Source organism: Sapajus apella, unplaced genomic scaffold, assembly GCF_009761245.1.
Source record: "Sapajus apella isolate SASKATOON/1434 unplaced genomic scaffold, GSC_monkey_1.0 scaffold71, whole genome shotgun sequence".
Lineage (NCBI taxonomy): Eukaryota > Metazoa > Chordata > Mammalia > Primates > Cebidae > Sapajus > Sapajus apella.
This window is the reverse complement of record NW_022437011.1, coordinates 513,492-656,569: the sequence shown is the minus strand read 5'-3', so window position 1 is coordinate 656,569 and position 143,078 is coordinate 513,492. Positions and strand designations below refer to the sequence as shown.

The 143,078-nt window shown below is 48.0% G+C and overlaps 2 protein-coding genes and 1 pseudogene across 14 annotated transcripts in view; 1 reads left to right on the top strand and 2 right to left on the bottom strand.

Annotated features, from left to right (window-relative positions):
- TNIP1 (TNFAIP3 interacting protein 1) overlaps window positions 1–18,236 on the bottom strand; it is a 62,038-nt gene extending 43,802 nt beyond the window's left edge. For 2 of the 11 annotated variants that reach the window (XM_032250166.1, XM_032250168.1), the window contains exon 1: window positions 18,155–18,236. The gene's annotated coding sequence lies outside the window, so the exon portion shown is untranslated. Of the gene's footprint in view, window positions 1–11,957; window positions 12,458–18,154 lie in introns of those variants that run through there. The other 9 variants (XM_032250161.1, XM_032250163.1, XM_032250165.1 and 6 more) reach the window with 6 other exon arrangements.
- A 10,652-nt stretch (window positions 18,237–28,888) lies between these two features.
- Window positions 28,889–30,319, top strand: LOC116531442 (annotated as a pseudogene). Its single transcript, XR_004260426.1, has one exon. The product of XR_004260426.1 is annotated as a putative transmembrane protein INAFM2 (transcript).
- Window positions 30,320–30,664: 345 nt separating this feature from the next.
- On the bottom strand, window positions 30,665–89,617 carry ANXA6 (annexin A6). Of its 2 annotated transcripts, XM_032250159.1 has the most exons (26): window positions 89,421–89,617; window positions 80,413–80,456; window positions 72,096–72,186; window positions 71,295–71,389; window positions 70,608–70,721; window positions 69,131–69,221; window positions 68,153–68,232; window positions 66,102–66,158; window positions 64,838–64,931; window positions 64,215–64,310; window positions 62,979–63,037; window positions 60,818–60,940; window positions 59,626–59,684; window positions 58,156–58,234; window positions 56,088–56,169; window positions 54,706–54,800; window positions 53,949–54,062; window positions 51,095–51,185; window positions 49,580–49,659; window positions 48,981–49,034; window positions 42,338–42,355; window positions 41,455–41,548; window positions 40,170–40,265; window positions 35,111–35,169; window positions 33,468–33,590; window positions 30,665–31,466 (listed from the first exon to the last, which is right to left on the bottom strand). In XM_032250159.1, the coding sequence occupies exons 2-26, from the start codon at window positions 80,428–80,430 to the stop codon at window positions 31,407–31,409; spliced, it is 2,022 nt and encodes a 673-aa protein (XP_032106050.1). In that variant the 5' UTR covers window positions 80,431–80,456; window positions 89,421–89,617; the 3' UTR covers window positions 30,665–31,406. The 2 variants fall into 2 exon arrangements, with proteins under 2 accessions (XP_032106050.1, XP_032106051.1); XM_032250160.1 differs by lacking the exon at window positions 42,338–42,355 and having other exon boundaries at window positions 31,060–31,466.
- Between the last annotated feature and the right edge of the window lie 53,461 nt (window positions 89,618–143,078).

The following is a 143,078-nucleotide window of genomic DNA, read 5'->3' as shown; positions in this document are numbered from 1 at the left end:
GTACTTCCTGATTATCTGATTTAACAAGAAACACATCTTTGTTTTATAAGATTTCCAAAATAATAAGACTATAGAGTAACTAGATCAGTATTTGGCACACATCAGGTGCTTAATAAAAGGCTGAGGCAACCCCACAACTGCCCAGATGATCTAAGGGCCAAGGCGCCCCTCTCCCCGCCCCTGCCCCTGTGTTCCCTCCTTTAACAGGGTATTTTAGGCTCTTTGGTCAGCTCGGTAAGCTAGATTCTGGCCTCCACTTATTTTCTAGTGACCTGCAAATCAACATTTAACTGTGGTTAAGCAGGGTGCCTGGACATGCCATAGCTAGTGAAGATAAGCTATAAGAAGCCCTTGAACCACGATACCACACTCACCAACGACTGGGAATCTGAGCCTCATTTCCTCTGTTGTAAAGGGGAATATCCTGCAATTCCACCCAAGGATGAGAGGAAGTGAGATGCCGTGATATCGCATTGTACACGTAAGAAAAAAACTGTCCTCATATTTGTGTTGTGATGGCCTCCAGTCCTCCCCCACCCATTTCCAGGCGAGGGAAACTGAAGCCTCAGGTCCATCTAGGCTGGATTTTTCAGGCAGTGAAACCACTCTTTTCAATATTGTAACGGTGGTCATTCCACATTTCTCTAAATCCATAGAACATACACCACCAAGAGAGAACCCTGATGTACACCATGGACTCTGGGTGACAGTGGTGTCCATGGAGATTCATCAGCTGTAACAAATCTACCACTCTGGTGGAGGATGTGGGTAACGCGGGAAGCTATGCCGGCTGGGGTTGGTGGGTGCATACAGAAAATCTCTGTACCTGCTTCTCAATTTTGCTGTGAACCTAAAACTGCTCTTTAAAAAATAGGGTCTTTAAGGCCGGGCGCGGTGGCTCAAGCCTGTAATCCCAGCACTTTGGGAGGCCGAGGCGGGTGGATCACGAGGTCAAGAGATCGAGACCATCCTGGTCAACATGGTGAAACCCCGTCTCTACTAAAAATACAAAAAATTAGCTGGGCATGGTGGTGCGTGCCTGTAATCCCAGCTACTCAGGAGGCTGAGGCAGGAGAATTGCCTGAACCCAGGAGGCGGAGGTTGCGGTGAGCCGAGATCGCGCCATTGCACTCCAGCCTGGGTAACAAGAGCGAAACTCCGTCTCAAAAAAAAATAAATAAATAAAAAATAAGGTCTTTAATTTAAAAGAGAAAAGGACCAGGCTGGGCTCTCTTGATGGCTGTCAGGTTCATACATCAGTGAGGGCACAGCACCTACTTGGGATAATGTATATTCAAGGACCCTACCTGGCATCCTCACCAATAAGGAGCTCAGACTTAATTCATCCGTCCTTGCAATCGGCTGAGCAATAAGGAGGCTGCAGGCATGGAGTCTCATATAAATAGCTGGGGCTCCAGAACTCTGGGAGCTACTCGAGGTACACTAGGGCGAACATCTTAACACTCATTAGGCCTCAGTTACTTAAAGAGAGGGAGCTGCAACAACAGTAATAATATAACATGGGGGATTGCACTGGACAATCTTTAAGGCCCCTTCTAGTTCTAACATTTCAGAATCTGAAATTTATTATCACTACTTTTTTAATCTTCTAAGTTTAAGAAGGCTCCAATCCCCCGCTCCAATTCCTTCTAAGACCCACGTGGATTTCTCTAACACATCAGTCCTCCCATGAGAGCTTGCATGGGTGCTGTCCCCTCCCTGAGAGCAGTCAGAGACCCTCAGCTGACGTCCGCAGCCCACTTCCAGGTCCCTCCTGCCTAATTTATACCAGGCTCCAGTGGAGCCTGATCTGGGTTCCTCAAATGGCGCACATCTTCCCATGTCCTTTGTCCTCCCCTCCCTGAGTCATACACAAAGGAAGCCCCACTGTCTCCACTCAGTCTCTGAGACCCAGGCTATACAAACCCAGTGAACACCTAAGCCAGAATTCACACTGCAAAAGAGAACTCCAGAGCACCTAACTAAAGCCGGAAAGAGGGTGACAGTTCATTAGGTGCTGCCCTATGCCAGGCGCTGGGCTGCATCATAACACACATGATCTCATTTTCTTCTCACCACACAGAGATGGAAATTATCATCCATGATTTCCAGCAAGGAAACCAATTGACTTGGCTAAATGGATGAGGAAGTAGACTCAGAGAAGCTAAGTCATTTGCCTGAGAACACACAGCTGGTTAGTGGTAGAACAAACAATGCAGCCTCAATCTGTCAGATTCCAATACCGGTGCCCTTTCCACTGCTCTGCACTGCCTGGAGAGGCAGCAGGCTAAGGCTCAGAGGTAGGAAACCAGACCTGCTTTCCAGTTCTCCAGAACATGCCCCAAGTTCCTAGCCACTGCCTTTGTATGTCTCTAGCTTTAAATGCAACCAGGTGGCAGTCTGCCCCTCATCACCTGCAGTCAACAGGGTTTAGAATCTTAGGCTGGAAGGAAGCTCAGAGGACATTCCATCCTGTGCTTACCCAGTCCTCTGAGGAGCCCAGGGACTCCAGCTGGCCATCTTTAGCAATCCGGATCTCACCAACTTCCTCCCCAAAACAATTCCTGGGGTAGCCAGCACTGGTTATAGTTAAGCTGCTCCCAGTTCTGTTTCTGCCGGCCCTTGCTCTGCCCTCTGTGGTCCCCTGGAATAAGGAACAAGATGCCCCTCTTTGACATGTTGGCCCTGAGGACATTTGGAACCTGCAGGCTTCTCCTGAAGGACTGGACGCAACACTCCAGGCATGGTTTGCCTGACCAAGAGTGACTTTCACCTCCACCCTTTTAGGTATTATATTCCTATTGAGGCAGCCTTGGTACACATTTGCTTTTCTTACAGCTGAGTCACCCCCTGAAGAATGTCCTTTCTCAATGACAACAACCTGCATGTATGCCTAACTGGTGAGAACAAAGGTCTCGTGTAGAAAAGTGTGCTTGAGGGCTGGGCGTGGTGACTCACACCTGTAATCCCAGCACTTTAGGAGGCTGAGGCAGGCGGATCACCTGAGGTCGAGAGTTTGGGACCACTGGCCAACATGGCGAAACCCCATTTCTACTAAAAATACAAAAATTAACGAGGTATGGTGGCATGTGCCAGTAGTCCCAGCTGCTGGGGTAGGAGAATCACCTGAATCTGGGAGACAGAGGTTGCAGTGAGCCGAGATCACGCCACAGCACTCCAGCCTGGGAGACAGAGTGACACTCCATCTCAAAAAAAAAAAAAAAAAAAGTGCCGGGCGTGGTGGCTCAAGCCTGTAATCCCAGCACTTTGGGAGGCCGAGGCGGGTGGATCACGAGGTCAAGAGATCGAGACCATCCTGGTCAACATGGTGAAACCCCGTCTCTACTAAAAATACAAAAAATTAGCTGGGCATGGTGGTGCGTGCCTGTAATCCCAGCTACTCAGGAGGCTGAGGCAGGAGAATTGCCTGAACCCAGGAGGCGGAGGTTGTGGTAAGCCGAGATCGCGCCATTGCACTCCAGCCTGAGTAACATGAGTGAAACTCCGTCTCAAAAAAAAAAAAAAAAAAACCGTGTTCTAGGAGGTGCAAGTTACCTAAGGGGGCAGAAGTAACTGATTTATTCAGTAATCCCCTATCTAGGACCCTAGAGATCTTTGCATCAGTACACACAGAAGCTGAACAAAGATGTGCACTGCCACATGCTTTATAACAGGCATTTTTGCCATTCTTGAATGTCCATCAAGAAGGGGACTCGTTAAACAAAATTACCATTCATTTGATGGAATACTATATAGCCATCAAAAAGAATGGAGTAGACTGCTTTGCAATGATACAGAAAGATGTTTATAAAATACAAAGCAAAGTGCAGATTTATATGTGTAATAGGGTGCTATTATTTTCAAAACACACAACCATGTGTGTATGTGTGTATATACATATATATACACAAATATATGTATATATGTGAAATCTTACATGAAAAAACATAGAAAAAACCTTGGAAGTCCAGGCCTTTGGGAGGTCAAGGTGGGAGGATTGCCTGAGCCCAGGAGTTCGAGACCAGCCTGGGCAAAAAGCAAGATCCTGTCTCTATTTTTTTTTTAATTTGCTTACATTAGCTGAACGTGATGGCACATGCCTGGAGTCCCAGCTACTCGGAAAGCTGCGATGGGAGGATCATTTGAGCCCAGGAGTTCGGGCTACAGTGAGCTATGAACATGACACTGAACTCCAGCCTGAGTGACAGAGCAATATTCTGCCTCTTTAAAAAAAAAAAAAAAAAAAGAAAAGAAAAAATTCTCAAAGGGTAGATACCAAACTGCTACTAGTAGACTACTCTACAGAAGGACCTGGGTAAGGAAGTAAAATCAAAAGAAACTTTTATTTTACCTATGCTATTTTAACTCTTCAAATGGGAAATCTAGTCCTGTTCTTATGCATTTATAAAATTAATTTGTAAATATGGTAGGGACAGAGGAAGGGGAAAGGAAGGAGAGAGAGGACAGCTGTCACTTTTTCACTTTATACCTTTTGTACTGCTTGAGTTTGGGGGGGTGGTTTCCCCAATAATCATGTGTTATTTGGTAATGTTTTTAGAGGGAGACTTTAAAATAATTTTTTTTTAATTTAAGTGAGCTGGGTGGAGTGGTGCATGCCTATAGTCCCAGCTGCTCCAGAGACAGAGGTGGGAGGCTAGCCTGGAACGAGAGTTTAACCCTGTAACTCCCCTGCCTGCAAGAGGTAAGATGCCAATTTTGGGGAATTCCACTTTATACAAAATATGGTGGAAGAAGGGTTTTACAGATTCAAATCCTGGCTATGAGCCCTTCCCGAATGACCCTGAGCAGGCCTCACTTTCCCAGTTTCTCCCACAGAAACGTGAGGACCACGTAGAAACCATACAGTTCTCTGTAAACCTTAAAATGCTACCCAGATAGGAGCAATAATGGCTGTCAAAGAGCTAGAAAGAAAAAGGCTGGATAGGGGTTGAGTACAGGGGTTGAGATACTCAGATAAAAGCCAAAGATGTCTTGTGTTAACAACAAAAGGCTGGAAGCTACCTAAAATGAAGAGGAAAATGAATAAATACATTGTGGCAACTTCCTATCAGGGAATACTATACAGCAGTGAAAAAAGGAATGAGCCACAGCTGGAGATACACACATGGATGAATCTGGGTCTTGCTCTGTCCCCCAGGCTGGAGTGCAGTGGCATGCTCTCAGCTCACTGCAACTTCCACCTCCTGGGCTCAAGTGATCCTCCCACCTCAGCCTCTCAAGTAGTTAGGACTACAGGCATACGCCACCACAGCCAGCGAATTTTTGTATTGTTTGCAGAGATGGAGTTTAGCCATGTTGCCCAGGCTCGTCTCAAACTCCTGGGTTCAAGAGATCCACCCGCCTCTGCCTCCCAAAGTCCAGGATTACAGGCATGAGCCACCGCGCCCAGCCTAAATAACATTTTTAAACATAAAAAACAATACTATGTGTTATTTAGGGATGCACACGTTTATTTTAAAAACTTTAAAGAAATGCAAGAAAAAAACTCACTAATTCAGATCACTTGTTTCTTGTTGGGGGCTGATGAAGGAGAAATTGCAGGTGACTAGAAAATGTGTTATTTCTTAAACCAGATGAATGAGCACACAGGTGCCTGAATGTTACCCTCTGTATGAGAGATGCCTTAATTTTTTCTCTTTTTCTTTTTTACTGTATTTTTTGCTTTTATTTTTTTCTGCTTCAACTTTTATTTTAGATTCAGGAAGTATGTGTGCAGGTTTGTTACCTGGGCATACTGCATGACTGGGGTAGGATTGATGGCATCACCTGGGTACTGAGCATAGTACCCAACAGTTTTTCAGCCCTGCCTCCCTCCCTCCCCACTCTAGTACCGTAGTCCCCAGTGTCTACTGTTGCCATCTTTATGTCCATGAGTACCTGATATTTAGCTCCACTTATAAGTGAGAAAAGGCAGTATTTGGTTTTCTGTTCCTGTGTTCATGTGCTTAGGACAGTATTTTCTAAAAGTCTATGTTGCCAATTTCCTGGGGACCAGATCAGGCAGGAGTTGCACCCACAGAGACAGAAGTGGGGGTGGAGAGGGACCAGGGCTCCTGAGACCAGGGCCAAAGCTGACTATGATGAAGGCAAAGGAGGTGTGGCCTGAGGCCAGCAGAGAGCCTGGTCAGTGCTCTGCAGAGTGGGTGGAGACTGAGCCAAAGGCCCTTGACTCATGGGGCAGTCCCACACCTGCCCTGGCCTCTCAGCCTGACTCTTTGGTGACACAACTCCCACAGCACCCACATACTTACACCCACTTCTCCCCCAACACACATACCCCTGCCTGGGCTGCCCGGTTTGTCCACTGTGTAGGTGCTCCAGGACACAGAGCTCCTTCCTCTCAAGAAACAGCCTCAGGGTGAGGTCCTTGGAAGAGAAGAGCTTAGCTCTGCCCAGAGAGCAGCTCTCAGACAAAGAGCCAGCTCACCAGTCAGCTGTTCCAATCAGAAGAGTGACTGTCCTAGGCCAGTCATGGGAAAATCATCAAAAACTTCCCGCAATGGTCATGGTGACTGCCAAGGTCTGTCTCTGGCGACTGGGGGCTGTGCTCCCCCAGAAAACAATGGGAGTTGCTCCCAGCTGCCTTGTGCCTTCCTGCAGCAACTCTCTGGAGGATGCCCAGATATGCCCCCTACAGATGACCAGGGATAGGAGGGGCAGGCATTGCAGGCACACGGAGGCATGGCGGGCACGTGGGGGCATAGAAGCAAGAATCTAGGAGGGCAGACACAGCAAGGCCTGGCCCAGAAGGAAACCGGGGGCTGCCAAAGCCAAAGAGAGGGTGACCCAATCATTGGTTGTTACGGAGTTTTTAAGATGTGGAAGACAATGCTCTGAGATGCCAGACAGTGAAACGTTTTCATTCTGCAGCTGGGAAGCCAAAGCCAGCAAAGGGGAACAGACGTGCCCAGAGCTGCATGAGACAGCAGTGGCACACAAGGAATGTGTGCCCCGTCCTCTGGTGGCCACTATACACTCTCTTACCACACCATGCTACTGCTCAACCTCCCTCCCTCCCTCACAGTGGTCAGGTAAGCAATGAGGGAAAATGATGGAGATGAGAAAGGAAGAACCCCAGCTGACTTCGGCTCACAAAGAAACAAGTCTAAACAGCACTGGAAGGGGCGGTATGAGGTGGAGAGTGCCCTGATCCCAAGGATCGGGGTCAAGCAGAGGGGTGCTGGGGCTGTTGAGGGAATTCAGGCCAGATGTCTTCCAGGCCCCTCCCACATCTGAGTTTCCACCACTCCAAAGAGACAAAGCAAAGGACAGCTCATCCAGAGAGGACACAGCATGGTCCACAGGGTGGCAGAGGGCTGAAGGCAAGTGTCTTCGTCTGCTTTCTGCCACTACTCTGTTGAATAGCACAGACTGGGCAATTTGTAAAGAACAAGTTTATTTGGCTCATGGTTCTGGATGATGAGAAGTCCTAGGCACGGCATCACCATCTGGCAAGAGTCATACCAAGATAGAAGACAGAAGGTAAAAACGAGTGATCGAAATAGAGAGTATTGGCCAAACTGGCCCCTTTTATAACTAACCCACCCTTGAGATAGTGACATTCATCTATGAAGGCAGAGCTGACAATCCATTCATGAAGGCAGAGATATTAAGTTTCCAACATATAAACTTTTGGGGGACACACTCAAACCTTAACAGCAAGTTATCCAAAGCAAAGAAAATCAAACCAGTCTCATCTTCTACCGGAATCCTGTCAATAACCGCATGATTAGCATCAATAACGATAACAGCAGCAACCATTTACTGAGCACTTACCACGCTGTGGGCCCTAGTGCTTGCCACACACTGTCCCATTAATTCCCACTATTCTAGGAGGTAGCACTGATGTCATACAGAGCTGACAGGTGAGGACACACAGGCCCGGAGTGGCAGATGCAGCACCTACCCAGGTCTGCCAAGCACTGAATCCTGTGCTCTTCACCAGTGGTGCTCAAGGAGCAGCCCACACCAGCAGCACTGGCACAACTGCCATCCACTGGTTCAGATGCTCTGGAGTTGCAGCCCAGCAATCTGTGTTTAACAACCACCTTCTACCTCCACCCTCAGGATTCCGATGCACGCTCAAGTTTACGAACCAACTGCTCTGACCATTTCCCAATGCTGCTGAGGAGAAAAAAAATCAACATTTCTATGTCTGATATCAAAATCTTTTAGGGTTTTTCCCAGGCCAACTGGTCAATTCTCCCAACCTAGGAGAGGCGGATTCCAGATAGTCTCCCTAGTCTACTAAGTTCCAGAAGAGACCCGGGCTCCACTCGACGCTTCATCATTTTTTTTTTTTTTTTTTCTTTTAGAGACGAGGTCTTGCTATGTTGCCCAGGCTGGAGTGCAGTGGCTATTCACAGGCGCAATCCCACTTCTGATCATCACCGGAGTTTTGACCTGCTCCGTTTCCAACCTAGGCCAGTTCACGCCTCTTTAGGCAACCTGGTGGTCCCCCACTCCCTGGTGGTCCCTCACTCCCTGGTGGTCCCTCACTGCCGGGAGGTCACCATATTGATGCCAAACTTAGTGCAGACACCAATTGGCACAGCACACTACAGCCCAGAACTCCTAAACTCAAGTGATCCTCCAGCCTCAGCCTCCCAAAACTTTGTCATTTTTTTAGGGCTCGATCTTGAAGTCACTTCCCTCCAGAAAACCCCCCCAACCAACTGGTGCCCCCAAATTACTCTGCACTCCAGTTATACTTATGCCAATCTGACTCATTTGGCACTTACTGGCATATAATGCCTTTCAGGTAGCACTCATAGCACATCTCCCCATTTGACGAAAAGTTCCTGGAAGGCAAGGCCAGCTCCTTATGCACCTGTACATCATGAACACTGCACAGCACTGCACACGGGAGCCATCAGGAAATGATGCTTGGGAGAGAGCTGGGAGAGCAGACCCTGGCTCTTGTCCTGCCTTCTCATCTCTAGGCCTCGGATTCCTCATTTGGGAAATGTGCCATTATTCAACTCATTCATTGAACAAACTCAGAGGAGCCATCTACCACGCATTTTTCTGCTGCTGCAGGAAAACACACAGGGACTAAAGAGGTCTCCGCTCACCCCGTTTTATTCTAGGAAAAGAGAAAGACAATAAACAAACACTACAAATAACAATTTGTCAAACACTAAGTTCTGTACCTATGCTTTCTCGTTTGCAAATAAACAAGATTCTTTCATAGCATAATACGTGTATGAGAAAAATAAAATAGTAATGTGACAGAAAGTGAAAAAAGGGGCTGCTTTGCATAAAAAGATCAGGGAAGGCCCCTCTGAGGAGGTGACATTTGAGCTGAGACTTGATCGATAAGGAAAAACCAGCCATGGGAAAAGCTGGGGAAAGCTGTTTGGGCGGAGGGAACAGCACGTAGGAAAGCCTCAGGATGAGAATAAGCTTGGCTTGCTGGAGGGGGAAACGCAGGCCCATATGGAGTGGCCAAATCACAGCGGGTGCAGGAGTAAAACAGTAACCAGTGGGTTGGAGAGAGAGGCAGACAAACAACCTCCTACAACACTGCTGCACTCAAATCAGGTCGGCCTGACCCAACCAGGACATCCGGGCCCCAAGTCACAGGCAGCACTGGGGGTAAGGGTATGAGTCAGACCCCACAGCTTCCTGGGGCCCCAAAAAACCTGATGGGATATCCAGGGGCAGGCATCAACCCTCAGCATGAGTGCTATGCCGTATCTATGGAACACCCAAGGCTAGGAGACAAACATGGTTACATAGGGTGTAGAACATAGCACACTCTTAGTGGCAGCTTCCAGAGGGGCATGATCAAGTGCTTCCATGAAGTGCCAGTCCCTGATCACATTATCTTCCCAGGACACAGCCAGGACAGCAGCCTTGCTCAGTGGAAAGGGAACAGGGCCTAGGATTCGAGGGTTGCTAGTCTTGGGAAAGTCAACCTTCTCTGGGCCTCGGTTTCCTCATCTGAAAATTAAGGCTACTAATAGAGTTTTAGAAAGATTAAGTGATCAGCACTTATGATCCACTCGTCTGACCCAGATGAGTGGATCATAAGGTCAGAAGTTCGAAGCCGGGCGCGGTGGCTCAAGCCTGTAATCCCAGCACTTTGGGAGGCCGAGGCGGGTGGATCACGAGGTCAAGAGATCGAGACCATCCTGGTCAACATGGTGAAACCCCGTCTCTACTAAAAATACAAAAAATTAGCTGGGCATGGTGGCACATGCCTGTAATCCCAGCTACTCAGGAGGCTGAGGCAGGAGAATTACTTGAACCCAGGAGACAGAGGTTGCAGTGGGCCAAGATCATGTCACTGCATTCCAGCCTGGGTGACAAAGCAAGACTCCGTCTCAAAAAATAAATAATAAATAAAATAAAAGAAGAAGAAAGAAACAAAGATTAAGTGAGTCCAGGCGCCGTGGGTCACACCTGTAATCCCAGCACTTTGGGAGGCTGAGGTGGGTGGATCACTTGAGGTCAGGAGTTTGAGACGAACCTGGCCAACATGGTGAAACCCCATCTCTACTCAAAATACAAAAAATTAGCCAGGAGTGGTGGCGGGTGGCTGTAATCCCAGCTACTCGGGAGGCTGAAGCAGGAGAATAGCTTGAACCTGGGAGGTGGGTTGCAGTGAGCTGAGATGGTGCCACTGCTCTCCAGCCTGGGTGACAGAATGAGACTCCATCTCAAAAAAAAAAAAAAAATTAAATGAGATACTGAATGTAAAGCACTATGCCTGGCACATAGTAAGCTAGTAGCATTAGCATTATCAGTTTTTTCACTGGCTCAGTTTCTTCTGTTGGAAAATAGGGAGCACTGCAGGGTTGCTGAGTTTATACTAATTAATACTCTACCCTCCCAATACAACGCTACCTTCCTTCGTCAAGGATTTTTTTAAAAAATTCTGAGTCCCTTTTTCTGACCTCTCATCAGATGCCAAATTCCCCTCTATCACACCCCATTGTTTGGAAAATGAGTAAGTGCTGATTAAATTCCATTTTGACGGTACTGTGAAAAAAAAATGATGCATTAGGAATCTACACATTTCCCTGTACTGTGATTCCGCAAGGGGGTGGGGAAGGACGTTGCTGATTCTTCTGCATCATCCACAAAAGTCCCTCCCTCCCCCTAGCAAAACACAATCTCTCACCCAGTCGCACAAAATTCCTATCTGCTCCTGTACACACAATTAATGAATGTACAATGCACACGTGCACATAAATGTCCTACGGTGGAAAGCTCAGCCTTCAAACTCCATACTGAGAACCCCTCCTGGAAACTCATCTATTCTACACATGCACACAAATGTCTCCAACAATGTGCATGCAAAATGTGTTCAACTGAAACTATATAGTAGGAACTCCAGAGCCAAATGCTTGAGTTCAAATCTGACTTTCCAACAGACAGCTGTGTGACCTCAAGCTCCAAGTACCTCGGTTTTCTGAACTATAAAATGGAGATAATAACAATGTTAATGTTTAGGATGGAAGTTACAATTAAATAAGTCTAATACACTTATAGCGTTAAGATCAGCACTTGAAAAGCGCCCAGTAAAAATTATTTTCCTCCTCGTGACATAGGCACACTACTTCCACAACTTTATACGAAACTCCTGACGCCGCGTAGGCAGCTCGTCTCCCCACGATAGACACCCCCCGACGGCAGCAGTGTCGCCAGTACCCGGAGGGTCTGCGCGCTGTGCAGCCGCCCCACGCCGTTCCCAGGCGCGCTGCCCCGCGCAGTGCGCACGCGCGCCCCCCACAAGCCCCAGCCCCAAGCAGGGAGTCCCCGCGCAGCCCAGGCTGGCCGCTAGCGGAGACACCTCGGGACCTCGCGCGCCGGCCCCTGGGCACAGGCCATCTTCCCCAGCTCGCGCCCCGCCACCGCCGAGGCTCGGGACGATCCGGGCCCGGCATCCCTTCCTCCCCTCCATCTCCGCTACGGCCAGGCAGGCTTACCCGAGGACTGGGAGCTTTGGGACACAGCGCCCCGCCTGCTGCGTCCAGCCCCGAGTCCAGGGACCCGGCAGCGGCCCGGGCCAGGCTCCGGCACTCTTCGGGCTCCTGGGCGGGGGCAGTGGGACCTGGCCAAAGACTAGGAAGTGCCGGGGGCCGGGCTCGGCCGCCCCACCCCTGGGAAAGTCCCCGGAGACTGACAGGCCGCTCGCCCAATCGCGCTGCGCGCTCCGGGCGGGCCCGCGGCCGCCAGGGGTGGGACCGAGCGAGGTAAACACAGGCTGTCCCGGGTTCCGGGGGCCTGCAGCACCTCAAGCAGGCACCTAGGCGTCCTTCCCCTCGGGGGGCGACCTCCCTAGCGCCACCGTCCCAGGCCCGCGCGGCCCCTCGCTGCACTCCCCGCGTTGGAAGCCGCGGACGGAGGCCTGGGGCCACCTTAAAAGCCGGAATTTCGCCGCGGATACGAGCCACCGAGACCACCCAGCCCCTTCCTTGTGCCCTGGGGAACTTGGGCCAGAGGGGGGAAGGAACCTGCCTAAAGGCACGTAAGCAGTTGGCGCTAAGCCAGAGCTGGAGCTCAGGGCCCCCGTAGTTCCGTCCGGGGCGTTGCAGGACTCTTAGCAAAGCTGTAGAAATTCCGAGCTGAAAGGACCTGTAGAGACTCTTACCGCTAACATTTTTTTGCTCCAAACATTATAAACGCTTTGCTCCAGACATTGTAGATGCTTTGCATGCATTCTTTTTTCACAATCACCCTAGTGAAATGGGTTTTACTCCCTTTTCTTAAATATTTGAGGCACAAAAAGGTTAATTGACCTCAGTAAGGGGCTGAATCCAGATTCAAACCCAGGTGGGCAAATCCAGAGGCCTTCTTCCACCCTGCTTACCAATATGTGGGCTAGATAATCCTAACAGACTGGGATTTCCTACACCGGTAAGAAACGGAAACTTGCTTTAAGGCTAGGAAAGCTTTTTAAAAGCTTATCCTTTTAGTTTCAAAAAGAAAGAAAGGTAAATTTTAATTCCGAGAAGTGGAAGGCCTAACCTTGGAATAAAGAACAGCTCTTTAAACTAAATATAGCTTTATGAAAAACTTATTGCAAAAGACACAAAACTTAGTCATTGACAGGCCCTCATCCTCAAAAAGAATTAGGGGAAAGGATTTGGGGAACTGTTTCATACACACCCTCATTTTACAGAAGAGAGACCCACCAAACGCTGTGACTTCGAGTGAACACACACACAGACACTCGCCCAAATTGTATGCCTAATCCGGGATTCTCCTTTAAGGCTTCGTAACATCCTAGGGTTCCTTCAGTTACTTCAAAGATGTTATCAAATTTTCAAAACTATGTTCATTCCAGTTCCCTTTATGAAAAAAATGACACATAGGCCTTGATTCAGAAAGGAGGGAGGGAGGGAGGGAAAATGCAAACACCAGAACACTTGAGTGTCACTATTGGGGGATCCTACAGAGAAATGGAGCCCTGGTTCACATAGCAGCTCCCATGCATCATCTCCACCAGTCAGGCCCCCGCAGGTCAGTTTTCTTCCTGCTCTCTTCCTATTCCAAACCCACCTCTTCTCCACCCCCACCCTCTACTCACTGAACACTGAAATTTACTTAAAAATGGCAGGTCTCTAATTACTTGCATTTTGTTTCCAGACTATTTCAGCTGTTTTTGTAACATATCTGGCCTTAGAGAGCTGGGTAGACCGTATCATGTCTCAAAGTGCCCTCTGGGAATTCTCAAGCTTGACATAAAAATGTCACTCAGTCATCTTTTTGTCTGATTTCCTGGTTCTGGATGCTTTTTTTTAACAGTTGCAATTTGTGAGAAAATTCATTTATTGAAAGTCATGACTGCCGCCACCCCTTACATTCTTTTAAGCCTTGGTTTGTCTTCAGGGCATTCCACCATGAGAGAGGCCATGGATACAGTTGATAAACCCCTGTTTGACAGATATGTAAATTGAGGCCTCTATCTAGAAAAGGACTTGCTGTATGCCACACTCATTGAGTGATACAACCAGGATTGGAATCCAGGGCTGTGGCTCCCAGTCCCGTGTGCTTGGTCCACTGTATCATATTGTCTTCACCATGACATGATTTTTCTTACTTTCCTGCAGAAACTCACCACTGTCAACAGAGGCTGTGAACTGAACTAATGGGATTCCAGTCCCCACTCAGCCACTTACTACCTGGGTGGCCCCGCTAAGTCTCAGGCTTCTGTCTGGAAAATGGGGCATAATATACCTATTCCTCAGGTGAGGCTAAATTGGATGATGCAAATAAAGCCCAAGTCTCAGTACACGGTAGGCATTCGAGAAATGATAGTGATGTGTAGATGTGGGTTGCACGCATCACTTAAGAACTTGGCTGTTAAACTCAGCAATGCCACCTCACCAGGCTCCATCCTATCATACACATCCTCTGTGAGACCGTAGCCTCTTGGGGCATGGCAGGAATAGAACACAGGCCCCGTATCCTGGCATTGCCTGCTACCCCTTGGTCTGGAAGGGGATTTCCAAGTCAAGAAACTGGGCCCGACTGGGACCGAGTGACTCAGGCAGGTGGCAATCTCTTGTTCTTCCAGAGTAATGACAAGCACTAGCACAAAGCCCCACCCAGAAGGAGAATCAGACTACCTTTGTTTTGTTTTATTTGGTTTTGTTTGAGAGCACACAACTTCTCAATCTCCTTTCTGCTACTCCCTCCTCCATCACCTCTACTGAGGTAGCTACAGAGTCAGACTCAAATACACATTTGAAGGAAATAAAAAACAAAAAATCCATCTATAACCAACTTAACTCTAAACCAAGTGCCAGAAGAGGGGCAGAGGCTGCATAATAAAAGCATTAAAAGATAACACGTATGGAGTATGTGCTGTGTGCTAGCTCTGCGCTTTTATACATAATTTGTCTCCCAGCCAGCTTATGAGGTCAGTACCATTATCATCCACATTTCAGATGAAACTGAAGCTTTGAGGTACTAGATGACTTGCCCAAGGTCTTACAGCGCAGCAAGTAACCAGAACATGAAGATCCAGGCTTTTAAACTCTTAACACTCTTAAGCATCATGCTCCAAAGTCTTCCCTGCTAGCAAGACATAGAACTCAGAATGCCAGGCTTGAAGGGTCTTTAGAAATGATCAACTCAGGCCGGGGGAGGACGAGGCAGGTGAATCACCTGAGGTCAAGAGTTTGAGACCAGCCTGGCCAATAGGGTGAAACCGCGTCTTTACTAAAAATGCAAAAAATTATCCAGGCATGGTGGTGGGGACCTGTGATCCCAGCTACTCAGGAGGCTGAGGCAGGAGAATCACTTGAACCCAGGAGGCGGAGTTTACAGTGAGCCAAGATCGTACCATTGCGCTACAGCCTGGGCAACAAAGTGAGTCTGTCTCTAAATAAATAAATAAATAATCAACCCAGTCTTTTCCTTGGAGCCACACCAAAGGCCAGAGAGGGGCAGGGACTTGCAAGAGGTCTTACACTGAGTTTGTGATTCCTACTCAGGACAGAACCCAAGTACCCTGCTCCCAGCACAGTGCTATTTCCACATACCCTACTGATGGGAAATGGAGCATCTAAATCAAGCACATGCCTCACTCTGCTAGGAGAATGAGTGAATCAGGGTCTTGGCTAGGGGCGAATGGAACTCAGGGGGAGCAGCTAATGAACTAGGAAAAGAGCAGCCCTGGGTCCCTTCTTTAGACCCATAGCCTGAGGCAATCTCAGGAGTGTAAAATCCTCCAGTGGATTCTAGGTACTTTTTGGTGTTGGGTGTATGTGTATATCAGAGAGATATTTTGGAGATATATAAATGAGATATGTATGTCAAACACATGATATTGACTAAAATTGTTCAGGCAATTGTGGCAGTTTTTGGTAAGAAGTAAGTAAATGAGCAGAGTCCGTGGTCCCAGCTTCTCTCTCTCTCTGTCTCTCTGTTTTTTTTTTTTTTTTTTTTTTTAAATGGGGTTTCACTATGTTGGCCAGGCTGGTCTTGAACTCCCGACCTCAAGTGATCCGCCCACCTTGGCCTCCAAAGTGCTTGGATTACAGGCATGAGTCACCGTGCCTGGCCAGTCCCAGATTCTCTCCATAGACTAAGAAGACATTTAAGACATTTTAAATTCTCTTCACTTCCCAAATACCTGCATGAGGAGGTAGTTGTACCTTCAGAAGTTTTCACATTCATTCAGCACCTTAAAGTGAATGAAACCATTTCATACCCACAACTTGCCCACTTCCCAAGAGACCGTCATGCAGAGGATAAGGTGTGGGCTCTGGCCTCTGGGCTTAAATCACAGCCCTGCCAGTTACAACTCTGTGCCTCAGTTTCTTTTATCAATGACATGAAGGCTATAACTGTGCCCAATTCACAGGGTGGTGACAATCAAATGCCACAGGGCTTGGCCTTTGTGAAAGGTGGTGATGATCATTATGATCATCAATCCTATGAGGCAGCAGGGATTGCTTCTCTCCTTTTCCCAGAACTCCAAGTCCCGGAGCTGGAGAGCAGCTTGCCCCAGACATCACAGTGTCCGCTGGGGAGCTGGGCCTACAAGGCATTGATACTGACTTTTCTGCAGGCTCTTTCCCATTTTCCCCTTTCTCTATCCCAATTATTTTCCCTGTGTCCCTGGGCCTGCCTGTTACGCTCCAGTTTCTAGGGCACCACTGGAGGAGAGGAAAGGGCAAAGTGACATGGGGGGAATTTCCCAGCCTCATCACACACGTGGCCTAGCCAGGCCCCTCCCACAGCTCCTAGGAGCCCTGGGTCCCCTGACTCCAGCTTCTCTCCACCTGGCCTCTCTGTCTCCAGGTCAGGGTGTCAAGCTGGATCTGGGCTTGCATCCAGGGTTGCCCCTTGTCATCCTCCTGGAAGTAGGAACAAGTCAGCCAGGCCCAGCCCGGCCCAGCCTCTCAGGAAAGTAGACCCACAAAACCGGAGCATTTCCTAATCCCGGGAAGCCCTAACAGGGCCCTGAGAGCAATCCTCTTTCAGTCCCACCCACTTTCCTCCCTGTCCTCTCCCATAGCTGCTGCTTCTATGGCCCCTCCCGGCTCTCCCTCCATTCCTCTGTAGCCTAGAAGCCACATCAGACTTGGCCTCTGTTCCTTGCCTCTCCTAGCCAGGGACTTCCCTGGGCTGTGAAAAGATGCCTGGAGAAGGGATGAAGAGGGCTGTTTAGATGAGCTGGGCTTTCTTCATCATTCCTGGTTCCAGAATTTCCTCATCCTTACGGGAACATTTATGGACCACTGAGGATACAGGAGTGGACAAATCAGACCCGCTTCCTGCCCTGTCAGAGCTCCCAGACTCTGAAGAGCCATATGGGGCTATTTAAATATAAACAAGTAGAATTAAACTAATATTAAATAGAATTTCTAAGGGAAAATCTGGACTATGATCCAAAAGGAAGCTGCATCAGCTGTGTCTGCCAGCCCTTTGCCACTCCCTGTGCCCTGGGCTCTTTGTTAAAGGTTCCACCACAAAAGAGTCCAGCGGCCTTAGGAGCAGAGCAGGCAGGAGAGAACCAAGAGATCCTTTTGCTCCAGTTTTAAGCATTCCCCTCAGAGGCAGCATCGATTCTTGGTCTCTTCCTATCTAGCTGTAGACTATTAAAGTGCCCAGCACCCACCTGTACCCTCCCCGTCAAAAATCCACACTCACATGTAAACACAGACTGTACACACACACACACACACACACACACACACACACAGTCACCAACTTACACCCATGCAGACACAGATACACTTCAGGGATCTGACACAACACGTTCTCACACACACAAACACCCACATCCATGTTCACAGTGGCACACTTCCCTTTTCTTGAGGGAAGAAGACAAAAATAGGCTTTTCTTTTCCCTTTGGAAAAGCTAGTAACAACTAGAAAGAAAAAGACTGGCCAAGAAGGCAGAGCCAGAAGAAGAGGGGCAGGAAGAGGAAATGAGATGGGGGAGAGAAGGCAGTGGAGAAGGAGGCTGGGCAAGGAGCAGGGGCTGGGAGCCCAAGACCTGGGTGGGAAGAGCAAGCTAGGCTGGGAGTAGCAGACCTTGGCTGGCAGGACGTGGGAGGCCAGGTGGCTCTTGGCACCGAGCTGGGGGTGTCTGGTGGCCCCAGCACCCTTGTGCGGTGGGACCTTTCCCCTGTCCTGGCTCACCCGCCCCCATCTGGTCACTCACCTGGGGAAGGGCAGGAGAATACGAGGGTGTGTGCACCAGGGGCAGCCGTCCCTATGAAGGCTCGTTGGCTCACTGTGCTTCTGCAGGAAGGAGGGCTGAGCTGAGCTGACTTTTAGGCAGGAGGGGAATTCCCCGAGATGGAGGAGCTGCCACCAGGCAGTCCCGCAAGGCCCAGCTGAGGCCCCATCCTGCCCCCTAGCACAGCACAGGGCCTTTCTTTGTCAGCCTCTACCTGTCACTTCCCAGCCTGGCTGTCCCATATTGTGAATTCCAGAGAGTTGGAGGGTGGATCTGGGGAAGAGCTGGAGGCCTGATGCTTCCTCAGCTAGACTGGGAAGAGGCACTGGAGCAAGGGCTGGGGCAACCTGGCCTGGCCTCCCTGGGTTCTCCTGAAGATCTCCATTTCCTCCTTCGCCTCACATGGGGGATTCCAGTGCTCAGGCCCCTGAGGAAGCTGCCAGGTGCTCTGCCCACATCATCCCACCCTGTTCCTATCCCATCTGTTTCCATTTACTCTCTGAGGCTTCTCCATCCACAGTGAAGGAGAGGACTGCTCCTTGTCTGGTGCATACCGGGCCACATTTGGATGTCAAGTAAGGCCTTAGAAACCTGAAGCCCAAGGAGTTCTGCACTGACCAGCTGGAGATCCTGAACAAGTGACCTGGTCATCCTGAGCCCCAGTGAGCCCCACTGTAAAATGGGGTTAATAAGTCCTGCTTTGCCTGTCTCCTGCCATTTAATGGTAATTAAAATAAAATGATGGGCCGGCACAGTGGCCCATGCCTGTTAATCTCAGCAGTATGTGAGTCCCGAGGCAGGCTTGAGCCCAAGAATTTGAGACCAGCCTGTCCAACATGGCAAAAACACTGTCTCTACAAAAAAAAATACAAAAAAATAGCTGGGTGTGGTGCCTGTAGTCCCAGCTACTTGGGAGGGTGAGGTGGGAGAATCACTTGAGCCCAGGAGGTTGAGGCTGCAGTGAGCCATGATCACACCACTGCACTCCAGCCGGGGCAACAGAGTGAGACCCTGTCTCAAAAATAATAATAAATTTAAAAATAAAATGATGGTTTGTAGACATCCTTTGTAAACTACTGACTGCTTTACAAACATAAGGTCTATGTTCCCTATCCCCTGAAAAGATGCCTGGGGAGGTAAAAAAGAGGGCCATTTGGATGAGCTGGCCTTTCTTCATCATTCCTGGTTCCAGAGTTTCCTCCTCCTTACGGTAACATCTATGGACCACTGAGGATACAGGAGTGGACAAATCAGACCCGCTTCCTGCCCTGTCAGAGCTCCCAGACTCTGAAGAGCCATATGGGGCTATTTAAATATAAATTAAGTAGAATTAAATTAAACCTAAATAGAATTAACAGTTCAATTCATCAGTAGCACAAGCTGCATTTCAAATGTTCAATAGCCACATGTACCTACTACATCAGACTACACGCATATACAAGACTTCCATTATCACAGAAAGTTCAATTGGATAGCACTGCTCTGGGGGCCAGAGGTAAATGAACAGGCTATTGTAATAAAGTACAGGAAAGATGTGTTTTGGCAGGAGAAATGCAGGGGGCTCTGGGAGCCTGGACAAAGAGTGTCTGGTCAGGATATGGGGATCTGGGAAGTCTTCTGGAGGAAGTGACACCTAAACTGAGACCTCAAAGTAGCCAAGAAAGAAGATAAGGAAGGGTGTTCTGCCCAAAGGGAATAGAATATACAAAGAGAAGAGCGAATATATTCTGAGAACCATTCACTCAGAGTAGACTAAGGGGTGTGAGGCAGATGGGGAAAGAGAGAGGTAGACCTGGAGAAATAAACAGGTCCAGGTTGCAAGGGGCCACATGCACCCTTTGCAGAAAGAGGGGGAGATAAGAGGTAGGGGTGGAGAAGGGTCCACTGAATCCCATCCAGCTGCATCTGTGCCCTTCGATCAGGATTACATAGGGATGCTAGAAAGACCTCCTAGGCCATCGGCCTCACTTTATAGATATGCAAGTGGAGGCCAGAGAGGGGAAATAAATTTCTAAGTGAGTTAATAGAGGGATTTCCTGACTCCTAGTCCAGTGCTCTTTCCCACACCACACTCAGTCCCTCAGTGGCACTTCCACTTTTCAAGGGCTCGATTGCCACATGTGGCAAGCAGCTACCATGCCAGACTGCACAGATATTTTCATGATTACAGAGGTGCAGTTGGATGAATGACACTGGTCCTTGAGCTAGACCAAGGGCAGAAAGATGATATGTTTTTCTGTACACAGACCCTTTTCTCTGCAGGGGGTGAAAATATGTGTGGCTCAGCCCTAATGTTCTTGGATTGCAATTTTCTCCCTATACACAATATTTTCACTTTAGAGTCCACAATAATTACAGATTCTCTGTGAATTCACAGAGCCTGGCTTAGACCAGTTCCTGCCCATGGAATCTTAGATGGCAAAGGGACCTTGAAGGGCTAAGGAGGTTCAAGGAGCTGGAGCGACATGAGCTGGGATTCCCAGTTAGAACACTTGGCTGGCACATCCTGTGGGAGAATGGCTGTGAGCTCTCCCTGCTGAAATGCTGAGAGTAATCAGTTTCTCTCACCTCCTCTCTTACCTCTTCCCGCTTCCAGCCATGGAGTCCCTGAAATTGCCTTCCTTCCTTGTTCAGGCCATGGGATAGACACCAAGGAAGAAGACGCCCTTGGACTGGGAATCAGTAGAGCTGATTTTGAGTCCTGGCTCTGCCATGTGGCCCTAGGCAAGTTTCTTTCTTTCTTTGGTCCTCAGCTTCTCCTTCTATAATCTAAAATTTTAGACTAGATGACCACTAAGGGACCTTTCATTCTGACACTTCAAGGAAGTCCAAAAGTTCAGAGGAAGGAGAAATCAGGATGAATAAAGGTGGATGTTAAGTAAGGCCTTAGAAACCTGCATGCAGCCCAAGGAGTTCTGCATGGACAAGCTGGAGATCCTGAACAAGTCACCTGGTCATCCTGAGCCCCAGTGAGCCCTGCTGTAAAATGGGGTTACATTTCACAGCAGGGATCACTGGGGCTCAGGATGGCGATGAGCCCCAAATGGTCAAACTCCTTTGACCAGGGGTTCTCAAGTCTGACTGCATATTTAGATCAGCTAGGAAATAAAAACAATAATCACTGACATTTAAGCTTATCATGTGCCAGGCACAGCACTCAGTGGTCTTCAGTGAATTATTTCATGTATCTCTCTTAAAAACTGTATAAGTCTGGTACTGCTATTCCACAAAAGTAGAAACGAGGCTCCTAGTGGGCTAAGCCAACTTCTAATAAATGGCACAAGTAGAGTTCAAACCCAAGAGATGTCTCCAGTGCTCATGTGGAGGAGATGAGACCTACACCGGATCTTAAAAGAGGGCAAAATTTGGATATACACAAGGAAACTGCCACAGGACCACTCTTTTGATACTTACCTATCCGGCCCTACCTCACCCAGTCTGACATCTCTGGTCTTGCTGCTGATGTTGTGGGGACACAGTTGGGCCAGTCTCATAATAGCCATTTGATACTTATTTAGGGAATGAATGAATTTGACTCTGTGGGTTTCCCGGTTCACCAATTCTGTTGAAAGCTCCCCAAGGATAGAAACTCTTCATGCCATTAGGACCTAGCCCAGGATTTGGCAAATTTTCTGGACCCCATCACAGAGCTAAGAAATCCGACTCTCTAATGAGGGAATCCCTAAAGACAGCACTTGAATTAAACTCCTTGGTACTCAATAGAGTTCGAGAAGCCGAAACTCTCTGAGCTGGATCTTCCAACTCCAAAGTGAGAATTAACTGCTCACATATAGACAGCCAAGTAGAACTCATTGTCAGGAACCTGTGGTAGATACTGAGGATGTGTTTACTTCCCTCAGTCCCCCAAGCATCAAATCTATGACTTTTGCAAAGTCCCACTCAAGCCAATGAAGTTACCTTCTTATCTGAACTTTGAGAACGGGCAGCTAGAAGAGGTCATAGAATCAGTTTTTCAGGTATCTACTGGCTCAATAGCCTATCCGGAGCCAGCACATCCTCCCCATTGGCAGGTGGTCAGCCAGGTTTTGCTACCATACTTCTAATGATGGGGAGCTCACTACCTTACAGGTAGTTCATTGCGTTGTCAGTCAGCTCTTATATAAAGCTCAGATCTGCCTTCCTCTCCTTTGGATGGGTGCCTATCAATGGCTGACGTATTCTTTCAAGGCCCTTCATGGTGAGCTAGCCTCTACTTATCATCCTTTCCCACTCCAACCACCCCTAAGGGTTCCTCAAATGTGCCATCTCTTTTATGCTTCTTTTTGCTTCCTTGCATGTGCCTCAGCCCCTGGCTGCAGCACCCTCCCCTCCACTGTGCCTTTCATGTGGCCAATGCCTACTTATTTTCTCTGTTTCAGCGTAAGTGTGCCTCTTCTGGGAAGTTTCCCTGACCTTCCACATTCCTGCACGCCCCTCCAGACCACAGCCGTCCCCTCGTTCTGCACTTTCAAGCCCTCCTTTTCTGTCTCTCTGCAACTAGTTGTAATAAAATGATTATTGGTGCAGTTCATTTAGCGTCTGATTAGAGAAATGGTTTTCAGTCAGGGATGATTTTGGCCCCCACAAGACAACTGGCACTATCCGGAGACATTTTTGGTTGTCACAGCTGAGGAGGGAGTGTACTACTGGCGTTTAATGGGCAGAAGGCAGGGATGCTGCTAAGCAGCCTACTGTGCACAGGACAGATCCCCATAACAAAAATTATCCAAACCAACACATCTATAGCGTTCTCAACATGTCCATAGAAAAAAACTTGTGCTGGAGTACAAGCCCCACGTGGCCAGGAACTGTTTCTTCAATTGTCACAATTTCACCAGTGCCTAGCAAACAGCGAGCAATTCATGAATGTTTGTGGAGGGAGGGAGAGAAGGAGGAGGAAGTGGGTCATAGAATAAAATGCTAGAACCCCATTGAGTGGGGCTGATGTGTACAATGTCCGAGGTTGGGGGGAGTAGAGAACTGGGGAGACACGCGTAAAGAGAGCTGAGATGGGCAGACAGACCTCGGGAGCCTTGAACACTGGGCTAAACAATGTTGCCTCCATTCTATAAGCAATGGGGTGGCAGGGGGGCATGGGAGTCTTTCTTTCCACTAATATTAATAAAATATTTTTATGGCCAAAAATTATCTGATCAAACTGGCACCTCAGGAAGAGATCTGGGAACAGTGAGAATTCTGTCTTGAGAAAGGGGATTTGACTTGCTAGTGACAGAGGCTGGAATTAATGCACAAATATCCCTCCTTATTTTACTGATGCGCATTGGGCAACCCTGGTTGCAACCACTGTCTGAAGAGCTGGCAAGACTGTGAGTGAGCGGACAGGTCTCAAACTTTGAGGACACAGGCACCTGCTTGGTGCCAGGTCCGCTGCTCTTACTGACTCACCGTGTGACCTCATCAGTACTTCCTCTCTCCATGCCTCACCTTCCTCACCTGTAAAAGTGAGTCAATTCTCTTCACCCATTTATAACACACAGCTGTGTGCACAAAAGGTCATCTATTAGGATAATTTCACAGAGAATATTATAGGCCAGGGGTTTGTTAACTTAGTGTCCTTTGACCAGGAGTTCTCAAGTCTGACTGCATATTTAAATCACCTGGAGAGCATTCTAAAATCACAACCGTCCCAGGCCCTGCCCTAGATTAATTAAATCAGAATCTCCGGGGCTGTGGCCTGGGCATGAGTATTGATAAAGCTCCCCAGGTGATTTTTGAGGTGCAAAGTTGTGACCACTGCCCTAGAAGCTGCCTTTTTTTTTTTTTTGAGATGGAGTTTCGCTCTTGTCACCCAGGCTGGACTGCAATGGCGCAATCTCAGCTCACCGCAACCTCCACCTCCTGGGTTCAGGCAATTCTCCTGCCTCAGCCTCCTGAGTAGCTGGGATTACAGGCACGCGCCACCATGCCCAGCTAATGTTTTTTGTATTTTAGTAGAGACGGGGTTTCACCATGTTGACCAGGATGGTCTCGATCTCTTGACCTCGTGATCCACCCGCCTCAGCCTCCCAAAGTGCTGGGATTACAGGCTTGAGCCACTGTGCCCGGCTTTTTCTTCTTTTTTGAGACAAGGCTACGCTTTTAACAGCTGGTTCTGATGCAGGTGATCCCAGGATCTTACTGTCCTTGAGTCACTGTGCTCTCCCAAGTTGTTGCCTCTTTTTGTATCAGAAAGGTGACTTTTCAATACCAGGATTAGAGATTGCGGGGACAACAAATCTCAGAATGTAAAGAGAATTCCTCTTTTGGGGGTTCACAGAACATTATACATGGAAAAGAAAAGTTAAAACTCAAGCTAATTAACAAAGTGGAGAGGAGGTATGTGTAATTCTGTTAGCATTTGAAAAATGGGATTCAGGGAGGCATTTTGCAAAATTGTGCTTTCCAAGGAAGCTGATACAGGGTGGTATGTTGCAAGATTCTTGTCAAAGGAAGGGGATCCAAGTACAAATGTTGCAACACTGTGCTGCCAAAGGAAGTGGAAGCTAGGGAAGTGGCTTCTTAGTCTGTCAGATCTGGAACAAAGCTTAAAGATTATCTTGACCAATCTTCTCACTGGACAGAAGGGGAGACAGACTCAGAGAAGAAAAGGCTCGTGCCCAGGGCCAGGCAGGGAGTTACTGATGAGTTCAAATTGCAGTCCAGGTTTCCTAACCACCACCTACCTGCTGCCGCTTCCTCTCCTCGAGTATCTATCACCTCACTGTTGCGCTCTGGGTCCCTAGCCCAGCCTCCACATCCCCACCCTCTGGACAGCGCCCAAGGTCAAAGGATGACCCTAAATCTGTGTGCCGGGATCTAACCCTGCCAGATGACAGGAGCGAAAGCCAGCGGTGGCAGTGGCAAGCCGGAGAGGAAGAAGCAGTGTCTGATGATGTGGCCTGACCTCAGAAAGGAAGCCTGGTTGGTCACCAGGGGGAATTTCCCCGGGTGAGGTCTCACGTCTATGCAAATATTGCACTGCAATTAACCTGGACCCTGGGATGGGAGAGAGAAAAGAGGGGAGAGGACACTGGGAAGGACAGAGAGAAGGGCAGGTAATAGGACCTGAACATCCCCAGGGTACCAGGTATTGTGCTAGGCTCCTCATGCACTTAATCTCATTTTGCCCCTAAAGTATCTTCCAATGTAGGAAAATTGAGAGTCTGAGGCCCAGTGAGAGAGTGCATTGCTCAAGCAAAATCAGCACATTCTAACCCCAACGGGAGATCAGGCTTCAGGGAGAGGCGATAATGGTGATGATAGATTTGGCACTGCTGCTGCTGCTGACAAAGGTGACAGTGATGAGGCTTGAGTCCACAGTCTAGCGAGGTTTCATTTTAGGTTTCCATCTCACTCACCAGGGGAGTTTTATCCTGGGAACAGCCAAAACAGCAGGAAGGTAGTGACCCTGACTCAAGGGCAAATCCCAGCACTCTGGTTTTTCAAGGCCTTGTAGGGGCAAGGGATGTGGGAGCTGACACTATTAACCCCTTCACCACCAGTTTCGGGAGCACTCCTGGAAAAGGGAATAGAATGGGATCCATGCATTTGAAGGAGAATCACTCTCTGCTACCTCTTTAAATTTTCCTCGCCGTGCACCTCACCATTTCCAGAAAGCCTTCCCTGGGGACTTTATTCCTTTTCCAAGGCTTGATCCCATTTACTGCCTGGTTCTCCAGGGAGCTGGTCTTGTCTCCCAGAGCAGGATGCCAAGTAGGATCAGAGCTCAAGTCAGGGCTCTTGGGCTCAAAGCCCGTCCTCCACATGGCCTGGTTGGTTACTGTCCTGATGGGCTTACAAACGAAAGCACAGACTCCTGATTTCTGGAGGTGTGTGGGGCACAGTAAGGCTGTGCGTTAAGAAAAGTGTGAGTGTGCACATGCCCCACTGTGTGTGAAGAACAAGTTAGGATATATATGCGAGGTGTTTCCCATGTGGACAGCGTGCGTGCGCACACACACCCACCCCCCCCACCCCCACACACACCCCCCCCGTCTGTATGTTTGGTTGTTACCAGCAAATTTAAAAAATATATTATTTTCTCTATGTGGTCAACAATGTGTGTCTCTGTATGTGTTACCCGCAGAATAACTTACACTCCTTAGTATTAGCAGCAATGTGTTTCTCATTCCAGTGTGTGCCCTGTGGGTATGGCTGGCAGTGATAGTGTGTGTGACAAGCAATATTTATGGACCTTGAGTGGATAGAAGGCACATGGGAAAGAGGGGTATGGACTGTCAATTTCCTACCCTCCCTGCTTTCCTTTCAGTCCCTCCCAGGAAGGGTTCTGCATGCAGCTGGCAGCAAAACAGGCAGATTGTGGTAGCTGGGAGGAAGGGGTGGGACCATCCCGCAGAAGAAATGCATGTTCTGGAAATTTTAACAGCTGGGCCTGTGTGTATGGTGGGGGTGGGGGTGGGGTCATTCCCAGACGGCTCTGGTTTAGGGTTTTGTCAGTCCCTACCTGGCTGAAGGAGGGCAGTGGGACAGCCTACACCAGGGACCTCTGTCCCCATGTCCTTCTCTGGGTTCTTAGGGAATGGCACCTGGCTTCATATCTGCCTCCTCCCCGCTCAGTCCCCATGGCACTTTAGGGCCCTTTTCCCTGTTTTCTCACTCCCCAGTGTCCTTCTGTTTTTGCCAGCTCTGCTTTCTCTGTGCTGGTTTGTGTCCTTGTCCCTCCACACCTGTCTCCTCCACACTGGTCGCTGGGGATGTCTTTTCTAAAGGACATCTCTAATCATATACTCTCCCTCCCTAGCACATTCAGCCAGTGCCTGGAGGATAAAGTCCACACTCTTCAGCCTGGACTCAGTGACCTTCCCATAGGGTGTCCTCACACAGCAGGTGACGGGCCCCAGCTCTCCCATGGACCTCTCCTTTCCCAGTTCTGCACCTTTGCTTCAGTCATTGCCTCTACCTGGAACCCCTCCCTCCTTCAGTAGTTTCTGATGTGAGAGCTTCTCTAGCCATCTCTTGAGGTGCTCCTAAATGTCCCCTTCTCCGAGGAGCCCTTGTTAGTCCTCCCTGTCGTTAAGTCATTGCCTCTGTACTCAGTGTCCCTTGCTTGGTTGAAAGTTTTCTTTTTCTTTTTTTTTTGAGATGGAGTTTTGCTCTTGTCACCCAGGCTGGAGTGCAGTAGTGTGATTTTAGCGCAGTGCCACGTCTGCCTGCTGGGTTCAAGCGATTCTCCTGCCTCAGCCTCCCAAGTAGCTGGGATTACAGACGCCTGCCACCACACTCAGCTAATTTTTGTTGTTGTTGTTTTTGTATTTTTTTTTTTTTTAAAGACGGGGCTTCACCATGTTGGTCAGGCTGGTCTTGAACTCCCGACCTCAGGTGATCCACCTGCCTCGGCCTCCCAGAGTGCTGGGATTACAGGCGTGAGCCACCACGCCCAGCCTGTTTTTGTATTTTTAGTAGAGATGGGGTTTCACCATGTTGGCCAGGCTGGTCTGGAACTCTTGACCTCTGGTGATCCATCTGCCTCAGCTTCCCAAAGTGCTGGGAAGATAGGCGTAGCCACTGAACCTGGTCTGGTTGAGATTTTTCTAATAATCTTTCCCCACTTAGCTCTCTGAGGGTAGCAGGCATAGTGTAGAGCATCAGACTTCCCCCTCTGACCCTGATTACTCTTCTCTAAAATAGAATCCTGCCTGTTATCGATAATAAAAAGCTGATATACTTACTGAGTCCTTCCTATATTCTAGACAGTGTGCTCAGAAATAAACATGCATTGCCAATACAGACAGGTCAAGTTACTTATTTACTTCTATTAATAGTAGTGGATGGGATTTGGACTCAGGCCTGCTTGCGTCCACAGACCTAATCACTGAGCAGGGCGCTCAGTTATGTAACTACAATTTGCCACTCACCTCACTCCAACCCTAAAGTGGGGAAATCTCCTGTAGGAAGCCCAAGTTCTGGTGGGAATGGGGAAGCATGTTAGAGTGCTGATTTACCACTTCTGGGTTCTGAAATTCAGGTTGGGCAACCTGACACTTCTCCCTCCCAGCTCAGTCTGGCTTCCTAGTCAATAGGTAAAGGAGGAAGTGTCAGCAGAGAGCAGAGCCTGGAATCAGGACAGCTGGGTTCTAGCCTCACATCGAGCCCTTATTAATAACGTAGTCACAGTCCTGTCCTCTGGGCCTCAGTTACCAAACTTGTGAAACAAGGGGGTTGGTTGGGGCCATCTCTAAGACCATTTCCAGTGAGTCAATTCATGATGTACTGCCTATGTCTTCAGGCAATTTGTTTCGCCAAATTTCCTCATTGGTAAAGGGTGATCACCCCTGCAAATGAAGTAATGGCCATGGAGGCAAAGCTTCTCAAGTGGGATTATTCTGGTGGCGATTTATTGCTTGCAGCTGTGCTGGGGCACCATGAATCCAGGGAATTTTTTTTTTTTTTTTTTTTTTGTCAGGATGTCCTTTTGTAGTCAAGGCGGGAGTGCAGTAGAGCAGTCATGGCTCACTGCAACCTCTGCCTCCTGGGCTCAAGCGATCCTCCCACCTCAGCCTCTTGAGACTGCAGGCAAGCACCACTACCTCCAGCAAATTTTTTTCCCATTTTTTTGTAGAGACGGAGTTTTGCTATATTGCCCAAGCTGGTCTTAAACTGCACTACTCAAGCTATTTGCTCACCTTGGCCTCCCAAAGTGCTGGGATTACAGGCATGAGCCACTGCACCTGGCCATAGGGAAATGTTAAACAGCCAGCAGTTCCCACACCACTGCCACTGGCAGGAGGTTGAGTGGCAATTCCCAAACAGCTGCTCTCTGCTCAGGCGCCGGGCCGCCCCCTGCCCAGTCCTTGCAGGCCGCCAGCCCCCCTCCAGCCGGGGCCGTGGAGCACCGGGGCAAAGGCCCGGCCCCCCCCATGAAGGAGCGCGACGCGGCCCCGGCCGAGCGGGGCAAGCCGGCCACCTACACCGGGGACAAGAAGGCGAAGATGGCGGCCAAGACCAACAAGAAGTGGGTCCGGCTCGCCACCGTGTTCGCCCTCGTGCTCTCCGTGTCGCTGGCCGCCATCGTGCTCGCCGTCTACTACAGCCTCATCTGGCAGCCGGTGGGTGCCGGGACCTCGGGGGGAGCCGCCGGCCCGCCCCCCGGCGGCTCCAACGCCACCGGCCCGCCCCCCGGCGGCTCCAACGCCACCGGCCCGTCCGTGACTTGGTGAGCGGCGGCGGTGACGGGGCCCAACACCACCGGGTCGTCCCGCCGCGGGACGCTCCCCCACTGCAGGGGGCGCGGCCGGCGCCTCCGGAGCTCCCTGCGGACAGCCCCCCGGTCGGGCCGCTTGAGCGGCCTCGGGGGCCGGACGAGGACGAGGAGGAAGCGGCGGCGGCGCCCGGGAGTCGTTGAAGCCCTCGGCGCTGGGGGCGGCCGGGAACCATCCTCCCCAAGCCGAGAGGAAGGACTTCGCATCAGGATGGGGTGGAGAGCCCGCGGGAGTGACCCCCACGGGAGTGAACGCCCCCCGAACTCCCACCATCGCCGGCTGGTCCCGGAGCTGGCGGCCCGCAGCCACATCTTCAGCCAAGGGACCACGATTCTCCGGGGGCCTGGGGGGCTGGGGGGCTGCTGCCCAGGACCGGGCGGCACCAGGGCCCTGAGCCCTAGGGGGATGGGGGAGGGGTGGGGAGATCCCAGCACCAAAACCTTCTGCGCCGCTAGGTCTGGTGTATCCTACATGCAGGGGTGACTCGGGCTTTCCCCCAAGACTCAGGGGAAGGAGGGAGCTGTAGGAGCTCTTTTTAAGTAAGCTGAAGCTCTCGAAAGGAGGAGGGCACCAAAAGTAGTGGAGCTCAGGTACATCAACCTAGTTTCAGTGGTCAGAGATGCATTAAATTTCTAGATCCCTGTATATAGTTGCTGACATATGCACTAGAAGCTATAATCACATAGAATTCTATGTATATCCTCCCACACCCTGGGTAGCTACTGACTGAAGGGGCCAAGCAAGGGCTATTTGCTGGCCCCCAAAGTACACCTGGCCGGAAGGGCACAAACACGGCTTCTTAAAATCACTCCCTCTTTCCTCTCTTCCCCTTCTATTTCTGAAAGACAAGTTTATGACGTTCTTACACAAGAGAGTATAATCATTCTTAGACTGTTAACATGGCTGTGGAAAGCCTTAGGAGAAGTAGAAAAAAAAAAAAAAACTTTCCATGAACCTCTCCAGATGGAGACCGCCTCAGGTGCACTTGCATAGTTCAAAAGAGGAAGTCTGGGCTTGGTTGAAATGCATGAAAAGCATACAGAATGTCCAGGCAGCCAGAGGGGAGGAGGGGAAAACTGAGACCCAGATCAGGGCTGGACCAGCCTTCTCAGGCTTGCTGCAAACTCAGATTCACCTGTGTATTTCCCAGGAAACACCTTGCAAGGATTTAAAGACATAACTCACTCCTGGACAGACCTGACCACCTCAGGCTCTAATAAGGAAAATCCAGGCTGCACGTCTAAGTAGAAGACAGAGGCCTTCACTGGAAACGTGTTTATGTGTTTGTGCATCTCTTTATTTTTTCTTTAGAGATAAAAAGTGTCAAGGGAATGGATCAGACGCACACTTTAGGATGTTAATGTTAGAAGGGAGGCCAATAATTTTTTTTGTCTAACTCTCTCATTGTAGATAAGAAGATAGAGATTCAGAGAGGAAAAAGGGCTGGCCCAAGGTCAGAAGGCAGGTACATGGCAGATGCAGATTTGAACCCAGGCCTCCCAATTCCTGGTCCAGTACTCTAGTGTGGCCTGGATGGAGAAGGGTGGTGAAATGGATGGGGAGATTTGTCAGTTTGCCCCAGCACGTTTACTGCTCCTCCCGCCCCCCTGCCCAACACATTCAACTGGCACCTGCCACCAACCCCATCATTCAAAGTACAGACACTACTCATTCTACAGACAGAGGCTCAGGGTATTTTTGGATCTGACATAGTCAAAACCAGGGCAGAGGCTGTAGCGGGGGAGGAAGCTGGGAAAGGCTGCGGAGTCAGAGGGGAATGGAGGTGGACAGGATCTATGGGTACTGTTTTTCAGCCACTCAGCTGTGCTGGGCCCTCGATGGCCCGTGGGAGTGGGAGCCTTTCCTAAGCTCCATTGTAGGTAAGAGCCCAACCCCAACCCCTCCCCCAACCCCTCCCCCTTCCTTAGTCTCTGGAGCTGGAACAATCGGGCTTGGCTGTGGCGGCTGGTGCTGATGACCATTTCTTGGCAGAGGTGCCCCCCAAAGCTGTGGCCCTAGTCCTCGCCACCACAGAGAGCCAGCAAGGCCTTCAGGAAGTCTCCGGAGGTGTCGCCCTGGCACAGGCAGAGAGGAGAGTGAGTGAAAACAGTCCTTCCAGCCTCAATGCCCCCTCCTCCCAAATGCCCATCTGTCTGGACATCTCCCTTGGCTTCTCTCCATGGCCAGTACAGCTGCCACATGTAGGTCAGAGGGATCTACCCAACACATAAATGTGACCACGCCCCTTCTGTTTATCCCCAGGAAGATGTGCAAGCTCTTGGCCTGGATTCAAGGCCCTTTGGGATTTGACCTGTGCAGAGCTCTGCAGCTTCACCTGCTCCTTTTCCCCAGGAGCACCTCAGTCCTCTCTCCACCTGTCCAGCATGCCCCTATGCACCCCCAATCCTGTCTGCCAGCGGGGCCCTCTCCTCTGAGGCAGAGTAAATTCCTGCCTCCCTTGGTTTCCCTGGCACTCTGCTGATACCCTCCTCCATGGCCCTATTGTGTCAGGTGATTCCTTATTTGAACAAACAATATTGATCACTGACTGCCAGGCCATTGCTGGGAACAGGTGTGAACACCATCATGCTCACCACACATCACAGTGGTCTGGCACACGGTCAGACTGGGGAGGCCAGACTTCCTGACTCACGGGTATGGCTCTCCTTTCTCAGGGACTCCTATCATTGTTATGAGACACGGTTTCTGGGATTTTGTTTGTTCTTATATTTTTTGATATATGATTTTAAAACATAATATAGTATCAAAATGTGCTAACAATTTACTTACATTCCTACTAAGTCTGCAAGAGACAGACTGTGAGATGTCCCTAGTCTTGTTAGCCAAATGGAGCCAAGCATCAAACTTTAAGATTCTGGCTGATCTCAGAGACCAAAAACGTAAGCTCCGTATGTCAAAAAAGTCAGACACAGCCGGGTGCAGTGGCTCACCTCTGTAATCCCGGCACTTTGGGAGGCTAAGGCAGGTGGATCACTTGAAGTCAGGAGCTAGCAACCAGCCTGGCCAACACGGTGAAACCCTGTCTCTACTAAAAATACAAAAATAAGCTGGGTGAAGCGATGAGCTCCTCCCGAGGAGCTAGAACTACAGACATACATCACTACGCCCAGCTTGAAGCCAGGAGGAGACTTGCTTGAACCCAGGAGGTGGAGGTTGCAGTGAGATGAGATGGCACCACTGCACTCCAGCCTGGGCAACAGAGCAAGACTCTGCCTTAAAAAAAAAAAAGTCAGACACAAAAGGTCACCTATTAGGTGATTCCATTTATATGAAATATTCAGGCAAGGCAAATCTACAGAGACACAAAGTAGCTTGCTGGTTGCTTACGGCTGGAGATGGAACTAGATAAACAGATATGAGAGAGCTTAGTGGGATCACAGAAGTGTTTGTAAACTGGCTGCATTATGGGGATGGTGCCACACTCAGTAAATTTATTAAAAACTGTTGAATTGTACCCTTTAAACAGGTGAATTTTAGGATATGTTTTTTGTTTGTTTGTGTGTCTGTTTTTGAGACAGAATCTTGCTCTGTCACCCAGGCTGGAGTGCAGTGGCATGATCTCAGCTCACTGCAACCTCCATGTTCCGGGTTCAAGTGATTCTCCTGTCTCAGCCTCCTGAGTAGCTGGGATTACAGGTCGCCACACCTGGCTGATTTTTGTATTTTCCGTAGAGACAAGATTTCACCATGTTGGCCACGCTGGACTCGAACTCCTGACCTCAGGTGATCCACTCGCTTTGGCCTCCCAACATGCTGTGATTACAGGTGTGAGCCACTGTGCCTGGCCATGATATGGAAATTATACTTCCATGACATTGCTTTAAAAAAAGTAAAAAATGGGCTTTTTATTCGGAAATCTTTAATCATAAACCTTTAATTCTTCTGGAATTGATTTTGGTATAAACAAGGCAACAAGGCCCCCTTTCATTTCAATATCCTGGCGGTTCAAAGCAGCCACCCACTGGGAAAAAGTCCATGGGAATAAAGACTTCTAATCTTACATTAGGGATTTGACACTCACCCACTTCCCACTAACCTGTAGCCCCTCCCCTTACCTCAATGGCTTGGTGGAGAGACTTGTCGTATTTCTCAATGAATTCCCGCCGGATGTTGAGCAGGTCGATCTCACTGCGGGAGACCATGATCCTGGTGAGAGTCTTCTCATCAGTGCCAGCACCCTGGTAGAGCCAGGCAGGAGGGAGACATAGGCGGGAGGAGAGACAGAGCCCAATCAGGCAAGAAACAGTGATGTCCATCTGCCTCTCTCCCTTGTTCCCTCCAAAAACAGGGCGGATGTTCTGCCTCTGTCTTCTGCAAATAGTCCTGAACCAAAATTCCCCTGTGCCCAGGACTGGCCAGACTGACAGGCAAAAAAGGTGTATATGGGTTGAATAGCGTCCCTTCCAAAACTCATGTCCACCTGGAACCTCAGAACATGATATAATTTGGACATAAGGTCTTTGCACATGTAATCAGTTAAGATGAAGTCATACTTAATTGGATTGAAGCCTAAACCAATAACCAATATCTTTATAAGAAGGGAGGGGGCACAGACATACACACAGCAAAGGAACCAGGTGAGGACAGAGGCAGAGACTGGAGAGATGCACTCACAGCCAGAAACACCAACGACTTCTGGCAAGCACCAGAAGCTAGGAGAGGCAGGGGAAAGTTCCTCCCCCAGAGCCTCCAGAAGGAAACCAACCCAGGCGACACCTTGATTTTGGGCTTTTGGCCTCCGCAACCATGAGAGAATAAACTTCTGCTGTCACCCAATTCATGGAATTTGTTACAGCACCCTAGGAAACTAATACAGTGCCCAAGGAGCAGGCACAGGGCATGGAATATATGGGCAGCCAGAGCTACCTCTGCCCCCAGGGAGCTATGAGCACCAGCCTAGGAATCAGAGATAGGTTCGAGTCCCAGCTCTGTCTCTTAGGAGCTATGTAAATGTGGGCTATGCTTTACCCTGCCTAGGCCTCAGTTTCCTACCACAACGTCACAGGACTGCCACGAGGGTCAAATGTGGTCAGAGAGATGAAGCCCTTGGCACAGGCTTGACACACAGTGAGGACTTAAAAGAATGGTTGTCACATTTGGAGACTGTAGACTGAGGGTCTCAGGTTCCTTCCTACCTTCCTGCCTGCGCAGGCCGTCAGCAGCGAAGGCTCTAGTGGCTGAGAGGGTGGCCAGCGTGGCCTGGGCTCTCCCAGAAGGGAGGGGCATGCTTGTGGCCTTTGATGACTATTTGTCATAGGAGATCCTGTGTCACCTGATAGATTATGAGCTCTGAGAGGGCAGAGACTGGTTCCTACCCAGCCCTGTGGCCCCTGAGTGCATTTCTCAGGCTTGGCTTTTCGGGCTGGGTAATTCCTTGTTGCACAAGCTTGTCCTGTGCACTGAGGATGTTTAGCAGCATCCTTGCTCTCTCCCCACCAGATGCAGGTGGCAGTTCTCCAAGTTGTGATGACCAAAAATGTGTCTGGATATTGCCAGATATCCTCCAGTGGGGGTGATGGTGGGGGAAATCACTCCCAGCTGGGAAATACCATCCTAGAGCCAGACAAGGCAGATGCGGATAACTCAAAGGAGAGGAAACAGAGGCCAGGAATCCCCATCTGGGGGATGGTGTACATCTGTTGGTGTGCGTATGTCAGTCAGTGCTTGAAGGGAAAGAAACGAGAGCATGCTTTCTTACCTTCATGGATTTGTAAAGTTTGTCGGCAAAGAAGAGAGGCGTGTTCTTGACACTTTGAACTGGTAGGAAGAGCAGAGAGATGCGGGGAACGTGGTGAGAGGCTGTGAGCCGAGACACTGGACTGGCCCCCCCACCTCCCCACCTCATCTATCCCTGCGTGGGTCTGCAGATCATTGTCAACTGCAGGGTCATGCTCAGGCACCTTCACTCCCCTTCCCCATGCTTCCTCCTCTGGCTCATCCCTAGGCCTGGCTCTTACTTGGTTGTAACTTTCTTTCTTCTAAGGTGCTTACAGCTAACCAAGGTTAGGAGGGGATTCAAAGGTAAATAACTCCTCATGAACCCAAGGCACGGGGCCTCAAACTTTTAAGCGTACTGAAATCACCCCAAAAAGCTTCTTTAAAACTCAGGGTTTAGGCTCCACCCTAAAGATTCAGATTCTAGAAAGATTTTGAGCAGTGGTTCTCAAAGTGTGATTTCTGGACCAACAACATTAGCATCGCTTGAAAACTTGGAAGAAAGGGAGATTCTCATGCCTCACCACAGATATGCTGAATCTGAAACTCTGGAGGTGAAGTGACCAGCTTGTCCTAGTTTGCCTGGGACATTCCAGGTTTTATTACATTGGTGCAGAAGTCATTTGCAATTTTTGCCATCACTTTTTTTTTTTTTTTTTTTTGAGACGGAGTTTCACTCATGTTACCCAGGCTGGAGTGCAATGGCGCGATCTCGGCTCACCGCAACCTCCGCCTCCTGGGTTCAGGCAATTCTCCTGCCTCAGCCTCCTGAGTAGCTGGGATTACAGGCATGTGCCACCATGCCCAGCTAATTTTTTGTATTTTTAGTAGAGACGGGGTTTCACCATGTTGACCAGGATGGTCTCGATCTCTTGACCTCGTGATCCACCCGCCTCGGCCTCCCAAAGTGCTGGGATTACAGGCTTGAGCCACCGCGCCCGACCTGCCATCACTTTTAATGGCAAAACTGCAATGACTTTTGCACCAACCTAATAGCACTGAAAGTCCTGCACAAATCGGGATAGTCGCCACCTTACTATGGTGCAGCCTAGTGCTTGAGAGTTACTATTTAGAAAAATACTGCTCCAAAGAATGACCTTCCATTGGTAAAATGTAAGGAACCATACAAATCCCTGGGGCTGAGTGTTGCCCCAGGGCCTGAACAATCTTGCAGCATTGGCAGCCGCTGTTCCCTACCCTGACCCCAGATAATGCCTGCCTGGTTTCACCAACCCCGCCCTATCTCAAGGCTTAGGGTTCTCTAGCCCTTCGCAGCTGCTAGACTGCAAGGCTCTAGAGCCCATGTGAGGGTGTCTCACCACATGGGCGGTGGCTCATGCCTATAATCCCAGCACTTTGGGAGGCCGAGGCAGGCAGATCAAGAGATTGAGGTCAAGAGATTGAGACCATCCTGGCCAACATGGTGAAACCCTGTCTCTACTAAAAATACAAAAATTAGCTGGGCGTGGTGGCGCCACTAATGCCCGTAGTCCCAGCTACCCGGGAGGCTGAGGCAGGAGAATTGCTTGAACCCAGGAGGCAGAGTTTGCAGTGAGCCGAGATTGCACCACTGCACTCCAGCCTGTGGTGGAACCAGACACCAGTACTGGAGCTGGAATGCTGGAATGACTCCAGATATGAGGACAGATGGCAAGAGGCGGGAGTTGCATACCCCAGTGGCAGAGTCAAGCAAGGAACTCCTTTGCAACAGACTCAGGAACCCTGTGGGAAAGATCACATCACACATCTCCCACCTCCAGCTCCTTACCTATTTCCCTGCTACCTCCCAAACAAATCCCCAGCTGCTTGGCTAGAACGCCAAAGCCCCTGGCCTCCTTTGCAACTGCATGGCCCTTGCTCCCCCATTCCCAAAACAAACTGCAAATTCCTGTGTCCCTCTGTCCTTCCTGGATAGATGCATTTCCTATCTGCCCTTCACTACATTATCTCTCTAAATCAAATCCCATCCTGCAAGTCTGTACTTGATGTCCACAAGCACCTCCAGGATGCCTCCCCTGACTTCAGACCCAGGGCTTCATCAATCTGGCTAAGAAACACACTGGGCAGATGTTGGGGGGAAACCCTGCAGGAGCCAAGGCAAAGGACTGAAGCCTTAGCATGTTCTCATATAAACATAGAATTAGAAATGAATTAAAGATATAGTTACATAGTTATTCCTATATATAATCATATATAATCACATAGCTATTCATGTGTAATCACAAATATATACATCTATATAATCATATAATCTTTAATCTTACTAGTAGTCTCAGGTCAAGGAGTATGGGACTGAAGTGGCATTGGAAAAGAGGTGACCCTAAGGCAAGATGCTCTAAGTCCTCTGTCGCGCTCACATAAGGGCTGCTGGAGGATGCCTCAGTTGTGTGACAGTGTCAGTGCTGTGAAAGTGCCCGCTGTTTAGCCAGCTAGGGAAGGAGACATCCAAGATGGCCGAGACATCCAAGATGGCCGAGCCATCTCCTTCCTCCGGGGAGTTAGGAGAAAACTCCGCTTCTCCAAGCTTTTGCGGCAGGCCTGACAGCTGCCAGGGAAGCCCACCGACATTCGGGGCCTTAATCGTCTCTCTGTGGTGCTGTGCTTCAGCGGTCACGTTCCACGGCTACTTTCATGTTCCGTTTCTGCACCTGCTTCCTCTTTTTCTTAGAAGATAAGAATTAGTAATAGTAACATAAATCATAGTGACCTTGCTATTTCTTGACAAGTATGAAAAAAGTGCTGACGCCTTAAGTTTTCTCCTCACCTCAGCTTCTTCAAAGTCTTGGGCCCCCTATCTCCAAGACATGTGATTTACCTGACCCTATCACTGACCACCATGACCTCATCCTACCTGCCCTTTCCCCTAACTTGTACTCAATAAAAGTCAGTGTCCAGGCACTGGGGCCACTGCTGGTCTCCACGCTTTGGGTAGCAGTGGACCCCGGGGCGCAAACTTTGTTTTCTCTATCTCTGTGTCATGTGTCTTTATTTCTAATTTCTCGCCTCCACACCAGCAGGGAGGGACTCACTTGACCCTATAGGGCTGGACCCTATAGGCAGAAACTTCTCTCCTCTGTAACCAATCCAAAAAGCCTTCCTAAAAACTGAGCCTGTCCGTCTGCCACAGAGGACCCTGATGCCTGCCATGGGACGAAGGGATGTGAATTGGTGTGTTGTGGTGTGTGTTTGAACAGGTATGCCTATTCAAGGTGGGAGGAGAAAGGGAAGAGGGAAATACACAAGGAGGGTAGGAATCTGAAAGTGTCTCCAAAGGCTAATCATTCTGGTGTTAAGAACATGAGCTTTGGGCGTAGGCAGCCTCTGGTTTGAGTCTTGGTTCTACTTCTACAAACCTCTCTGAACTCTGCGTTCTCTTTGTAAAGTAAGCTGGTAAGAGCACCTGGTGAGAATGCAACTAAACCTGTGTGCAACTAACTTTGCACAAGGCTCGGTGGGAAACAGTAAAAGCCAACCCTTGCCCAGTGCGTATTACATGAGTTAATTACACATAAAGCACTTGGAATGGCGCCATTCCAAGTGCTTTATGCGCAATTAACTCATTTCAGTCTTACAAAATCCACCCTTTGGGCTGGGCACTATTGTTATTTCCATTTTAAAAAGGAGGAAATTGAGACACAGAGGTTTTATGACCTGCCCAAGAACATCCAGTGAGTAAAGGCAGAGCAGGGATTCAACCTGGACCCCAGGCTTTTACCCATTAGGCTGTCCTGTTTCTAGACATTGGTCCCCGGTGGTAAAGGCCCATCACACGCTAAGTAACACCGCTACCACCGCCACCTCGGCTTCACCCAGTCTAAAACAACTTTCCCCCACATCTTAGTGTCTCTGAAATCAAGATGTGTTTTATAATTGATGGCAATTACGTGAAAATCTTCCACTGACACCTCTTAGTAAGATTTTTGTTTTGCTTTTTGAGAGTTTCACTCTTGCTGCCCAGGCTGGAGTGCAGTGGTGTGATCTTGGCTCATCACAGCCTCCGCCTCCCAGGTTCAAGTGATTCTCCTGCCTCAGCCTCCCAAGTAGCTGGGATTACAGGTAAGCACCACCACGCTCAGCTAATTTTTGTATTTTTAGTAGAGACGGGGTTTCTCCAAGTTGGTCAGGCTGGTCTTGAACTCCTGACCTCAGGTAATCTGCCTGCCTCAGCCTCCCAAAGTGCTGGGATTACAGGTGTGAGCCACTGTGCCCGGCCTGGTAAGATTTTTTGAAAGTGTATTGATGCAATGTGTTTTACAGTAAATGAAACAAGATACCACTAATAATGAATACTAATGAGAAGAACAACTTCAGCCCTAACCCATATCTACTCATCCACATTTATACACAGTGAAATTGATATCCAAAAGGGAAAAACTTTTTCAAAGTCAAGAACTCAAATTATATAATAAACAAAAAGTCAGGTACTGAGAGGAGGTGAGGGTGTGTGTGTCATGTGCATCAAGCTTGTGTATGTCTTGTATGTGTGTGGATGTATGGTGTGTATATGTGGTGTGCATGGGTCTGTGTGCGTGGTATGTGAGTGGGGTGTGTGTGTAGGTGTAGTGTCTTGGGGGTGTCATGTATGCGTATGCATGTGTTATGTGTGTGAAGTGTGTCGTGTGTGTGTGGTGTGCACCTGTCACGTGCATATGTAACGTGTTTTCTGTATAAGCGTGTGTCATATGTGAGAATGTGTGTATGTATGGTATGCATCTCGTGTATGTTAGGGGTGTGTGTATGGGGTGTGTGTGGTGTGTGGGTGCACACACCTGGTTGTGCAGCACAGTGTAACCCCTCCCCTGCCTGCCCTAGCTTTCCTGGTCCTTCCCCAGCAACAACTATTTTCTCACCCTGTCCTGCAGCCTGGTACAGACCTCATGACACTCCCCCGTAATCACACATTTGGCAGCACCCCTGGAGGCGAACGGTGGCAGTGTTTACTTTCCAGTATTAGCTTAGGAGGCTGCCAGGGTTGTATTCTTCCAGAGAATCTGGTCAAGTTCCCAGTGCTCCCAGCCCTTCCCTTAGTCCCTGCCAGTTACCAATGGCCACGAATGCGTCCCTGACATCCCCAGACATCTCCTTCTTGATGGTGTGCTCCACATCATAGTTGGTCATCTTGATGAACTCCTGGAAGACTGGCCACAAGAGAAGCCCCAGAGATAGGGGTGAGCTTCAGTGCAGGAGGGGGAGGATCACCCCTTCTCGGCCCCACCCAGCACCTCCCACAGGCTGTGCCTGAGAAAGTGGAAGGGCAGCAGATATGGCCACAGCCCAGGCCTAAATGCATTGGGCAAGATTAACCTGATAGAAAAGCCGTGACATCAAGGGTGCCGTGGGCTCAGAGCTAAATCTGTCCCAAGTCAGTCCCCGTGCCTGGCCAATGGCCTCAGAGCCTTGGCCAAGTTCTGGGAACCCAGGCTGGGGTAGTAAAAGGAGGGGGGGTCCTAGTCATGGTTCTGCCCCAGCTCACTGAGGGACCATGAGTGATCCCTCCCCTTTCTGGGCCCCCTCTTCCTCTGGTGTCAGCTTGGGTTTAAGACACAATGGTAACACTTAGGAAGCATACACGGAGTCAGGCATTGTGCCAATGCTTTATGTGTGTTGTGTTTTTTGTATCTTCACAACAATCATGTGAGGTAGAACTAAAACCCCTATTCCTACATAAGCAAACTCAGGCGCAGAGATTCGGTAACTTCCCTAAGGTCACCTGGCTGTTGAGTGGGGGACTGAAATCAAGGCAGTCCAGTGCCCAAGTCCATTATTTTAGCCACTATGCTAAAGCAGCTTAAATACTGAGAAGCGCCAGACAAATGCATGTTAAAATGTAAATGTCTCAGTGCACAGGGCACTTCGTGATCACCGAGCACCAGGGTCACTGCATAAGGGTGTGCCCTGGGCACAAGGCAGCCTGTGCTTCAAAGATGTCATTGCGGGTCTTGGGCAGCTGCCACCTCTCGCTGTCTTGCTCCTGGCAGGCATCACCAGTGAATCATGACACGGGGCCCCAGAATCCTTCTTAATACAGCATTATAGGCAGCTACTACCAATCCAATAGAGTTGGCATTCGAGGTAAAATCTAGTTGCTATCCCTAATCCCAGGCATCACACCTGCTTCCATAAGGAGGAGAAGGAAGGCGAGGTGTAAGAGGTAGAGCCAGGACTAGAACCCAGGGCTCCAGAGTCCCTGTCACCCATGATATGCTACTGCTAGGTAAAGAGGAGGTGGGTGGGCAACTGGCTCCTCTTGCCACAGAGAGCTGAGAGGCTCTCATCAGATTCTGGGATCTTCCTGCTGAGCTGGGAAGGAAGGAGGTCAGGCCTCACCTCTCCGGAGGTGGGGATAGCTCCGGGTACACAGGATGGTCATGAAACGTGTCTCCAAGGAAGTTTTGTCTCCGCTGGGTGTGTCTGCTATTTCCTGCAGAGCCCCGGTTGGGGCAAGGATTTGGGAGGGGGGACATGAGAAAACCTTAGTTATTATTCACGTTCATGTCTTTGCCTGGGCTGAGGGCAGTCAGAAGCTGGGCTCACCCAGCCATCCAAGGGGGCCAAGACTGGTCCCCTCTTCCATCTGCAAGCACGATGGTTTCTGCACTCCCCTCTCTAGTTCCCAGGGACTCTGTGAACTGCCGCAGTTGGGCTTAGCACTGTGTACTGCCATCTTAGCCTCGGGGACATAGGACCAGCTCCTGGGAGTAGCCACACAGGCACTGAGCAGTAGTGACTGGGAATTCCCCTTCCATCCCTCAAACTCTCTGCAAGCCCCTCTGGGAAGTGCATATGCAGTCAGGTGCAGGGAAGATGGCCTGGCCAGCGTTTCCCCAAGCTGGGTCAAGGGCAAATACACCCGAACACGCTGCATATTAGTGTTTCCACACTTGCTTTCTAGCCAGCTACTAGTTCTATTTATACTGGTATTAAATTCCCCTTAACTCATTTTAGGTTTAGAAGTGAGTCAATTTAAAGGTAAGTATTAACAGCTGGTGGTTACATAGCACAAATCATGCCAGAGATGATTAGCTGAAGTTTGGGAAACACTTGCCTGGCCTATCTTTTACCCAGGAGGGTCCTGAAGGGGCCCTGAAGGGGAGAGAGAGAAGCCGCACAGCAAGTTCCCAAATCACTACTCGATTCTGCCCCGCTTGGCCCAGTAAAGGCAGACTTTACTCAGAGGCCGTTAAAACCCAAATGAAGAACAGACACTCACCAAGATCTCAGCAGCCACCTGAGAGCAGGGAGGGGAGAGAGGAGGGAGAGAAGGGAGGCAAGAATCAGACGAGGCTGGGGAGGCTGGTGCTGGGGCCCTGGGGTGCAGGGTAAGGGGCCTGGCTGGGAGTGGCAGAGGTCCCAAGAGACCCCGAGAGAACTCGGGATGCGATGGGAAGGGGAGGCAGGGACAAGAGAAAAATACCTTCCTATGACTTTTTGGGCTGGAGCTCAGAATGGGGCTAGGCCTGGCAATAACTAAAAACGTGTTTACCTGAGGGATAAGAGAAAGACACAGAAACAGGGAGTTCTGCCCTTCGTACCCCATAACCTAAAGCAGACTCCGGGGTCGCAGCTTCTGGTTCTGAAAGCGGAGAGAAATAATCCCTGCCACTTCCTTATAGAACCATTGAGATGCAAATGTGAGCAGCGCAAAATTCTCTACACCCTTTAGCATATTCAGAATTGCAAGGCTAGATGTAAAGAGACAAGTCATTTTAGCCTTCGACTTAGAGACGGAAAGACGGGCAGCTGACGCCTTGAGGGGAGCTGACCTGCCTGGGGGCACACAGCAAGCAGTGATGGGAAAGTCATTTTACAAGGGTTACTTTTAATCACTGCACTATGCAGAGTGCAAAATTCTGTGGTTAGGACACTAGTTTGTTAGGCAAATAGCTGTGACTTGGAAAGCCTGGGAGCAAAATACCCAGGCTTGTGTACCTAGGCTGAGTATCAATTTTGCCTTTCCCCCAGAAACTCTGCTGACTTTATTCTATCAGATAGACTAAACTCTTTATACACTTCACAATAGCCTATGCTCGGGAAACCTTCCTCTTCTTTTCATTACATAATTGGCAATGACCATTAAAATTTAAAAGGCACATGCCATTTGATCAGGCAATTACATTGCTAGGGACTGGATTTACAGATAGACTTCCATGATATAATACAAGACTGTTCACTGCAGGGTTCTTTTTTCTTTTTGGAGACAGGGTCTCGCTCTATCACCCAGGCTGGAGTACAGTGGCACAATCACTGTTCACTGCAACCTTGACCTCCTGGGCTCAAGGGATTCTCCTGCCTCAGCCTCTGAGTAGCTGGGACTATAGGTGTGTGTCACCACACCCAGCTTTTTTTTTTTTTTTTTGAGACAGAGTCTCACTCTGTCACCCAGACTAGGGGGCGGGTAATGGCGGTCTCTGCTCACTGCAACCTACTCCTCCTGGGTTCAAGTGATTCTCCTACCTCAGCCTCCTGAGTAGCTGGGATTACAGATATGTGCCACCACACTCGGCTAATTTTTGTATTTTTAGTAGAGATGGGGTTTCACTATGATGACCAGGCTGATCTTGAACTCCTGACCTTGTGATCAATCCACCTCGGCCTCCCAAAGTGCTGGGATTACAGGTGTGAGCCACTGCACCTGGCACTAATTTTTTAAATTTTTGTAGAGAAGGGGTCTCACTTTGCTGTCCAGTCTAGCCTCAAGCAATCCTCCTGCCTTGGCCTCCCAAAGTGGAGATAACAGTTGTGAGCCACCACATCCGGCCCACTACAGAATTTTGCTTTCTTTCTTTTTTTTGAGACAGAGTCTAACTCTGCTACCCAGGCTGGAGTGCAGTGGCATGATCTCGGCTCACTACAACCTCTGCCTCCTGGGTTCAAGTGATTCTCCTGCCTCAGCCTCCTGAGTAGCTGAGATTACAGGCACATGCCACCATGCCCAGTTAATTTTTTTTTTTTTAATACTTTTAGTATAGATGGGGTTTCACCATGTTGGCCAGGCTGGTCTTGAACTCCTGACCTTAGGTGATCGGCCACCTCAGTCTCCAAAGTGCTGGAATTACAGGCCTGAGCCCCGGTGCCAGTCAGCATTTTTCGAAATAGAGAAATACTGTAAACTGTCCTGAGATAGACTTGTTAAACAGGCTTTGGCTTATCCAATCAATGGAGACAATCCAGGCCATTCTTACAAAGGATGAGATTGATCTACAATACTGATAAGGAGAGTTTCCATTTAAATTAAGTGAAGAAGTAAAGTATTTTATGTGTAAATGTTTCTTAAATGTGTAAAGTGTTCCTTTTATCTAGATAAAAAAAACCCAAACACTAACTTTCTCATACTTCCTGGGAAGTACTTAAGAAACTGTGAAGACACTAAAAAAAAGCAATGCGGGAAAGCTTTTGCTTTTTTTTTTTTCCCTGAAATTTCACTTCTTAAATATGCAAATATATTATTTCATTTTAAATTTAAATGTTGAATAAGAGTTATCAGGGCTACTAGGAGTATGGGCTGCTTCTGGTTTTTAAAATATTTTTCTCTATTAAAAACAAGCTATGCCAAGTGCAGCAGCTCACATCTGCAAACGAAGGACTTTGGGAGGCAAAGGTGGGAGGATCGCTTGAGCCAATGAGTTTGAGACCAGCCTGGACAACATGGAGAAACCCTGGCTCTATCAAAAAATTAGTTGAGCATGGTGGGCACACGCCTGTAATCCCAGCTACTCAGGAGGAGACAGGAGAATCGCTTGAACCCAGGAGGCAGAGGTTGCAGTGAGCCAAATTGCATAATTGCACACCAGCCCAGGCAACAAGAGGGAAACTCCATTTCAAAAATAATAGTAAGTAAGTAAATAAATAAAATGATTCATAGGGTAAATTTTATATGTATTTTATCAAAAAATTTGTAAAAACATGCTAAATAAAACTATCATTTTTAAAAAAGAGAGAGAGGGACATGTTTAAAAAATTTACCAATGACAAAAACATTTCCAAAGTGCCAATTGTTCTCACTTACACAGGTCAGAGAACTCCAGACATATTAGGTTTTTCAAAGCATCTTTATGATAAGAATATCTGTAATATTTAAAAAAAAAGTGGTGGGACACTAAATATCGCCACAAAAGCTTGTTCTTATTAGCCTAGCTATTTCATGCAAAAATTAATCTGAGCAGTTCCTCAAATGGTTAAACATAGAGTTATCATATGCCCCAGCAATTCTACCTAAAAGAAATGAAAACATGTGCACAGAAAAACTTTTACACAAATGCTTAAAGCAGCATTAGTCATAACAGCCAAAAGGTGGAAATAACCCAAATGTCCGTCAGCTGATGAATGGATAATAGAATACTATTTGGCAACGAAAAGGGAGTACCAACATGCTACAGCACGGATGACCCTTGAAAACACTGTTAAATGTTTAATGTAGTGTTTTAAGTTAGTGTTTCCTTAAGTGAAGAAGCCAGTCCAAAAGGCCACTCTACTATATCACTCTGTTTACATGAGGTATTTGGAAGAGCACATTTGGAGAGACAGACAGGAGATTATAGGGCCGGGGGTTTAGGAGGAAATGAGGAGTGACAGCTAATGTGTATGCAGTTTCTTTTGAGGGTGATGAAATGTTCTAAAATTGTTTGTGGTGATGGTTGCATCAAGTCTGTGAAAACCACTGAATTGTATACTTTAAATGGGTGAATGGTATGGTAGAAGAATTCTATTTCTTTCATTTATTTATTTATTTATTTATTTATTTTTTTGAGACGGAGTTTCACTCATGTTACCCAGGCTGGAGTGCAATGGCACGATCTCGGCTCACCGTAACCTCCGCCCCCTGGGTTCAGGCAATTCTCCTGCCTCAGCCTCCTGAGTAGCTGGGATTACAGGCACGCGCCACCATGCCCAGCTAATGTTTTGTATTTTTAGTAGAGACGGGGTTTCACCATGTTGACCAGGATGGTCTCGATCTCTTGACCTCGTGATCCACCCGCCTTGGCCTCCCAAAGTGCTGGGATTACAGGCTTGAGCCACCGCGCCCGGCCAGTATTTATTTATTTTTTAAAGACGGGGTTTCACCATGTTGGTCAGGCTGGTCTTGAACTCCCGACCTCAGTTGATCTGCCCACCTTGGCCTCCAAAGTGCGTGGATTACAGGCATGAGCCACCGCGCCTGGCCAAGAATTCTATGTCAATAAAGCTGGTCAGTAGTATGGTAGATGAATTCTATTTCCAGTAAGCTATTATAGTTTTAAAAGTCTGAGTGAGTATAGATTATCTAAAAATGACCACACTTCTTCATTTCATGGTGGGTCTATAATAATTAGTTATTTATAATGTATTGCTCAACATGGAAGACAGAGTGAAAGGGGAAGCTCTTAACAATTACTGTGGGGCCACAAGTGGAAACTGGACATATGTGCAACTGGTTAATAACAGACCCAGGCTTCTAAGAGCTTGAGGGTGTTCTGGACACCCAGAGTGAGAGAGCGCCAGGGAGGCAGTGTAAAACAGGCAAATACAAACTGCCAAGTACTCATATGTCATTATCTAGGGGGAACTTGACTCTGTCCTATCAAATGCCCTTAATTTTTATATACATTTTGCTCCCACATTTCCATTTCACCTCTGGAAATTCATTCTAAAGAAGGAAATCATGAATGTGGTAAAAGAGTTTGCTACTAGGAAGGAGGCTTGTTAAATAACATGATAGATTCAGATATGGAATAGTATATGGACACTAAATGATACTGTTGACTTTTAAATGCAACAATATTCACATAGTATTACTTTTTTCCTGTCAGAAATAAAGAATACATTTTTATATATAAATAGAGAAACAACTGGAATAATGTATGCCACAACACTGACCACGGTTATTACTATTACATTATGGACTCTTTTGGCTTCTCTTTATCTTCTAGTTTCTATAAAAGAATGTACTGCTAGTTATAAGAAAATGAGCTTAGGTCTAGCATCCTAAACCTGGAGAAGCAGCCGAGTTGGACAGGGATCTGGCTCAGGGTTCCTTGGCTATTTCCACCCGGGTTCTCTCTCTCCACTTCTCTCCTTTTGCAAAGCAGCTGTCAGCAAGGCCCACCACTGCCCCCTGTTAGTGGCAATTGGAAGCACAGCCTCATTGGCAAACCAGGCACCAGGCAGAAGTATTCCCTGGAAGATCAATTTCGGGGTGGAATATGCATTTGGGGTGAGACTCGAGATTTTTTTTTTTAAACTCTCAGCAGCACATGAGGCTGTTCATAGTAATACTTAATAAATATCTGTTGAGTAAGTGAATGAAATGTGGCCTCAGCAAGCCACCCTAGTGTCTGGCTGGGTTCTCAGCCTAGCCCCCATCCATGTGCCCACAGTGTAGCTGAAATACCATACATTTCATTGTAACCCTGCAGCTTTTGACAGCCATATTCCAAAGCAAGGGTTGGACAACTGGACAACAATGGCTACTTGATGTGGAAGCTGCAGGGGACCTAAACTGAAGTGGCCGGATGTGTCTGACCTCAGAGCGTCCTCCGGGGACTTGTGATAGACTGAGATAGAGAATGGAGGTATGGGTAGTGCTGGCCAAGAAGGATTTGGTTCTGGGGAGGGAGGTCTGGGAAAGTCAGGCTTGAGCCAGGGCAGTATTGGAGGATATTACTGTAAATTGAATTAAGCATAGACTCTGGAGTCAGGCAAGCTTGAGTTCAAATCAAACCACCACCACTTAGAAACCGTATCTTTGAATAGGTTAAGGAGCTTCATTTTCCTCTAGTAAAAAGGAGGAACATTCAAAAGTATAGAATAATCTTGGTATTGTGCTCAATATATAGTACGCATTCTAATAATTATAATTATATTTCTGTAACTGTCAGGTTCCAGCTAAGGATTTTTCTAGCTCGGATGCTGTTGTAACATACCACACTCTGTTATGGGACCTGGGAACAAAGAAGTTGGTTCCCTGACTCTCAATCCATCTGTGCACTTTTCAACTCACCAACTATAAAATAAGGGGGCTGGATTCACAGTCTTTGGTGTCTGTGCCCCATGTCCCTGGACACAGCTTTTGGGGGTGGGAGGATGAGGCAGGCAGAAGAGATGGAGACCTGGACCTCAGTCAGGCTACTGGGTGCTGGGATCAAGGTGCAGGTCAGTGGGGGACAATGCACTGGCCTTAGTAGGGACTGCCCAGACACAAGAACCCTCAGGGAAAATGAATTTGGGGTTGTCCAAATTCAATCCTCCGAAAGAAGCCATTTGCAGACCTCAAGCTCACTAGGCTCAGGAGTGGGGCAGAAGCAGAGCAGCCAAGAGACTCCTAGAGAACACTATTCCCTGCTGTTCATTCAACAGATATTTATGGAGTATTGATCGTGTGTTACTTTGGATATATCAGCAAACAAAATGAAGATTCCCAGCTCTTGAGGAACTTATTTCTAGTCCCAGGACACTCCCTCGAATCTGTTCCATTTTACTGATAATAAACTGAGACCTTTAGCACTCAGGCCTCCTTCTCAGCAAGTTCCCAGGCCAGCTCTCTAGGGTCAATTCTACTGGGGCCACTGATTTGCTGTGTGACTTTCAGAAGCCATTTGCCCTTTCTGGGCCTCCATTTTCCCACTGTAACATGAGGGGTTTGAGCTGGGCGATCTGCAGGTCCCTGCCAGCTCTGAGGGTCCTGCTATCTACCTAGGAAATGCCAGTAATACCAGCACCACTCCTAAACCTAATTTCTGCAGTCAATCAAACCAACCACACCCCTGCCAGGAGACATCTCCACTCACAGACAGGGCCTGGCATAGACACGCATAAGCTGGAGCTACTTCTCAGGGACGCCAGGCAGAGGTCACTGGGGTGGCCTTGGGGGGTCTTACCTGGGCATCTTCTCGCGCCTGGTCCAGGTTTTCTCCCCCCTCCTCACGATTCCCCTGCAGCAGGAGCAGCGAGAAAGGTCAATCCCCACACATTGACCCATCTCTGTCTCTGCACCACCACACACCATGCTCAGCCATTTCACCTCTCTGAATGCTCTTCCTCATCGGTTATACCAGGACGAAAATCCCGCCTCTATAGGGTAAGCTGTTGTGGTCATTAACTGAGAATGTTAATAACTTGGCACCAATGCCTGGCACACAGTAAGCTTTTGGTAACCATGCATGAGGGCCTGCCATTTGGGTTACAGGATTTAAGAGATGGTGACAGAAGCTCCTAGGTAACAACACAGGAGAGGGTCACCCACATGGCTTTGTCCTGTGAGCTGAGGGCCCAAAAAGCCAGGCCAAAGGCCACCAGGGAGGACTATCTGGAGAAGGTGGCACCAAGCCAGCTTTGACAAGTCAACAGCAGGGGTAGGCGGTAGGCCTCTAAGGAGGCAAGCGGGGAGACACCCCCTCTCCATTAGGAGTGCACTTCTAACTCCCGTGTACCCTCCACTCAGATGGGCAAGCAGACCTGGGCCCATGAATTCACTCACCGTGGCCAGAGAAATGAGGATCCTCCTGAAGTGGCCCGATGTGTCTGAGCTAATAGCATCCTCCAGGGACTTGTGATAGTCTGAGACAGAGAAAGGGGGTGTGGGTAGCTGCTGGCCAAGAAGAATTTGGTTGAGGGGAGAAAGGTCTGGGAAACTCAGGCATGAGCCAGGGCAGTATTGGCAGGGGGAGGTGGGAAGGAAGGGGTTTGTAACTGGCTCTTGGGGGCATCCCGCCATCCTCCTGCTGATTGGTAAGACAACGGGCATTCCCATTGACCCATCACCTCCTCTCCATCCCCTCGGTTCTGTCCCAGTTGAGGTCCCATTGCACCTCGCCTTTAATATTTAACAGCCTCTTAAGTCATCTCCCTGTTGTCATTCTCTCCTGCACGGCAGTTGGTAGACCCAAAAGCAGAGCTTTGACTATCTTACTCCTGTACTCAAAATTCTACCATTTTAAAGCTGCTTATAAGAGAAAAAGTTTAAGCTTTTTTTTTTTTTTTTTTTGAGACAGGGTCTCACTCTGTCACCCAGGCTGGAGTGCAGTTGGCATGATCAAGGCTCACTGTAGCCATGACCCCTTGGGCTCAGGTGATCCTCCCACCTCAGCCTCCTGAGTAGCTGGGACTATAGGTACATGCCACCACACTTGGCCAATTTTGTTTTTGAGACAGTCTCGTTCTGTCACCCAGGTTAGAGTGCAGTAGGATGCTCTTGGCTCACTGCAACCTCTGCTTCCCAGGTTCAAGCCATCCTCCTGCCTCACCCTCCTCAGTAGCTGGGGGCACAGGCGTATCCCACCATACCTGGCTAATTTTTGTATTTTTAATAGAGATGGGGTCTCACCATGTTAGCCAAGTTGGTCTCAAACTCCTGACCTCAAGTGACCCACCCACCTCAGCCTCCCGAAGTGCTGGTATTACAGGGATGAGCCACTGTGCCAGCCAATTTTTGTATTTTTTGTAGAGATGGGGTTTTGCCATGTTGCCCAGGCTGGTCTCAAACTCCTAGGCTCAAGCAATCCACCTGTCTCAGCCTCCCAAAGTGCTGGGATTACAGGTGTGAGCCACCACATCTAGCCAATTTAAACGTTTTTGACCAGTACTCAAAATTATTCAGAATAAAAATATGGGACCACTTGCTAAAAAATTAAGAATTTCTGGATAGCAATAGCATAGCATGCAACCAAGTGTGGGGCCTTTCTGGCTGTGGGGGCCCCAGGAACTGCATGGACTGCACACCCTGAAAGTCACCCTCCCTCCCTCCAGCAGGCTGGAATGCTCTCTCTTCCCACTGCCAGCCAAGCCCTCTTCTACCTCCAGGCCTTTGTTCTTCCGGGACACCTGTCTTTCCCTAGACACAGGGATGGGCACACCCAAGGGGCTTATCAAATCCTCAGGGACTGAGGGAAAGGAAACAGGCCACTGCTGTGGGCAGAGCTGTGGGCTGGGGCTGGAAGCTGGCAGGCCTGGCTCTTCTCCTCCAGGCATCTGGGCCCAGGCCTCCCAAACTCACCCTCCTTATAGGCCTCACTGATGGCCCGGATTTCGGCATTGGTCCGAGTGGCCAGGATTTCAATAAGAGCCTTTTCATCTGTGCCAGCTCCCTAGAATGTCAAGACAAAGACGATCTCAGCCGTAGTTCTGACCTCCTGTGCACAGGACCATGGGGCTGGCATGGCTAAAGTTCAGGCCAAGCCTTCCTGAATTTTCTCCTCACCTCCAGACATGGACCCCAGGCCTGAGACCTTGGCACAATCAAGCTGACTGTGCTAGCCTCTCAAGATTCCCAGAACCTCCCATGGGAACTGCTTTGCCTTCCTTCCCCCGCAAAAGAAAAGATATATAGGCATGCGTGCCTAACACCACATATACACGTGAACATCTGAATAGAAATATTTACATGTAGATATTTAACGAGAACAGAAGGCTGGGCGTAGTGTCTCATGTCTGTAATCCCAACACTTTGGGAGGCCAAGGCAGGCAGATCACAAGGTCAGGAGATCGAGACCAGCCTGACCAACATGGTGAAACCATGTCTCTACTAAAAATACAAAAAAAAATTTGCTGGATGTTGTGGTGTGTGCCTGTAGTCCTACCTACTTGGGAGGCTGAGGCAGGAGAATCACTTGAACCCGGGAGGTGGAGGCTGCAGTGGGCCGAGATCATGCCACTGCACTCCAGCCTGGGGGACAGAGCAAGACTCCATCTCAAAAAAAGGAGAGCGAACAGAAGGACATGTGCATGCCTCCCAGTGTTAACTAGTGGTTGTGGTCTCTGGGTGAGTGAAGGATCACAGATGATTGCTATTTTCTTCTTTTTTGCTCTAGCTATATTTCCTCAAGTCTTCACAGTGAACATGTATTATTTTGTTAGAAGAAAAAAAAGTTTTGTGCTTAAGATAAAATGCTACATTTTTTTTTTTCTTTTGAGACAGAGTCTTGCTCAGTCACACAGACTGGAGTGCAGTGGCGTGATTACGGCTCACTGCAGCCTCAACCTCCCAGAGTCAGGTGATCCTCCTACTTCAGCCTCCCAAGTAGCTGGGGCCACAGGAGCATGCCACTATGCCTGGCTAATTTTTGTAATTTTTATAGGGACAGGGTTTCACCATATTGTCCAAGCTGGTCTAGATCTTCTGGACTCAAGCCCAAAGTTTTAGGAATATAGGCATGAACCACCGTGTCTGGTTTACATTTGTTTATACTTGGATTTGAGGAGTCGTTTGTAAACAGATATTACATGCCCTGGACTAAGGTAGGCTGGGGGCCTGTTATGCAAAGATCTGCACACAGGGAAGTGGGGAGACTATCAGGGAAGAGAGGAGGCAGGCAAGATTGATTGATTGATTGATTGCATGAGTCAATGAATTTACTTCACTCACTTAAATACTTGTTAGGACATCTATTACATACTAGCCACTGTGCAAGATGCTGGGGCTATAACCACACACACATACACAAAAGGCAAGAGGCAAGCCTGTTCTCTGTCCTCACAGAGGTTACCACCTAGTGTTCTGCCTTCTCAGATCCTAGGAGATTCACCCTGATTGACATCTTCCATCGTTTCTTTGTTAGAAGCAGGTGTGTGGTGAGGAAATCAAAGTTCTGAGACCTAAGGTCTATCCCTAGCCTCCTCTAATTCACTGACTCTCTGAGACTCTCTGTTTCCCACCTGTAAACTCTGAAAATGGAAAGGATTGAGCTGGGTTAGCTCATTGATCTCTTCTATTTCTGAACCCCATGTCTTTAGATCATTTGCTTTTTTGCTTAGTTATTTTTAAAAAACAATCATCTCAATCTTCTTAGCCTAGGCAATGGTTTTAGAGAGTCCTCTAGCTCCTGATGGCTGCCCTCCTCTTAATACTCAAGGGGCCAAAAGCACTACTGGTTTATTGTGGTTGTCAAGACAGACTCTAGAGTCAGACAGACTGGACCGAACTTCGGCTTTGCTACTTCATAGCTCTATGACCTTGGCCAAGCAACGTAACGCCCAAGTCTCGGTTTCCTCATCTGCAAAATAGGAGCAAAATAAGAGCCTTGCCTTGTGGCTTCAGGAGGCAACTAATTCAACTAATGTACTTAGCCTGGGATAGTTACCATACGCTCTTCATAAACAGTAGCCACGAGTACAATTAGTACCTTGGGAAGCCAAGTAGTTCTAGCAACTTCTGGGCCAGGACATAATGCTTTCTTGTTAAATGTAGGGCCAGGTCTTCAGAGGTAACAATGCCCTTCATACCTGTGACCTTGACTGACCTGTCCTACTTTGAAGGGCAGAGGTGACTATTTCCATTTCCCAGAAGGAGGCACACAGGCTTGGGAAGTGTAAGGAATGGCCCAGTCACACAGTGAGTGGCAAGGCTGGGCTGCAGGACAGACTCCAGCTGCTGCTGCTTTCCTTCAAGACCCACCCCATTTCCTCCAGTGGCCCACGAGACCCTCTGACACCAGTGGGCATGTGACTCAAGCTGAATCAACTTGGAGTAAATGCCAAGACTCTTGTTAGAACTCCTGGGAAGAAGGAACTCTCTGCTGGAGCTGCTAGCCGGAGTGATGGACATAAGCCACCCTTCTACCATGGGAGAAAGGCTGCCTGAGAGTGAAGTCACAAGAGAGGACAGCAGAGCCAAGACAGGGATGAGCCAGGAGTCCACAGAACATCATTTGAGTCTCTGGACTCAGATCTAGTCCTGTAGTTTTCAGGTGTAGGAGCCAATATCTCCTTTTGTGTTTATGCCAGTTTGAACTGGGTATGGGAGGAGTTCTACCAAGAAGTTACAGCTAATCTACCTGGGCTTATGAGGATCACCTGTGTCCCTACTGGCACCTGCAGACACTGGACCCCATCTCCCTGGTGCCCCACTATACCTCCATGGCCTTCTTCAACTGCTTGGCATCATAATGGGCCGGTGGCATCATAAGCCCCAGAATCAGCCTTGCCAGGTCTCCAGAGATCTCAGACTTCAGGTCAGCCATTAAGTCCTGCAAAGGGTAGAGCCACGGCCATGCCAACGTTAGCACCGGCCCACACATGACCCAGGACAGGGAGGAGACATGGAAAGAGAAAACAGGGGTTCTTCATGAGGAATCATGGAAGCTTGTGTCTATCTTTGCTGATGTTGCACTTATTATTTAGATGAAGCCAAAGAGGGTAGGGAAAAAACAACCAGGAGGAAGACCCACTCTCCCTGACGCAAGAGACAGGAAGGGGAAGGGAGCAGCACCGAAGGACGCTGTTTCCACCCAGGGGGAAACGTGTCGGCCTAAGCCAGATGCCACCAATGTGCAATAATCACTGACACTTAGCTGGGGCCTTGAAGCCAGCTTTCTCTGTGCAGAGGAACTGAAAGATGCCCAAAGCATGCTGAAAACAACCAGAGTTCTGATCTTGGCCCCATATTGAGCCTCTGAGTCCACTGACCCATCTCACACACGTGTTGCCCATCATAAGGAACTGGGGAAATGGAAAGATATGTCTGCCCAAACCCAGTGCTGGAGACCGTCTGAGAACACAAGACCACACAGGGTCCCACTGCCCAACTGTGCAGAACTGATAGTGACAGGCTGAGCATATTCAGGCGAGGTGTATGCATGTGACACCCAGAGCCCAGGAGGAAGTCCTTACCCGGCCAAAGTGGGACTTGAAGGTCTGCCGGATCTGCTGCCGCTGGGCGTTGCTGCGGTGCGTGATGATATCAATGATGGTGTCTTCGTCAGTCCCTGAGTCACCAAGGCCACATGCCTCAGAATAAGGCCTGTGGCTCTCAGCTTTCCCCATACACCACCCACTGATGGCCCCTCGCTGATCTTTGTCAGGGCAGAAGCCTGGCTAGGCGGCCATGTGCTCCTGAGTCCCTGCAGTCCCCTTGCCTATGACTCAGGCCACTGATTTCCCCTGGACTCCTCCCTCTCTTTCCTTTTGATACTCTGAGGAAAAGGGACAGCTGGGAGGTAGAGAGTACTGGGTTGGGAGTCAGCGCCTCTGGGTTCTCATTCTGGCTCTGGCAATGGCTGTCCACCCTGGGCAAGTCCCCTTCCCTTGATGGGACTTGGTTTCCACATCTGCACCATGAAGAGGCTGGAGTAGTTACCAAGGGATCCTTCCGACCCTGACAGTCCAAGTCCTGTTAGCGACTCTATTGGACTCTAAAAGGACTTTCTTTTCAACTCTCTGGAAGCTGAACCCTGAGTGCCTCTAACCACAGCAGGTTGACTCTGGAAGGCATTAGGAAACCACTTCCTGCTTCTCATATTAATGCCATCAACTGCTGACCCAGCATGGGGGTCTTTCATCTTCCACTGCATTTTTCCCTTTAACAGCGTACAGTGTTGGGGAGCTTGGCAGGTATTATCATTCCCATGAGACACATGGAAAGAAGGCCCAGGAGGTGATGGTCTTAACCTAAAGCCTCCTGGGAGTTGCCATCAGATAGATGGTGCACAAAAGGCAAAGAAAGCTAAACCCTAGATGGCCTGTCCCAGGCTGGACTTTCTGAGCACTGGCCCAGCTGACCTGCACCCATGGTGCGGTGCTCTTCCCATTGTTGCTAAACATAGGACTGAAAGACCTGCCCAGCAGGGCACACTCCCACCACAGAATCAGGGCTCTTGGGTTCCAGGGTCCACAGCCCTGATTTTACACAACGGAAAATTCAGACCCAGAATGGCTGAGAGGTTTGTTCAGAATTACGGAGTGAGTCAGCAGCAGAACCAGGGCACCACACCAATTTTATGACCTGGTACTTTCTTCCATGCCAGGATACTGCTCCCAGGGAACTGGGGGACACCTTGGTCCCTGGGAGGGGCTTCTTCCAAGTTCCTTATGAACCCACTCCCGCCCCTCCTCCCTATGCTCAGGGAGCCAGGAGGGTGGAAACTTGAGATCAAGCCTTCCTCATCCTGCAGACTCTAGTTTGAAACCTCACTTTGACCCCTGCCAGCCCATGGCCAAACCCGCCGCACCTGCTGCCCCAGAGACCAACCCTGTTCCCTTCCCGTCCGGCCTACCGAGTCCCTTCATGGCTTTCCGCAGCGCTTTGGCATCTGCGTCCGGGTTGAAGTCATTGGCTGGGCGAACAGTTCCCTTCAGCTGTGAGAAGCAGAAAGAGACTCAGCAGGTGTCTGAAGGCCCCTCTGGGAGCCAGGCTGAGAGACAGCATGCAAGAGTGGGAAGCTCTCCCCACGAGCCCAAACCAAGCAGCGTGGGGGAAAGAGGCAGAGGTGAAGCCACAGCAGACAGACCCTGCACTAGAGCTGAGAGAGAGGAAAAAAAGAGAAAGATAGAGGGAGAGAGGGACTCAGGGCTGGAAGCAGGGCGAGTCCTGGCCTCGGTCCAAGGGCAAGTGCCCCTTGGCTGCTGATTCCACTGGGGCCTCCCCAATTCTTCTGAATCCTAGCCTGCCCCCGAGACCCCCTCTGCCTCTTAAAGAGTCACTCCCCAGAAAAGGAAGCAGAAATGTTCTGAAATACCAGAACAGAGTTTCCCAAATTTCAGTCACTCCTGAAGGACTTTCACTTTTCCAAATTAGTATATAGATTATGCCATCTCTTAATGGTTTTACTTAATTCAACTTATTTTCCGTCTTACTTAAATGTATCCATTTTTGAAGTGCATTTAAATTACTTCCAAAGGGTGAGGAATTGTATCCGTTTTATCCTGTTACATATCCCAGGTGCCTATAACAGTATCTGACACATAATAAGCACACTCAAAAAATAATTGTTAAGTGAATTAATGAGGCTTGGCACAATGGCTTCTGCCTGTAATCCCAGCACTTTGGGAGGCCAAGGCAGGAGGATCGCTTGAGCCCAGGAGTTCAAGATCAGCCTGGGCAACATGGTGAAACCCCGTCTCTACAAAAATTAGTCAGGTGTGGTAGTGTCCACCTGAAGTCCCAGCTACTTGGGAGGCTAAGGTGGGAGGATCACCTGAGCCTGGGGGGGGTCACGGCTGCAGTGAGCCATGATTGTGCCACTCACTGTACTCTGGCCTGGGTGACAGAGTGAGACCCTGTCTCAAAAAAAAAAAAAAAAAAAAAAAGAATGGATGAAAATAATTTATATTACTACCATGAATTAGGAGGTTGATACCATGTATCACAAACTGACAATTTACCACAAAAATCAATGTAATGAAAACAAAAGAGGTGAAGTATCATGAAATTTAACATGATGCCACTGCTTGTCAGAAGCTCAGAGCTTAAATTGAGCTCTCTCCTCTCTTTGTGAAAAAGGAAAATCAGTGAGTGTTGCAGAGATGGTGGCACCAAACCGAGACTTTCTCTTTGACATAATCAGAAACGCTGATGAAACTGACAAGGAGAGCTTTTCTCCTTCACTACGTGGAGTTCAGCATTATTCAACCCCGCCAAACTAAATTCACTTCTCACGTCACCTGTGATCATCTGCAAAGATCTCTTGCCTTATCATTTGGGGAACGCTGTCCTAGAACATCAGAGCTCAAGAGCCCTAAGAGATCACCAGGATTGCCATGTTAACCCCTCATTTTAAAGACGGAGACAGAGGCCCAGAAGGAGGGGGCACCTTCCAAAGGTCACACAGTAAGTAAGTAACAGAGAGCTCCAAGGTCCCACACTATTTTGTGTGGACGGAGTGTTGCAGTCTCTGGAATGGTTTGCCCAAAGTACTTCAGTGAAACCTTTCATTCCTGTCCTTTGAGGACCCCCAGTCTGAGGATGCTCAGGAAGACAACCTGGAATCCTCCAGTGTACCCAGGGACGCCCATCTGTTCTCAGCTTTCATGTCTCTGAAGCCAACTGTTTGGACCCCAGGAGGGACAGGCCCCTCCATGGAACCAGCCAGGTCTCCATTTCAGCAAGCCCTGTTAGTAGTTAGTGGGCCAGAACCCTTCCCAGCATGTCAGGGGCTAATGCAGAAACCAGGTGCTCCCCTCCACCGAGTCATCACTCCAAGGGAGAAAAGGAAGCTTCAGATGTGAAAATCAACATGTCGAGTTGGCCGCCAGAGGGCAGCTGGGTGCCAACCAGAGCAGCAGGAAGGTGCAAGCAGAGAAGCTGTGGTCAAGAGGTCAAGCAGGAGGAGGAGAAGGTCTGACCTCTACTCGGGCCACTGCACTAAGTTCCCACATCTGATAGGCCACCTGCGCTGCCTCCGGGAAGAACTGGCCAGCAGCACTGGAATGGAGGGTTTTGGGGAGAGGACAGGAGGGAATGTCATCACGGGCAACACTCCACACACCAACACACACACACACACACACACACACCCCCCCCAACACATACATGCGCATGCACACACCACACACACATTAAGCTTTCTCTCTCTCCAGCCTATGCCTCATCCATTCACCAGAGCCCTCCCTCCATTTCTGACAACCTTCCATCTCTCTTGAGACCCCTTGTGATGCTGGCTTCTAAGGGCAGCCTTCCTGGCTGCAGGGTCCAAGCAGGATAGGATTTCTCCAATTCTTCAGCCTCCCCTTTCTTCCGTAGAATCTGAGTGGCTTCTATCCAAGCCTCCCCTCTCAAACAGGCTGATGAGCAGGCGATGGCCAGGTCAGCCCCGTTCGCCTCCTGCAAAGTGCCTGGACGTATCAGAGCTCAGTAGTGTCTGCTGAACTGCACCAGCTCCTGTGGTCCTTAGCAAAGGTTTGCAGGAAATTCTTGCTTCCCTTTCATAACTGGATCTTTGTAAGCCCCAGAAAAAGGAAATTAGAGCACCTCCTGTTCCCTTTCTAGAACACAAATCTGGTCAAGTAACGGCCCAATTTAATATGCTGGGAAGAGGCCCTCAGGCCCTCCCACCTCTCTGCCTTACTTCTCTCCCTAGTCCTCCATAAACGCATGACCTTGGACATATAAATGAACCAGGCTGCTCCTTCTCACTCCTAGGCTTTTCTATAGGTGATTTCCTCCACCCAAACGCTGCCCCCAGACCCTCTCTTCACCTGGCTCTTCCCCTCTCTCCTTGGGTCTCACCGCGTATCTCCAAAGTGCCTCCCTTTGGTCTGGGCTAGGGTGCCTCTGGGTGCTTTTATATACACTTTCTACATGGTTCAGCCAGTTCTTCCAAGCACAGGACTGCTCCCTCCTGGAAACTGGTCTACACACCCTTTTGGGCTCTGGCCTTCATCCGGGTCTTCCTTACCAGACCTGCACCCAGAAGGCACTTAACACAAATATGCTGCATAAATGAGAAGGCAGAGCAGGAATTTGTCTTTTTCCCATTTCACAGGTAATGAAACCGAGAAACGGGTATAAAATAGCAGGGCCTGGATGCTCATATTCTGGTTCCTGGTCCACAACCCCAGACTGACTTTCCAGGTTCACAAGAGCAGATATCTCCACATACAGGAGATCATACTCATGCTCAGACTCACAGGCTCCCACACACAGACCCACAAGCACAGCAGGTACCAGCAAAGGCTGCCTTTCACTTGAACAACACTCCTGACTCAGAGGAATCCCCAGCTCATCCAATTCACCCATCAGGATGTGAGCCAGGAGAATCCCCACCTGCCACCCCAAGGCCACGGCCCCCAGCCCTGCGCCAAAAGATCACTTACTCATCATCTCCCCCACACAGCTTCAGCAGAGTCTTCTTGTATTCGCCAGAGGTGTCATTCTGGAGAGAAAGAAAGAAAGGTTACCTCTCGCCAAGCCCTGGGCTCCTCTCAGACAAGGAGGTGAAGGTTCTGCTCAGCCTAAAAGACGGGAGGGCTGAATGAACACTTATTCATAGCTATCCTGGCCCTCCCGTGCTGGTTAATATTGAATAACTGGTTCTCAGCGGGCAGGTTGGGGGAAGCCCTAATTTATAGCATTTGCCAATTTCTGTGGTGTAAATACTTCTAGCAATGGACAATTCAAGTTACTAATACGACTTCACTACCAATACGTGGAGTTGAGAGGAGACACTTGCTGCCCTTCCAAGCCAGTGCTCCAGCCCAGCCCTTCCACGTGAAATATGCATGAAAATGGGGTTCCATGAGCAAAAACACAGGAAATGCCAAAAATCAAACAAATATGTATTACACAGGTGCACACAGCAATATAGATGGCACATTCCATATCCCCCTTGGGGCTTCATAATAGACTTCAAAGTATGAAAGGCTGTGAGAAGTTCTGAGGTTAAAAAACTGGCTTATTTATCTTTGCTTATTCTGGTTTGTTACAAACATTTTCCCACAGAACATTTTGCACATCATAACTAAAAAAATTACCCTTTGGAAACATAATTTGGAGAATACAACTTGGATCTCTTTCTCTGTCACCCCATAAAGCTTTATTTCAATCATACCAAAAAAAACAAAGGGAAAACCCCCTAACTTCACATATGTCTTCTGATAAAGCCTCATGGACTGGATGTCCCAGAGGCATCCCCAATCACCGGGCCCAGGCCAAAGATCCTCCATTAACCCTCATTTGTGTTCTTCAGCGTCTCCCAGCCTTCTTCCAGGAGACTGTGAACTCTCACTGCCCTTGGGGCAGACTCCTCACCCTTAATTCAGCTTGTGTGTTCTTCATGACCCAGCCCCTGCCTTCTTCAGTAGCCTTACCTCTCACAAACACCCCTAACACTTGCTTTTCTATTGAATATCCCTAAATTCCTCAAATGAGCCACAAGGCAGGGGCTCCTGGAATGTCCAAGAGACTCCCACTGCCAAGGACATTTCCTTTTCCTTGGAGTAGTCCCCAGGCCCTCTGTCTTGGCAAAAAGCTCTCTGCTCCCTTCTCTGCCCCATGAGCTCTGCTGACCTTGATCATGCTGTAGAGGGACTTCTCATACTTGGTCCGGAAGATCTCCCGAATGTCGAGCATGTCCAACTCACTACGGGAGACCATGATGCGGATCAGGGTGTTGTCCCGAGTCCCCAGGCCCTGCGAGACAAGCGGGTTTGGGAAACATGGACTTGAGAGGAGGCTGGAGTGCTGATACCCCTAGATTAGTTGAAAATCCTATTTTCATAATAAAATGTTAAAATTTGGAACAAAAGAAGCAGACACTGCCATTCCCATTGAAGCTCTCTCTGTGCTCCCCTTACTGGGTTTTTTTCTGAGACAGAATCTCGCTCTGCTGCCCAGGCTGGAGTGCAGTGGTATGATCTCAGCTCACTGCAACCTCTGCCTTCCTGGCTCAAGCAATACTCCTCGGCCCCCCGAGCTGCTGGGACTACAGGTACCTGCAACTGTGCCCAGCTAATTTTTATATTTTTAGTAGAGATGGGGTTTTGCCATGTTGACTAGGCTGGTCTTGAAATCCTGGCCTCGAACTCCTGGCCTCAAGGGATCTGCCTGCCTTGGCCTTGGCCTCCCAAAGTGCTACAATTGCAGACATGAGCCACCAAGCCTGGCCCTCTTACTGTTATAAACCTCTTCTCTCTTCATGTATAATTTCCACACTTGATTTTCCTTATAATTTTATCATAACTTTGTAACACTAAGCAATACACTTAGATTTGTACATTTTGGAACTTTGCAAATATACCACTGTGCAGTTATTTTTTTCCCATGTTATTCTTTCTTTCTTTCTTTCCTTCTTTCTTTTCTTTCTTTTTTTTTTTTTTTTGCGATGGAGTCTCACTCTGTTACCCAGGCTGGAGTGCAGTGGCATAATCTCGGCTCACTACAACCTCCGCCTCCCAGGTTCAAGCAATTCTCCTGCCTCAGCCTCCCGAGTAGCTGGGACTACAGGTGTGTACCACCACGCCCAGCTTATTTTTGTAATTTTAGTAGAGACGGGGTTTCACCATGTTGGCCAGGATGGTCTCAATCTCTTGACCTCATGATCCACCTGCCTCAGCCTCCCAAAGTACTGGGATTACAAGCGTGAGCCACCGCGCCTGGCCCTCTCATGCTATTCTTGATGGTCACTGGGTTGTTTCTAGTTTTTTTCTAATATAGGCAATACTATTATAAGTATTCTTTTTTTTTTTTTAAAGAGACAGGGTCTCACTTTGTTGCCCAGGCTAGAGTATAGTGGTGTGATCACATGGTGTACAGTGTTCACAGAAGCCTCAAACCCATGGGCCCTGGGCTTAAGAAATCCTTCTGCCTCAGCCTCCCAAGTAATTAGGACTACAGGTATGTGCCACAGCTCCAGGCTAGTTCTGTTGTTTATTTTTGTAGAGACAAGGGTCTTACTATGTTGCCCAGGCTGGTCTTGAACTTTGGGCCTCAAGTGGTACTCCCACTTTGGCCTCCCGGAATGCTGGGATTACAGGTGTGAGCCACTGCATGCACTCAACCTTGTTAAGCCATTCTTACGAATGCATGCATACGGGCAAACCTCTCTCTAGGGCTGAGCTGCCCAATCTTATTATGGCACACTGGTGGGCAGAAAATGGCTGACAATCTACTTTGCCCTTCTGGAATGAACAACCAGGGCCAGGAAGGCCTGAGGTCCTGCACCTTGGGCCTCTGGCCTCTAGCAGCAAATGGCTGCATTCATTTCCTCCAGTGCATCCCAAAAATATCAGTTTCTCTGTGTGTCATATGTGTAAAAGCCTGGGAAGCTTTCTCAGAAATACACCCAGAGTGGAACTGTCACAGGGTGAGCAACATGAGTCTCAGCAGGTAAGGCCAAAGTGGTCTTGTCTACTGTACATTGGATATAAACATTCCGGTTAACACTTCTTCAAAGTCCAGGCCGCCAACCCATTTGATTGGATGGATCAGGTGCAGGCTGTCCCCCTAAGTCCATCTGTTCACTCGTGACGTCAGGCAAGTATGCAGGTGGAAGGACATGTGACTGGCAGCATTCCTGGCTCTAGAGCTCACTGGGACAGAGCACCTTCACCAGGGTCAGCCCTGTGGCCATCCCTGAAGGGCTCTCTTTGGCCATGGGATCCCAAGGACTTGCCAAAGAGTCCTAATAGTCCTCTTCCCAAACCTCGTTCACCTCAGCCCCACCACGCACCTTCATAGCCTTGAAGAGCCTTTCAGCAAAATATTCTGGAGTGCTTCGGATACACTTCACTGTGAAGAGGGAGGAAGAGGTACAGTTATCCTGGCTGCCTCAGAAGGGGGATAGGATGGCCTGACTCCCTTTTAGGTGGTCCCTGGGGACCACCTAACTCAATACAGGAAGAACCATGGTTCCTGACAGCTCACAGCCCCAGAGCGCCCCAGACCCACCTATTTCTACCACAAACCCAGGGAATAAACAAGAAATAATCTTGTTGAAATAATCCTGTTGAATTCCATCACAAAAATCCCCTTTATCTTTCTAGTGCTTTTGGTTTTCACAGGGAACTGAGCTGGGGTGGGGGTAGGGTCTGGGGTGAAGGAGGAAAAGGTGTTCGTTTAGAACTGCTACACCAGAAAGGTACTAGCAGTGGAATCACTGTGAATCCCACTGAATCACAGTGAGTACCACGGGTTGACTACTTCAAACAGGGATGGCAGGGGATGGCTCTGGGAGGGAAGATAAGGAAGTGCGGTTTCCCACAAGCAATATAAACACACAACATATCCCTGACTCAGACACACTAACTGCTGGAATACTGGAATTGCAAGGGCCTCTGGGGAGGCAATGAAGGCAGTCCATCTTTCCTGTTCCTCCCTGCTGCCCACTTAACAGAGAAGGAAACTGGGGCCCAGCAAGGATAAGTGACTTGCTCCAAGCCAATTTGGGAGAAGCCCTGGTTTGAATCTTGGTTCCACCACTGACTAGCCAGCTCCTCACATCCTCACGTTCTGAGTACCCCCAACTCATTACAAAACTACACCTCAGCAAATGATCAGCCTTGGTGATACTATTTCCTCATCTGTGAAATAGAGATCATGGCTGTGGCCACTCCTGGGTCTTTTTTAAAGATTACACACTCAGCACAGTGACTGGCACGCAGTAGACACTCCACAAAAGTCGACTATTACGATCATGATTATCCTCAACTGACGTTCAAAGCTCCTTGTCCCCCTGCCACGGTGGAGATGGAAGCTGGAGGAAGCCAGTATCTGAGGATCAAACCCCCTTCCTTTCCCCAGCCCCAGCCATGCTGCCCAGGAGCAACCTTTAGAATTCATGGCCCACCTGGTTTTTTCCTTCCAAATTCTACACCATGTAATTCCCTTTTCCATTCTCAGCCCCTTGTTCCTAGGCCAGTGTTCCAGAATCTCCCGAAGCCCCCAGGAACACAATGTCAGGACATACCTACGGCCAGCATTAGCTTCTCAAAATCCCCAGAAAGCTCCCCTCGGATGCTGGCCTCAATCGGCTTCCCCGTGGTCTTCAGATACTCATCAAACACTGCATCAGACAGAGAGACAGGGATGTTTAAGAGTGCCCTGTACCCCTGAGAAGACATGGGGGCTTCAAGATGGGAGTGGGGTGCAGTGGCCAGAACCTGATGTCTAACATGAAACTAGAGCTGGTGCTCTGATGGAGGCGACTGGGAGGTCACGCACATCACTAGCGCTGTGCAGATGAGCTTCATAGCTGGCAAGGGACTGTGCCTCATCCCCTAACTTGGAGAAAGGACTGGCACTGAGACGGAAGGCCAAGTATCCTGTTAATGACTTTGCTGAGGGACTACGCAAACCACTGTCTAATATTAGGTTGGTGCAACAGTAATTGTGGTTTTTGCCATTTTTTAAAAAGTAATGGCAAAAACTCCAATTACTTTTGTACCAACCTAGTAAAATCAGGACTAGTATTTGGGTTGGAAATGAAGGAGCTATCATGTTCCATTAGTGGTAACGAAAAGAAAAGAGATAAAGAGAGGAATTCTTGGCGTAAACTCAAGGGAGCAGCTTGAGGTCTTCTCTGGAGCTTACCCAACCGAAGATGCTGCTTGCTGCGATTTCCCAAGATGTAAATGAACTGGGCTTCATCTGTTCCCCATTTCAGTTCCCCTGCCTCGTATAGGTCCTAAAGGGGAAGAGGTGGCAAGTAACTGAAAGAGGAAACCTCAGGAGACAGCACATGCTGGCCAAGCCACGCAGTACTGCTGCCTGACCCCCGAACACACCAGTCACTGGTGGCCTGAGGACCTCTGCATATGAAACAGGCACGTATCGCTTAATGATGGGGATACATTCTGAGAACTGCCAACGTTAGGCAACTTTGCCATTGTGTGAACATCACAGAGTATACTTACACACACCTAGATGGCACAGCCTAGTACACACCCAGACTACGTGGTATATAGCCTATTGCTCCTAGGCTGCACACCTGCTCAGCATGTTACCTTACTAACTACTGCAGGCAAGTGCAACACAAAAGGAAGAATTTGTGTATCTAGACATATATAATCATAGAGAAGGCATAGCAAAAATACGGAGTTAAAATCTTATGGGACTAGCATCATATATGTGGTCCATCATTAATCAAAACGTCATTTATGCAGTACATGACTATACCTATATGCCTTTCTTCCTTCCTTTCTGGAGAAACTCCTACTCAACCTTCAAGGCCCAGATTAAATGTCCCAGTTTTTCTCAAAGTATTTCCCGATGCTCCCAGGCAGTTCTATTTCCTTCCCTTCCTCCCTCTCTGAGGCTCCCATAGCTTTCTTCTTTATCACTTTGATCTATTGTATATGATAATGATTTCTTCATGTGTCTATCTCTACACTATTGCATGGGCTCCTTAGCAACAGGAACTATGTCATAGCATTCTCTGTATCTGCCTCTGTAGTGCTGCTGGGATGTACTGTGTGCTCAAAATGCCTGCAACCCACGGCATATTGATAGAGGAGGTTTCTGTGTGATTAATATATACTTGTCTTTCCAAGTACCACTTAATTTTGTTCATTAGTGATTTTCCAATGCTTGGCAGAGTGCCTAGTATGTACTAGGTATTTTACTTCAATAATATCCAATAACTGAATCAATAAAAAAAGCTCCAAAGTACATCTCACCAATATTACATATGTGATGTACCTTTGAAAGATAACTTAGATCCTCTCTTCAACCAAGCACTGTATACATGACAGCTGTGGCTGGGTTATTTCCGGTATTTGGTGCAAATGACTTCACTTCCAGCCCTTCCCAGGGCCCTGACATCTCCCCTCAGTGACTTTCACTGATGCTTGTTTACCTGGACATCCTGTTGTACCAAGTCCTCGCTCACCACGTCATCCTCCTCCCTGGTTCCCTAGGCAGAGAGACAAAGAATATGTGTTTCAAACACTGCAAAGCCAGGAGGGAGGCCTGGGTGCCAGAGGTGGTGACAGGGAAGGCAGGAAAACCCTAGTGGCCCAGATGTGTTTAGAAGCAGTGACTGCTATTGCAGGAAGAACACAGTATCTGTTCTGTGAGGCAATCAAAGGTTCCCCAGCCCAGAGGTAGGCAGACCCCTGTCCTGAGGACATCTCTGGGGACAGGGCCCCAGGTTCTCAAGGGTCTCTGCCACAGATCCTGGCATTGCCCATGACACACCCCAGCAATGATTCCATAGGGGCAAAGGGTCTGAACATTTGCATTCCATTAGGTGCCCTTATACCTTAACTTAAATAATTCACCAATGAGGATTTGGGACTTCGGTCCCAAGATCTGAGTTCAAAAGCTGCAAAGTCACCAAATCCTATTGGTGCTTCTGTTGTTCTGCCGAAGCCCTTTGTCCCATCTGATCGAGGAGGCTTACAAATAGGAGGACGCACAAAGCAAACAGAGGCAGGCAGTATTGAACTCCTTCTTACACAGGCAGAGGTCTGCAGGTGGCCTGGAGAGGTCTATGGCCGTCCCCTCTTCCCCCTGGATTGTGGGTTCCAGGGCCTCAAACCCCTGGGTTCTCTTTGCAATTGAGCAGAAGACAGGGCTGGCAAGCTTACAGCGTGTGCTGCGCTGCTGCTTAGTGTCAGACCTTGAGGATACAAAACTCTTGACTGCAAAATACAGGGATAGGACACTCCTCTCCAGAACAAGCGGCTTTGAAAATGGGGCACAGGTTACACTGTCCCATTCCTCAGGTTTCTTCTGATCATTCCCCAGCTGGTTAATATGGGGTTGTTATGGCAATGAGAGGAAAACAGTTGGGAGGAGCTGGTATAAAACGGGAAATGCGGGGGAGAGGGAATATAGTGGTGGCTTAATTTCTATCAAGTTTCATAGCCATCTGGTCCTTGGAGCTGAGCTTGAGATTTCTCAGTGCCTGTTCCCGCTGAGCCTGTGGTTACTAGATACCTACAGGGCCGGGTAGATAACATTCATGGTGAAGCGGGTAGGGGGCATATGCTCTCCTGCCTACTGCAGTCACGCAGAATGCAGGCCTGCTGCTACCACAACTTTCAATACATCAAAATAATCCAGAAATCCATTTTTTGAACAAAATCTCACAGCTATTTCTTTCCTTGTTTTTGAGACGGAGTCTCACTCTGCTGCCCAGGCTGGAGTGCAGTGGCGCAATCTCGGCTCACTGCAACCTCCAACTCGCAGGTTCAAGCGACTCTCCGGCTTCAGCTTCCTGAGTAGCTGGGATTATAGGCGCCTGCCACCACGCCCAGCTAATTTTTGTACTTTTAGTACAGACGGGGTTTCACTGTGTTGGCCAGGCTAGTCTCAAACTCATGATCTCAAGTGATCTGGCGCCTTGGCCTCCCAAAGTGCTGGGATTACAGCCGTGAGCCACTGCACCCAGACAAAATCTCACAATTTTTAAACGTTAGCAACTAACTCAAACTGGTTTTGCTTTGTTTCTTAAAACACATTGTATGGGGAAAAAAAATCCAACTTGGCAGGTTGAATTCAGCCACAGACGCCAGTTTGTAGCCTCCTGGTAGCCTCTTTGTGATATACTCCTTGGGCGGGCTGTGAGGAAGCAATAAGGCTCAGATGTGGGAGACTCAACACAGCAGCCCCAGGAATGCTGGGGTCCAGAAATGCTGCATGTGCAGCTGTGGAAGTAATGGCAGGAAGGAGGCCCAGAGAGAAACGGGAGGGGCAAGTGTGGAGAGAGGAAGGAAGTCACAGCAGAAGACACTTCTGGGCATGGAGGACTGTGTGCCAAAGGGAAAGAGGGTCACCTGAATGCACCTGCCTGCGCAAACCAGGGAAAACCCACCAGACCCCTGAGCATTCAGAGCTATGCCCAGGTGAGCCAGACAGAGGCCATCCCAAGCTCCAGAGGGAAAAAACAGGCTGTGAACCAACCTGGAGCAGGACTACGAGCATCTTCTGGAAGTGGCCAGAGGTGTCGCCGATGATGTCAGCCTCCAGGTCCCGCTCGTAGGCTGTAGAAAAGAACACAAGCTTTAGTCTCATCCCCAGACACCTCAGGGATCCAGGATAAAGGCCCCTGCTGCCTCCAAAATGATCAGATATTTTTTAAAAATTCCAAAACCCAGTCTATGTGACCATGATGGCAAGACCCAGGGTATATTCTCACAGCTCTTCGTGCTGACCATGATATGATGAAATGGAATCTGTCCACTCTCTCTACCTTACCTGTGCCTTGACGGCCTACCCGGACAATGGTTACAGCTTTCCAGTGGTTCTCTTCTCCTCTATTCTCAATTCCTTTCCAATCCATGGCAACAAGGATGGCTGTCTGAAAACCCGCATCTGATCATGATACTCCCCAGCTTCTCATTAGACTCAGAATAAAACACCATCTTCTCTTGGCCTGCGGGCCCTGTGTGATCCTGCCCTGTCCTCTACCTGTCTAGCCTTGTACCGGCTACCAGGCTCATTTCTGCTTTAGGGCCTTTGCACTGGCAGTGCCCTCTCTTGGAAGGATCTTCTCTCTATTCTTTATACAACTGATTCCTCATTTCCTCCCAAGACCTCCCTGGTGAAAGTTTGATTCTTGTTACCTTGTTTGTTTCCCTCATAACACTTAGCTAAAATACATCATTGTGTTTATCTGTTTACCTGTTTATTGTCTGTCTCCTTCATTATCTCATTGGTCTAAGAGAGAGGGACCCCTTTGGTTTTCTCCATCACCATATCCTGAGAACCTAGCACATCACCCAGCACAGAGCAAGTACTTATTGGATGGATGAATGGGTGAACAAATGGATCAGAGGAAAGGAGGAGAGAAGGTAGATGGCTAGAATATTAGTCCCCACCCTTGCAATCAACCTCATTCTGTATCTGAAGATCCTAAGTGGCCCCTCCTGCCCATCTCACCATCTTTGTATGCTGCCACCAGCTGGTGCATCTGCTCATTGGTCCGGGAAGCCAAGATCTCAATGAGGCACTTCTCATCGGTGCCAATGCCCTGGGAGAAGAAAAGGAGCGCATGAGTTAAGGGTGGGGATGGGAGGCCACTGGACCCAGGCTGGGATCTGGGAGAGGCCAGAGCTGTGACACCCCAGTACTGACGAGGCTCCTACGCAGCTCTTAAGGCACTGATTGGGAATTGCTGCCTCGAGGCTCGTAAGGCATGGTCACATGGTTTGGATGTGTCCCCACCAAATCTCACGTCAAACTGTAGACCTGAATGTCGGAAGTGGGGCCTGGTGGGAGGTGATTGGATCGTGGGGGCGGTTTCTCATGAATAGTTAGCACCATCCCCTTGGTACTGTCCTCACGACCGTAAGTTCTTGTGAGATCTGGTTGTTTAAAAGTATGCAGCCCCTCCCCACCTCCCCCCTTGCTCCTGCCCCCGTGATGTGAGATGCCTACACCGTCTTTGCCTTCTGCCAAGATTGGAAGCTTCCTGAAGCCTCCCCAGAAGCAGAAGCCACGGAGCTTCCTGTTCAGCCCGCAGAACCATGAGCCAGTTAAGCCTCTTTTCTTTATAAATTACCCACTCTCAGGTGTTCTTTATAGCAATGTGAGCATGGACTAATATGCATAGGTTTTAGTTCTGCCTCTCCCAGCTTTGTGAATTTTCTTTGTGAATTCTCTTCAGAAACTATCTTTTGGGGCCTCCGTTTTCTCATCTGTAAAATGGAGATGATATTAGTTGCCGTGCCAAACTCACAGGGAGATTGAGAAGATAATACTCTCTCACATTGCTAAGTGTGTCAGTTTGTAAAGTGAATTCACGCTTAATAGCTCATAGGAGACGGAGTGCTAGATACAGCTAAAGGGCTGTGCCTCTCTTCTTCCTAGAGGGCAATTCTCTACCTCTACCCCAACCAGGCCGAGCTACTCCTTATACTCTAAACGCAGGTCCACAACTTCTCCTGCCATTTTTATCTCCATTTACAAAGAACGTCAAGGAATTTACAAGGAGTGTCAATGACCTTGACACTCCTATCCACCAAATCCTCTCTGGGCTTTGGGGCTTAACTTGATCCTATTATCCTGAAAGACGCCCTCTCAAACAACCCTTGGCCCAGGGTCATGTTGATTACCTTTAGTGTGCCCTTGGCCTCAGGAGTGTTAGACACAATTTGTCTCCATGTCCCTAGAACCTGCTTCCTTGGACTGCAAACTCCTGGTAAAGGGGTCTGCGCCAAGGGCCCCTTTCATGGGGTCTGTATCACGCTGACATCTGTCTGCATCTGGCTGTGTGAGGATCGGGATGCTCCTCTGGGATAAATTTAGATGTGTCTTTGAAGCAGGGTGGGGTTCACCAGTTGCTTTTGGAAGAGCCCAGATTCTTCCCATTAACCACATCCCCACCCCAACACACACATACACCCTCACTTCTTACCGAGATGGCATCTTTAATTTCTTTGGCATCACAATAGGCAGGTGGCCTCATCAGGCCCACAATCAGCCGTTCAAACTTGCCCGTCAATTCATACTTCAAATTATCAATGAGGTCCTGGGGGGTGGGGAGAAAGAGGAGATAGAAGAGGAAAGGGGAAGAGTAGTTACAATGGTAAGAGTTACATTTAATGAGCACTTACTCTGGCAGGTGCTGGGCTAAGTAACCTCGTTAAATCACCACCCTTGGAGGTATATACTATTACCAACCCTGCGAGACAGGCTCAGAGACAACAGGTGTCTTACTCCGAGTCATGCTGCTAGCAAACGACTGGTCAGGGTCAAGTCCACCGCGCTGTGCCACTTCCCCACCACTGTGTTTCCTCCATTACTGTGTGTCTCTCTCACTGTCTGGCAGTCCACAGAGTTGACACCTCATATATCTTATTCACTAGTGCAGCCATAACACCTAGCATGAGCCCAGCACACAGCAGGTGCTGAAAGTGTATTAAAGGCTGAAAGACACCCAATGGACGAGAAGAAAAAGAGCAGGGTAAGGTGTCAGCCCAGAGGCTGACCTGGAGTGCGAGATCCAGGAAAGAACCCGAATGAGCACACATAGGTGAATAAAATCATTCTCCCACCCCCACCCCTACCCCCACCCCACGGGCCCTCCGGTTGCCATGGTTACCTTGCCATAGAGGGACTTGTAGCTCTGACAGACCTCCTGCCTCTGCCTGTTGCTCCGGGAGGTGATTATGTCCAGTATGGCCTCCTTGTCACTGCCTGGAATAGGAGAGGGCAATCATCATCCTACCCACCCTGCCTCCAGGAAGCCCACCAGGGCTGCTTCCTTTCCTGGACACAGGCCTCGTAGCTCCCTGCAGGCTTCAGCATGAGCCTTCTGCTCATCAGGTGCTGGTGTCAGGGCAGAGGGTCAGTGGGGACTTATTAAGTCACCACTGAAAGAGGACATAGCACATACAATATGTAAGCTCAGAAGGCCCCTGATCCAGCTTCTCACTGCACAAATCAGGAAAATAAGCCCCAGAGAGGGGCAAGAACTTGTCCAAGGTCTCACAATGAACCTGGCTAAGAAAACCCAGGTGTCCTAACACCCAGTACAGGGTTGTTTCCGCTACAAGACAAAGAAGAACAATTGCACCACCTTCAGATTGTGGCAGCCTCTGATCAAAGGCAGCGGGCGCTGTTATCAGAAGGGGGGTCTACTAAGGAAACTTCCACTACACTAATGAAGCACTAGTTCTTCAGTTGGGTGGTAAATCCGTGGGTGAAATTTCTGTTACTCATTATACCTTTTTGTCAGAAACATTTTATTATAACATCGTGAAAATTAATAAAATGAGGAGACCAAAAAATGAATACGTGCACTTCACCATTTCACAGACCCTACCACCACTACCAGAAGGGTTCTGGGCTGTGTCTACATCTGGGGGATAACCCCCAAGCTCCCGAGAAGCCTGGCACCCACCAAAGCCCTTCATGGCAGTGTACAGAGCCTCGGCATCCTGGTTGGGGTCAAAGCCTGGGAAGTCATGGATGGAGCCCCGGTACTTGGCACCCTGTGAAGAGAAAAGTAGATGGTGAGGCTGCCAGCCCTCCACTGAGACCCAGCTCCCAGCCTCAGCCTTGGGTCAGATGCCTACCCTGGTCCAGGCTGAGCTCTTTCCCCTGCAAAACCAAGTGCTGGCCACATACACCCTGGGTAGGAGTATGGATGACTCCCCCATTCCACCTGCTGCAATCTGCCCAAAGGACAGTGCCACTTCCCCAAGGGAGGGTGGCTTGGCCAAAGCCTACAGGCCTGTACCACCTTCCAAAGCATCCAGGAGAGGGTAAAGAAAGCCTGACTGAATGTAGGAGATGAAAATGATCCCTGCAAGAGTCATACACACACACACGCACACACGCACACCCCTCTATATCTCTACCTGTCTGTTTGTCTATCTATCTATCTATCTAATCTATCTATGTACTATTTTAAGAGATGGGGTCTCACTCTGTTGCCCTGGCTAATTTTGAATGCCTGGCCCTCAAACGATCCTCCCACCTTGGCCTCCCAAAGTGCTGGGATTACAGGCATCAGCAAGGGCACCCAGCCAGCCCCTGGTATTTTTACGGCATTTTACAGTTTACACTTTCATCTCTGCAAACGTGGTTGGTTTAGCCATTTGCAGAAGCTCTTAAGATTATTTCTATTGGCCGGGCGCGGTGGCTCAAGCCTGTAATCCCAGCACTTTGGGAGGCCGAGGCGGGTGGATCACGAGGTCAAGAGATCGAGACCATCCTGGTCAACATGGTGAAACCCCGTCTCTACTAAATCTACAAAAAATTAGCTGGGCATGGTGGCACGTGCCTGTAATCCCAGCTACTCAGGAGGCTGAGGCAGGAGAATTGCCTGAACCCGGGAGGCGGAGGTTGCAGTGAGCCGAGATCACGCCATTGCACTCCAGCCTGGGTAACAAGAACGAAACTCTGTCTCAAAAAAAAAAAAAAAAAAAAAAAAAAAAAAAAAAAAAAAAAAAAAAAAGATTATTTCTATCACAAAGACAAGGAAGCCAAGCCCGAAGAGCCACTTATGGGAGGTTGCACAGAACCCAGACCTTCTCCCTGTCCCCCTCTGCTCTCCAGCTCCAGGAACCTTGCAGGGGCCAGCTACTGAGGGTGGGGTCCTGGGCTCAGGGGGCCCAGAGCCACTCTCAGTTCAATGCCAAGACCAGGTGCTGCCCCTCTGGGTCCAGTAAACTGTGCTGTGAACTGGCATCTGAGGACAAGCTGGCTTGGTCTCTGAGGGGAAGGAGAGAAGTGGCAGAGAGCCAGAGGATCTTAGACATCGAACCTGGACCTGAATGCACAATGGGACTGGTTCACAGAGAAGTCAGGTGTAGGTCAGCTACATGGCACTGAGAAGTGGGGGATCTGGGAGAGCAACCAATAGCTGGGAGAGTGGAGGATGCCAGAGCCTGTCACCGAACACACAGCACAGTGACAAGGTACTCAATCTGTGCTAGGCCCTACACTAATGGCTGAGGAGCTGGGGAGAAAGGGGACCCAATTCCTGTCTTTCACGAGCTCCTGGCCCAGTGGCAGAGAGAGACAAGCACATCAATTACTATAAAGCTCGTAATAAATACACTAAGACAAAAATAAGGTAATGTGGGAAAACAGCAGAGGCTGATCCAGCTGCAGGAAATCAAAAAAGACTCCAAAGAAGAGGGAATTGGGGGTGGCCCACATAGAACTTGCCTTCGAGGAGTGAGAGGTGGAGCAGAGAGAGCCCTGGACTGTCTCCCGTCTCCGCCTCCCAGTGTCTGCACTGCAGGACCCCGGCCAGGCCTCTGGAGGCTCTGGTCTCTGTCTGCAGAGGCTGGCTCCTCTGAGGTATGCATGCGTGGGTATGCAGTTACTATTTAAAGTTCTGACCAGAAAGGAACACAGCCCTCTTCTGCCACCTGGCAATCCCCTGCAACCCGATCACACCCCTGGGGAAAGACGTAAAGAGTAACACATGCTGAATACCCAGAGCAGGGCACCTTGCAAGGAGCTCAGTGAGCGCAGGATGGGGGCTTTACCGCCAATGCTCCCCTTGGCCTTACTTCAGACCTCAGGGCCGGAGCCTGAGAAATTCCTGCTGCCTTCTCCACCCTGGCAGGCAGTTTGATCCAGAAACCTCTGAGAGCAGATATCAGATCCATTCTGCCCACGGCACAGAAACTGACCAAAGGAGGCCCTCAAGTATTTGTCATGTGAATAAATGAACAAGAACAAGGAAAAACTTCTAAATTGTCCTCCAGGAATTTCACTTCTAAATCCTTTTCTCTTTCTTTCTGGATACCTTTAGCCAAGCAATATCAAAAAAGTATGGCAGACAATATTAGCTTCCGGGATGGATGAAGAAACAAGAGGTGGCCAGGCCTAGTGGCTCAAGCCTGTAATTCTAGTACTTTGGGAGGCAGAGGCGGGAGGATCACTTGGGGTCGGGAGTTCAAGACCAGCCTGGCCAACATACTGAAACCCTGTCTCTACTAAAAATACAAAAATTAGCCGGGCATGGTGGCAGGCACCTGTAATCCCAGCTACTTGGGAGGCTGAGGCAGGAGAATCGCTTGAACCTGGGAGGCAGAGGTTGTAGTAAGCCAAGATCGCACCACTGCACTCCAGCCTGGGCGACCCAAGACTGACTATGTCTCAAAAAAAAAAGAGAAAGAGAAACAAGATGGCCCAGAGGCTCAGAAGCTCAAAATAATTGCTTTGCAAGGATTCTCAAAGACCTTTTAGTTCAATTTCTCACTCGGTTCTTAAGTCCATGGAGAACAGCAACTGTCATGAACAGGACAAATCATTCTGCCTAAGAAGAAGCATGGAGCCCCAGCTCTAGCACAGGCTTGGCACAGAGGCTGGAAGTAACTGTGACTGGGCTGAATGAGTGAATGCAGACACCTGTGATGGCCCGAGCTCTGAGACGGAGGATGCGGAAGGGAAGCGGTGAAGGGAGACCTCCTGGCACTAGATCCCTAGCAGTGTGTCTCCAGTGCCAGGGCCTCCTGGGATCAGCGTGGAAATATTAAGCTTTGAGAGGTGCCACCAGGGTCAGGTCCTCCAGGGTCTGTCTGGGCCCTTTGCAGCTATCCTGTTGCCATGATTCATGGCTGTTTTTCCTTCCACCTGCCTGGACCAACCTGTTCTAATCCACAGTAGCACCAGCCTCCAATCCACTTCAGTCATAGGATGTCCTTCCCACGGCTCACTTGGAATAAGAGAGGGAAAGTACTTTGAGAACCACAAGTTGAGACCTAAATGAGGATGGTTGGTCTTAACATTACCACCTGTGTCCCAGAAGACCCAGAACAGAGAGGGCAGGTGACGTGTCAAGACCACACGGCAAGTCAGAGGCCCAGCTCGGAAGGGAATCCCAGGCTCTTTCTAACAGACCAATCTCTCCCTTCCCCTCAGGTTCCATCTGAGTAGGGGCTGGAGATAAGACGTGACAACCACCACAGAGCCCAGTGCTTCCTCCTGGTCAACAAGGCCACCTGCCCCTCCCTGAATACTGAAGCACTTGAGTTACTGCCTGCACTGTTTGCCTCTATGCCATTTCAACCCTGCATTCAAGGCTCTAAACAGGCAGCAATGCTGTCCAATCCATGGCATCCTAAGTGCTTCTCACACTCAGATACTCACTCTTCCAGGGTAGCTAGGGCCAGCCTACCTAGCATTCATTCAATTAAACAAAACTTACTGAGAATCTAGATGCTTAGGACCAGGGACCACTAAGAACTCAGAATCTGTTAGCGAGATACATGACAACTCCAGCAACAATGCAGTGTGGTAGGTACGATGCTAAGGGCAGCAGGGAGCCAGGAGATATTTCCTCTAGAAGCTCTGGGAGGGCAAGGACCATGTCTGTCTTGCTCACTGATGCAATTCTAGCACCAAGCACAGGGCCTGGAGCAATCAAGCACTCACTGACTATGTGTTTCATAAATGGATGGATGAGTGACTGTGAATACATTCCAAGCAGATCAGAGAAGGCTTTCTGGAGGTGATGTCTAAGATAAGTCCTAAAGGATGAGCAACAGCTGGCTCCAAGGACTTAGAGGAACGAGGGGAAAGGTGAAGAGGAAGAAGGCATCACACAGAGGAGACACATGGCAAAGGCCTGGAGGGAAGCAAGGGGCATTCGGGAAAGCCCCCCCCGCCCCAGAGTCTCCAGTGCTCAGAGCAGATGCTCGGTGTCATCACTAAAATCATCCACTAGAAGGGGGCTAGGCGAAGAGATGAGGCTAGAAAAGATGGTAGGGAGAAACAATGTAGACTCGTGTCACGCCGGCAAGGGCAGCTCTAGCCCTGCTGGACTGGCCTGGGCACAACACCTCAGCCAGGACTTGGGTAAGGCAAGGCTCTAGCACCCTGGCGTTGTTTTCCTTACCCATTAAACACAGCTGGCCACTCACAACCCTGTCCCTAGTATTTGGCATTCTTTACTAGGCTGAGCCATGTGACTTGCCTTGTAGATAGATTAAAAACAGTCAAATAGCAGCACATTTCATATGGTTCCAAGTCTGGTTGATATTTGGGATCTAGAAGATATTTTAACTTGTCTGCTGGGGTGGGGGTGTGTTGGTGGGACAAGCACTAAGATATAGTCTAAGTCCAGATTCTTCAGAGCTCACAGTCAGATGCCCAAAGTCGCTAAGGACGTGGGACTGTAAGCTGCCAGGGAGGGTATGCAGAGAAGAGGGAGGCATGTCTTCAGGACGAAGGGCGGGGGATCAGGCAGCGCGCAGATCCCCTTTCCTATTGCTGCTCCTCCCCCTCTACACTGCTCCCCCTCATACAGAGTGGGTGGTCATGTATGAGGTGCTCCCCCTCATACAGCAGTGTCTGCGGAAGGCTGAAGTCCATGCTGGGGGAAGGGTGCCTAATGACCTACGCAAGGCCAGATCAAAACGCTCACTTAGAGACAAGCTTCTCGAGCAGCAAGCTCAGGCTCCTGCACAGTTCTTTGCACAGGACTAATACGATCTTCCAAGTGATGGCCGACTACAGCAGTTGTCCTGGGACCCCACAGGATCATAGCCACTAGAAGCAAAGGTGGGAGCTTAGCACTGCTCATATTTGGAGACACAGAGACATCTAAGACACAGAGACATTCAAATCATCCAGGCCCAAGCTTCCCACTGTGAGCCATTCTCACACCAACTTTGTGAATTCTGCATCTCTCTTTTTTTTTTCCTTATTATTATTTATTTATTTTTTTATAGAGACAGGGTTTCACCATGTTAGCCAGACTGGTCTTGAACTTCTGGCCTCAGGTGATCCGCCCGCCTCGGCCTCCCAAAGTGCTGGGATTATAGGCGTGAGCCACCCCGCCCAGCCAAATTCTGCATCTCTAAGTGCCACCTGTACAGCCGCACGGGCTTCTCCTCACCCGCCCACCCTGACTGCCTGTCACACCTCTGGCAGACAGGTTCCTAGCTGCAGGAACCCATGATCAAGGCAGGGGACAGCAAAGAAGGGACTTTCCACCCTGAAATATTCAGTAGGTCGTGGTGCCAGCTGGTGAGCAGCCGGGCCCTGGGGCTCTGCGGGGCTGGGCCCCACCCAGGCTGCTGCTGCTGGGGCAGGAGTCCTGGTGGCCTCTCAGGAGCAGAGGCAATGTTCCCAGAGAGACAGGTACCTGGCCAGAACTCCACCTAAGAGCTGCCTTGACCGGGTCCTGACCCAGAACTCACCTCGACAGCTCCCAGAAGTCCCAGGCACAAGCACCTGCCTATCCTGCTCTGCCCTCAAGGTGTTTTTATGTTCATTATTGCATTCAAACCCAGAACGTCCGTGTGAAATGGAGGCCACAGCACCACGCCTCCTGGGTCTTCCATGACACCACCTTATTTCTTCATGTCTTTGGGCCTCAAGTTCTCCTCTTCCGAAAGAAATGGGGAGAACAGCACAATAACTACAGTGGAAGGAACTGGGGAATGACTAGGCCAGAGAAGAGGCAGCAGTTTGCTGCGTGTGTGCACATGTACGTATGCACACATACATGTGTGCGTGTGTTGGGGTACTGGGAGAAACCTCATTCAAGCTAATAGTTGAAAGCCGAGCTAATAATTGAAAGTTGAAGCAACAACTTCAGCTCAATGGCAGGGAGGCTTTTCTCACATTTCTCTATTACTGTCTTCTGTAACCCGCACCTCTCCCCCAAACCACTGCACCCCGAGCATCAGACTACTTCACTCCCTTGAGCACGTGGCATTCACTCTCCCTCTAGCCTCTGTCCAGTTGTCCCTACCTAGACCACCCAGCCCCCTTGTTCTTCCCCTGAGTAGCTCTCCCTAGGCAGCTTTCCCTCGCTCCTCAACCTAGGTGGGGTGCACTCCTGTGTGCCCCCAGAGCGCCTTTACTGCTCCACCAGAACAGTGTGCATGGGGAGTGCCAACTCACCCGGTGGGAGGAGGATTCCCTAAGGCCCTGCGACCCTGGGACTCGCTTACAGGAGGTCTGCTGGCGCCTGGTCCATGGCAACAAGAAACCACAGTTCCGCCAGGCAGAAGGCAAGGCCCAAGAACACTGGACAAAGGTCCAAAGATCTGCACCCTAGGTCCTGGCCTCTCTCATCTCCCAGGACTGGCCTGTCCACTGAGATCATCTAGGATCCTGCAATTCAAACGCCTTTCAGGAAGCAGCTCTAGTATGACTACACGTAGGAAATGGGGAACAGCGAAAGTTCCACCTTGGATTTTTGCCCATAACCAGTAACATTCTCTCCTCCTGGTCAGAGAGGCCTCTTGTACGCACAGTACAAGTGGCTGAGAGGGAGGCCACAGCTAGGACTTCTCTGAGGGTACTGATCCTATATCCTGTAACACACCGTGCTCTTTAGAAGCCGTGAATATCCTTTAGGCCCAGGTTCACTGGGGGCAGTCATGATGTCAGGGATGGATGGAGTTTTGTTATTACTGAGTTTAACCATTGGATAAGGGGAACATGAGGCCCAAAGACCTTGCAGACAGCTTCTGTCTGTGCATTCTGTGGCCAGTAATTCTGGGTTGGGGTAAGGGACAATGGGGCCAAATCCCCTGAGCCTCTTCAAGATCCCCGAGTTTCTTCTCCCTGCAATCCCACCATCACACTCACTGCACTGCTTTCTCCAAGGCCAGCCCACAGACAGCACTCTCAGGCAAACTCCAACAGAAGAGAGTGGGTTGTTTTGTTTTTTGAGACTCAATCTGTAGCCCAGGCTGGAGTGTAGTGGCATGATCTCAGCTCACTGCAGCCTCAGTCTCCTGGGCTCAGGTGATTCTCACTGCTTAGCCTCCCAAGCAGCTGGGACTACAAGTACGTGCCACCTTTGTATTTTTTTAGAGACGGATTTCCACCATATTGCCCAGGCTGGTCTCAGGATCCCGGGCTAAAGTGATCTGCCCACTTCAGCCTCCAAAAGTGCTGGGGTTATAGGTGAGAGACACCATACCCGCCCTCAACAGAGCAGAGTCGAGGTCAGAGTCCCAGCTCTAACCACAGCCAGAACCCAGTCTCAGCTACTTGGGAGTAAAAGTTCTCATATGCTTCCATTCTGTTGCCCAGCAGAGTAATCAGACAGCATGAAAGGCCGAGGTTAGAGTCTCCTAAGCCAAGGAAATTCAATTCCATTTGAATGTGGCAGAGAACATTTCCATATCCAGAGCAGAGAAGCCCCTCTATTGCCTTTTTGCCTGTTGAGTATCCATTTCCCTTCCACAGGCAAAACAGTTTAGGTGGGACCAACTCCACCACTTCGTTCCAAGAAAGAGCAGGTTACCTAGGCGCAGGCAATGAAAACCAAGCCTGAGCTTTCCCCTGGAACCATGGGGCATGAGTATGTTGTTTTCTCCCTAGGCTGCCAAGACAGCAGAATGGAAGCCTGGAGCTGCTGGTGGCTACCATGCCAATGCAAGGAAGAACCTACCCAAGAATGAAGCCACCAGAAGAAGCCTAGCTCACAGAGGCAGAATCTTGACACTATCATTTCAACTCCTGGATGCAACCAGACCTGAAGCCCTGAGGTCTCTGTCAGGTGAGCCAATACACATCCTTTTCTGCTTAGGATATTGTGGGTTATATTACATTATTGTGATCTGCATCCAAAGAGCCATGACTTGTAACAGGAGCAAGCAAAGCCTAAGAACCTTTCCTCCTTCTTTCAAGCTGAAGGTACCGGGGGTCTCTGCAGCAGGTCTAGTGACTCCAGGAGGATCTCAGGCCCAAAGAGGGCAGAGCACCACCTTCAGGAAAGAGAGGCCCCTTACCTGTGCTGGTTTGGCCATGGTCTCCGGTTCTGCAGCAGAATCCACTGTAGAGAAGAAAGAGAACATGTGAGATTCCCTCAACTCTAATCCTCCTGTTTCTTTACCCCACATTTCCCCCCTCTGCTGTTTTCCAGCTGCCTCCAGCCCTTCAGGTTAAATCAGACCCAATGACCCAGCTCACAGCCAATCAGGTTTTTTTCAGAAGACAATGGACAGGCTAGATGGTGCCCAGACACTCACGGCAGTATGGGAAAGGGAGGTGGAACCCTGAGGGAGAGTGGGCATAGCACTGACCCACCTCTGACCCCTTGACTCCTCCAGACTAGGAAGGGGTACCTGTCTCAGCACTGACTCAGTTAATATAGAAATCTTTCTGCAAATCAGATTCTCCTTTTTTATAGAAGAAAAAAACTGAAGCTGGAACATCACATTATATGAGCCAAGAGCACACAGCTCCGAACTGAATTCAACCATTTCCAGATCCCAGAGTCCATACTATCTGCACCATGCATGCCCTCTTTTCAAGTCAACAAGGATGGCTTCAGAACCCAGAGCTTGACCGCCTGCAGGTAAGACTCAAAGGGCTTCCAACTACCTGCTGCAATATCTGAAGGACTGTCGTTCCTGGACAAGTCAATATGGACTCATTTAGCACCTACTCCGAGTCAGGCACTGCTCTGGGCACTGTGCATACAGAAGTATGAGAGACTGCTTTAACTCTTTCTCTGGAGCTTATGCTGTAATGGAAATGAATAACAAATACATACATCAGACTGAGATAAGAACTACAGAGAAAAGATGAGGCTCAGTCAGGGGAGTGACAAGGGGTGTAGTCCCAGGTGGAAGGGTCAGAGGGTCTCACGAATGCAACTGGGGGCACATAGGGGGGCAGTGCAAGTGAGGAACCTCCATGAGCTCAGTATGGCTGACGTGGTAGCAGGGAGCCGGGGGTGGTGTGGTAGGATGTGGGGTCTGGGACCAGTGCCTGAGGCCATTGTAAAGGCTGGAGTTTTCAGGCTGGTCATGGTAGCCTGGCACTTTGGGAGGCCAAGGTGGGAGGATAATTTGAATCCAGGAGTTTGAGATCAGCCTAAGCAACATATAGTGAGACCCCCCCGCCCACCCAATCTCTATTAAAAAATACAAAAAAATTAGCTGGACATGGTGGCACATGCCTGTAGTCCCAGCTACTCCGGAGGCTGAGGTGGGAGGATTGCTTGAACTCAGGAGGTAGAGGCTGTGGTGAACCAAGATTGCACCACTACACTACAGCCTGTCTCAAAAAAAAAAAAAAAAAAAAAAAAGAGACTGGAACACACAGGAAGCAGGACACATATCTCACTGAAAATGGTAAGGGCTGGGCATGGTGACTCACGCCTGCAATCCCAGCACTTTGGGAGGCTGGGATGGGGGGATCACAAAGTCAGGAGATAGAGACCATCCTGGTCAACACGGTCAAACCCCATCTTTACCAAAAATACAAAAAATTAGCCAGGGGTGTTGGCATGCACCTGTAGTCCCAGCTACTCAGGAGGCTGAGGCAGGAGAATCGCTTGAACCCAGGAGGTTGCAGTGAGCTGAGATCTCGCCACTGCAGTCCAGCCTGGCAACAGAGTAAGACTCCGTTCAAAAAAAAAAAAAAAAACCAACAAAAGAATGGATAAGAAACGGGGCAGAGGGTATCAAGAGACAGGATCTACAGTGAAGGAACAAAGGTACGTTACCTAAAAATAAATGCAAAAAAGAGATGTAACTGACTTGGGAAGGGGAAGAAAGGCGGTGGGGACCTGGCTAATGAGCACTCAGGTGGGCAACGAATGAAAGTTTAACAGTCTTCTTTCCTTTGGAGGCTCAGCTTCTAAGAAAAACCACAACAACAACAATCTTCTTAAGACAAGGAGAGGAGAAACAAAGGACCACTACTTTCCGCTCTAAGCAGGTCTGGGCAATTTGATCTCTCTTAACAATATCATTGCTTTTTAAAAGTAAACATAACAGAGGCCAGGAGCAGTGGCTTATGCCTATAATCCCAGAACATTGGGAGGCCAAGCAGGGAGGATCACCTGGGGCCAGGAGTTCAGAGGCCAGCCTGGGCAACATGCTGTCTCTACTAAAAAATATAAAAATTAGCCAGGCGTGATGTTGTGTGCCTGTAGTCCCTGCATGTAGGAGGCTAAGGCGGGAGAATCACTTGAGCTGCTACGGCAGAGGTTGCAGTGAGCAGAGATGGCACCACTGCAATCCAGGCTGGGCAACAGAGCAAGACTCTGACTCAAAAAAGAAAAAAAAAATAAAAAGCATACACAACAAACTCAATCAGACTTACCCTAAGACTTAGGGGAGATCTTGAAGAGACCAGTCCCTGACCTCAGGTCACAATCCTGCCCTCACTTTGGGATTACTGGTATGGCAGTGGGGAGACACAAAGACCTGGATTCCAAGGCTTGTTTCATCACTGATTAGCCATGTGACCATGGGTTTATTGCCCATTATTGAGCTCAGGGTTATCTCAAACACAAAACTGAAGCTTTCCCTTTCCTGCTTTGTAGGGTTGCTGGAGGGTAAGACCTAAGTTATCTCAAAGGCAACACATAAGAGGCCAGGCACGAGGCTTGTTCTTAGTAAATAGCAGCATTCATTGTGCTGCTGGGAAGTTGAGGATAGGGGCTCTGTCGTGTTTGCCTGTGTCCCCACTGGCTAATTATGAGTCCCCCAAGCTGTGGTCAGCAGAGGACAGTCATCAGATGGGGCTGGGAGTGGAAGGCAGAGGACAGAGCTGCCTGCAAATGCAGCTCAGCTCAGCTCAGCTCAGCTCAAGGAAACTTTGCTGTTTCCTTGGCAACCAGGGGCCCCTTGGTACAACTCTGCAGCTCTCACCAGGAAATGGAAACTGTACCCCCTTAACCGTGTGTGTTGGGGGAGGAGGGGCCCACATCTACCCCAGGATAGGGCTGGAGGCCAGTTCTGGGTTTCCTCTGACCCGGGGGATGGTAGGGGGAGAAAGTGAAGGAAGCCCAAGGCTAGCAGAGAACCAGGGACTGAATGAGACCCAGAAGTTAGTTGACACAGGCAGAGGGAGAGCTGAAGTCTGTTACCTCCAGCCTTGAAGCACTTCCTTTGGCCTTGTTGCTAGAAATTTCAGCTGCTGGCTGCAACCCAGACCCATCTGGAGGAGCGCCCCTTTCCAAGGAGAGATGGCTCCAAGGAGGGGCCTCCTACTCTTTGGGAAAATATTCTCAACTCTGAGAGCAGTTTCTGTGTGCCTTGTATGAGTGCACGGTTCGTATGTAAAAAGCAAGCTCCTTCCAGAACTAGAGGCTCAGACTACAGTTCTGAGGGCCAGTCCCCCTACTGATTCCACAGCCCCTCCTCTGAGGGCTGTGGGAAGCTCCTGAGCTAATCATAAATACACCATTTACCGTGGCTTTAAGATGGCTTCTGATCCTTCCCTGAGCAACCCAGACCATACTGCTCAAATTGGCTGGATATTTCACATCCAGTGTTTCAGAATCCCAGAAGGGCCCTTAATAATCCATGACTCCAAGTCCCTCATTTTCTAGATGGGGTAAAGGCATTTCAGAAAGGGAAAGTGACTTGCCAGGGCCCAGGAAGCAGCCAACATCTCTGCCTAGCAGCCCTCGATCATAACAAGCCCCCACACAACTGTGGGTCTTGGCTGCAATGGAACACCAGGAAGAGTCCAAAGAAAAGACCCCGGTTCTGGCACCCAGTCTGCCCCTATGTAACCTCAGACAAGACAGGTCCCTCCTTGGACCTTCATTCCTTCATTTCTGAAGTGGGGATAATACATCATTCCCTCTTTGGTAGGATCTAGAGTGAGAGGCTTTTAGAGATTTCAACCCAGGATTTTCACAGCAAAGTATCAGTCCTAGGAGGGTTATATCCTAGGCCACAGGATTCCTTCCCATCTCCTCGCGCCAATAAGCAACTTTCATCATCTTGGTTGAAGCAGCTGTTCAAGGTTAGTAAACAGGGTCATTTCAGACCTGTGCCTCTTTTCTCCCAGAAACCCGGATTCTCTCAGCTCTAGATGAGATTCACTGTTATGACTTATCAGGACTGATCACTCCTGAAACCCACTCAGGGGCAAAGTGGCCCGGGTGGCTTTGTGCTGCTGTAGCCACCCTTTGGGAAGGCTGCGCAGGGGAGATCACCTGGAACCAGGAGCTCGAGATCAGCCTCTGGCAGCAGGAAGTGGGGGGTGGTGTGGAAGGACGTAGGGTCCGGAACTCTTTTGCCTGCAATCCTTTTGCTTGCAATCAATCACGTTCCCTTCCTTCCCCTTTGAGAGCTCCAGGCTGACTCTAGAAGGAACAACTCACCACTGCCCAACCACAGAGATGTGGATAGGGAAAGGGTTTTGTCCAAGTCATGTGAAGGCATGGGTTCTGCGGCACAGATGTGCCCAGCCGTGTGTGATTTAAGTAAGTTACTTAAACTGAATCTCAATTCCCATGTCTGCAAAATACAGATAGAAATATCTATATGTACTGAGAAATAAATGAAATAACTGGTGAAAAACACTTAGCACAGTGCCTGGCACACAGTAAAGGCTCAAGAAATGGTGGCTTTTATTACGATAAGCCCAAACATTTACACTGGAGGCAATGTGGCATTCGAATGAATGCAGGCTTTGTGGTCAATGCCCAAGTTCAAATCCTGACAATGAAAATTCGTCGCTCAGTAACTTGGGCAAGTTATGGCATTTCTCTGCCTCAGTTTCTTCATCTCTGAAATGACAATCTCGTAAGGTTTTTGTGAAGATTCAATGAAGTAAGGCAGGCAAAATGCTTAGCATGGCCAGGTACAGATTAGATGTTCAGTAAGTGGGGACTTCTGTTGCCACAATTGTCACTATTAGAGCAGTGGTCTCCAGAGTGGGGTGCTGGGTATAACAATCCACTGGGGTGCAGGACAAGAATATCGCCACTTTCCAAATGTTTTACTCTTGCCCTTTTATGTCCCATTTTTATGTTTGTTATACATATATAAAGAAAATATGGCCAGGCGCAGTGGCTTACACCTGTAATCCGAGCACTTTGGGAGGCCGAGGTGGGTGGATCACCTGAGGTCGGGAGTTCAAGACCAGCCTGACCAACATGGAGAAACCCTGTCTCTATTAAAAATACAAAATTAGCTGGGCGTGGTGGTGCATCCCTGTAATCCCAGCGACTTGGGAGGCTGAGGCAGGAGAATTGCTTGAACCCGGGAGGCAGAGGTTACAGTGTGACAAGATGGAACCATTGCACCCCAGCCTGGTTGACAAGAGCAAAACTCCATCTCAAAAAAAGAAAAAGAAAATATTAGGGGTGCAGGCCAACAGAGATGCACAGTCAAAATTTGGATTCAAGGGAATGGAGGCAGGGACATGCCAGGAAGAATAGGAACACCAGGATAAGAAAAAGAATTTCTGTCCTCAAAGGTAGCTTGGGCTGTGGAGGAAGAGTGCACTTTTGAGGGAAAGGAGATGCTGAGTGTCAGCGGGTGAAACCAGGTGTGGTGGGAGGGCGATTTAAGAAAAAAGAAATATGGAAAATCATGTGGGAAAAAAACCCACCCAGACCTCTGCCTCGGGGGAGTGCCTGAGGGGCTACAGCCTGAGCCACAGCACTCCTTTGCTCACAAGTCTCCAATGGCGTCCTCTAAGCTCAGCAGCCAAGGCCCTTGGTTCTCCTTCCTGACATCTCTGCCATCACCACCTTCCACTTCACCCTCTCTCCCCTGCTAAACCAGGAATGCCTTCCACCAACAACTTTTTTATCCAGCTTTCTAGAATCTATATCAATGCTTCTCAATTCTAGCTTCATTAATATAACCTGGGGAATTTTTCAAAATTACCGAAGATTTAAGGTCAACCCTTAGAGATGGCTGACTCGACTGCTGGGGTGAGGCCTGGGCTTTGGTAATTTCTAAAAACTTTCCTAGGTGATTTTAACGTGCAGCCAAGGAGGCTGAGCACCACTGTTATCTGCTGGATTCAAATGCCACCTTTTCTAACAAGCCAGAAGGTATTTCTCCCTTGGGTCCTCCAAAACCACCTTGATCTGACTGGCTTTGGTCAACCACTGTGGGTTTACCATTTCTCAGGACAAGGCCCCAGGAGCTCATCTGTCTGCCTCAGGAGTGGACTGGTCCAAACTCAGCTTGAACCTCAGCTCAGGTCACTTTTGTGAGAGGCAGCAAAGTAGTGTCTCACAGTACACAGGCTGGAGCCAGACTGCCTGAGGCTGAAGCCGGAGGGTGATACTTAGTAGCTGCATGGTGTTGTGCAAGTATTGAACCTCTCTGGGCCTGTTTCATATGTATTTTTTTAAAAAATGGTGGGATAAAAATAGCTACTCCCTCATGGGAGTTATGAGGAGGATGAAAAAAATTAAGACAAGTCTAGTGCTTAGAAGAGGACCTGGCACACAGGAAGCACTACATTGGATAAGTGTTTGTCATGATTATTTCTTCCTTAAACTTTTGAGGGCCGGAGTGTCTCCATCTGCGAAATAACAGCATCAAACACATCAAGGGTTCAGCCGAGGCCTGGCAAGTTGCAAGGGTTCAAGAAATAATAGTGGATACCATTTTATTGCTATCATTTAAGGAGCACCAGGACATGTGTTTTTCAGAAGAGGAACCTGAGGCTCAGGTGGCCTGCCTTCTCAAGCACCACACCCCTTTGAGACAACAGCAGCACTTTCACATCTGCCATCTTACAGCCTCATGAAGGTATCAGTCTCATCCTCATTTTGCAGATAGCCAGGACATCCAAGGAACCTATACACAGTTGCTCCTCCACAGCCAGGCTCTGTGGGGGCTTCTCAGCTCCAGGAGGAAAGGGAATGAGGCTGGATTTCAAGGTAAGTTTATAGGCATAAAGACACCCCTCCGACTCCCTCTCCTCTATTGGCAGGGGTACATGCATGCTCAGGAATCGTGGTAGAGACCACATCCTGTGCTTTGTCACCACCCAGGAAGTATGCTGGAGAGGCTGGGTGGGGTGAGGTCGGTGACTCCACGGGGCCTCCCCAGAAAATCCTAGAATCATTCAGCAAGAATCATTCAGACCCAACCTATTTTATTGATACCAGTGGGGTGTCCTGGGTCCATGTCCTATCCCTGCAGAGAGGAAGGGGCTAAGCCTCAGAGGGGTAGTAGGCTTGCCCAGGGAACCTAGCTGGTTAGTGGCAGGGCAGGGCCTGGGTCTGAGGCTGGACCCTGGCAGCCCAGGGCTCCCTCTGGGTGCTGCAGTGCAGATGTGCCAGTCACTGGCAGCTACCCAGCACCGCAGTCTCCCCCGCCTGGCCCCTCAAGAGCCCAGGCCTTCGGCTTTGCTGGCTTCTCCTCTGCACGCTCACATCTACATTTTGCCCCAGCAACAGCTGTGGCCCTTATCCAGAAACTGCAAATATTTTCTGTATCTCGGCAGAGGCAGCCTTAGGAACAAAGGGTAGATAAGGCAAAGAAAGATGGATGAGTGATTGCCACAGCTGCAGAGGGGGATGACAGCCTCTGCCTCCCGCCCTACCCGGCCCCACCCAACTCCCAGAATCCTAAATCTTAGAACAGTTGAATCCTAGAATGTCTGCCTTGGAAGTGGCAGCCAGCTCAGCCGACTTTGCTCCAGATGGGACACAAAGGCCTGGTGAAAAGGGCTTGCTCAAGAAGCCCCAGCACACCTGGACAGTAACCCGGCTTGCCACTGACCCAGACCAGTGTGCTCTGCATGGCTCAGGACCTGCCTGCTAGAAGGTCAGGGTCCACAGGGGCTGAAACTGGGGCGGTCATTCACTTCACCACGAAGGGCTAAGCAGGTCAGGATATCCCGGCTGGGTCAGTGGGAGCAATTCCAAGCATGTTTTGGACAAGAGGGAAAGAATAATGGAGGGAAAAGGGCGGACTCTTGGGGGGGAAACCAGAGTCCTTTCACAAACCCAGGATCCATATGTCCAAATTTGGAATTGTCAGAGAAGACCCACTAGAATCTAGGGAAAGAAGGAAGGGGGAGGAAGCCACGGTCAGATTAGTTTTCCCAAAGGACCTCCTGTCCCTTCCCCTTGTAGGGCCTACAACGGTTGTGCCAGGCTTCCTAAACCTATCAAGATTCCCAAACCTGCAATTATTCTTTGCAGATGACAAATAAATCAATTTTCAAAGCCATTGTTTCCTTTGAAAGAGACGGGGTTTCTCAACTATGGACTTGGAGGAGGAAATCCAGGCTCAGAGAGGGAAAGCCACCGGCTCAAGGTCACACTGCAAGAGGGGCTGGGATTCTGATTCAGGGGTATTTTGCCTCCATGCTGGTATATGGGGAATCATATGAAGCCCCCAAACGTTGGGAAGGCCTAGACCGCTTAAGGGAAGCAGAAAGAAGGGTAGTGCCCCGGCCTCACCATGGGAGGCCTCGGAACCCCGTTGGGAGACTCCATTCATAGACAAGCAATGACCCAAAGGGGATGGGGTCCATGGAGCCCGGAAGTTTGGACGGCCGTACGTCCTCCCCGGATACCACACACAGGTTTTTATAAGCAGCTGGAGGGTCTAATGCTTCCTGCTCTCAGTCTTGGGTCTCAGCCACACCCTTCTCTGAGGGTCCTTCGAATGGCGTCCAGCTGCCCCAAACCCCGGACCTTCAAAGTCTCTTGAGCCCCCCAAGTTAAGGCCAGCAAGACCAGCCACTGGCGCAGCTCCAGCGCCCCCTGCCCTCGACCAGACCCGCTGCAGCGCCAGGACTCCCCTCCCCTCTTTTCCTGTCCCCTCCCCTCCCCCAGCCAGGGCACCCTCCGCCCGCGCCTCTCCGCCCAGTCTCCAGATTTGCCCTGCTGCGCTCCCCAGACACACCCAGTCCGCGACACTCTCGGGTTACCGCGCCCTCCCAACCTCGCTCCCGGTGGGGGGCACCGATTAGCTGGTGACTGTGCATTTATTGCTTGCTTCCCTGCGGCCCCCGGGAGGGGGGTTTCCAGGGCGACTCCCCTCTCCAACCTCAGCCCACTCACCGCGCGGCGGAGGCCTTGGGTCGCGGACGGACGCACGGGCGCACTGGCTCGAGGACGCGGCGCTCGCTGGATGGGAGCCCGTTAGCCCAGCATCAGCCGCAGCGCGGGGCGGGCCGGGAAGACAGCCGCAGGCTCCTGGCCGGACACGTGGCGCGCAGGAGCCAATCCAGGGCGCCCGCCTTCCTCCTCCACCCCATCACTCCTGCTCCTTCGCGCATGGCATCTTAGAATGTCACCAGCCCTAGGGGCCCGCTGGGAGAACCTCGTCAGTTCCCAGCCCCTGGACCTGAGACCGAGAAGGGGTAGGGGCTTTCGCCAAGGTCACGTGGCCCTTCAGGGCTAGAAGTCAGGGCTCCTGACTCACGGTTCTGGACACTTTCCCGCAAATTTCTTACAACTCGCTAAAGCTTTGTCAAGAAACAGAAAATTGAGGTTTGCCAGGGGCACTTTATATGCCTGATTCCGTGCCTCAACAGCCTCATCAGGTCGGTGACATTATTTACCCACTTTCAGGAGGACAGCCCAGTTCAGTTCCTGGACGCAGGTCACATAGCTAGTGGATTGCGCAGGCATGCTCCGTCGTGCTCTGGGAAGCCGGGGAAGGCAGACAGGAAGACTAGCAGTCATAATCCCGCGCTAGAACATGAAAAACTGATAAACTCTGAGAATACGGAGGAAATTGAGAATTATTGTCCCCCGGGGATTTGTAAGGAGGAGAACAGAACTAGACAGATACTTGCAGAAGGAGTGTTCCAGGCAGAGGAAACTGCTGGAGCAAATGCCCTCCCAGTAGGCGAACTGGCGCCTCGGAGGATCAGCAAGGGGGCCAGTGTGGCTGGCGTGGAGTGAGCCTCCGGAGGGAGAGGAGAGATAAGAGGGACCCAGTCAGGTGAGACCTCTGGGGCCTTTGTAGGCACTCCGTCTTTGACTCTGAGTCAACTGGGGAGCCATTGCAGGATGTTGAGCAAAGGAAGGACATTACTATTTTTGGGTAAGTGAAATCCACATAACATAAAATTAACCATTTTAAAGTGAACAATTCAGTGGCATTTTGTACAGTCACAATGTTGTGCATCCACCACCTCTATCTAGTTCCAAAACGTTCTCATTAGGGAAAAAGAAAACCCTATACCAATTAAGCAGTGACTCCCGACTTTCCCTTACCCCTAGTCTCTGGCAACCACCAATGTGCATTCTGCCTCTATGGATGTGCCTATTCTGGATATTTCATATAAATGGAATCATATGATATGCGGCTTTTTGTGTTTGAGTTCTTTCATGTGACGTTTTTGAAGTTCATACACACTGTAGCATGTTTCAGCACGTCATTGCTTTTTTTTTCTTTTTTCTTTTTTAGATGGAGTTTCGCTTTTGTTGCCCAGGCTGGATGGAGGGCAATGGTGGGATCTCGGCTCACTGCAAACTCTTGCCTTCCACCTCCAGGAATCAAGCGATTCTTCTCCTCAGCCACCTTAGTAGCTGGGATTACAGGCATGCATCATCACATCCGGCTAATTTTTTTTTTTTTTTTTTAGTAGAGATGCTGTTTCACCATGTGAGTCAGGTTGGTCTCGAACTCCTGACCTCAGGTGATCCACCTGCCTTGGCCTCCCAAAGTGCTAGGATTACAGGTGTGTGCCACTGCACCCGGCCCAGAACTCCATTCCTTTTTGTGGCTGAATAATATTCCATTGTATAAGTACACCATATTTTGTTTATTCATCCATCTGTTGATGGATAGTGCTTTGTTTCCCCTTTTTGGCAATTGTGAATAGTGCTGCTAATGAATATTTGTGTACAAATACTTATTTGAGTACCTGTTTTCAATTGTCGTTGTATATTTACCTAGGAATGAAATCGCTGGGTCATATAGCAATTCTACATTTAACTTTTTGAAGAACTGCCAAACTTTTTTCAGAGTGGCTGCAACATTTTATATTCCCACCAACCATGTCATGTATGAGGCTTTTAATTTCTCCATATCCCTGCCAACGCTTGTATTTTATTTTTTAAAAAGTTGTACCTGGTGAGGCACAGTGGCCCATACCTGTAATGCCAATACTTTGGGAGGGCTGAGTGGATGGATCACTTCAGCCTAGGAGTTCAAGACCAGCCTGGACAACATGGCGAAACCCCATCTCTACAAAAAATTAGCTGGTGTAGTGGCGCATGCTCGTAATCCCAGCTACTGAAGAGGCTGAAGTGGGAGTCTCCCTTGAGGCTGAAGGTCAAGACTGCATTGAGCCATGATCTCACCACTGCACTCCAGCCTGGGCCACAGAGTGAGACCCTGCCTCAAAAAAAAAACCCCAAAAAAACAAAAAATTTGTGCTCTAGTCATTATGAAATAATTGTGGTTTCGATTTGCATTTCCCTTTGCTCATTTTTTAACTGGGTTGTTTGTCTCCTTCGTTGTTAAGTTATATGAATTCTTTATATATTCTGGATAAGACTTTTTTTTTTTTGAGATGGAGTCTTGCTCTGTTGGAGTGCAGTGGCGCCATCTCAGCTCACAGCAGCCGCTGCTTCCCGGGTTCAAGCAATTCTCCCTGCTGAGCTCAGCCTCCCGAATAGCTAGGATTACAGACGCCTGCCACCATGCCTAGCTAATTTTTGTATTTTTTAGTAGAGCTGGGGCTTCATCATGTTGGCCAGGCTGGTTTTGAACTCCTGACCTCAGGTGATCTACTTGTCATGGCCTCCCAAAGTGCTGGGATTACAGGTGTGAGCCACTGCACCTGGCCAAGACATATTTTTTAAAAGATCACTGAAGACTCTTGTGTTGAGAATGCCAAATACCATTGAGGGGAAGAGTAGAAGAAGGGGATCTGCTAGGAGATTTTGCAATAACCCAGGCAAGAGATGATGGTGGCTCAGCCAGGCTGGTATAAATGCAGGCGGGGGAAGTGGTTGGAGACCGGATGTATTTGAAGGTTGAACATGATTTCTGGAGAATCGGATGTGAGGTAAGAGAGTCAAGAATGACTTCAAGGATCCTGGCCTGAGCCACTGGAAGGATTGAGTTACTATCAACTGAAATGAGCAAGGCTGCAGGGAAAGCAATTTTTGGAGTTAGAAGTGGGGAAAAAGATCGGGAGTTCACTTTTTTTTTTTTTTTTTTTTACCAGTTTGTTTAATATTCTATTAGACACCCAGTAGGAGATGTCAAATAGGCAGTTGGCTAGTCAAGTCTGGAGTTCAAGAGAAGAGATCCTCAAGGGAGAAGAGAACTAAATATCTAGTCCTAATTCAGGAAAGGGAGTCAGGCTGGCGGGATCAAAGGAAAACAAAAAGAGAAAGCAGATAAGCTGTAAGTCTGCCTTCATGGTCCAGGACGCCTAGCCCTCCTGTGCGAATAACTCACGATCTTATCTGCACCGAGCTATCACTAGACCCTCGGTTGATAGAAAAATACATGCAAGCTGTCTGTACTCTTGGTGTTATTGGTACTGCACGAAGCCCTCTTCGGCACACAGCACAAGCATTATCCTACACACTTCCCAGCAAGCCTTTGTTTTCTAGCAGTTAGCTTCTGTTTTGCTAATTTGTCCGTTGTACCTTCGCAACGTATTTTCATTCTTTCTCTAATAAATCTGCCTTTCTTTACCTACAACTACCTTGATAATTCTTTCTGCCTGTACCAGCCCCAAATAGTTGCTGATCACCCATGACACTAAAGATCAAGTCTGAGACTCTTATGTTACGAGTTGGGGAGAGGCCAGGCCCGGTGGCGCATGCTAGTCATTTCAGCACTTTGGGAGGCTGAAGTGGGTGAATCACTTGAGAGCAGGAGTTCAAGACCAGCCTGACCAAAATAGCTAAACCCGATCTCTACTAAAAACACAAAAAATTAGCTGGGCCTGGTGGCGCATGCTGTAATCCCAGCTACTTGGGAGGCGGAGGTAGGAGAATCACTTGAACCCAGGAGGTGGAGATTGCAGTGAGCTGAGATGGTGCCATTGCTCTCCAGCCTGGGAGACAGAGTGAGACTCTCAATAAAATAAAATAAAATAAATTTTAAAAAAGAGTTGGGGAGAAGGAAAGAATTCAGCAAAAGTGCCCGGGAAGAATATTGTAGTAAGGTGGGAGGAAACTACCCCAGGAGAATGTGAAAGCCAAGTGAAAAATAAGGGAGTGATCAGTTATGTCAAATGCTGCTTTAAGGCTAGGTAGGACAGGGTCTATGCATCTATCATTGGATTGAGCAATGTGAAAGTCAACATATCTCTTGCAGTGAATTGCAGAATGATGGAGGTAAAAGTCTCATAGGAACGGGTATAAGATAATAAGTGTAAACTACTTATTCCAGGAGTTTTGCTGCAAAGGCCAGCAAGGGAATGAGGCAGTGTCTGGCAAGGGAATTGATGTCAAGGGAAGGGTATTTGTTTGATTTTTTAATTTTTTTAATTTTTATTTTATTTATTTATTTATTTATTTTTTGTTTGATTTTTTTAAAGATGGAAGACATAACAGCATATTTGTATGCTGGTGGGAATTATCAGATAAAAAATTAAAAATTGACCAGGGCGTGGTGACTCACGCCTGTAATCCCAGCAGCTTGGGATGCTGAGGTGGGCAGATCACCTGAGGTCAGGAGTTTGAGACTAGCCTGGCCAACATAGTGAAACCCCATCTCCACTAAAAATACAAAATTTAGCTGAGGGTGGTTGCAGGCACCTTGAGAATTGCTCGAACCTGGAAGGTGGAGGTTGCAGTGAGCCATGATCGCACCATTGCACTCCAGCCTGGGCGACAAGATCAAGACTCCATCTTAAAAAAAAAAAAGAGTGAAAAATTGCTGGAGAGAGAGAAAGGAGAATTCCTGCAGCAATGTTTGGAGAGAGAATGGGAAGGAGTGTACAAGTGTTAGGGCTGTTTGTATTCTTAATTTGCAAAAAAAGTAAAGGTATTGTTTTCTTAATTTGCAATAAAAGTAAAATTTCAGTGATCTGAAATTTTTGGTCTTTGCCCAAATTCAGCCTAGGTGACTGAGGCAGGATTGAAAGCCAGATTCCCTTGACTGCAGAGCCGAGGGCCTTAATTCCTGCGCTTCAGCAGCAGGTAGGAATACAGACTAATATACTGCTCATTCTCTTTGAGCTAATCATCAGGTATAGGACTCAATCCTAAGAAAATAATTTAAAATACAGAGGAAGCTGCAGGCCCAACACTGTTTTGTTGTTGTTGTTGTTGGAGACAGGGTCTGCCTTCGCTCTGGAGTGAGGTGGTGTGATCACAGCTCAACTGCAGCCTTGACCTTCCCAGGCTCAGGTGATCCTCTCACCTCAGCCTCGCAAGTAGCTGGGACTACAGGCATGTGCCACCATGCCCAGCTAATTTTTGTATTTTTTGTAGAGATGGCGTGTCACCATCTTGCCTAGGCTGGTCTGGGCTCAAGCCATCCTCCTGCCTCAGCCTCCCAAAATGCTGGGATTACACCAGCATTGGTATAATGTGAGCCACATGCCAACATTTTCTTTTCTTTTTTTGACATGGAGTTTTGCTCTTGTTGCCCAGGCTGTAGTGGAATGGCACAATCTTAGCTCACTCCAGCCTCTGCCTCTTGGGTTCAAGCAATTCTCTTGCCTCAGCCTCCTGAGGATTACCCTCCTGGGATTACAGGCATGCACCACCACACCTGGCTAATTTTGTATTTTTAGTAAAGATGGGGTTTCTCCATAACGGTCAGGCTGGTCTTGAACTCCTGACCTCAGGTGATCTGCCCACCTCGGCCTCCCAAAGTGCTGGGAATAAACGCATGAGCCATCAAGTCCGGCCTTTTTTTTTTTTTTTTTTTTTTTTTTTTTAACAGGGTCTCATTCTGACCTCCATCCTGGAGCAGTAGCATGATCTCTGATCATTTCAGCTTCAACCTCCTGGGCTCAAGCTATCCTGCCGCTTTAGCCTACTGAGTAGCTGGGACTACAGGGTGCACCACCACATGCAGATAATTTGTTTCATTTTTTCAAAGAGATGAGGTCTCACTATCCAACACTGTATTTAAATTTTTTAAAAATAGTTTTTGGGGAACAGGTGGTTTTTTGTTACATGGATAAGTTAGTTGGTGGTAATTTCTGAAATTTTAGTGCGCCTGTCACCCAAGTGGCATACACTGTACCTAATGTGTAGTCTTTTATCCCTCCTCCATCACCCAGAGTCAGCAAAGTCCATTATATATCAATCTTATGTCTTTGTGTTCTCACAGCTTAGCTCCCACTTATAAGTGAGCACATATGATATTTGGTTTTCTCTTCCTGAGTTGCTTCACTTAGAATAATGGTCTCCAACTCCAATCCAGGTTGTTGCGGATGCTATTATTTCATTCCTCTTTATGGCTGAGTAGTATTCCATGGTGTATACACGTTTTCTTAATCTACTTGGTTGATGGACATTTAGGCTGCTTCCATATTTTTTGCAATTGCGAACTGTGCTGCTATAAACGTGTGTGCAAGTGTCTTTTACATATAATGACTTTTTTTCCTCTGAGTAGATACCCATAGTGGGATTGCTGGACCAAACGGCAGTTCTATTTTTAGTTCTTTAAGGAATCTCCATACTGTTTTCCATAGCTGTTATACCAGTTTACCTTCCCCTACCTGTAGCAACATTGTATTTTTTAAGTGCAAAAGGAAAAAACCTACACCTCCGGAAGCTGTGAAATTGCAAGCAAGCCAGTGTCATATAGCCTTGCTTTTAGGTGGAAACAAACGCTGGAAGGAAGCAAACATCGGCTGGAAACACGTGAAGATGACATCATCTTTTTGGCACTTCCCAGGCCCCTTCCTCTGTGGAGTGGCCCGTCTACAGGTGTCTGTAAGGGAGATGGCATGATGCTGTGATTTGGGCTGGAACGATGGACTGAGAGTCCAGATTTTCTCACTTCCCTTGTCAGGGATGTAGTTTCTCTGATTATAGGAGAAGAAAGTTCAAGATCTCCCAATTGCCCTCTGGGGAAGCTGGAAATGGTCAGATATTGCCACCTGCTGGCAAGTTCCAGCTCGGCCTGGCTTCCGTCAGGAGAGGGTGTGCGTTCCCAGAGACGGGTTTCACTTTAAGCTCACTAGAGGAAGGGACCCTCTAGTGAGGGTCTGTTCAAATGACTACCTGGAACACCCCCCTCCTCCACAAGAAAGTCCCCTAAGACGTCTCTCAGTGTCTGGAATTCCTCCATAAGGGTTGAGGATTGTTTGTTTTTGTAAGAGAGAAAATAAGGAGATTCTACCTATTGGCATGAAACAGATTCTTTTCTACTATGAGGTCTCAGCAACAGGAGCCCAAGTTGTATGATGGCAGGGTCCACTGTAAGAAGAACAGGCTTGAAAACAGCTGCAATTAGAAAAAGCAGGGTCGCACAGTGTTTTATGGTACAGCCTTTAAATTTAAAAGAAAATGAACGAAAAAGCCCTGGGCTTCTGGTTCCACCATATTCTAGTTCAGTGACTATGGATCATTTATTTGTTTTTTGTCGGAGCTTCTGCTAGCTCAGTTATAATAATGGGTATCATAAAAGTGTACACCTTGCAAGATTGTTATTGGAATGCACTGATAGGACAACAAATTATTTAGCAGCAACTGGCACATAATAATGAGAATAAATACGAACATGACTATTAATCTGACGGATGAAGTCCCGGCCTGTTCATAAGAGGTGAGAACTAGTTCTAGCTGGGTTCTATTACCTTGCTCTTGAGTTTTGTTTGTTTCTGTATGTACAGAGAGGGGAATGAAAATGAATTATCTCTTAAGATTCTTTTTGTGTTTATACATGATGATTTTGAGTCTCTAACAATCTAAGAGTCCCTTTGCTGGTTGAAGAGTCTGTTTCAAGATTCTATGACTCTGAGGTCCTCTTTCTAGAATTCCACAGTTCTATAACTCATTCAAAATTCTACTGAAGGGTTCTATTTGCACAAGTTATTCCCTCTGCATGGAATGAAAGTTCTTCTAAGACTGGAAGAGTTTGCCTCACTAGCTCTTAGTGCACATTTCACCTTAAATAGCACTTCTCAGAAATTCCTTCCTAATTCATCCTCCAACGTCTTTTATTTTTGTTTTATTATTATCTTTTTATGAGACAGGGTCTCACTCTGTTGCCCAGTCTGGAGAGCAGTGGCACGATCAACCTCCATCTCCTGGGCTCAAACAATCCTCCTACCTCAGCCTCCTGAGGAGCTGAGACTACAGGCGTGTGACACCACACCCAGCTAATGTTTGTATTTTTTGTAGAGATGGGGTTTTGCTATGTTGCCCAGGATGGTCTTCACCTCAGGGGCTCAAACAATCTGCTTGTCTTGGCTTCTCGAAGTGCAGGGATTATAGCTGTGAGCCACGACGCCCAGCCCTCCACTGTCCTTTTTATTTACTTAATTTTTGTTTATTTATTTATTGGCAGAGATGGGGTTTTGCCATGTTGCCCAGGCTGGCCTTGAACTCCTGAGCTTAAGTGATCTGCCTGCCTCATCCTCCCAAAGTTCTAGGATTACAGGCACGAGCCACCGCCCTCAAGGGCCCTTTACGTACCCTTCCCATTGCCTCTCTTAAAATCCTACTTCTTTCCATGATCATTCAGACCTTAATCAGTAATTAAATTTTTATTTATGTGATTTTGGTTAATGCCTGTCTTCGTTATGTTTCTGCTGCTTGGTCAAGTAGATAATAACTATTAGATGAATGAAAAATAAGTGAATTAATGAATTCTACAACTCAAAGATTCCATGGGTGTTTACTCCCAAGGTCGTCTTCAAACACTCCCCACCACCTGCCCTACCTCAAGGTTGACACCTGGGAAAGGAGTGAACTTTCCAATTTCATGATGCTGCCTGGACTGTGTGTGCCCTGCCCGCTCACTGTCCCACCCCTCCATTATTGGCCTCTTTGGGATGTCTTGGATGAGAAGAGAAGGCTGAGCCACGTCTTTGCTATTGAAACCAGCCTGCAGCAGCAATTCATTCACAGCACATATTTGTTTAGTGCTCACAAAGTGCCAGGCACTGTGCTGAGGCACTGGGGACAACATGTGAGCAGAGCAGACCTGATCCCAGCTTTTGGAGAGCTCAGAGCCTAGGACCCTGGAGATGGACATTTGTGACTCAATCACACAAATTCTCATAAAATTACAAACCATGATAAGTGCTGTAGGATGGAGAGGAACAGGGTGCTCTGAGATCAGACAACAGTTCACAGTTTGGACCCAGGACCTTGGGCTCAAGGGCACAGGTGCCTTGGGCAGGTCCCACATGAACATTATCTAGGACATGTGGATACTCTTCTTATGGAATCTCTGCCCTGGGAAGCCATCAGCTAGAACTTGGGTTCAAGGTGTGGCCTGCCAAGCTCCCAGCACGTTTCCTTGAGATTCTTTTTTTTTTTTTTTGGAGACGGAGTCTTGCCCTGTCACCAGGCTGGAGTGCAGTGGCTCGATCTCAGCTCACTGCAACCTCTGGCTCCCAGGTTCAAGCAATTCTTCTGCCTCAGCCTCCCGAGTAGCTGGGACTACAGGCGTGTGCCACCACGTCCAGCTAATTTTCGTATTTTTAGTAGAGATGGGATTTCACCATGTTGGCCAGGGTGGTCTTGATTTCTTGACCTCGTGATCTGCCCACCTCTGCCTCCCAAAGTGCTGGGATTACAGGCGTGAGCCACCACGCCTGGTCTTCCTTGAGATTCTTAAGGCTAAGCAATCACCTCTCAAAGCCCTTCCCCTCCTTTTCAGTGGACTCAGTCACTGAAAAAAGAATGTTAAAAGCCTGGAAGCCCAGAACTCTAGGTGTCCAACACCCTTCTTGAACAGGCGGCGAAACTAGGACCTAATGAGAAGAGGCTGTTTGGATTGAATGCCATTCTTTCATTTAATAAACATTTTCTTCAAGGAAAATGTAGCTATTTGAGCCTCGAAATGCTAACTTTTGCATTTTACAGTATTGTTTCCAGTAGCAAAAAAAAAAAAAAAAAAAAAAAAAAATTGAAACAATCTAAATTTCCTTTGGCAAGGGAATAGATAAACTGTGCTGAAGCCCAGCCATGGAGTACAAGGCAGCATTTAAAAAACAGTGAAGGTTGAGACCAGGAGTTTGAGACCAGCCTGGGCAACAGCCTGGGCAACATAGTGAGACTCCGTTGCTACAAAAAAAAAGAAAAAAAGCCAGGCCTGGTGGCGGTGCACTCTTGGTCCCAATACTCAGGAGACTGCTGTGGGAGGATCGCTTGAGCCCAGGAGACTGAGGCTGCAGTGAGCTGTGATTGCATCACTGCACTCCAGCCTGGGTAGCATGGTGAAACACTGTTCCAAAAAAAGAAAAGGGGGTGGGGGGTGGGGGAGGAATAAAGGTAGGTCTGTATAGGGCACCAAAGCACATTGTTGAGTTAAAAAAATAAATGCAAATTGGCCGGGCGCGGTGGCCCAAGCCTGTAATCCCAGCACTGTGGGAGGCTGAGGCGGGTGGATCACGAGGTCAAGAGATCGAGACCATCCTGGTCAACATGGTGAAACCCCGTCTCTACTAAAAATACAAAAAAAATTAGCTGGGCATGGTGGCGCGTGCCTGTAATCCCAGCGACTCAGGAGGCTGAGGCAGGAGAATTGCCTGAACCCGGGAGGCGGAGGTTGCGGTGAGCCGAGATCGCGCCATTGCACTCCAGCCTGGGTAACAAGAGCAAAACTCCGTCTCAAAAAAAAAAAAAAATGCAAAATTTAAAAAGTATATATAGTGTAAAACCATTTACAGAAAGAAGAACTCATGAAAACCTGTATTTTTCTATAGATACACATATACATATATAAATGCAGAAAAAGCTCTGAAAGGAAACACCCCAGGGTGCTAACTTCTGAGTAGAGGTGGGGATGGCCTTGTGTGTTGGGACGGGGAGTGATGGGTTGGTCAAATGGAACTTAAGCCTTATCTGTTTTTTTTGAGAATGAACTGTATTTCTGAATTATTTAAGTGAAATCATTTTCTAGAAATACCATACTTTAGCGCAAATGTCAACAAACATTTTCCATAATAATGTAAGTAATAAATATTTTAGACTCGTTGGGGCACACAGTCTCCGTTCCAACTCTTCCATTCTGCTGTCGTAGCACAAAAGCAGCCATAGACAGAACGTGCAGGAATGAGTGTGGCTGTGTTCCAATAAAACTTTATTCATAGACATTGAAATCTGAATTTCATACAATTTTCACTTGTTACCAGATTTTAATTTTTTTCAACCATTTAGAAATGTTAAAAGCATTCTTAGCTCGCCAGCTGTGCGAAAGCAGACAACCCCACAGCTTTAAGGCCAGTTTAAGCCTCAGCACCTTCGTAGCTCCACTCACCTGTTTTGTCCTCTCATCTGTCTGTCCTTCAGCACCCCCTTCCTGTGACCTTCAATGGCCCCTCCAGCTGCTGCCCATCCCTGTCTGCCCTTGGGACCCTCCTCTCCTGGCTGCAGGACTGTTTTTTTTCCTGAGCAGGACTCTGACTAGCTGCATTTACCTTGGTAGGGGGAATCCAGAGAAAGGAATTTTGTTTGGCTTTTGAAATCGGGACTTTGATTTGCTTTTGAAATCAGGTCCCGTCCCTCCCATGCGTAGGGGTCCCTGGCCACTTCCCTGCGCACACCCCGGGGCCCCAACAGTTTCTCTCCTGCATTCCCTGCTGCCAACATCCGCATCTTGGCTCTTAATTGCTCCGCCATGGACCCCAGAGCCCTCTGCCTCTTGGCCTGTTTCCTGCTCATCTGTGTCATTTCAGGTATGGACATTTCCTTCCATCTCAGCAAAACTTTTAACTCCCCCACAGTGTCTTGAGGCCCCCCGTCTCTTCATTTCCCAGGAGCACTGCAGCCTAGAATGCAGTGGTGCGATCACAGCTCCCTGCAGCAGCAGAAGGAAGGGTGATGCGCACTGGAACCTGGTGTCAGGAGGCTGAGGTCCCAGCTCAGCTCCTTTGCTCACTGTGCTGCTTTGGCCAAATCACCTCTCTGAGCTCAGTTTCTTCATCTGTGCAATGACAAGGTTGAACTGTGTGCTCTTTCAGGTCTTTTCCAGACCTAATGGTCCCCTCTGATCTGAAAGATCATTTTTAGCCTAGCATTCTGGGACTCGTGTCATGGTTTGGAGAGTATGAAACTCCGGAATCTGATAGAACTAATTCGGGCCCCTCCACTAACTGGCAAGATTTAATGAGACTGAATCTTTAAGACTCAGTTTATTCAGGAATATAATGGGAATAACAATAACCTAGAAATTACAGGGTGGTTTTAAAGTTAAATGATGTATATAAATGCTTAGCCTACAGCCCAGTACGTAAACACTCAATAAAAAATAGCAATATTATTTTAATTTTAAATACCCTGAGTCTAGCCAGGCATGGTGGTGTGCACCTGTAGTCCTAGTTTCTCAGGAGGTTGAGGCAGGAAGATCACTTGAGCCCAGAGGTTCAAGGCTGCAGTGAGTTATGATTGTGCTACTGTACTCCATCCAGCCTGGGTGAGAGAGAGAGAGACCCTGTTGCTAAAAAAAAAAACTCAAGCAAACAAGCCAAAAAAAAAAAAAAAAAAAAAAACCTTGAGTTCACCATACTAAGATTATATTACCCTATGCGACTAAGTGTTTACTCCTAGCTTCTTTGAATCTAAGCATCTATAATTTTGTTCACAAAGTTCAACAGTTTTAGGGCTTTATCGGGGGCAGGGCCTGAAGGATTTGTAGCCCAGGACTTGATAGTAGATAGATCCCAGGAAAGGCTGAGGCCCCCGAGAGCTATCACCTTTGTCTCTCAGCTTCCAGACATTCTAGGAAGAGGTTGGGGCCATAATAACCTCTGCAAAACATGGCTGTGCTCAGAACAGGATTGAGAGAGACGTTGTCATTCAAGATTTCCTCTTCCAGATACTGCTTGGCTGGCTGTTAGATGCTCCTTAGGGAGCCTCATATGGAAAGAAAGGGACAGGCACCTTCATGGTAAGAAAGTAGCAGTTTAGCAAAGGTCTATTTGTTGGTGGGTTTGTTTGAAGGAGAAGGAACTGGAGAATGGGGGTGCTGGGAGTGAGCTGATCTGATAGGTCACAAGCAGTGAAAAGGAGCCCTGAGAGTTCATATGGTCCAAGGATTTAAAACTACGTTCTGAGGAATTCTGCTGCCCTACTGCATGCCTTAGAGTAAGGATGGGTGGTGATTGAGAAGCTGATGGGTAGATCTGCAGCTCCCACCCTCTCTAATCAGAATAACCCTATTATTTCTTTTTTTACATTGACCTTTCAGTTTCTTAGTTTTGATTTTTTTTTTTTTTTTTTGAGATAGAGTCTCGCTCTGTCACCCAGACTGAAGTGCAGTGGCATAATCTCGGCTCACTGCAACCTCCGCCTCCTGGGTTCAAGCTGTTCTCCTGCCTCAGCCTCCAGAGTAGCTGGGATTACAGGCATGTGCCACCTTGCCCAGCTAATTTTTGTATTTTTAGTAGAGACAGAGATTCACCATATTGGCCAGGCTGGTCTCAAACTCCTGACCTCATGATTTGCCCACCCCGGCCTCCCAAAATGCTGGGATTACAGGCGTGAGCCACCGTACCCGGTGACCTTTCAATATTTCAAGGAATTGTTCTGTTATCTATAATCAACCTAATTGATTGGTTTGTTTTAAACTTGAAAACCTCAGGGTTAGTCTTATCTGTTTATTTCAAAGATTGAGGCTGGGTATGGTGACTCATGCCTGTAATCCCACTGCTTTGGGAGGCCAAGGCAGGAGGAATGTTTGATACCAGGAGTTTGAGACCTAGACAAAAAAGCAAGATCCTGTCTCTATTTAAACAAATAAAAAAAGCTGGCCTCACACCTGTAATCCCAACACTTTGGGAGGCCAAGGCAGGTGGATCACCTGAGTTCAGGAGTTCGAGATCAGCCTAGCCAACATGGCGAAACCCCGTCTCTACTAAAAATACAAAAATTAGCTGGGCATGGTGGTGCATGCCTATATTCCCAGCTACCTGGGAGACTGAGGCAGGAGAATCGCTTGAACCAGGAGGTGGAGGTTGTAGTGAGCCGAGATTATACCACTGCACTTCAGTTTGGGCAATGGAGTGAGACTCCGTCTCAAAAAAAAAAAAAAAAAAAATCTGGGCATGGTGGTGCACACCTGTAGTCCCAGCTGCTCAGGAGGCTGAGGTGGGAGGATTGCTTGAGTCCAGGAGTTCAAGGCTGCAGCTATGATCATGCCACCACACTCCAGCTTGGGTGATAGAGTGAGAACCTGTCTCAAAAATAATAATAATAAAATAAAATAATAAATAAAGATGGCAAAACCAGAGACCCAGAGACAGCAAAATAAACCATACAGAGAGGTACCGTCAGACAGGATTCCTCTAGTTTGGTGGCCTTAGGCAAACTACATAACTTGTGTGACACTCAGTTTCCTCATCTGTAAAATGGAGATGTCAGTGACAGCGTCCCGGTGGGCTTTGTGAGTCTTAAATAAGAAAATGTATGAAAAGTGCTTTTCACTGTGTAGGAGTGTCCAGTAGTTTTTAGCTATGATCATAGTCATCATTATCAGGTTTTGAAATCACACTTGGCATCTTCTGTAAGTTTGCCTAGGTGACTTGGGAAACCCAGGAGGCCCAAAGCTGTAGACAACTGTGATGGCTCTTAGAGAGAGCCCCTTCCTCGAGGCTTGGCAGCCACACTGCCTCAGGAGGTGGAGCCTCTGCTAATGAAGATGTATTTGCAGCTACCTCATAATCAGGCTTGTCCTGGGTCCTATCAGAATCGAGCCAATACAGACCCAGCTCTGGGTCTCTAACCCAGCCCTTGGTTGGATTTCGATTCCAGACCCAAATGGGAAGGTGGCAAGAATCCAGGGACTTCCTCTTGCCAGCTGCTCTACCAGCCTCTCAATCAGGGGAATCAAAAAGCCAGTGGGTGCTCCTAGCCCCTCTCTTCTCCTGCCCTCTGATTGGCTTGCTTCTGCTTCACGGGGGTCCCCTATACTTGGAGATTTGGCTATTAAAGGATTAGCTTTGTATTTGGGTTTTTAAAAATATAGTATACAATTTGAGGAGCAGAATCATGGCTCCTCAAAGATTTCCACATCCTAATTCTCAGAACCTCACATGGCAAAGAGCAGTTAAGGTTGAAGATAGAATTAAAGTTGTTAATCAACTGACCTTAAACTAGGGAGTGTTTGCTAGGTTATTCATTCAAGTGTGTCCATCCTAATCACAAGGGTCCTTAAAAGTGGAAGAGGGACTCAGAAGAGAGAACCACAGAGATGGTGGCCTGAGGAAGACTCCAACCTTGCTGGCTTTGAAGATGGAGAAATGGTTCCATGAGCCAAGGAGTATGGATGGCCTTGAGAAGCTGGAAAAGGCAAGGTAACATTTTCCAAGAGCCTCCAGAAGCAACACAGCCCTGCTGACACCTTAATTTTAACCCAGTGAGACGGGTTTCAGACAACTGACCTCCAGAACTGCAAGATAATAAATTTGTATTGTTTTAACCACTAAGTTTGTGGTAATTTGTTACAGCAGCAATAGGCAATTAATATTCTCTTCGTGATGATGAGTATTTATTGAGCTCCTATTGTATGCCAGACACTGTGCTAAGTGCTTCACGTATGTTATCTCATCTAATATCCATCCTAGTCATGGAAGGCAAATGTTCTTGTTCTCATTTTCTAAATGAAGAAAATGGGACTTACGGAAATTAAATGACTTGGTCAGGGTTGCACAACTAATTTGTAGCGGAGCAAAGATCAAACCCAGCACCCCTGGCTCCAAAGCGAATACTTCATCTGGTCACCTTGTCTCATAATCTCTTCGCTAACGTCGTCTGACTACCTCCTTAGAGAATCTTTGTTTTTAGATGCCAGATACCATTGATCTAGGTCACCTCATTAATGTGCTGAGTGCAACTGTTCTCTCTGAGGCTTAGTTTCTCAACCTGTAATAAGGGGGTATTAATGCTCACTGGGTGCCCTTTTGGAGCTACAGCAAGGATTCAACCAGAATGTGGGTAGGGAAAGTCTCCCTTTTTAGCGCTGTCTCCATGTAAGAGATTCAGTGTAAATTTTCCTCAAATTTCCCAAAACCATCGTGCCACCCTTTCTCCCTAAGGCCAGGCATGGTCCCCAGGAGAGAGGTCCTCACTAGGAAGATCTTTTGAATTGTGAAAACCAGAAGACCTGGGTTTGAAAGTGGCCATTTGGGTTCTGTTATCTTGCTTTGTTTTTGCCAACTGAGTACCTGCATATATTGGTGGGGGTGGTTTGAGCCATTGGGCCTAACTTCATTGGGGCCATTTCTATTACTGCTGAAATAGAAGTAGTAACTGATCTTAATATGGAGGTGTAAGAAAGCTTTTGTGCCTGATCTTAGTACTGAGGTGTAAGAAGATGTATGTGGGCTGGGGGCAGTGGCTCATGCCTATAATCCCAATACTTCGGGAGGCTGAGGCAGGCAGATCACCTGAGGTCAGGAGTTTGAGAACAGCCTGGCCAATGTGGTGAAACCCCTTCTCTGCTAAAAATACAAAAATTAGCTGGGTGAGGTAGTGGGAGCCTGTAATCCCAGCTACTTGGGAGGCTATGGCAGAAGAGTCGCTTGAACCTGGGATGCGGAGGTTGCACTGAGCTGAGATCGCGCCATTGCACTCCAGCCTGGGCGACGAGAGAAATTCTGTCTCAAAGAAAACAAAAACAAAAACAAAAGAGAAGAAGATGTGTGTGATATTGCGTGTAAGGCAGATTAGAGGCCAGGTGACACACAGGTGGCTAATGTAATAGTCCAGATGTGATCTGATCAGGGCTTGCACAGATGGTGTAAGCAGTTATGATGGAGAGAAAGGATGCCTCTCTGTATGCAGAGATGATTTGGGGCTGGGATGGCAGAGAGGTACATGAAACAGTATTGCTTCCTTCTCCATGAGGAAGAAAAATGAGATCGGTGGAAGTTAAAGGCAATTTTTCTTCCTCTTCGACAGGGAAGAAAAATAGATCAGGAGATCCATATCTAAAAGGGCTTTCTAGCAGTCAGAGCCATTCTGCACTAAGGCCATAGGTGGGACTGCCATGGGCTCTGGAGTAAGGCTGGCTTGGGTTTGAGTTCTGGGTCTCCTTCTTGGCACAGTACTCACTCTGTAAGCCTCAAGTGCCTCACCTGTAAAATCAGAATAATAACCTTCTTTGCAGTCATTAAGAGGGTGGAATAAGAACATGTATTTTAAGGGGCTAGCACTTTTCCAGAAATACTGTATGCTTTGCCAGTAGTAGCTATTGATACTGTTAAGTGCTGGGTTCCCTATCATCAGATATATTTAACCTCAGGTTGAATGACCTCTTTTGTAGCATATTCTGGAAGGTTTTGAAATCTTGGTGGAGGCTTGGAAAAAACAATGTATAAACTCCCTTCCAGAGCCCACTGGCAGTTCTCCTTTTAAGGAATTCATTCAAAGAAGTGATCTGTTCAAAGGTGAATGCACAAAATGTTTATTTCAGAATTGTTTATTCTGGTCAAGAATATGAAATAGCCTAAATATCCAACAATGAAGAAATAAATCATGATACATCCCTACCATAAAATATCATGCAGGTCATTTAAAATTTTAGTGCAGGGTCAGGCATGGCGGCTCATGTCTGTAATCCCAGCACTTTGGAAAGCTGAGGCAGGCGGATCACCTGAGGTCAGGAGTTTGAGACCAGCCTGGCCAACATGATGAAACCCCATCTCTACCAAAAATACAAAAATTAGCTAGGTTTGGTGGTGCACACCTGTAGTCCTAGCTATTCGGGAAGCTGAGGCAGGATAATTGAACCTGGAAGGCGGGGGTTGCAGTGAGCCAAGATTGTGCCATTGCACTCCAGCCTGGGTGACAGTGCAAAACTCTGTCTCAAAAATAAATAAATAAATAAAATAAAAATAAAATTCTGACCAGGTGCAGTGGCCTGTAATCCCAGCACTTTGGGAGGCTAAGGTGGGCAGATCACTTGAGGTCAGGAGTTTGAGACCAGCCTGGTGAAACGCCATCTCTACAAAAATTGTAAAAATTAGCTGGGCATGGTGGCACGAGCCTGTAATTCCAGCTACTCGGGATGCTGAGACATGAGAATCACTTGAGCCCAGGAGGCGGAGGTTGCAGTGAGCCGAGATCATGCCACTGCACTCCAGCCAGGGCAACAGAGTGGGAGTCTGTCTCAAAAATAAAATAAAATAAAATAAAATGTTGGTGCACATGTATTTCCTGACATAGAATGATAAACACAACATATTCCTAAGTGAAAATGCAGATTATTAATAGGTATTACATTTTTCCATTTTATTTTTTAACAAAATATTTAAAATATTTGCATTTAAAAGCCTTAAAAAATATGCTTCAAAGTATTAACAGTGGTTATCTCTAGATGGTAAGCTTCAGAGCAAATTTAATCCTTTGTCTTGGTTTGGCTGTATAATTTTTTTCTCTGAGTAAGAATTATTGGTAGTAGTAATAAATATAAAAGATGACAGAACTCTGAGGTTCCACTGTGGTGAGTGTAGGCTGGTGATCCCAGATCCACCCTGTCTTCCCTGCAACTGAAATCCAGGAGCATGGCAGAACGCCAAAGGCTCAGAAAATGAGGGGCTGCAAAGCAGCTGGCCCCAGTGAGTGAAGCTTTCAGGAGCCCTCCGCCAGAGAAAACCCAAAGTAAATGGGAGGCAGAAGCCCATGCAGATGGAGACTCCCATGGAGGCTATAGCCTCTGCAACCCCAAGCCCCCCACGCCCTCCATCCTGACCCAGGTGTTAGGGAAGGGCCAGCGCCAAAAGGTGGGGCACTCTTTGAGCCTGCTGGCTGGCGCGCCCCTGGAGGTGCGCTGCAGGGGGAAGGTGGTTTGCTGAAAGGTGCCTGTGTATCTGGAGGAGGAGGGCGAGGGATGCCTGAGGTATGGGGTAGAAGAACTCTGGCAAAATTTTAATGGGTCTACAAGTGTGTCAGAGAATGTTGGGCAGCAGTTCACAAGCACTGTGAAAACAGTTTACAGGGATTAAGATGGCTCAGGACCCACACTGGGTATCCTGTTATGTACAACCATAGGCGCCTAAAAGAAACAGTAAGAGGCCGGGCGCGGTGGCTCACGCCTGTAATCCCAGCACTTTGGGAGGCCGAGGCGGGTGGATCACGAGGTCAAGAGATCGAAACCATCCTGGTCAACATGGTGAAATCCCGTCTCTACTAAAAATACAAAAAGTCCGCTGGGCATGGTGGAGCGTGCCTGTAATCCCAGCTACTCAGGAGGCTGAGGCAGGAGCATTGCCTGAACCCAGGAGGCGGAGGTTGCGGTGAGCCGAGATCGCGTCATTGCGCTCCAGCCTGGGTAACAAGAGCGAAACTCCGTCTCAAAAAAAAAAAAAAAAGAAAAAAAAGAAGCAGTAAGATGGGCCGAGCCTCATTAGATGCATGGTGATTAAACAGAGTAGGAGGCAAGCAAACCTTTCCACAATCCTGGGCTGCTTATATAGGGGGCGGCCAGAAATAGCGCCTCTAGGGAGAGAGGTGGCAACGGAGAGGCAAGAGGCTGCCTGTCTGTCTGACCTATCTGTGCTGGATGGCAGGCTGGATACCACTCTTCTGCCAAGACACCATAATAGGAAGGCCAAAAATGAAAGCAAAGTTAACCCCACCAGCATTTCCCTCTGCCAACCCAGAAGGAAATCAGACAGAGGCTGGGATAGAAAACTGGGCTTAAAAGATTCGCTTATTGCTGGGCGCAGCGGCTCACTCCTGTAATCCTAGCACTTTGGGAGGCCGAGGCGGGCAGATCATCTTAGGTCGGGAGTTCGAAACCAGCCTGACCAACATGAAGAAACCCCATCTCTACTAAAATTACAAAATTAGCCAGCTGTGGTGGTGCATGCCTGTAATCCCAGCTACACGGGAGGCTGAGGCAGGAGAATCGCTTGAACCTGGGAGGCAGAGGTTGTAGTGAGCCGAGATCCCACCACTGAACTCCAGCCTGATGCCAGGTGACAGAGCGAGACTCTGTCTCAAAAAAATAAAGAAGTATGTGAACAGACACACAACTCTCCCTCCCAGATAAGCACAACAAAGAGACATGGAAGCCGTGGAAGTGGCTGATAAACTCTCCCTTCCTGAATCCTTAAAAGCCCTTAGTCTGTAAGGGAGTGCGGCTTCTGACTTAACTCGGTCAGAAGTCCCTCTCAGGTTTGAAATAAACCTGTTGACTGTTGAGCCACCCATCATGTTTCTCTCCTCTTTCTTTAATTCTTACAATGCCTCCTTCTGAGACGGAGATGCATACAGCTGGGAAGCAGGCTCAGAGAGAGTTGACTAAGGGAAGGTAAGAAAGGGAGGCAGAGCCCCCTGCAGGCCCCCCTCACCCAAGGAACCCAAGAGAAGCCAGGGCCTTGTACTCACTCTGCTTGTACCCACTCCACATCCACCTCCCCTTGTGGGACCTCTGGGGTGGCCTCATTTCCCCTGTGCTGGGTGAGGAGCTCTTTTTTGCTGCCTGATGTTTTGGATCTTGAGCCCACACCCAGGCAGGGCTGTCTCCCCTCCCTGTAGTCCCTGAGGCCAGCAGGGCCCAGGCTTCACCTCTGTCCTCTACTGGGCAACTCTCTAGTCAGGTCCCTCGGTGTGCACATGGAAGAAAGTATGCACCCATGTGCATGTGTGTCCACACATGTGAACACAGGTGTATGCATGTATGCAAGTATACAGGGGTATACACATGTGAGGCTCCCAGACCTTTATCCCAAGAGAAGACTATATCCCCCGCTGGTGTCAGGTGTTCACTCAAGCCCCCCAAGGGTGGGGCGGGGGAGGGAGAAGTGCCTGAGATGCCGGGCAGGAGCACAGCCTCGGATGGGCCCTGATGTGGTCACAGAGCCGAGCCAGGCATCCAGTCTGTGCAGCAGCCAAGCCTGAGTGGTTCCTGGGAGGTGTTGGGAGGGGGCTATTCATGCCCACCCTCTCCCTCTTCATTGTCCTGGGAGACAGTCACAGAAGCTTGTTTCTTCCCAAAAGTGCCCCTCAGTCCCTGCCTACCTACAATAGCTCTTCCCTGGGCACAGGCCTGAGGGTGAAGCCTGCATAGCTGCTAGCAACAGAAACAGTGCTTGTATGCACCCAAGGGAGCCCCCTGGGGCCAACTCCAGCTCTGAAAGCCCTGGTGGGGGTGGGTGGCAGGCAGCAGGGGGTCCAGTGGTTTACAGTAGCTCTCTAGGGCTGGCTGCCCACACCACCTACCCCTCAGCAGGCCGGCTCTGGACATAGCAGTTGGCCAAGTTCCAGCCAGCCTGTCTTGGCAGCTCCTCCTCCTTCCTGCCAGGGTGACTTCACTTTTTCAGATCTGCTAAGTGATGTGCAGATCACTGATTCAGTCCTGAGCTCAATCAGAACACAGCAGGAAGAGGAGGGCTGGCCCCTCGGCACCCCTGGCCCAGGTTCCTGGGCCCTCCCACCCCAAGGACATTCTTTCTTTAAGGTCAACAGGCAGCAGTGGCTGGGAAGTTTCACCTCCCTGCTGCTGCTCCCTGGGAGGTTTCCGGATGAGACAACACCATTGAGACAAATGTAACTTTCTTTAAGACTGGGATGATCAATTTCTATGTTTATTCAAAGAAGCAGCAAACTTCTTCTAAGGGAGAATGTGGCCATGTTCAGCCTCATGGGGGGAATATGGAGGGGGTGCCCTTTCCCCCACTGCACAGGAGAACACAGTCTTAAAGAAAGATACATTTGTCTCAATTGCATTGACTTCTCAAGAAACCTCCCAGAGGGCAGCAGCAGGGAGATGAAACTTACCAGCTCCAGGCTTGACAGTGAGAGGCCTGCCCCTCACCCCTCCTGACTGCTAAAGCCACTGCTGCCTGCTGACCTTCGGTCTCCCAGGAGAATGAAGAGGGAAGGGGTGGGCCTGAATAGCCCCCTCCCCACACCTCCCAGGGGCCACTCTGGCCAGACCATGGCTGACGCTGGACAGGCTGACTGCCTGGCTGGGCTCTGTGACCCCCTCAGGGCCCATCTGCCCTGTCACCAGCCTCTCTCCCGTCAGGTCAGCTGGAGGAGCTGAGGCCATGAGGCCCAAGCGGCCAGTGTACAGTGCTTAGGTGGCACAGAAAGTCAGGGGACCCCAGAACCCAAATAGTCTGGGCTTCCCGTCTGCACAGGTGGACAGCACACACCCACGGGTGACAGCACGCACCTGTGTGGTGTGTAGGGCTGGTGGCCAAACATGAGACTAGCCTGCCAGAGCCCACAACTGTCTTCTGTGTCCTGGCTCAACCATAGACTTCCAGCTCTCCCTAGGGAACCCCCAGCCTTCTCGGGGCTGGAGGGAGAGAGCCTGAGACCCCAGCGCCCCCTTTGCTATAGAGGATCACTCCTCTGACCTTGTAATGACACACTTGGAGTGGTAGGTTGATTCATGCCTGTGCCGATCCAAGCTCCTGGGGGCTTTGCTCACATGAGGCGGCCCCAGCCTGAGGGCACTGCTGGCCAGAGGCTGGTTAGTGTGTGACGGGGCCTATGTGGACTTGATCAGCTTCTTACAAATGCACTTTTTATTATTATTATACTTTAAGTTCTGGGGTACATGTGCAGAACTTGCAGGATTGTTACAGAGGTATACACATGCCATGTGCTTTGCTGCCTCCATCCCCCTGTCACCTACATTGGGTGTAGGTGTGTAGCATTATTTATCCTAATGCTATACCTCCCCAACCTCTCCACCCCCTGCTCTCCCTCCCCTAGCCTCCTACCCCCCAACAGACTCCAGTATGTGATGTTCCCTCCCTGTGACCATATGTTCTCATTGTTCAACACCCACTTATGAGTGAGAACATGCAGTGTTTGGTTTTCTGTTCTTGTGTCAGTTTGCTGAGAATGATGGTTTCCAGCTTCATCCATGTTTCTGAAAAGGACATGAACTTATCCTTTTTTATGGCTACATAGTATTCCATGATGTATATGTGCTACATTTTCTTTATCCAGTCTATCCTTGATGGGCATTGGATTGATTTCACGTCTTTGCTATTGTAAACAGTGCCACAGTGAACATACGTGTGCATGTATCTTTATAATTGAATAATTTATAATCCTTTGGATATATACCCAGTAATGTGATTGCTGAGTCAAATGGTATTCCTATTTCTAGGTCCTTGAGTAATGACTACACTATCTTCAACAATGGTGGCACTAATTTTCACTCCCACCAACAGTGTAAAAGTGTTCCTATTTCTCCACATCCTCTTCGGTATCTGTTGTCTCCAGATTTTTTAATGATCACCATTCTAATTGGCAGGAGATGGTATCTCAATATGGTTTTGATTTACATTTCTCTAATGACCTGTGATGATGAGCATTTTTTCATATGTTTGTTGGCTGCATAAATGTCTTCTTTGAAATGTGCCTGTTCATATCCTTCACCCACTTTTTGATGGAGTTGTTTTTTTCTTGTAAATTTGTTTTAGTTCTTTGTAGATTCTGGATATTAGCGCTTTGTCAGATGGGTAGCTTGCAAAAATTTTTTCCCATTCTGTTGGTGCTGATTCACTCTAATGATTGTTTCCTCTGCTGTGCAGAAGCTCTTAAGTTTAATTAGATCCCATTTGTCTATTTTGGCTTTTGTTGGCATTGCTTTTTGTGTTTTAGTCATGATGTCCTTGCCTATGCCTGTGTCCTGAATGGTATTGCTAGGTTTCCTTCTAGGGTTTTTATGGTGTTAGGTCTTATGTTTAAATCTTTAATCCATCTGGACTTAATTTTTGTATAAGGTGTAAGGAAGGGGTCCAGTTTACTGGTACCGAAACAGAGATACACACCAATGGAACATAACAGAGGCCTCGGAAGTAATGCTACACACCTACACCCAACTGATGTTTGACAAACCTGACAAAAACAAATGCACTTTTAGAAATAGGTCTCAGTGGACCTTTGCAGTAATTATAGTCCATTGTGTACATGAAGGCAGGGCTTTCTGAAAACATGTATTACTCATGAGAAAGGAGCAGCAACGAGAAGCCAGTGTGTCATATTTTCAATACACAATTCCCGCACAGCCTGCCATGCTTTCACACAAACTGCCTTGTCGCCAGGAAGCCCTTAATTTTCCTCTGTGCTTCCCCGAGTGAAGGAGGGCCTCCTCGTTAGTTAACAGCTGGAGGGGAATGAAAAAGTAAGCTTTTTCTTATCATTGCGAAACCTTTTTTTTTTCTTTTTTAAAGATGGGGTTTCACCACGTTAGTCAGGGTGGTCTTGAACTCCCGACCTCAGGTGATCCGCCCGCCTTGGCCTCCAACGTGCTTGGATTACAGGCGTGAGCCACCACACCCGGCCACAAAACCTTTTTTCTTTTTTAACTTTTATTTTAGATTCAGGTAAATTTAGATTTAGATAAACATTCAGGTAAATTTAGATTTAGATAAACATGTACAGGTTTATCATATGGGTAAACTCGTGTCACGGGGGTTTGTTATACAGATTATTTCATCACTCAGGTACTGAGCCTAGTACCCAACAGTAATTTCATCTGCTCTTCTCCCTCCCCCCACCCTCCACCCTGGGGAAGGCCCCAGTGTCTGTTGTTCCCTTCTTTGTGTCCATGTGTTCTCATCATTTAGCTCCCATTTATAAGTGAGAATGTGCAGTATTTGGTTTTCTGTTCCTGAGTTATTTCACTTAGGATACTGGTCTCCAGGTCTGTCCATGTTTCTGTAAAGATGTGATCTCCTTTTTTATGGCGCATAGTATTCCATGGAGCCTGTGAACTGCATTTTCTTTATCCCGTCAGCTGTTACGGGCATTTCAGTTGACTCCTCGCACCTGCAGAAGCCAGCCTGCTGTGCATCACCGCATGGCCCATGACACAGGAAAGTGCATGTCTCTGGGAGACGATGGCCGATTCTCATCCTGCACGGTGAGGAATTTCCAAAGTTCATGAATGTTTATTCAGCACCTGCTGTGAGCTGTGCCGATGCTGCCACAGGACAGGTGATGGGGACACAGCCTGTGTCAACAGAGAACGCCCCGCCCTCAAGAGCCTGTGTTCTCCTTGGGGGAGGCAGACATTGAGCCAAGTCCTAGAGCCGCCTGCATGGGGAGTGAGCAAGGAGGAAATGCAGTGAGGAGCAGGCAGCAGGGAAAGCCTAACGCCCACCGCCGGTCCACACTCGTGCCGCCCATCCCTTGCAGGGTCTAATTAGGACCATGTAAACTTCCTGGGTAGTTGAGTTCTATTTGGGATTCTGGCTTAACAAGACCTTTTCCTGTTTCTCAAGAGGCCCTGGAATATTCAACCGGGGCAGGAAGCTGTAAGAATCATCTAGTCCAGGTGATTCAAAGTGTACCCATGGAGTCTCTTCTGGGGCCGTGAAGCGGAGCTGGGGGAAGCCCAGCACCCTGGGGACCCTACCTCAACTTAACTTGTGAAAGATCCCTTCTGACCAAAGATCACAAGATAAAGAACCTGGAAGAGCCTCAAGAGAGTCTGCATTACTCGGAAGGACTCTGGGGCCTAGAGAGAAATAACTTGCAAACTCCCCTCCAGGGCTCAGCCCATTGTCGTGAGCTTTCTCTTGCGGCTTTTGTATCTCCAATGTCAGGTGGCCCAGGGAAAACAGGCACCTGCTCTGTGGATGAGAGGTGTGCCCTGGTGACATTGCCAGAGAGGGCCATGTCTGTTTCCTGGGGGTGGAATAAAATGAATTCTCCCAGGTCTTACACCTGCTATAAGATGCTTCTGGTCAACTGGTCTTTGGAATACTGCCATGTTAGTTAGGTGGGAGGCATCTGGGATCTTTGATTCTGTGCCACAAAGCATTTCCCTCGACTGTGTCAGAACCTTCCTTACCCTCTGAGCTCACCTGGCCCTGCCACCCGCTATTCCATGACCTTCTCTCAAAGGCAACAGAAAGATCACAAGATACCGCAGGCAATCCATTGGTATGATCTGTTATTTTGGAGATCTCTTGGCATTTGCTTCCTGGTAACTGTGGGGTAACATTCTCTACACCAAACATCTCAAACTCAACTGTCTACAAGAGCCACATAAGTGCCCTAATGAGTGAAGTCAGCCAGGCAGGAACTGAGAATTACAGAAAAGAGGCGTCCACCATCACTCTTGCTTCAAATGCAGCCCTCCAAGTCCTGGTCTTATATCTCACCCTGTTACCTATGCTAGAGTGCAGTGGCATGATCTCGACTCATTGCAACCTCTGCCTCCGAGGTTCAAGCAATTTTCCTGCCTCAGCCTCCCGAGTAGCTGGGATTACAGGTATGCTCCACCACACCCAGCTAATTTTTTGTATCTTTAGTAGAGACGCGGTTTCACTATGTTGGCCAGGCTGGTCTCAAACTCCTGACCTTGTGATCTGCACACCGCACCTTCTCAAAGTACTGGGATTACAGGCATAAGCCACCGCACCTGGCCTAGTCTTACTATTTTTAAGAGAGCTGGTGATCCAACTTTCTTTTCTTTTCTTTTTTTTTTAAAGATGGGGTTTCACCATGATGGCCAAGTTGGTCTTGAACTCCTGACCTCAGGTGATCCACCCCCCTGGCTTCCCAAAGTGCTAGGATTACAGGCTTGGATTACAGGCATGAGCCACTACACCTGGCCTTCCTTATCTTTAAAGCAAGAAGTCTCGCCAGCCCAGCGCTAGCACCCAGCTCTTACATGCCTGTTTGGTGCCAGGCTCTGCTCTAAGCACTTGACATGCACTGAGTCGCTCAATTCTCACAACAGTCTGAGATGGGGACCCACAAGAGAGGCTCAGGGTGGTTAAATAACATGTCATAGTCTTACAACTTCACACCCACTCTTAGCAGTACCTAGCCAGTGACACTCAATAAATGTTAGCTATTGTATTTCTTTATACTTACTATTCTTACTATTACCGACCAGTGGAAACTTCCCAAAAGTTTTATCCTAACCAAGATTGAGAAAAATGGCCCTAATGAAGGGTGAGAGGGCTGAAGTCTGACTTATTCCTCTCGCCTCTCCATGGATCTGAGAATCTGAGGCAGAACTGCCATCGCCAAACTCAAAAGGCCTTGCCAAGGGGAAGCAGGTCTCTCCAGCAGGAAAGGTCAGATCTGGGAACCTCACGAACAGACTTCAAAAGGGACCTTGGAACTGGGCATGGTGGCTTGTGCCTGTAATACCAGCACTTTGGGAGGCCAGGTGGGCGGATCATTTGAGGTCAGTTTGAGACCAGCTGGCCAACATGGTATAACCCGCTCGCTACCAAACAATACAAAAATTAGCCAAGTGTGGGGGTGTGCACCTGTAGTCCCAGCTACTTGGGAAGCTGAGGTGGGGGAATCACTTGAACCCCAGAGGTGGAGGTTGCAGTGAGCCAAGTTCGTGCCACTGCACTCCAGCCTGGGTGACAGAGTGAGACCCTGTCCCCCCCACCCCTACCAAAAGAAAAGGAGGTTGGCCTTGGAGAACTCCATGAGAGTAGTGTGTTTTCAATGGGTTTGATTCCAAAGGAAGACTAGGAAACAGGAAATGGAGGCTTTTCCCTGGCAAGACCAACTCTCACTCTCAAAAGAGCTCCTAGTGTCCCCAGAGAGGTCAAGAACTAGAGATCATTTGGGGCTGCCGCCAAGACCAGCAAGCTGGGACAGTGATGGTGCTGGTCACCCTAGGAGCCTCTGGCCCAGGTGGAGGAGGGACGTTGTTGAAAATGCCCTCTAACCCAATTCCCTGATTTCTTAGTAACTGGTTTCCAATTACTGGGGTAAGCAGCAAACTCGCGAAGGCTTAAGACTGGGTAAATTTTCTCCCTAGAAGATGAAGGGCCAAGACAACTAAATGGCCTGAGGATGATGCTACCTTGTAGCTCCAAAGTTCTGGGAATTTACGTGCTGACATTAGAGTCAGAAAAGTTACACCCATTCAACAAGCACAGCTCCTTAAGAACAGGACTGACCCTGAGTTCTCAGAATGTCCTGTTCTGAGTTCTCAGGACTGAACCTGAGTTCTCAACAATGGTTGTTGGAGAGCCAAGTCCAAGACCAGGTGAAGGATAAACACACCCTCCCCCAGGATGCTGACCTAAGGAAATGATCAACAGGTGAAGGCCACTTCTGGCCTAGGGAGAGTCACTGACAGCATGTTGACAAGAAAAAAGACACAGAGCTCATGTGTGAAAATGGGGTGCTGGCTAAGTAATGCTGGGCATCCCACTGCAAAGGGCTAGTCAAGAGCCACTGAGATGGTGTGGCTGGACATGGTGGAGCACACCTGTAATCCCAGCTACTCATTGGGCTGAGGTGGGAGGATCATTTCAGCCCAGGAGTTTGAATCTACCCTCGCCAACACAGTAAGACTGCATCTTTCTTTCTTTTTTTTTTTTTGAGACAGAGTCTCACTGCCGAGGATGGAGTACAGTGGCGCGATCTCTACTCAATGTAGCCTCCACCTCCCAGGTCCAAGCGATTCTCCTGCCTAGCCTCCCGTGTAGCTGGGATTACAAGCGTGCACCACCACAACCAGCTAATTTTTGTATTTTTAGTAGAGATGGGTTTTACCATGCTGGCCAGACTGGTCTTGAACTCCTGAACTCAAGTGATTCACCTGCTTCAGCCTCTCAAAGTGCTGGGATTACAGGCGTGAGCTACTGTGTCTAGTCATATCTCTTTAAAAAAAGAATAGTCTTTATTTTTAGTAGAGATGGGGTTTCACCATGTTTGGCCAGGCTGGTCTCGAACTCCTGACCTCACGTGATCTGCCTGCCTTGGCCTTCCAAAGTGCTGAGATTACACATGTGAGCCATTGCACCCGCCTATCAGCCCCTTTTCTGGACACAGGACAAGACTGTACTTACTGATTCCCTGGTAAATGGGTGATCATGTGTCTCATTCTGACCAATTAGCTATGAATGAAAATAGAACCTGCTGTTTCCTGGGCAGAGCATGTAGCTGTAGGAGTGAGGTCTCCAGAGCCCTCTCTCCACTCCGGTGCAGGACCAGCAACCTTCCAGATGGGGTGCTCAGTTTTGGATCTCTGAGTGAATAAGATGGACAGAGTCCCCAGCTGGCCCTGTGGACATGTGGAATGAGTGTGGAATAACCCACGGTTTTCAGCTAAGATTCTGAGGCTGTTGGTTAACACAGCACAACCTAATAAAAAGTTGGTTCCCCTACCCCAAGCTTTTCCTTTTCATTTGTTGAAACAAAGGAAGGATGGAAGCAAAGGGAAAGGGAAGGGAGAAAAGCAAATGAAGGCAAACAGGCCCCGACAGGTAACTGCAAGGTTGAGAAGAGAATTTAGCTGTGATTTTTTTCCACATTATAGTATTTGGATAAGAAAGGAATGGGGATTTATCCTTTAAGGGGATAATAACTTGTCAGAGCCCTCAGGAACAGAAGGCAGGAGCCTTGATAGAGCCACATCCGTGATGTGGCTGTCCCCAGCATCCCAGGAAAGCTCATCTAGCAGTCCCCTCAATCTGCAAGATGAGTCCCTCAATCCCGTGCATCTTGGCCAAGGGGCTGCTTTATCTGTGTTACTGTTGACGGTAGCACCTGAGAGCTCAGAGTCGGAGCCGATGGGAGCTAACTCCTCCCTCTGTTGCCAGGTGCCAGTCTAGTTCTGTCCTGGGGGGAAAGTATGAATCACAAGATGGCAGAAAAACCAAAAAAAAGGGGGGGAGGGCATCAAAGGGCTGGCAGATCTGGACCCACAAGGTGGGGAGTCAGAGGCCACGTAACAAAACCTGGCCGCACTGCGTGTGTGTTGTGGGAAAGGCGGAGAGGGTCCCACACATGAACCTCCTGTTCCAGGCCTGGAGGGAGAAAGTCGCAGAGTCCGCTCGTCAGCAGCACTCCTCCATGGCCGGCCAATGCTCTTCTTCCCAAGCTACTCCAAGTACAGAGGTGCTCCCCTCACAGGCAGAAGGATGCTCAGGGGTCAGAGGGCAGAGGCTGAGCCTCTAGCTGTGCAGCCTGGGAAAGGGCACGTCCTTCCCCTCCTCAAGCCAGCTTCCTCACCTGTGGAGTGAGGGTAAAGAAACGTCCTTCCTATAGTTGCCATGAGCACACAGCCAGGGCAGCCGCCCATTACCTCCTGCTGTGACTGGAGTTGACCACGCTGCACAAGTGTCAGAAAATAGAAGCTTCTTCCTCACAGGAGGCTAATGCTCTCTGGCCTCAGCATAGGCCTCTCAGGCCTTCTCTGGCTTTCCACCGGCATGATTCTGATCATCACCTCCACCACAACCACTGGGACCCTTATCATATTCCAGGTGTGCACTGAGCAAATGACAGACCTAAACACATAATCTCCATGTCCTTAGGAGGCAGAGGCCATCATCGCCATTTTACACATGAAGCAAGGAAGTCAAGAGGCAAAATAACTGAACTGAGGCTATATAACCAGCAAGTCTCAACAGCCCCAGGCCCCCCCTGTGGCTCCAGGACACAGGCTCCTGAGCCCTCTGCCTCCATCAGGAAGGGGAGTGGCCCGACAACACAGCTGGACAGACGTCCTTCCCCAGGGTGACAGGGAGTGAGGCTGTGGGCAGCTATCCTGTGGTCCGAGATGCAATCTGAGGGGGCCAGAGGCAGGGAAGCACCCGCAGGCTCAGCATCGCCGACCCAGACTTGCCCCCAGCGCCAGGAGAAGAGGACAATTCTGATATCCTGGCTGGCAGGCCTCAAGTTTTCAACCACATGCCATCTCCTGAGAGCCACCTGGGTCAGGCAGCGAGAGCCTGTCCAGGGCTGGAATCAGGGTCTTTCCATCCTGCCGGCCGCTGACACAGCACACCATCAGCTTCACGGAGCTCTCCAAGCCGAAGGGCCTGGCACCGGCACCCCCACCCGGCAAACAAGGGCAGGCACGGAGGCTGTGGGGACAAGGGCCCCTCCAACAGGCAGCAGTAAGGCCTGCCTAGCACCTCCCATGTTGCTGCCTTTCTAAGTTAGTTGTAGTGGTTTTGCCAGGCAGAAAATCTTGACTTTTCTGTAATTCAAATGTATAAATATTTTAATCTTTTGATTCTTTGCTCCCCAGAATTTTTAAAATCAGCCCATGGTTTTCTCAAGTATTTTTACATTTTCAATTTTTATCATTAACTCTTGGATTCAGTGGGAGTTGTTTCCGTGGAAGACTGAGGTGTACATCTGTGTGCGTTTTCTTCCAGATGGGCACTCAATTGTCTCAGCAACAATGACTTACCCATCTTTTACCCACTGTTTTCAAATACCAGTATTTCCTAATTCCCACATATTTTGGGGACTCTCCATTAATCTCTCTTACACCAATACCACATTGATTTGGTTTGGTTTTCTTTTTTCCATGTGGTTTTAATTACAATAGCTTCATGATATAGCTTAATACCGATAAGAGCTAGGTCCTACCTTCCTTTTTCACAATTTTCCTGAACGGTCATGCTCATTTTTTTTTTTTCCTACACACCCTTAAAAGAACAGGACTTAGAGCTGGGTATGGTGGCTCATGCCTGTAATTCCAGCACTTTGGGAGGCTGAGGCAGGTGGATCACCTGAGTCCAGGAGTTTGAGACCAGCCTGGGTGACAGAGTGAAATACCATCTCTACAAAAAATACAAAAATGAGCAGGCTGGTGGTACACACCACACCTGTGGCCCCAACTGCTCAGGATGCTGAGGCAGGAGGGTGGTTTGAGCCAGACTGCACCACTACACTGCAGCCGGGGTGGCAGAGCTAGATCCTGTCTGAAAAAAAAAGATCAGAATTTTTACCTTAGACACCTTAGAAGAAAAAAATAAATAAATAAACAAAAAATAGGACATGGACTGATAATTAGTTATATTTATGAAACCCATGGTTTGATCATGAATCCCCTTAACCAGGAGCACCATATATTATGTTTACAGCTCATATCACAAATGACTAATCTCTCTCAAATATAATAAGATCCTACAAACTGATTTTTTTTTTAAGGCAACCTAACACAATAGAAACCATGAACAAAAGATATGTTTGAATGCACATACAAAAAATTCATTACAAATGGCTCCCAACATATAAGTATTAGAAAATACTCAACCTCATTCATACAACAAATGTAAATTACAACTATATTAAGATACCATTTTATATGTACCAGATTGGTGAAAGTCAGAGAGAAAGATAGCACCCTGTGTTGGCCAGGGCTGGGGGGGATACAAATTCAACCATCTCAACAGGCAGCAAGTTGGTAATCCCCGTCACAATTTAAATGCATAACCTTTCTCGTTCAAAAGTCCCACTTCCAGGAGCTGATCCCACAGGGTGCACTCCCCGACATATGTACTCACACACATTGCGGCACTGTTTATAACTGCCAAATATTGATAACTAAATAAAAGTCCATCGAGAAGGGACTGAATCACTTATGACGATCCATATGGTGGAAGACCATGCTGCCACAGAAAAGAACAGTGGGTGCTTTCTGTAGTGACACAGAAAAGTCTCCAAGAAGGTGCTGATCACTGAGCACAGCACGCTAGAATATGTACAGGGAGGGGAGAAAGGAGTCACACAAAGTCAACTTTTGCTTGTACAGTAAGTCTTCACTGAACATGGGGAACAGGTTCTTGGAAACTGTGGCTTCAACTGAGTCATTGCACAGCAGGTCCTCAAATAACATCAATTAATTCAACGTCACTTTTTTACAACAATGAGAAAAAAATTAGTTTCATTATATGTTTCGTTTAAGTCACAGTCTTCAAGAACCTATCGAAGAGGCTAAGTGAGATCTTACTGCATATGCACAGAGTGTCTTGGGATGTGCACACGAAACTGGTCAGAGTGGCAGCCACCATGGGGGAGAGGACCAGGGGGCTTGTGGGATCAGGGTGAAAGGGAAACTTCTCATCATATGCTCCTGGAAACTTAAAACCAGTGAAATGTCTTATTTACTTGCTGAAAGTTTGTAAATTACCAACGGAGCAGTCTCTACGAAGAACACATTTGGGATCTGAGAGTCAGATAGGCTTAGATTCAAATCCAGCGAATATCTAACAGCCATTGGGCACCTATTGTGCACCCAGCCCAGCTCTAAGCCCTTCACATGAATTATCTCACTTAATCATCTCGATGACTCTGTGAGGCAGAGCCGATTATTATTCCCATTGTATAGATGGGGACACCAAGGCACCCACATAGCTAATGATGAAGGAGCTGGGAGGGGACCAGTGGGGCAGACTCTGGGCCAGAGAGCTGGAGAACCACACTCCAGATGCTCCAACACAGGGACACGTCTACGTGTGCACACATGTGGACATCTGTGTACATGTGCCCCTAAGGACTCCTGCAGATCTCAGAGCCTGTGCACTAGCACTGAGTAAGCAAGAGAATTGTCAACAGAAAACAGAAATGATTTACACTGCTGTCCAACTGGTGCCCCCTTTCCCACCCAATGGCATACGTGACAACCTCAGTCTCACCCGGGGCCACCTGATCCAGCCGCTTTGGCTGATCACAAGGGACTCACTGAAAACCCCTCCCTGCTCTCAGTGCCTGAGGAATCCTGCCTCTCTTCTCTCCAACCTCTGGCCTGACGTTTCAATACTTTCTAAGTCACCTAGAGAGCAGTGGGGAAAAAAGGGGCTGGTCCTTGGCTTTCTGCAATGAGAGGACCTCAGTGGGAAATTAGCGCTGTGGCCCAGGCACCTGCTGGCTCCAGGCAAAAACCCAGAGGCTGCTCTCCCACAGCCACATGCTCCTCAACATGCCCCATTTCCCTCGAACATGCACAAGAGCCACAGGACGCCTCCTGGCCAACAGAATGGGAACAGACGTAGTGGGTGCTTCCAGGCCAAGCTAGTTCAAGTGTATGATGAACAGTGTGCCTTCCCTAGACCCCATTCATGTGGCTGATGGAAAACAGAATAACCTGATGGAGTGAACTCAGATTCTTGAGTCACTGCGTGGAGAAGCCACCAGTCTCCACTGGACTGTGACATGAGCAGGAAACCAATCCCCGGAGGTACCAGGGCAGCCTGTTCTGGCACCTTCACTCTGCCTGTTGACGAGCACTCCAGCCAGGACAGTCTCTCCCCAGGCCCGCTCTTTGTGTGCCTATGCCAAGGATGGCCTTGGAACTCAAGTCTCAGGTCATGGAAGCAATGGAGAAGCGGAGGCAGCTGTGGGCAGACCTGGGCCTTCAGTCAGTGACCTTCAACCCCCTTGAGATACCGTTTCCTCACTGGTACAAGAGAACCAATGACAGCTGCCACCAGCATTCCACGAGACAGTGCTGGTGAAGTCTCAGCGCTAAGCCTGGCCCAGAGCGGGCCCCCTGCAGACACCCTCCCCAAGCGGGTGTCAGTTCTCGGACCCTCCAGAACCTCATCAATCATAGTTCCCACTGGATCTCCCACCTCCAATGCCAAACAGTAACTGCCTTCAGGTTCAACTTGGGCATGTCTAAGCCTCAGCACCCCAGGCATGATGGTGGGGCTGCGGCTCCTCCTTTCCACTGAGAACACTGCACTGCCTCCCCACTATGGCGCCTACTCAGGGAGAGCAGAGAGGCTCATGCTGACTGAGCTTACCTCGCTGATGAGTTGCAGAGAGTTCTTCTTAGCCTGTGGCCCCTCACCAAGGACAGGGACTATGTCCTATGCCTCCCTGTGGCCCCTGTGTGGCCTGGCACTGTGCCTAGTTGTTCCAGGAACCAGCAAACATCAACTGAATTGACTCCCCAAGCCTGGAAAGATTGATACCATTCACCTATCCGTACAGTATGTGCTGAGCATTCATACCCGCACCGCTCCGAGGCCATGTCATCCCTTGCTTACACTGACACAATGAAGGTACGATGAGATCATGGAACTCGTGGAAGGTCGCTGACAGTAAGGAGCAGGCCCATGTTTTCTTACCCTCCCTTCCCTACAGCCACTATCCCACGCTGCCCACCCCTCATCTCCACCTGGGGCCTGGACCCTTGGGGACCCCGAGCTTAGTTATGTCTGTGTTGGACTCTGGAGGGTATGCTGGGGAAGGTGCTCCACAGAGCTCATGAAGAATCTTCCAGTTAAAGAATTCCACTATGCCCCAAGTAGCCCCAGGAATAAGCCACACATGACCTGGGCCTGGCAGGGTAAGAAAAATCAAGCAGTCTCTGGGCAACAGAGCAGGGAAGGACACTGGAGCCACCCTAGCTTCAGCCCCAGGATGCACCTTGCCAAGAGGAGACATGGGCCACAGGAAGCCCAAGACGCACAGAGGCTCCAGGCAGCTATGCTTTCAGCCAAGCTGGCAGGCCACGATCCCTGAGGGCCAAAGATGCCCTGACAACAAGCACACACAAGGCAGGGGAGGAGTCACCACCCTCGGTCACCGGCACGGCTTCCTGGGCCTGACTCTTATCCTCCCAAGCAGCCCATGAGTATCTTGCAGGCCCCTTCCTCTAGAACCAAGCATGGTGAGGATGGGACAGTCATAGACACTGACCCTCCCAGGCCCAAGAGGGTGGACAAGGTGAGGGTAACAGAGGAAGCCACTGACAGTCCCCAGCAGATAGCCTTCGGGGCGCCACATGTGACTGTCCCAAAGCTGAACACATGTGCTGTGGCGGAGGATGGAATTCTATCTGAGCTCTCAGCTAGATCAATTCAAAGGCTGCTACCCACTTCCAGACACCCAACTACCCTGTCTCCCTGCACTTCCCACAGAGGATTTCAGATCCAGTGCTGAACCACCCGGATCCCAACTTCCCTCCCAGATGGTAAGCATGAAGTTAGCGCACAATGCATGCTGCACTCCCAACGCAAACGTGGGAACTGAGGCTGTGAAAGCGGCACTCCGCATTTACACTCCGTAGAGCTGACTGGAGAATGTGCAAAAATAAAATGAGGTGACATGTCCCACTTGACAAACCCTGAAAACATCAAGAATGCAGCCACAGCCACCCTTCTTGTTTCTGCCCTTTATCCAAGACGTAAATAAAAAAGAAACCGTTACTGCTTCATGAATCACACACAAAAGCCTGTTCTTTACTCTGCTCTGGTTTTCTCAAAGCCTCAGTTTGTGTGAGTGATGGATGGGGAAGGCAATAGTACTTGCTTCAGGGGGCTGTGTTTCCTCTCATTCATGCATTCGTTCATTCACTCACACACTCATTCACTGAGTGATTAAGTGAACAGAGTAATTTTGTGCCTGGCATTGCTCAAGCTCTGAAGATGACCACCAGGTCCCTGTCCTCTGTGCTCATACTCAGAATGAGGAAGTTCCTCTTAGTGGATCTAGAGAATCTATCTGTTAAACCTGGGGAGGAACATGAGGTTATAGTTTTCTTTTTCTCCAAAGGATCACAAAGTTTGGGAGGAAGGGTAACATAAATATGTTTATGACAACAAGGTTTTACTTACCTCCTCAGGGCCAGTTTCCTTTTTAAGACTAGAGCCTCTCCAAGTTCACCTACACCCTCACCACACACACACACACACACACACACACACACACACAAGCATGCATGCACACAAACACATGCACACGCACGTGCACACACGCATACAAGCATGCATGCATACATGCCAGGATTTTTTTTTTATTTTAGAACAACTAAGCAAAATAAAATTCCTGTTTGTTGTTGGACAACATTGTTTCACACATACATCGAACAGGCCAAAAAAAATAAATAAATAAACAGCAACTTCACAGACGAAAAAGGAAAAAAAGGAAACCTTTTAATCTTTGGCCTTTTAACCATCTCATACAAACCAACTACTTATAGTACAGCTAAGTACATACACAACAAAGGCACTGGAATGCTCGGAATACGATTGTTTTTCTGTTGTCATTTTCGCGTTTTTTTACAAGTTTTTTTTTCTCCTTTGAGATTATAATGAACATGGTCACACCACAAGTAAAGTCAGAAGTAGGACAGAGAACGCTCCGAAGGCTGGTTTGGTCATCCGAGATCATTAAAAATGGCTGACCCTAACAATATGTACAAACATACAAAATGTAAATAAAACATACAAACAAATTTTCTTTTTAAAGTACTTTTAAGAAAAAAAGCAGGGCCTTGGAAGTTTTGGCTCATTTTTCTTCCCCTGTTGCAAATTCTCATGGTTTGGGTAGCGGAGAGCGCGGCGTGTCATCTGCGGGCGGCACTGCCCGCGGTGGGAGGGCGGCCGGCCTCTCTCCTGGCAGGTGACCACGTTTAGTGGAGGGTGAATAGGTCACGGCGGCCTTTTTTTTGTTTTTGTTTTTTTTAGTTTAACTTTTCCTTTTTTGCTGTCTAATCATCCTCGTCGGTCTTCCGCTTCTTGGTATCGACATCCTCCTCCTCCTCATCTTCAGCTGCCCGCTGGCCCGTAGCAGACTCAGCTTCCTCATCCTCATCTCCATCCTCCTCCTCTTCCTCCCCACCTTCTTCCTCTTCTTCATCTACCTCATTGTCAGCCTCCTGCTCCCCGTTTTCCTCATTCGCATTCCCGTTAGCAGGGGCGTCTCTTCCGTTTTCCGCCCCTTCCACAACTTCCTTCTCCTTCAAGTCCTGGGTGGCGAGTTCGGAGCTGGTGTCTACCGCTGCGTCTGACGTGGCGGGCACGCCGGTGATCCGATGCGGGGACTAAAAGGAAAGCGAGAGTTCAGGGACTGGCGATTAAGCTGCCGGGGTCCGCGACGGGGCGGAGGCGGCTGCGGCGAGCGAGGAGTCGGACGAGTAACGATGCAAAGATGGCTTTTCAGAGCAGCCAGTGGGGCCATGCCAGGATTTTAAACACAAATCAACAAATCTCAGTACTCACCAGAACTATTTCACTATTTAAGAGCCTGTATCAACTGCATGCGAAGGCCATTCTGCCTGGGATCTTACACTAAGCGTGGGGTCTCCGTGTGGGGGGTTCTCTCACCAGGGCATGGGGAGCCTTCTTTATTCAAGGCCATCCAATTTCCCCCAGCCTCATGCCCTGGGTACTCCCACAGGCCCCTGTTGGGCCCCAGCAAAGGAAGAGGTCCTTTTCTGATGGCAGAGGGTCATCCTCCCTACCCTGAGGCCCCCGCTGTGCCTCAACTTCCTGGTACAAAGCCTGGACTGACCCCAGGACCCAGATTGGTGGGCCCCTCCACTACCTTCAGCAGCCAGGAGCTAGTGAGAGTTGGGGAAGCCACACCACCCCCACGAGGGACAGGCAGCAGGGTGGTCTAGGGGTGGGAATGCAGCCTCTGGAGCCAAACTGCCTGGGCTATGCCTCTGACCCACCATTGAACCCTGGGCAGCCAGCTGACCCCTCCCAGCCCCAGTGCCCTCATCTGGTAGCAGCTAACAGGACACACCTGGGCAGGGTCTTAGTGTGACGTCCATCACTGGGGCAGGTCATCAAAGCACACCATATGGTACATCAGCTATGGGCCGTATAGCCCACTTACAGAGGAGGAGGGAGGCTCAGGTGTGAAGGACATGCCCAGGGGACACGCTGCTGAGTGGCCCCATCCCCATCCAGGCCACCCAGCCACAGCCTGTCCCCAGGGACCCCCGGTCCACATCAGTGGAAGCTGGAGGATGAAGGTCTCCTGGGCCTGGAGTCTCACAGCCTGTGCTGGTTAATTTCACCGGTCTGCTTGACTGGCTCACAGGGAGCAGACATTTGGCCAAACATCATTCTGGGTGAGCAAGACGGGTTCTGGGTGAGACTAACACTTGAGCCAGTGGACAGCAAAGCACACGACCCTCCAAAGTGTGAGTGGCCCCACCCCATCCACCGCAGACCTGAACAGAGCACAAAAGCTGCGTAAGAGAGAATTCATTCTGCCTGGCCGCCCTGAGCTGGGGCTTGGTCTTTTCCAGGCTTTGGATTTGAACGAAAGCACTGGCTCTTCATGGGTGTCGAGCCCCCAGCGTCTAGACTGGGAGAAACTCCATCAGCTCTCCTGGAGCTCCACCTGGCCAGCTGCAGATCTGGGGACTTCTCAGTGCCACTGTCTCATGAAGCAATTCCTTACCATCCATCTCCTTTCATAAACACTCATGCATCCTATCAGTTCTGTTCCCCTGGAAAACCCTGGCTAATGCAGAGCCTGAAAGAGGGGCATGGCCTGAGGCCGCTGCAAGGATCTGCATTCTTTGTGCTTCCAGGCAGGGCCTCTCGTGGAGAGCAGGATGGCTGTGCTTCCTTGGCCGGCACTTGGGGTCTGTGGGGTTGGCAGCTGTGGGCTGAGGGAGCTGACCCTGCAGTCTGCACCACTATGGAGAGAGGGCCCCTGGGCTGAGGATCCAACAGGTGCTCTGGGCCCTTCAGGTTCAAGCCAGGCATGGGACAAACCTGGCCCTTTTGTGGAAGTCAGCTGTCTGCGTTCTAGCTTTTCAGCCGCCACCTAATGTTGCCTAATACGAACTGCCTCAGACACTGTGCTGGGCTCTTTAAACCCTACGAGGAGACTGTAAAGTCATCTTGGCAGCCCCAGGTCTCCAGTGCCTTCCCAGGGCCCTAGGCCAGTGTGTCCCCAGCCCCCAATGTCTCTTCCTAAAGGAGCCCCCCAGGTCCTGGAGCTCAGCACTGGGGGCTCTCCACCGCTGGCAGTGGCCCCAAGGGCTGGCTTTGTGGGACTGTTGGACACTGCCCATCCCTGAGCTGTAACAACAGGAGAGCAGGAGCTTGAACAGGGTTTTATTGAGATATGCTTCACCTTATCTGTTTGAGAATGAAATGATGGAGATTTTCATGCACACAGACACACATATGATACTTGTAATTTGTTTTTAGATTAGATAATTTTTCTTGAGGGTTACTCTTGGCCTTTGCTGATTTGCTGGAAAGATTTTAGCAAATGGCAAAAGAATTGTTCAAATTTAGAAGGAGAAAGGGAAGCCATTTTTACCAATTAAACTGAGACTGAGTAGCCAATAGGTTAAAGAAACCTGAAGGCCTGATTCTGAGAAGTCATTTTAAGTTCCTCTCAGCTCAATGGAGAATGCTGTACAATGCAGCTCTGAGCTGCTACGAAGCCAGGCATAGAAATGTGGCTGTCAAACACTCACATAAACTTGTGTGTGTTAAGCGTGCTCTGAATGAAGAGACCACCTAAACAGGCTTTGTGTGAGCAACAAGGCAGTTAATTCACTTGGGTGTGAGCAGGCTGAGTCCGAAAAGAGAGTCAGCAGTGTGTGGGCGGATAAGAGGTTGTTTTATAGGTTGGGGTAGGTAATGGAAAGTAACAGTTTAGAGTGGTTTTTGCAAGCTGGAGAGGGGAGGGTGTCACAGGTCCACTGTCACAAGGTTGACCTACCCGTTGAGGCAGAAACAGTGGTAGGATGTCGCAAGATTGATCAATCAGGCCACAGGTCCAGTGTCACGAGGTCAATTTATCAGTTGAGGCAAGAACAATGTTGGAATGTCTCAAGGTTGGTTAATCAGGCACTGCAGGAGGAAGCTATTCTTCTCCTTTTGTGGTTTTTCTGTTACCTTAGACTTTCTGGCTCCAGGAGGCCATCTGGAGGTATACATGTGGGTCACAGGGGTCACCATGGCTTGACTATGCTGTAGTCCACGGTGCAGTCAGTTCAAAGAACCTTGCAGTGTGCATGACTCAAACTAAAAAGTTAACCAGCCTCACAGAACCTATTAAAAACCTGATTAGCAGGACAAGAGAGGCAGCCGGAGCCTGGTGCAAAGAAGACCGTCAGTGCAGTGTGACCCAGATCTGCAGCAAAAGCACCTGTTGGCTTTAAATTGGTGTTTTTGAAAAGTCAGTTACTGTCTTGGGGAAAACTAGTGCCCCATTGGCCGGTTTTCCTGCTTGCATCAACTCTCCAACCTCCCTCTGTCAGGACCAGGCTCAGGCACTGAGTGACAGCAATTTCTTTGTGACACTGTCCATAGACTGGCATGAAAACTCAGACAAGATTCTGGTTTATGTGTTTATTTCCTGCTGATAAGGAGATAACTAGTAATTTAAAGTCCAAGTTTCTCTTTGTTTCCTGTTTTGGCTGACCTGTAAAATATGTGTACTTAATTCTGTGTTTTGAATCTCATGATGACATAATCTTGATATAGAAGTTTTTATGTTTATGGTAATTTATTTTGCTTCCTCATTAATTTGCTCCAACTAACTTAGTCATCTAGTTCAATTTTCTTCATGTGCTCCATCGGTAAAGACTCTTCAGACTATCTTCCCACTATATCAATATTCATTTCTTTATAAATTTTAAATATATACTACTACTATCTTTAATTTCTAAAGGCAAAGTTGACACTTAGGGCTTATCATTATTAATGGCAGTAGATATAAAATCTGAGTGTTTTGTTTATTTTGTTGACCTTTCTGGACCAGCTATTTAATTAGATAATCATGGTTTTTAACTTCATAATGTGGCTGAAAAGGAGCTCAAGCTGGGAGATGGAGTTCTATCAGCCTGTTTTCTTGTTGGTCCATTGTGCTCATATCGTCAATAGAGATGGGGCAGGGGCCCCTTCATAGGGGCCTGATAGCCCCCACAACCCCAAGCATGGAAATAAAGAAAATTCCTGTGTTCCTTCAAGGAAAATTCAAGACACCTATTTATCCACGAGAACTAAATGAACAACTTGATAAGCAAGAATGTATTAGTAGCTTAAAACAATAACTGAGGATGTGAGAGTCAGGCGATGTTGGTTCCTATAGAAACTGAAAATAATATCTGAACATATGTTCCTGAGTTGCATTTTAGAAACCCAGCTCCCCACTGAGGACCCTCACCAAATGGATCCATGGTATTAGACCTCGGATAGAGGGAAACTGAGGACTGAGCTCTGACCACCTTTCTTTGTTCTAAATTACTTCCTAAGAGGCCTGGATGTAACCTGCAAAAAACCCACTTGCTCCTGATCAGAAGCTTGATTCACTTACTTGGCTTGGTTAGTGAATTTGCAGATAGTGACATCTTTTTCAACCAAACCAATATTTACTAATGGACAGAAGGCTTGTGAAGATTCCTACAGAGAACTGCAGAGCGGAGATAATATTGTTTCTGAGCTGAGCTGAGGTTTGCTCATCTGGCGCAGTAAGGCCAAACATCCACACTGAGGCTTTGCAGCAAGAGAAAGGAAGCCGTTTATTTGCAGGGCACCGAGCAAGGAGAGTCAGGCAGATTACGCTTAACACCTGACCTCCCCAATGGCTCACAGGGAAGGGTTTTTAAAGGCAGAGGTAAATTCCAGGAAAACAGAAGTACAAGCAAAATTGTAAATCAGTACTGGAGGTTATATATTGATTTAGCCTAAAAAGATGAGACTCATGTTTCAAGGAAATGGGAGTGAGATCATATTCTTAGCTTAGTGGACATATGGAAAAAAACTTTACTTGCACACGTTGTGTCTATGTTGAGAGACTATCCTCAGACCACTGCACCAATTCACATTCATTTCTTTTACTTGGTTTTGCTGTTCAAATGATTTATTTTATTCCCAAAACCATTTTTAAATTTAAATAGAATTTATTTATGTATTTTTAGTTCCAGAATACATGTGCAGGGTGTGTAGGTTTGTTACATAGGTAAATGTGTGCCATGGTGGTTTGCTGCACCTACCAACCCATTACCTAGGTATTAAGCCGGCATGCATTAGCTATTTATCCTGATGCTCTCCCTCCCCTCATCCCCTGACAGGCCACATTGTGTGTTATTTCCCTCCCTGTGTCCATGTGTTCTTATTGTTCAGCTCCTAGTTAGAAGTGAGAACATGCAATGTTTGGTTTTCTGTTTCTGTATTCATTTGCTGAGGATAATGGATATCGTCATCCAAGTTGAAAAGCCTTGTTTTAATAGACTAAATCAATGAATGAACACTTTTTTGGTCTTACTGCTTAGCAATATATTTCTTCTTATTCTATTATAATTTCATTACTATTGGGCTAATATTAAAATCATGCTTTGCCTCATCGCTACAGAAACGATTGCAGTAAGAGACCTAGAAATGAGGAAATTATAATTTTACTAAAGATAATATAGTATCAGGTATATTTAATGATTTGCACTTCTGTGTTTGGAATTTAACATTTAGATTTACCAACTCAAAGCAAAATTTTCTTCTTAAAGAGTTGAATAGTATTGAAAGTTCTAGCCCAGCAAATCATACAAGAGAAAGAAATAGAGGGCATCCAAATAGAAAGAGAGGAAGTCAAACCATTTCTGTTTGCAGATGACACAATCTTCTATCTAGAAAACCCCATAGTCTCAGCCCAAAAGCTTCTTAGGCTGATAAACAACCTCAGCAAAGTCTCAGGATACAAAATCAATGTGCAAAAGTCACTAGCATTCTTATAGAGGACATCCACAGCAGTCAAGCCAAGAGCCAAATCACAAACAAACTTTCATTTACAACTGCCATAAAAAGAATAAAATAACTATGAATACAGCTAACTAGGGTGGTGAAAGATCTCTACAAGGAGAACTACAGATCACTGCTCAAAGAAGTCAGATGACACAAACAAATGGCAAAACATTTCATGTTCCTGGATAGAAAAAAATTGATATTGCAAAAATGGCCATACTGCCCAAAGCAGTTAACAGATTCAGAGCTATTCCTATCAAACTATCAATGACATTCTTCACAGAACTAGGAAAAAACTATTTTAAAATTCATATGGAATAAAAAAGGAGCCTTGATGGCCAAGGCAATTCTAAGCAAAAAGAACGAAGCTGGAGGCATATGCTACCCAAATTCAACCTATGCTACAGGACTACAGTAACGAAAACAGCATGGTACTTCTACAAAAACAGACACGTAGACCAATGGAACACAACAGAGAACCCAGAAATAAGACAGCACTCCTGCAACGACCCCATCTTTGACAAACTTGACAAAAACAAGCAATGGGGAAAGGATTCCCTATTCAACAAATGGTGCTGGGATAACTGCTCAGGCATGTACAGAAGCTTAAACATAGACCCCTTTCTTACATGTTATACAAAAATGGACTCAAGATGGATTAAAGGCTTAAATGTAAAACTCAAAACTATGAAAACACTCCAAGACAACCTAGGCAATATCATTCAGCATGTAGGCACAGGCAAAGATTTCGTAATGAAGACACCAAAAGTAATTGCAACAAAAGCAAAAGTTGACAAATGGGATCTAATTAAACTAAAGAGCTTGTGCACAGCAAAGGAAACTATCAACAGAGTAAACAGACAACCTACAGAACAGGAGAACATTTTTGCAAACTACACATCCAATGAAGGTCTAATATTCAGCATCTGTAAAATCGAAACAAATTTACAAGAAGAAAAAACAAACAACCCCTTACAAAAGTGGGCAAAAAACATGAACAGACATTTTTCAAAAGACATACATGCATCCAACAATCATATAAAAAAACCTCAACATTGCTGATTATTAGAGAATTGCAAATCAAAACCACAATAATATACCCTCTCACAACAGTCAGAATAATTGTAATTAAAAAGTAAAACATAACAGATGCTAATGAGGTTGTGGAGAAAAATGAATGCTTATACACTGTTGGTGAAAGTGTAAATTAGTTCAACTGTTGTGGAAGACAGTGTGACAGTTCCTCAAAGCTCTAAAGAACAAAACATCATTCAACTCATCAATCCCATTACTAGGTGTATTCCTAAGGGAATATAAATTGTTCTATCATAAAGACACACACATGCATATGTTCATTGCAGCACTATTAGCAATAGCAAAGACATGGAATCAACCTAAATGTCCATCAGTGGTATACTGGATAAAGAAAATGTGGTACATGTAGACCATAGAATACTATGCAGTCGTAAAGAAGCCAAGATCATGTTCTTTCCAGGAAGATGGTTGGATGTGGAGGCCATTATCCTTAGGAAACTAACACAGAAACAGAAAACCAAATACCTCATGTTCTCATTCATAAGTGGGAACTAAATGATATGAACAAGTGGACACATAGAGGGGAACAACACATACTGGGGACTATCAGAAGGTGAAGAGTGAGAGGAGGTAGAGGATCAGGAAAAATAACTAATGGGTACTAGGCTTAATACCTGGGTGATGAAATAATCTGTACAACAAACCCCCATGACACAATTTACCTATATAACAAACCTGCACATGTACCCCTGAACTTAAAAGTTAAATAAAAAAAAATTCTTTAAAAATCCATATTATGTCCAGTACCATGGAATCTGTCCGTTGAAATGGATGCTTAACATTAAAGGTCCAATTAAATTATTTCCAGAACTTAAAAAATATATATTTTTTTCTTGCAGTTAAGTTCTATAGCAGAAAAAAAAACAAATACAGTTAAATTTTAATACATACAATGAAATAATATATTTATAGCATTATTTGAAACATACCATTGTCTAATAAATTGTTAATAATTGTATAAGAGATTTTAGCTGTTCTTGCACCCAGTCTCAGATTTTTATATAAGCACTTTTTAGATTAATAAATAATATTGAAGGAATGTCTGTAAGAATTCATTATCAGAATTAATATAAATGATTTCTGTCACTTCCATGCTCATAAAATTAAGAAACTCTCAAATGCCAATTCTAATTAAATATCAAAAATCACTCATAAAAATGCCACAGCTTGGAAATTAGGAACTTACTGAATTTTATAGCAAAAAATGTATAAGCTCCTCTTTAAAAATCAAAATGAGGCCTGGCACAGTGGCTCATGCCTGTAATCTCAGCACTTTGGGAGGCCAAGGTGGGAAGATCAGGAGGTCAGAATTTCAAGACCCGCCTGGCCAACATGGTGAAACCCTGTCTCTACTGAAAATACAAAAAATTAGCTGAGCATGGTGGCGCATGCCTGTAATCCCAGCTACTCAAGAGGCCGAGGCAGGAGAATCGCTTGAACCTGAGAGACAGAGGTTACAGTGAGCTGAGACTGTGCCACTGCATGCCAGCCTGAGCAACAGAGAGAGACTTAATCTCAAAAAAAAAAAATCAAAATGAAATATACTGTACTTATTTCAGAGTATATTTAAAGAGCAATAAAATGAAGCAATATGAAAGCAAATAAATTAGGAAGTCAAAACAAGACTATGTGGACATTATATGGAATTATGTGTCTATTTGTTATTTTAGCTCATTCAGAATATAGTGGTGTAGGCATTTTCTGGAAGCTATATATAATCCAACAGTATGTTTCTGTTATTTTCTTGAACTAAATGAGATATGCTATTAGATGAACAATAATGACTTACTTTATATAATGGCTCAAATATAATTTTATATGATACTATGTCTGAACACAGTGTACAAAATCTGCATAGGTAAAAATGATGCAGCTTAATTTTAAGTAATGAAGCAAAGCTAACTGTTTTCTGCTCAGATCAAAGTTATTTTTCTTTAAATGCATTAAACATAAAGGAAATATTAGTTGGACTTGGTAAACAACAATTGATAGTGATCATTGAAACCATCCAATCACCTACCCATATACTATATTACCGTATATGCCATTTATCATACAGGAAATTTCATCAAAATGCTACACTGTGTAAAATAAAACATGCTGCCTGATTTCTTTAGGGCCCTTAATCTTTATGGAAGAATTTCAACCTAAACCGAAATTTAGGAAATGAATTCTGATGAAACTTGAAAAATTATGAAATATTGCAGTCTCCCCCCTAATCAGGAACTGGTGATAGACACTTGGTTACCAACTGGCTTCCTACGGGCCAGGGCTGACAGGAAAGGCAAAGGAAACATTTGGTGCCCTTTCTATATAATGGAGCTGATTTTACAACTCAGATTGTTACTCATCTTTCAGTAGGCTGGGAAGAAAAACAAGGAAATATGCCTTTCTTTTTTAATGTTAAGAAAGATTAAAATTGTATGTCTTTACCATGTAGGACATGATGCTTTGAAGTATGCATACATTGTGGAATGACTACATCTAGCTAATTAGCATACGTGCTATTACACGTTTTCATCATTTTTGTGGTTGAAACACTTAACATCTCTCTTAGCATTTCTCCGGAGTACAATATGTTATTAAGTATAATTCACCATGTAAAGTAGATCTACTGAACTTATTTCTTCTATCCACCTGAAATTTTATATCCTTTGATTAACATATATGCAGCCCTCCCTGATCTCAACCACCCCAGCCTCTGGTCACCATGATTCTACACTCTGTTTCTTTAAGTTTCATCATTTTAGCTTCCACATGTAAGTGAGAATTGAGGTATTTGATTTTGTGCACCTGGCTTATTTCACTTAGCATAACGTCCTGTAGGTTCATTCACGTTGTTACAAATGACAGGATTTCCTTCATTTTATGGCTGGATAGTACTCCATTGTGTATATTTACCACATTTTTAAAATCCATTCATCCACTGATGGGCACTTAGCTTAATTCCATATCTTCCTATTGTGAATAATGCCAAAATAAACATGGGAGTGCAAAAATACTGGTTTCACTTATTTTGGGTATAGATTCAGTAAGAAAATTGCTGAATCACATGGTAGTTCTATGTTTGAGGAACCTCTGTACTGCATTCCATGATGGCTGTACTAATTACATTCCCAAAATGCACAAGGGTCCCCTTTACTTCACATCCTCACCAACACGTAGCTTTTGTGTTTTTGATAATAGCCATTCTAACAGGTGTGAGGAGATACCTTGTGGTTTTGACTTGCATTCCCCTGATTAGTGTGATGTTGAGCATTTTTTCAGACACCAGTTGGTCATTTGTATGTTTTCTTCTGAGGAATGACTATTCAAGTTCTTTGTCCATTTTCAAATTTTTTTTTTTTTTTTTTTTTGAGACACAATCTTGCCTGTTACCATGTTGGAATGCAGTGGCACGATCTCAGCTCACTGCAACCGCCGCCTCCCAGGTTCAAGTGGATTTTTCTGCCTCAGCCTCCTGAGTAGCTGGGACTACAGGCATACACCACCATGCCCAGCTAATTTTTGTATTTTTAGTAGGGATGAGGTTTCACCATGTTGGCCAGGATGGTCTTGATCTGTCGACCTCAGGATCTACCCACCTCAGCCTCCCAAAGCGCTGGGATTATAGGTGTGAGCCACTGCACCCAGCCTCAAATTTCTTTGTTTCTTGCTGGTGAGTTGTTTGAATTCTCTATATATTTTGGATGCTAGCACCTTGTCAGATGTATGGTTTGCAGATATTTTCTCCCATTCTGTAAGTTTTCTCTCCACTCTGTTTACTGTATCCTTTGCTGTGCAGAAGCTTCTCAGTTTGCTGTAATCTCATTTGTCTATATTTGCTTTTGTTGTCTGTGCTTTTGGGGTTAAATCCAACATGTCATTGCCCAGAACAATGTCATGGAGCTCAGGAGTTCGAGACCAGCCTGGGCAACATAGACCCCATCTCTACACACAAAAAAATTTTTAAAGCCATGTGTGGCGGCATATGCCTGTAGTTCCAGCTACTCAGGAGGCTGAGGCAGGAGGATCACTTGAGGCAGGGAGGTGGAGGCTGCAGTAAGTCATGATCATGCCACTGCACTCCAGACTGGGTGACAGAGACTGTCTCAAGGGAAAAAAATAAGCATGTCATCTGCAAATGGACAATTCAATGTTTTTCTTTCCAATTTGGCTGCCTCTTGTTTCTGTTGCCTGATTGTTCTAAGACCTCCAGTATTATACTGAATAGAAGTGGTGAGAGTGGGCATCCTTGTCTTGTTCTGGATCTTTATCTGTTGATTATGATACTAGCTGTGGCTCTGTCATATGCGGCCTTTATTGTGTAGTTGCACATTCTTTATATACCTAATTCGTTGCAAGTTTTTATCATTAAAAGATGATGAATTTGTCAAATGCTTTTTTCTGCATATATTTGAATGCTCACAGAGTCATGTGGTTTGATCTCTGTCCCTACCCAAACCTCAGGTTCAATTGTAATCCCCAGTGTTGGAGATAGGGCCTTGTGGGAGGTGGTTGGGTCATGGGGGCAGTTTCTCATGGTTTAACGCCATCCCCCTTGGTGTTTTCATGGCAGTAGCGAGTTATCATGAGATCATGTTTAAAGGTGGTGAGCAGCTCCCCTCCCTCCTGCTCCAACCATGTGAAGTGCCAGTTTCCCCTTCACCATCCACCGTCACTGAAGCTGAGCAGAGGCTGCCACGCTTCCTGTACACCCTATGGAACCATGAGCCAGTTAAACCTCTTTATTTTCGCCTGAGTAGTGGGATTACAGGTGCCTACCACCATACCTGCCTGATTTTTAAAAATTTTTAGTAGACATAGGGTTTTACCACGTTAGCCAGGCTGGTCTCAAACTCCTGATCTTAGGTGATCTACCCACCTTGGCCTCCCAAAGTGCTGGGATTACAGGCATGAGTCACTGTGTCCAGCCTAAACCTCTTTTCTTTGCAAATTAACCAGTCTCAGGCATTTCTTTCTTTTTTTTTTTTTTTTGAGACGGAGTTTCGCTCTTGTTACCCAGGCTGGAGTGCAATGGCGCGATCTCGGCTCACCGCAACCTCCGCCTCCTGGGTTCAGGCAATTCTCCTGCCTCAGCCTCCTGAGTAGCTGGGATTACAGGCACGCGCCACCATGCCCAGCTAATTTTTTGTATTTTTAGTAGAGACGGGGTTTCACCATGTTGACCAGGATGGTCTCGATCTCTTGACCTCGTGATCCACCCGCCTCGGCCTCCCAAAGTGCTGGGATTACAGGCTTGAGCCACTGCGCCCGGCCTCAGGCATTTCTTTATAACAATGCAAGAATGATCTAGTACCAAAAATTGGTATTGGGAGTGGGACATTGCTATGAGGATGCCTTAAATATGGAAGCAGCTTTGGAACTGGGTAATGGTCAGAGGCTGTAATAGTTGGAAGGCTCAGGAGACAGGGAGACGAGAAAACAATTCCAACTCTCTAGAGGCTCGTTAAATTGTGATAGATAAGTCATGTGGACGATGAAGTCCAGGCTGAGTAGGGTTCACATGGAGATAGAAACCTTATTGGGAACTGGAATAAAGGTCACTCTTGTATGCTTCAGCAAAGAGACTGGTGGCATTGTGCTTCTGCTCTAAGAATCGGTGGAACTTTCAACTTGAGATAATTTAGGGTATCTTGTGGAAGAAATTTCTAAGCAGCATAGCATTCAAGCATTGACCTAGCTGCTTCTAAAAGTCTATGCTCATATGCCTGAGTAAAGAAATGGCCTGAAACTGGAACTTACATTTAAAAGAGAAGCAGAGCTTAAACATTTGGAAAATTTGCAGACTGGCCATGCAGTAGGTAAGAAGAATCTATTTTCAGGGGAGGTATTACAAGCAGGCTGCAGAAATTTGCCCAAGTAAAGAGGAGCCAATTGCTAACAGACAAGACAATGGGAAAAAGGCCACAGAAGCATTTCAGAGACCTCTGTGACAGTCCCTCTCATCACAGGCCCGGAGGCCTGGGAAGACTGAATGGTTTTATGGGCCAGGCTCAGGGCCCTGCTGATCGGTGCAGCCTTAAGACATGACGCCCTGCATTTTGGCCACTCCAGCTCCAGCCACGGCTAACAGCGATCAAGGTACAACTCAACTTGGGCTGCTGCTTCAGAAGGTACAAACTATAAGCCCTGGCAACTTCCACCTGGTGTTAAGCCTGCAGGTGCACAGTAAGGCTTAGGAACCTCTGCCTAGATTTCAGAAAATGTATACATAATCCAGAGAAACTCTAACTAGGATGGTGTGGAGGGGAGATTTGGGGTTGGAGCCTCCATATAGGGTCCCCACTAGGGCACTGCTGTGAGAGGTGAGCTACCACCCTCCAACCCCAGAATGGTAGAGCCACCTGATACCAGAAAGGAGTCTGAATCCAGACCCCAAGAGAAGGTTCTGGGATCTCATGCAAGGAAGAATTTGAAGCAAGTCCACAGTGCAAAACGGAAGCAACTTGATTAAAGGGGTGCAAGAATAGCGGCCCCATAGACAGGGGAGGCTTTTCCAAAAGGATGAGGAGAAAAGCATCCATCCTAGGTACAAAGCATATTTAAAGCTAGAAATGCTTTTGTTCTCAAGGGACCAGGAGATTCTGGGCCTGTCAAAGCCTGAGTCTGTTTAGGAAATGTCATTAATCTGTTCCCTGAACTGTAAACATCTGGAGGCTAGGAATGCTTGACCTCCTGGGAATGCAGCCCAACAGGACCCAGCTTCATTTTTCTTGGCCCTTATTCAAAATAGAGTCACTCTGGTTTGAATGCTTCTAACATATCCCCCCCACCCTTTTACAAGAAGACCCTTAATCCTAAGGGTTGCAGAAGGGTGAAGGTCCGTCTTCTGTAACTTCATGCTGAACAGGGGCGATGATATTTCTACATATCTATTAGCTTCTCTTGTATTCGGGGTAGACAGCAGCTCAGTCAGAAAGCGTTGGTATGCTAAGTGTCATTTGTACTTCTGTGTTCTGGCAAAAGGTGAAACCTGGAACATTAAGAGGTGTCCAATGTAAGAAAGTATTGAGTAAGCTTATCCTGTGTTTCTACACAAAGAGTACAACCACAATATATTCAACAACAGCAAAGCAAAATAAGTAATTATCCCAGGTAAACTAACAGGAAGGCTTTCCAAAAACTGGGCAGTTGTTGGAACCAAGTCAATATGGAGGTGACTGACAGTGCATCAATGGCAGAGATATGAGTGTCTAAAGCTTTCTTAGCTGGGGTAATATTGTGTGAATAGTCTGGAGCATGCAACATTTGGTTTTGATCAAAGCACAAGTTCCCCCTTGAGCTGCTGTTAAAATGGCTTTGCCATACAGTTTGTTAAGGCCACCTGCTTAATCTGAGAGGTGTCCTCAGGAGGGTAAGGGCATGGTGCGTGTTATTCAAAACTGCAGCCATGTGTGTGGTCAAGGCTTCGACTTTGATTGTGGCTGCCTGTGATGAAAGTTTAGCCAACTGGTAGAAGCAGATGGCTTCTAGAGTGAGCCTTTACAGTTTCCCAGTTAAATGGAAGACAGTCCAATTTGGTGAGGATACACCCCAGAGGATAAAGATGACCCCATGTACACCTTCCAGTCCATAAGATATGTATGACCAGCTGAGTTCCACAGGCCCTAACAACCTCAAAAAAGAAGCGACACTGATTTTCTGTGAATTACGTTGCCATCTCATCCACATTTTGTCTGTTAATAGAAGGGTCTTACTCAAATTTTGGGAAAATCGGCAGCTAATAAATTATTTAAGCTGTGTGTCCATGCCTCCTCTGCCTTGTATTAAAAGAGAAAGCTGAGACCGTTGGCTACTGGTACTTGGCCTTCCACAGGTACAATGACTGGAAAAGACTTAACCTGAAAGAAACATTACTCACAGTTTTCATTTTTATTTATTTCCTTTCTACTGTGTAAAAAACTGTGGTCATTATTTTAAAGTAGTAGCATTTCCAAATGGAAATGGGAGAGGCTGGGCTTCTGTAGAGTCAGATAATCAGTTAAACGTCCTCAGAGGTTAAGAACTAACTAGCTGCTGCTTGAGGGAAGGGAACTATTCCTGCCACAGGCTTCTGAGAGCTGTTCCTTCCAGAGGTCCTTTTAAAGATGAATTTGTATAATATGGGGAGTCTCAAAATCCCAATTTTACAGTAAATACAAAATCCCATTTCCTAGGGTCTGCTCCTTTGAGGTGCTCCATCTGGTATGGTCAGGAAGTGTGACACCTAAGGCTGGTGCCTCAAATCCACTTCTGTGGGTTTTGCTTACTCATGGGGTGACTATCTGATAGAGAAATGTAGCTCACTGAGAGGCTGAATGGGCTGCATGTTTTCTGCACAGCTCTCTGCAAATATCTCTCATGGCTGGCTTTTGAAAATACCAAGTGGCCATGAGTTTGAGGTGATAAAACTCCCTCTTCAGCAGCTCCCGTGTTGTGGTCATGTGTCAGGTGCTTTTTGCAGCTGGTGAAGGCAGAATCAGGATTGGAATATATGTTAAACAAAGGCCAAATCTAGACACATGCACATCTAGAAGGCTTTTCCAGTTCTCTACAATGGAGCTTCAACAGTGTCTGTTACAAAAAAATTGTCCTCCAAACATTAATTTGTGATCTTCTCCAATACCTGTACAAAGACTGGACTATTTGTCTGTCTTTGACACTTACTGTGTTCCACCAAGAGGGACACCTTCCAAAGCAAGAAACTGTTGGACAAAATCCATAGACTGTCTGGGCATGATCCACGTGGCAGCGGTTTACTTCCTGAAGAATGGACTTCACCTTTTATCACCATTCACAATGAGGTCCAAATGGCTGCACAAACATTTTTTAGATCCTAACAGAGAAAGAAAGTCTGAGTTGAAGATTCTAAATTCAATTCTTTTGTCAACGATTTCCTGTATTTCCTTTGTCCAAAAGACCAAGCTAGGGAATACAACGGTATTCCCACCCTTAGGGCTTATGATCCAGAGAAGAATATAGGGAAGGAGAGAGACGATCGCAATACCATCTGCACGGCGGGTGTGAGCAGTCCTGGTGCTACAAGCATGCTACTCATGAGAAACCTGGGAAGAGTAGAGGAAAGCTTCCCAGAAGGAGCCAGCCCAGGGAAGCTGAGGACAAGCAGTCCAGGCACAGGCGTTCACTCACACTGGTGCAGGCAGGACTCTTCTCTTCCGTAAGGTCCTAATAGCAGACACTGAGCACACAAGAGAGTTCCGTAACCCAGGCGGGAGGATAAGCCACGTGTGACTCAGAGGAGAGTGCACTTTAAGCAAGGGTCACACAAGCAAGATTGATACTTTTGACAGGGGAGCTCTGGCTGTAAGTTGATATTCACTTAGGATTTGGAAGCCCAGAATTCATGGGCCCATAG

Coding starts and splice junctions, on each gene's coding strand:
- ANXA6 (XM_032250159.1), bottom strand. Junction 49,035..49,579: donor TCCTCATTTCTCTGGCCACG/GTGAGTGAATTC, acceptor CTCCTGCTGCAG/GGGAATCGTGAGGAGGGGGG. Junction 33,591..35,110: donor AACTTTACAAATCCATGAAG/GTAAGAAAGCAT, acceptor TGGCTCTACCAG/GGTGCTGGCACTGATGAGAA.